This window comes from Mytilus californianus, unplaced genomic scaffold (assembly GCF_021869535.1).
Source record: "Mytilus californianus isolate M0D057914Y unplaced genomic scaffold, xbMytCali1.0.p SCAF_2, whole genome shotgun sequence".
Lineage (NCBI taxonomy): Eukaryota > Metazoa > Mollusca > Bivalvia > Mytilida > Mytilidae > Mytilus > Mytilus californianus.
Window position 1 is genome coordinate 28964430 of NW_026262668.1, and position 144179 is coordinate 29108608.

The window sequence follows — 144179 nt, forward strand, 5'->3', positions numbered from 1 at the left end:
GCTAGATACCAAGGTGATGTACTGTATACCGGAAATAGGACAATTTTCTTGTTAACTAGACATCGTGGTGGTATCCAGTATACTGGAAATAAGATTTCTAACTAAGAAGTCTTGTCAGCTTGACACCGAATATATGTACAATGTATTCAAGAACATGACTGTTGTCTTGTCAGGACACCGTGGTAATGAACGGTACACCAAAACAAGATTGCCGTCTTGTTAGCTAGACACCGAGGGGTGTACTATATATATTGGATAATATACTGCACAATCAAACAGATAATCCTTTTTAAACAGGTGGGGCGATGGGAAGGAATTTAATCTGTTATGTTTGTAATATTCGCAAACAACAACATTATAAACGTTTCAAAGATAAGAAGTTAGGTTTTGTGATATTCCTAGCTCTTCATTTTGTTTCTAATGGTAGCTATTCATTATATATAGCAGAGGAATGTTTTGTAGCTTTCAAGTTTGTTTAGTTTCTTTTTATTGTGCAATTTAATGGCACCAAAGATAGATCTCCGTGTCCATTTATTTAAAGCATTTGTCTGTGCATTGAAAATAATTCAAATTTATTACAACACAATCAAAGAAACTGATATATTTATATGTCGATATCTGCCATACAACATGCATTGTTATATAAATAATCAGTCTTTATATTTGATATCTTCAAAGAAAACAGAACAATATAAAAATATAACAATGTATATGAAGATTTTCCAGAATTATTGGTCATGCAAGTTAGTCCCTTGGTAAACCAAAATGGGTTTGGTAAATTGTTGAAAAAGTTCCGAAAGACAAGTTATGAATACTTCGATGGCAACTATATTGTTTATCAATAAAATAAACAATGTACTAAGCTTCTATTGATGTAATGGTATTGAAAAATATCACACCTCCTTAACATTCCTAGGCATATCATTGGTGAAAGTGAACACGTGGAGACAGTGTATATAAACAAAAAACTTTTTATTCTCTATGGTCCTTCTTCTTTTAATAAATTTACAGACTTTATTTCAATCTTATCTGGTAATCAAATTTTATATAAACATGAATGAAATGTATTCTTAATATTTGTCTTTTTTCAATATAGTCGGGGGATATCCAAACTAATATTATATTGATATTGGAAAGCCCATTGATTTTGCTTTCGAAATATATTCGAATCTTATTAATAATTGTTTACTAAACAAAAACACTGTGCAATATTTTTTTTAAATATTAAACTGATCTGTAGGATGCTTCTTTTTTAATTAACATATAACATATTTGAAATGATCTGGTGATCAATTTTGTATAAAATGAATAAAATGTATTTTTAATATTTGTCTCGTTTTTGCAATATATTCGAAAATGTTTTCAGACGATATTGTTAATTTCCAATGTTCTGAAGCATCCTTCCATCTTGTTGATACTGTTTACTTGTATTCTGTAACTGTTGGTAGCTCTTATTTAGTAATTAGTGGATAGTTGTCTCATTAGCAAACATATCCCATCTCCTCATGTGTGGTTGTAACATGGCAAGTCCATATTATAAAAGACTAACAAAAATCATTTGGAGAAAGAAATCAATAAATAGACAGAATATGCCCTTGGTAGTTTTAAAGAAATATTCTAGAAAAATATTTCAACAAATTCAATCAAATTTTGTACAAAATGAATGAAAGTTATTTTAAATATTTGTCTTTTGTTTGCAAAAAAGTCGAAAATATTTTCGGGCGATATTGTTAAATTCCAATGTTCTGAAGCATTCTTCAGTCCTGTCGATATTGTTAACAAAATTTTGGGACTGCCCAAGGTCATGCGTTTTACAGATTGTTTAGACGTCTTTACACTAAATCCGTTGGGTGTGTACTTAATAATATTTTTTTGTCTAAGAGAACATTATTTATTTATTTGTCGTAACTGGCTTTGGACTAGCTTTAAGTGACTGCGAGTACTTTTATTTCGGGGCTTTGTGTCAATTGGCTTTATGTTAGTTGTTTTTGTGCCTCGTACCGATGCCAATTGCAAATGATTTTAACAGTGTGGTCTTATGCTGTTACACCACTGTCCCAATTTTGGGGAGGGTTGAGCGCTCACAAATATGTTTAACCAAGCCACATTTTGTATGTGTCCGTCCAAAGTCAGGAGCCTGCAGTACAGTGGTTGTCCACAGTTCATGTCTGTCATAATTATTTTTCGTAATTCTTTTTGTTATAAATTAGGCCGTTAGTTTTCTCGCCTGAATTGGTTCACATTTTTCATGTCGGGGCCGACTATACAGTATGTTTTTTTCATTGTTGAAGGCTTTCGGTGGCCTATTACTACTTACTACCACTTCATTTTAACTCTGGTGGATAGTTGTATCACTGACAACTGTACCACATCTCCTCATTTTTATATAACGATAGAGTTTTCAAATGCCTTTTGGAAAGAAAATCTTTCTGTCTTTATTGTTTTGACCATGGTGTTTTTGTTCTTTTTTTTAATTATCAATGATTGTAAATCATCTCTGGAATTTTATCCCGTTTTGAAAATGTTCTACCTTTCAATGCATAACAACTAACCACCAACAGCAAGTTCATTACAATAATCTGACACTTCGTTTTACAATAAGAATTGAACAGTCAGCCTACGCATACAACATTTGCTTGTGTTGTTAAACAACAAAGTTAGCATTACAAACATAATCTGACATCACAAACGGGTTTATTAACAATGTATATCCGATATCAATAACATTAACGGTACTGCACCAGATGTGCATTTCGACAATTAAAGTCTCTTCAAAGATGCTCGCGGCCAAAATATTTATAAAAATTTCAAACCTAATACAAATGTGCAGAGCTGATATCACCAAAAAAGTATGACAAAATCCGGACAAGGAATCAGAGCTATTCATGAGGGAGATATGTCCTAAATTTATAATTTACAAAATTTCGTAACAAAAAATTTCAATCAAGTATCCATTGCCATTTTGCAATATTCCGATCAGGGCGTCACGTACGATAGCCATGCGGAGTCAGGTTTAACCAGTTTACTCCCATCCTTTCGGAGCGGGAATATAATTAAATCATAACGTACATCTAAAAATTGACATGCAATTATAATTGGTTGAGATATTAACTTTATGACAAAGGAGATGATTTAATTTTCCCATTGTGATCATTTCATTCTGCAGTTTAGTAACATTCCAACAGTGCCTGAATATGGAGTATATATATCCAAGTTGATACAATGTTCTAGGCTTGCTTTTCCTATCATGATGTTCTTGATAGAGGATTGCTATTACAAGTAATCTATGGATAAAAAGGTTGATGAAATGGTGAAATTAAAGTCATCCCTTTTAAAGTTGACTGCATCAGGATTTAGTTGACCGTTATGAAATATCTGTGTCACAGATGATTTAAATGTTGGGGTTAGTGTTGCTAAATCTTTTTTCTGTGTATTGTTTTGTGGACAGTTGTTTGTCTTTTTTTTTCGTTTTCTTGATTTTTGGTTTTGATTGCCACCTTATCATTGAAAGCTTCCGAAACATACCAAATTTTGTTTTGATCAATCAAAACACTCAGACCAAAAAAAATGAACTACAGATAACATTTTTCAGCAAATTGATGTTGTTAAATGTTTGACATTATAAAACTTTATTTTTCGTTTGCTGTACTCATTTTTCGCTGTGCTCACTGGTAAAAAAGCTTGATATTGCGACTTTGAGTCGTTATCAATCAAACTTTGAAACCTGATATAAAGATTATACTTAAGTAATCAACCATGAAGCGATCGGAAAGATCATTGGGGGTTAATGGAGTATTAACGTTTGTTTTTTATCATTATATAAAGCAAAACCTATCAAAATATTAAATTTGGCTTATTACTATAACCAAGAGTCCATTGAATACTACAAGAATAGAAAAAAAACCAAGGCCAATATCATGTTAATTTGTGATAAAGTATAATTAACATCGATCATTGCAATTGTGCGAGACGGGTTTTTAAACGATAACATACCGATTAGAATATGTCGGACTTCTTTTAATTTGCAAATTTCCTTTTAGCGGAAGAATTAAGTGAGGCAATTTACTTAAACTATACTGATTATGTCAATGACAGCTAACAAACACAATACAACAGATTAGGTATTTTCTGAATTGTCATACCCCCTGTTGCTATGTATCTAACTGGTACATCTCACCAGTGACATGTTTTATTTGTACAGCTTATACTACAAATGTATATTTTATAAATTGAAAAAAAACCGTGTTGCCTTTTATCTAACTGACAGATCAAAACGTGACAGATGAAAATGTGACAGATGAAAACGTGACAGATAAAAACCCTATTTCCTTTTATCTAACTATCGATGGATCTGACTAGGTCAAGCGTCACTGATGAGTCTTGTGTAGACAAAACGTGTGTCTGGTGTACAATATTTTTACACGTCCTGTATAAAGGGAACTATTCTAATCGTAGACCGTTGTTAGGTGGTAGAATTAGCTGTTTAAGAATCCAATTTACAACACCTTACAGGGTAACCTGTATAACCTGTATAAAAACCTTAGTTCTCTGACACTATCCAATATATAACTTTATTTATAATCATATTTATCACTGCTACTTCTACTGCCTATCCATATCAGAGATATTACCTTGATTAGTCTCTTCTTAACCGATTAATGAGATGTTACCTTGATTCGTCTCTTCTTAACCGATTAATGAGATTTTACCTTGATTTGTCTTTTCTTAACCGATTAATGGGATTTGAATATCGGTAAACTACTGTTGCCTAAAGAAGTAGGCCCGGTAAGACACCTTTTTGGTCCAAAAATAATGCATTTTTACAAATTGTGAAAAATGTAAAATTTTAGCTATTCAGTGGAAAGTAGAATACTTCTGTTACTTAAAATAGGCTGTTTTTAACAAAACAAATGTACATTCATCAGGTAATAGCATCATTAACTCATGCAAAATTACTGAAATCGTCACAATTTTAGCATTTGTGCTAATTTTAAGACAGTGTTTGTTTAAAATGGAAACTGCCGCATTTGTGTTCAGTCTTAATATTTAAATATATGTAGTATTTGATGATAATGCATAACATATATGAAGGTTGAAACTGAACATGAATGCGGCCACTTTCGTTTAAGACAAAAACCATCTGAGAAATGACGTTTTATGGTATATTTGATAGATTTTTCATATATAAGCTCGAATGTGTGTGTCTTTAATGAAATAATCAGTGCAAATCTTTATCACAAGCTAATTGAATCAACCATAGTAGACACTTACGTATTTATTAAATGTCAAAAATCTTTCATCAGATGTACTTCAAATTTAAGGCCAAAATTAGCCCTTACCAGACCTTCTCCGTTGTTCTCATTATGATAAGGTAGGAAATATTTGTCACTGGACCATTAACATCGACAATCAATCGTAAAGAGGAATCGAAAACATTTGATGTACAATATAAACGATAACAGTAACACATATTATAATTTTGTCGTTGGTTGTTTGCTGACAAACATTTTACACAAAACAAAAATAGTTATGAAATGCTAGAAATTTTAAATACTTGCTTAAATGCTACTTCTGCTTAATTTAGGAAGTTGGTTTTCAAACGTAAACAAACAAGTCAATTGAGGGCCGTACTAGTCTATCATCAACGACCCCCCCCCCCCCCCCCCCCCCCCCCCCCCTTTCCGTTACCGTACACGCCATTGTCAAAATATTTTCTAAAAGTGGTATATATCGTTAGCTTCAAATTATATCTTTATTCTATTTCAAGCATACCAGGAACAGTTAATCAGATAATGCATTAGCAGCCTAATAACTCACCAGTATTTAACTAATAATGGCGATCGTTTGTGAAGCGAAGAAAAATATGGGGTAGACACATTGTACATAAAAACAGCAAGATTGTAAGCCGTTATCTTAGGTGTGCATGGATAACTGGTGTAAATGCACTGAAAACTCATATCAAGGGGAAACAAAATTACTCTTATTACCAATTGACTGATAAGCTATACTTACTTTAGTCTGGGGGAACATGATTTATTTATTTGTTGTCTTATGCCTGCCCTGGGTCGATGTTATAAAATTAAACATGTTCCACATTTATAAAGATGCAGGTATTGTTATGCTGTTATCTGGTTGCTCCATCAATGTGCCTGGAAGTAAACCTGGTGGTACGTGTTAACCCTACATGTTTACCAATATACAGCACAGAACAGAAAAGTTGTTTGCATCGGGCAATACAAGAGCCTTGATATGAAATAATTGTACAAATGGAAATGTAGTTCAAATCATATAGATGTAAAATTATAGAAAATCAGATTGGCAGAAAACCAAAATCTAATTATAATTATCAATTAAAAATAAAAGATCTGACACCCCGCCGTACTAGTCATGCCACGAACAGTTCAATCAAAACCTTGTTGGACCTTCTACGGCACCCAATAGTAATTAAATATTCAACAAATTAATTTATGACCTGCATGTACGTGTCGCTTAGACCACGGTCATGTACCAAATAGTCAATATAAATCATCCGTGTGATTTGCTCCATGGGATGTTTTCAAAATTGCAACGGAGGAAATTTCTTGGCATGACTACTTATCTACCTGTAAGAATATTGATGCCACCAATGAATTCCACACATGAACAAATACATGTCCCCCTTTTGAGTGGAACTCCTCTTCTATGTAGAGTAAAACGGTCAGAAATAACATTTCATTAAATTTAGAAGTCCTTTAACACGACACCACTCTTTGACATCATGAATTACCAAAACAAAGGGGAAAACACTGCAACACTCAAGGAAGGAAATGGAAACAAGACTCCACTAAAACAACATTTGTACTAAGACGAAGTACACCTGTTGAATTAGTTAACTTCCTAGATATGCCCCTGTAGATTTTTCTGGATTCCAAATTCGGTTGCTGTACAGTAAATACATATGTTTTCACGAACTTAATAAGTAGACATTTGATTTTGTTGATTTTTAAAAGTTCAGGGGCTGGTTTTCGAAAGTCATAAGATACATCTTAGAACAAATTTTATGACGATCTTATGACTATCATATGATATGTCATAGAATGTAAATCAAAACTGTCATACGATAGTCATACCTATGATGCTCTTATGACAGTCAAAAGTGAAAATATATAAGTATGAAAATAATAACTTTTAAACTATTCTTATCTTATACGAATATTTCATATTTTTCATTATAATGAACACGATGAACATGAAATTACATATGAAAAGGAGTTATAATCTGAGTTGACAATTTGTTTAAATTTAGTTAGAACTTCGCGTTCATGTATTATCATAATGAAGTTTTATCTAATTGGGAATACTTTTAAAATTTGGTACATCGAGTATCCGCTTAACGAAATGCCCGTGCAAATATGTTAATAAACTACTATATAAAGAAAGAAATATTATACATATTTATTAAAAAATAAACATGACTAAGAAAAGGATTCCAAATTTTACGTCGCAGGAGATTCAAATTTTAAATGACGGAGTGGAGAAGAATAAGGGAGTTATCATTTGATTATTATGGGGGGGGGGGGGGGGGGGGGGGGGGCTAGGATGAAATTTGAAAAAAAATAGGCAGGACAGGAGTTTTGAGTTAAAAAAAAGGTGGGATGAGTAACTTGGTAAAAACAAAAAGGCAGGATGACAATTTGTGAAAAAAAAATCAGTATAAACTAGTAAAAAAAAAGGCAGGACTGAATAGAGTAAAAAATAAAAAGGCAGGACTGAATAGAGTAAAAAATAAAAAGGCAGGACAGAGATTACAACTAAAAAAAAAAGCAGGACAAAATTTTTCATCCTAGCCCCCCCCCCCCCCCATAAAAATCAAATAGTAGCTCCCTAAATCTTTACTATTTAGCAGATTGAACAACACAACAAGCAGTGCCAAAAAAAATAGCAAGGGAGGCTGCATGCAGAAACGGATTTAGTAGGAGGGACAGGGCCCTGTCCCCTACGGAGCTACATATATGGTTTATGTATAGACTTTTAGCATATGCCACTCCAAACGTTGCCTCGTTTGGGCCCCCTTTTTCAAAATCCTTGATCTGCATGTTGCATGTGCAAATAAAAATGCAGTAAATGACACTTATCACCTTAATAACAAATATGTGATGTCGTAACATTTATGACAATCATAAGACATTCATATGTCATGTCGCGAGGTGTCTTAAGTTTACGATAAAAGTTATGACATATCATAACTTGAGACCCTTTCGAATAAATATCTTACGACTACTAGTATGACATGTCCTAAAACCATCGTAAGACATGTCTTAGTCATAAGATACTTTCGAAAACCAGGCCCCAGGTCTTGCGTTTCAATTTCCTCCTTGTCCCTCAAATTAATAATTGTAAATCAATGATACCCTATGTGAACAGATATACAACATTTTAAAAGTTGGTGATATGTAAATGTGACCTATCATTTTGCCTGATATGACTGTTTAAATATTTCCAATAAACAGTACTTTTCGACGTAATACAAAGAGGATAATCAAAAGATAAAAACGAAATATCTGAAACCTTAAGTTAAAATTAAAGGACAAAGGATATCGATGCATATTATAGAGACTGACAGAATTTATGGTGTTAAGCACCAACTGAGTCACGTGGCATGTAATAACATCGTCGTCGATTTTAATCTAAATTTTTTGCCGGAATTAATCTTACTTGTAAATCACAGGCTATTCTATTGAATTTGATAATAAAGAAACATTGCACTTGAATGCACTGAATTTATAGCAAATTATTTTACCGCACATACATGCTCAATTACAATGTTTCCTTTTAGGTATTAAGATCTACCTTTTTGGTTGGGACTACATTAACTTGCGTATGTATACACTATTCGTAGCGCTATGGTTTTGACGTTAGATGACTGGCAGTAACACTTCACATAAGCTTTTATCCTCGTGCTCGGCACCCAACAACTGGAAAATCAGTATGATAAGAACATTATGGCTTCAAAAACAGGATTAAAAACATCTTTATATAGAATATCGGGAAATATTCCAGGTTATTCTTATTTCAAAAAGGTTAATTTTTTAAAGAGTAATTTCTAGGATGGAATAGAGATAGGTATCATTACAGGCATGTAGATGACAAAACCAAACAAACAAACAACTACACAAAATCTAAGGATACAAATCATTAACGGAACATCAAAATAATAAAAAAAAAAACAAAAGTAAAACTAAGCAACTAAAGCTCATAAAACAACAAACGGATACAATGATGTGGTGTCAATTTTCGATACCAACAAGCAATTACATACCAAAATACCTTACATTATAGTCTATTAAATAGGTTTTCCATCTTACCAAGAGATAATTCCACAAGGAAAAGCACACGAGCTGTCGTAACTAAATACTTAGTCAATCAACGTAATTATATAAACCACTTCGTCGTGAACAGAACTATCTGACGCAACATATAATAATATAATATGATAACAATGTTATTCCTTTGAAGTTGTCCGTTGGGAACCAGTAATTCTGTTAATATCTCAAATCCTATACCACTTAATCCATTACTGAGTTTACGTAACTTATGTAGAAATCGAAACGGTGTCTTATATTAGGTTATTATATCAGAACCTAGTTTAATATTGGATTTCCTTTTAAGGAATTGATATTATCTGATTATAATCAAAGAATACAAAACATATTTTCCTGATATAAAAAGAATTCATAAATAAGTTTTAATCAAATGTATTAATTTCCCTCAAATCTGCCAAAATAAAAAATAGGTCATAGGTTACTGATTACAAAAATGTTGGTTTTTTGTGTGTAAAATGTACATCGTCAAAACTAATTAAATTAGGATGGTTTGGATGTTTGAACAGAAATGTGATAATCAATTAAATACAACTTGAGCAAGCCGGTCCTAATAAAAAGCGCCCGGGAACGCCCGGGAAAAGAAAAAGCGCCCGGGGAAGAAAAAAGCTCCCGGGGAAAAGAAAAAGCGCCCGGGAAAAAGAAAAAGCACCCGGGGAAGAAAAACAAGCGCCCGAGAGAATAAAATAATAATATTTTATAACAATAAATGTTTTCCTGAATAAAAAAAAATAATCATTGCTTGTTTTGTCCTTAATATAAATGGGGATATGTACAATGCTTCATCTAAAGTGTGTAGATAGTGTTGTTGCACTTTTACATTTTAGATTTCAAAATTGTATATAAGTAAGTAAGTAAATATAAACAAGCGTATATAAATTTATTATATCTTTTTATAAAACTGAAACTGTTTTAATGGCTATGCTTATCAGTGTTTTAATATTTACTTTTTACTTTAAGTACAATACTAACAATAGTAAATGTTTTATATGCAGATGCTGATATAGATTTATTATATCTTTTTATAAAACTAAAACTGTTTTAATGGCTATGCTTATTAGTGTTTTAATGCTTAGTTTTAAATTTTTAGTAGGACCCGAGCAAGCCTCTGAGCCGACTTGTTAATGAGCTGTTTCCATTCTCTGTTTTACTTTAAGGTAAATAAAACTCATACAAAACTCCCTTATATCATCTTGCATCAAGCAAAATTCTTTTTATTTTCAATTTTGGATCCATTCAATAACCTTATTTCAGTAAGTAGAGATATTTCTTACAGAAACAAGAAGGCCTGTTTCATAGCTATACATTTTCATAGAAACTGACACAAAAAGACCAAGAAAACTTAGATCTTTGGCAAAAACGCAGATATCAATTTTCGTATAAATTAAATAAGATGTGGGTAACGTCAATGAGACATCAACCATACGACACACAACAAAGAAGACATTTCATGGTAAGTAAAAGGTTTTCAACAAAAGACAAGTGTCTTTACACTATGTCAAATCATAAATCTGCCCGGCCATAGAAATGTCATGATTGAATAAAACACAAAAACCAATCAAAGATCTTTCATGAACACAATATTTCCTAAAAAACAATTAAAAATTATATATATCTAACGACAAGCACCGACAAAGTTCTTGACATGAGGATAGTAGTCCCATGAACATCTTACGGGTTAAACTACTCACATAACTGCTTTATTAATCAATGTCGTCCCCCTTCAAACTCAGTCGCTGGAATAAAAATATATATACAAGAAATACAATAAAACCAGTACAATAAAGCACACAACTCTATTACACCGGTATGTTAGATAACACAGGTATAAGAACAACAATGCTCACAGTTACTAAAATCAAGTTCGAAGTGTTTGGCCTGCTGACATGAAATTAATGACATTTAAACTGCTGATATAGGTAACCTAGATTCGAATTGGGGTACTTGAAACTGATTTCTATAAATCCGTACTGAACTATTTCAATCATAACTGATAAAGTTGCATGTATTAAAGTATACAGAAATTGTACAATCATTCAAGGTTTTATTGTGATTGGCTGATGTTCTTCATAAAGGGAAAAACAGATTATGAAATTGATTTTCTGGGTTTAAAAAGTGAGTCAGTCTGCTTGCAATCGTAACAAGCCTGATTATTTCACAAACTTTACAAAAGTTATAACAATTCAAGAGATATTACTTCTATGTACTGCAGAGTAGATGAACAAACATGTTTAAATGTGTCTTTCACATATTGTCACCAGGATCATAATGAGTACTTAGTAAGATCTCAAAATATTGATATTATTTTTAACAGTCTGTAACTTTTTACTTATGTGGACATATACTCATATCGACTTATTTTCAATGTCTATTATATCAGTTGGCAACTGAATTCTTGTTGTTTTAGCAACTCGGAAGCATCAACCAGTAATCTAGATTGATTACAGTGACGAAGCTTGGAATTCGGTCAGTTATCGATAGTATTATCGTGGAGACCCTTAGAAACATCAATTAGTAATCGAAAGCGATTATATTGATAATCATGGAAAACATCAGTCAGTGATCGGGATCGCTAATAGGATAAACATCGGAAGCATCAGCCAGTAATTGAGAGCGATAATAGTTATAAACATGGGAAGAATCAGTGAGTAATCAAGACCGATATTAGTGACAAACCTGAGAAACATCAGTCATTAATTGAAAGTGTTATCATGAAGAACATTAGAAAAACCTCAACATAGATATACAAGGAATAAAATTTTGTAGGCTAGACGCGCCTTTCGTTTACAAAAGAATCAAAAAAGTTTAAAAGGCAAAATTAAGAACTAAGTTGAAGAGCATTGTGGACCCAAAATTCCGAACGGTTTTCCCATATACATCTTAGTTTAAAAAAAAAACAACAACAAAATAACAAGTCAGTAATCGAGAGCGATAATAGTGATCAAACTGGGAATATTCGGCCAGTAGTCGAGATTAGTGATAGTTATAAATCTAGAAAGCATCAGTGAAGAGAGTACTGAGGAATCAGGGAAGCATTAGTAAGAACAAAAAGGTTACGCGATTCAATTCATTTTTTTACAACTGCGGAACATATATATGTATGTTATTAAACATTCGATAGTAATCATGCCCATCCTTGATATATATACTTACATTTGTTTGAGGTTTTGTCTGTATCAGCATGCATATTTTAACTTGACCTTAACTCGAGGCTAACAGAATTTTAAATCCTGACATCTCGACTATTGATGCATGCAAATACACAAACAAAACTTTGGAAGATACACATGCTCGTATTATTTTTAATACCACTTGGTAAAAGCTTTTACACACCTATCTATAAAATATTTGAATTGCAATTCTACTTCTCATACGTAAAACAGCAGATTAAATTCACATTTTTTTATAAATAATACCTGTCGGTTAAAATTAAAACTGGTATACTAATGCCATGTTTATAGGCAGTTTTATGATCTTTTATCACAATGGCTTTTTTTCCTAACAACTGGTTATCAGTAATTACTTTAATAGAAATTTAAATATTTAAAAATATCACATGACTTTCGATTCAAAATGACCGTTTTGTCTAAATACTTATACATATACATGTGAAATCATAACTGATTTTCACTGAGTTACATTTGAATGAAAACAATAATAGTACACGGATCACCATTTACTAAAGAATACTCTTTTTATGGAACTTTTTGTTATGTTAGAAAGCCGTTCAATTCAATGGAACAGTATATATTCCGCTCTGACATACTCGTGGTACTACATAATCAAGTTCATTTATAATACAAGTCCTTGTTTACATAGCATTCTATTCAAATCTCAGACAGTCGCCTTTAATATAGACGTCAATCATTTTATCGGTTAATTCAGAGAAGCCATTAGAGATAATGTTCAAGCATATAAGAATCATAGCCTCTTCATGTTAATGTGGCTTCAGGATATTATACTTATAGCCATAGTGATTACAACAAACATTTTCTTCAACATTTATTCGATTTCAAATAATTACAGACGGACATTTGTAAAAAAAAAAATATTACGCAGTACAGTTGAATTTTGCTTTGGGTAGAAGTCAATAAGACAGCAACAAACATTTTTTAAAGAAAAGAAAAGAACATATATAGATGTCAACATACGGTTCTCAATAATCAGTAAGTGCCAAAATTGTTCTCAGTCTAGACAAGTTGTGCGAATAAACTAAACCGCATGTTCTTTTTCCTTTGCTTGTGCTTTTTTGTCAAATACATAAGCGACTTCTTTCAGTTTGGTTAGTTGGTTGATACCTAAATTACATAAGTGTCCTTTCAAACAAAGTTATATTGCTGGGTTTTCCAAGTGATCCACGAAACCTCTTTCTAAGTTATTAACATCAATTTTATCAGCAATCAAAGCCTGGCCTCAGAGTTATTGTGAAATAACCTTTCCTAGAGGCGATAGGAATCAGATGTGGATACTTGAAAAATCCAAAGATCTGTAAGTGGAAATGCAATCTGAGTCTCTTTCCTCTTACAATTGTATTAAAACGTTTGACTTTTCTACCCTTTACACAAGTATTCCCAATTCCAAATTTAAAAAGACAAATTGAAAGAGTTGGTCCTACTTTGTTTCATAAAAAAGAATGGCCAAAGTAGGTACACATATCTTGTTTTAAAGTCGGATAAATCGTATTTTGTAAAAAAAAAAAAAAAACAACACTCTGATTCAAACAAAAAATTCACTGAAACTGACATTATCAAGATGCTTCATTTCTTGATTGACAAAATATTGGCTACATGGACATACGGAGGACGTGTTTTTCAATAAACAATCGGCATTCTCATGGCAACATACTGCTCCTCTTCTTGCCGACTTGTTCCTTTATTCATATGCATACAGGAGCTTCTAAGGAAGAATTAAAAGAAGCTAGCAATATCCTTTAACTTCCCGTTTCTCTATATATAAGTTATGTCCTGTCATTGATTAATTCAAAGTTTGATGACTTTGTTGAACGTATGTATCCCATCGAACTTGAAATAAAGGATAAAACAGATATAGTTAAGTCTTCTAATATCTTGACATTCATCTAGAAATTGACAGAGAGGGTCGGCTGAGAACAAAACTTTACGAGAAAAGAGATGATTTCAGCTTCCCTATTGTGAACTTTCCATTTCTATGAAGCAGCATTCCTGCAGCGCCTGTATATGGAGACTATATCTCCAAGTAGATACGATATTCCAGGGCTTTCATTTCCTATCACGACTTCATTGATAGGGGTTGCTGCTTACAAAAGGGAGCTATTAAACCAAGAGTTCCTAGTGGTGAAATTGAAGCCATCTCTTCAAACAATTTACGGACGCCATCACGAGTTGGTTGACCGTTATGATAAATCATGTCCCAGATGACGAAGGACATGTTCCAATTGTTGTAACCACAATCCTCTTTTCTCGAATGTGACCTGCTGAATTAGACTTAATTTCATCGGATTTCTACTAACATTAGCAACACGACGGTGCCACATGTGAAGCAGTATCTGCTTATCCTTCCGGAGAACCTAATATCATCCCCGGTTTTTGGTTGGAATTGTGTTGCTCATTCTATAGTTTTCTATGTTTTTGTTTTGTAGACTTTTGTTTGTCTTTAAGTTGAGGGTGGTGAAGGGTTATTTTCGTGCAACGTGTTTTGCCATTTTTATTTCACGCGCAGCCGTGAAAAAGGTTCGTTATTCACCGTGTTTCGTGAAATCGGTAAAAAGATCAACGTGCAAGACATTTTTAATAGTTCGTTAATCGTGAAATGTCAATTTTATTTCGCGTTCTTCCGTGCAGAAACCCCCACCCCTTTATGCCTCTCTTAGTTGTTTTTCGTTTTTTGCCATGGCATTGTCAGTTTGTTTTCGAATTATGAGTTTGAATATCCCTTTGGTATCTTTCGCCTCCCCTTTAATGTTCTTTCCTTTAGTTGTGTTTTTAAAGATAAATATGCGATTTCGTTCAGATTGTTTGGCTAATTACTTTCTTTGCATTCGTCAGAACTTCACAATCAATAACAATCTTAATGTTGGTAGTTTAACACATACTGAATAACTTGATTCTGTGTACAATTTACAGGCAGAAAAAATAGATACAAAACTAGTATTGAAACCGAAAGATAAACATAACGTATGGACAACGTTTTCACATGCATGGGATTGACCTATACACAACACCAATTAAAGCAGGGTCACACTCAACTGACATACTGAAAATGTAGTGTTAAAGAGTTGTCTCATTGGCAATCATACCACATCTTCTTATTTTCATATTAAAAAAATAATATAATATACAACATTAACAATAATGCTTATCCTTATATATCTTTTCTTGTTGTTTTTGGAAAAACAAGGAAAGAACTGGATCTTCACATTTGGTTCAGATAAATCAATATTGTTGACGATCTTGACTTTCTGTATAGACACTGGTTTATTATAGAGACCACCCCTTTCGGTGTAGACATCGGTCTACTGTAGAGACCACCACTTTTGGTGTAGACATCGGTCTATTGTAGAGACCACCACTTTCGGTGTAGACATCGGTCTATTGTAGATACCACCACTTTCGGTGTATACACTGGTCTTTTGAAAATACAATCCCTGTGGGTGTAGACACAGGTCTATTGTAGATACCATCACTTTCGGTGTATACACTGATCTAATGTAGAGACCATCATTTTCGGTGTTGACACTGGTCTATTGTATAGACCATCACTTTCGGAGTATACCCTAGTCTATTGTAGAGACCATCACTTTTGGTGCATACTCTGATCTATTGTAGAGACCATCACGTTCGGTGTATACATTGATCTTTTGTAGAGACCATCACTTTCGGTTTAGACAGTAGTCTATTATTGAGACCATCTGTTTCGGAGTATACACGGGTCTATTGTAAAGACCATCACTTTCGGTGTAGACACTGCTCTATTGTAGAGACCATCACTTTCGGAGTATGCGCTGGTCTAGTGTAGAGACCATCACTTTCAGTGTATAAACTGATCTATTGTAGAGACCATCACTTTCGAAGTATACAATGGTTTATTGTAGAGACCATCACTTTCGGTGTAGACATTGGTCTGTTGTAGAGACCATCACTTTCGATGTAGATACTGGTCTATTGTAGAGATCATTACTTTCAGAGTATACAATGGTCCAATTTAGAGACCATTTCTTTCGGAGTATATGATAGAAGACAGTATGGTGATCGTTATATCTTTTCTGATGGTGTTTGTTATTGTCGCGTTGCTATTTCATTTGCCTATAACTCATGTTTCCTTCAATTCATATGTAACTAACAGCAAACATCTAAAAAGTTAAAGATTTGGACAATACAAACTCCTACCAAGCCCCGAAAGTCATATGGTGTAAACAATATTTTATTATTGTTAAATGAAAAAAAACACCCCATCTTGTGAAATACAATAAAATCTTCCGGAGCACTTGAGATCACCTTCGAATTTTGGTGGGTTTCACGTTGCTCAGTCTTTAGTTTTCTATGTTGTGTTTTGTGTACTGTTGTTTTGTCTTTTCGTCGTAATTTTGCCATGGCATTGTCTGTTTGTTTTCACTGACGAATTTAGATATCCCTTTGCTATCTTTCGCCTCTCTTTTTCAAAGATGACATCTTTTTTAAATGTCGAATATTAACAAATCGGATGCTTAATAAATATGTTAATATGAAGACGCATATGATAATATGTAATATGCACTTAATAAAAATCGGGCATTTCAACATGGAAAGAAAATACCATCAGACCTGAAAATAACTTTAAGGAGTTTACATGACAGTAATTGTAGTTTCTTACTTTCTCAGAGCAAGCACTGTAGAATTTTTGAGAAGGGACTAGCTGAAAACATTTGTACACTAAACGTAACGGTAGTTGATATAGATAATTAACAGTTTAGAAATTGAATTCAAAGTTTGCCATGATGTTTACTGTGAAGTGTTATGTTCTTAAAACGACCTTTGGTGTTTATATCAACTTGTCAACGTAGGTACTAGGTATACCTGTTGTTTTAATGGTGACTGCCCTCTATTTCTAGTACATTGAGATACACAAAATGTACTTCATCTTTATGATTATTTAAAAAGCACTACATCATCTAGGTAGCTGAAGTTAAAATTAAAGGGTTCATCTAGCATACATTCATTTACTACATTTAATAACTGATGGATGAATCCTGCTCCATACTAATTTAGCTACAAATCCACATTTGTGCGGTGCAAATTTTTTAGTTGTCCATTTGAAAGTCATTAAAATCGTTTGAATGGTTTTACACTAGTAATTGTTGGGGCCCTTTATAGCTTGCTGTTCGGTGTGAGCCAAGGCTCCGTGTTGAAGACCGTACTTTGACCTATAATGGTTTACTTTTACAAATTATGACTTAGATGGAGAGTTGTCTCATTGGCACTCATACCACATCTTCTTATATCTATCCATTAAATTCAGCTATCCATTTAAATCAACGGTAAAATATTAAAGCTTAAAACAATTTCAACGAAAATCTACTTGATTTACCTAACAGAGGCAGTTAGAGAAGGAAACATTACAAATAAAAACTTTATTTAAATATACTGATAATATCAAAAACATAGCGTAGAAGGCAAAGTAAGTCAAAAGAAACCGTTAATATATCCAGGAAAGGCACCATAAATCAAGAAATCCGACTGAAAATAGTTCATTGGTTATATGTAATTGACGTTACAATGTTGTGACTTCGGTATGGATAGACACAACTTCCAAATTATCAGATAAGACGTCGGCATTGTCAGATGCAATTTCGATATTGGCAGAAACGCCTTCGGTACTGTAAGAAACGACATCGGTATTGGCAAACGCTTGTGTTTGTATTGGTGTAAGCTTTCTCTGATGAACCACTTTATCAAGTGAGAACATTGTTTCCATAGGTAATGGGAATATAATGGTAGATTCTCGTTCTGCAGCTACAGTACCGAGGGTCTGCATATATCTGAGTTGCATGGCAGTCGGTGACTGCATCATAATCTCAGCTGCGTCTTTTAGAGCCACTGATGCCCTCTGTTCACCTTCAGCCGCTATTACCTGTACAAAACACATTGGAAATATTTAGTCATACAAGACTAGTTATGTTGTTTATTTCATTGTCATTTATCGCATATTTGGGATTTTGTGGGTATATTCAAATTTCCTATCAGATTTTTATGCAGAATGTTCGAAATAAACTCATCATAGATACCAGGATTGAAATTTTGTATTTGCGCCAGACGCGCGTTTCGTCTACAAAAGACTCATCAGTGACGCTCGAATCAAAAAAAGTTAAAAAGGCCAAATAAAGTACGAAGTTGAGGAGCATTGAGGACCAAAAATTCATAAAAGTAAACAACGAAATGAAGCATTCACAAAAAAATAAATCCTGGATTCAAAGAAACTGTATATCAACAAAATTAAATGAATCGTCTTTGTGTCTTTGTAAATGTGTACGTTTTTTTTTTTTTTTTTTTTTTGTAAAATGACACATGACTGAAAAGTTAAAATCGTGAAATATGCTTGTCTTAATGTCAGGTGTAATAAAGCAATACATTATAGTATGTAACTGCATATTAAAATGGAACAAAAAAAATGAAACGTTAAACGTGTCACGGTATGTTTATTAAAGTTTACCAACTACATATTAAAATGGAGGGATGGGGGAAGAAATGTTAAACTTGTCACGTTGTGTCTATTAGATTTTACCAACTTCATTTAAAAAAAAAAAGAAACGTTATTAAACGCGTCACGGCGTGTCTATTAAATTTTACCACTTCTATTATGGAGCTTCAGCAGCAACACGACTTTTGGTTTCTGAACGTTACTTACTTTGGCGAGTGCTTCTCTTGACGCTTCAGCTTCAGCAGCCATTGCTCGTTGTAGCTGTATCGGTAGTTTAACATCTTTTCTGAATAGAAATGTATTTTTTTCAGATAAAATGAAATTAAAAAAAAAGGTTGTCCTAGTGGTCAGACTATCATTAAAGTGGGTGAATTAACGACAACTTTTTTCGAAGAAAAAGGTGATATTGTTGTAAATGGGTTTATTTAATGTTACAATCTATATGATTTATATCTCCTGTGGAAAATAGTAAAACCTACATAGAAACTAAAAAGACAATTCATATTATCTTTTTCATTCCAACCTATGTATCAAAAATAATTCTGTACTGTTTTAACCATGTATCATCTGCAGTATGACTTATAGTGGGAGAAGTCCTCAATATCAAAATGACATCAAACACCAGTGAACTAGAGCATCTTAAGATCACCGCTCGGCTTTTAGCTATGAAATAATACTATCTGAATTCAAAATCAAACAATCACCGTTTGATTCTCAGCAATGAGACAATTACATCTGAATTACTTACATTTCAACTCTTTCAATTTGTACACCCCAGGGATCTGTAGATTCGTCTAATATTTCCTATATAAAAAAAAATTGTATCTAACAAATATGCATTCATATCATCAGTTCTTTAATGGAACAAACAAAATGGTTATATTTCCAAATTACATAAATGCTTGTACCATCGACAATATTACTGTAAGTATACAAGAGTGCACACGCTGAAATGTCTCGCCTTTTTTACTAATCATTGATATTATGTTGATAGTTCTAAATATAAAGCTTTACTACAACTATCACATAAACTTAACATGATCCAAGAAAATGAGGTCAAGGTAATATAAACCAAACAAGAAATACATGTACACCTTACAATCATTCAATACACTAAATATAGTTGACCTGTTGCTTATAGTTTCTAAGATACAGACTTAACCAAGAAAACTAAACATTGACTAATGAACCATGAAAATGAGGTCAAGGTCAGATGAACCATGCCAGGCAGACATGTTCAGCTTGCAATCCTTCCATACAACAAATATAGTTGACCTATTGCTTATAGTAAAAGAAAAACAGACCAAAACACAAAAAACTTAACACTGAGCTATGAACCGTGAAAATGAGGTCAAGGTCAAATCAAACCGGCCAGGCTGACATGTACATCATAAAATATTTCCATACACCAAATATAGTTGACCTATTGCATATAGTATTAGAAAAAAAGACCAAAACTCAAAAATTTAACATTGACCACTGAACCATGAAAATGAGGTCAAGGTCAGAAGACACCTGCATGCCAGCTAGACATGTATACCTTACAATCATTCCATACACCAAATATAGTAGACCTATTGCATACAGTATAAGAAAAACAGACCAAAACACAAAAACTTAACTATAACCACTGAACCATGAAAATGTGGTCAAGGTCAGATGACACCTGCCAGTTGGACATGTACACCTTACAGTCCTTCCATACACCGAATATGCTAGACCTATTGCTTCTATTATCTGAGATATGGACTTGACCACCAAAACTTAACCTTGTTCACTGATCCATGAAATGAGGTCGAGGTCAAGTGAAAACTGTCTGACGGGCATGAGGACCTTGCAAGGTACGCACATACCAAATATAGTTATCCTATTACTCATTATAAGAGAGAAATTAACATTACAAAAAATCTTAACTTTTTTTTCAAGTAGTCACTGAACCATGAAAATGAGTTCATGGACAATGGACATGTGACAGTCGGAAATTTCATAACATAAGGCATCTATATACAAAGTATGAAGCATCCAGGTCTTCCACCTTCTAAAATACAAAGCATTTAAGAAGTTAGCTAAAGCCGCCGCCGTAGCCGCCGCCGCCGCCGGATCACTATCCCTATGTCGAGCTTTCTGCGACAAAAGTCGCACGCTCGACAAAAAATCGCTCTAGATAGGATATGGTTTAATTCAATACTAACTTACAGTTTTATTTTGAGAAATGTACATATGTTTAAAAAAGTAATAGTTTAATGTCAACTCCTTCTCCCAACCTACCCACGCATAAAGATCAAATTGTAAATAATGAAGTTAATGTTTTGAAACAATTGTATTAGCTGCTTCTCTAGAATTAAGGACTAAGAGCAAAATCTGGTCAGCCAGGAGTCAGAACAATGTGACCGGGTAGGGTGATATGTCTTCAATGTGGACTTTGTGAACTAGCCGGTTAGAAACCAGATTCAGTGTGTCTGTCGAGTACAAAGCAGGGCTGCACGTTATATATCATATCAATATGTTCTTGTCCTGATATACATGTAATATCAGCAATCGGACGTTAAACACCGTCCACCAATCAATCCCTTAAAGATAGTTTGTCATGTGTTCTTCACTATGTGACATATCAATATATATTTGATTAATAATCGAAAAGAACAGATCATGTCTACCAAAGATATACATTTTACCTGCATTTGGTCCGCGATTGTATCACGATCCGATAATAATTCCGCCATGTTTTTTGTACCCAGCACATTCCTGAGAGTTGTTGCTGCCAGTAAGGATGTAGAATATCTAGCATTGGCTACGTTACATGTGGCCATGACGGGGTCAAATATCCTGGTAAATATCACAGCGTCTACAGAAACAGTTAACGAATCCTTTGTCAATATCTGAAATTTAATGAGCTGTTGTCATCAACTAGATAGATATAAGCAGTAGATATATCAATATATTCAGTACATATTAATATCAGAAGGAATCGAGTCTATGTTTGAATTTAAACTTATTTTTTCAATTGTAAAGTACTAACAAATTGAAAGTTTAGATAGTTGGTATTGTCGAGAAGGAATAGTCTATGCATCGAATCTGTAGTCTAGTACGCCCCTGTTGTCCAACGGTTGTCGTTTTTTGCTGTCTGCCACAGTATTTCGTTCAATATTATTAGCTCAAACCAGGTCTTTGGTTTACTCATTTGGACTATTTCACATTTTGTAATTCTTGAGCTTTTAATAGCTTACTGGAAGGAATGGGTTTTGTTCATTGCTGAAGGCCGCACCACTGTAAGCTGTTTACATCATTGTCGTTTGATCTTTGTGTATATTTGTCTCCTTTGCAATCTATAACATATTCTTATCTCTTTTAGTACTATTTATCTTGCTATCGTAATGAGGACAACAACGTTGATATTCCGATTTCTATCATAATTTCTTTGACTGTACTAGACGTCAGAAATCTGTTGGTTACAGACATGTATAAAAACGTGCATAATATAAAGAAGACACACAAAAAATATATGAGCAGACCGTATATGGTGTGAATTTAATCAAACCCTGTTCGAATTTGGTTTTTATTGTTTTGAAATATTTAGATCTGTTTTATTCACATTTATCATATCAACATTGTTTTTAGATAGTTTGGAGAACAGTTGTACATTTATACAAACCAGGCCCCTCCCAAGCATGAGAACTTACCTCCTGCGGGGGAATATTCACGGACACCATTCTTAAATCTATCTTTACATATTCGTCGATGCAAGGAAAGACGATGAATAAACCTGTAAAGAATGATTTATTTATTTAATATTTTATTAGACGTGTCGTGTGTATCGATATATATTTGCATGCTTTGAAAACCCTGAACATTATAACGAAATGAACAAGAGGAAGAACGCATAAAGAAAGGGAAAATAAATCGAAATATTAAAGAATACTTAATAAAAAATCTTACAACACTAAAAATTGGTGGTTCAATTGCCTGTTGGAAATAAGAATAGAGTGGAAGCAAGTATAAACTACATTATTGTAAGATTGTATGAATGAGAGCAAAAAAACATAAAATTAGGGAAAATATGATGAAATATTAAAGAAATTTAATCAAGAAATTATTACGCACAAAAAAGGGGGCTTTCTACGCCCCATGCGCTCGTAAATTTATCATATTAATTGTTCCAGTACCAAAGCACCGATTACTGGTTGGATGGTACCCTTAGGGACTGATGGTCCAATTAACATGAGCTGTACCTAACGAGTGATAGTAAATATATACCTACTTCCCTGCGCTCGACTCGTGTTTCTGGAATACGCCTTCGACGTTTTAACGTGCCTTCCAGAACAGAGAAAGCTGATAAAGGTCAATATTGCCTGAGGGACTTACAGAATCAGCTTAAGTCTGAAGGACTTACAAGCTTATGGCTTTAATACAATTAGACACTTTATGAACATTTACAGACAAAATATATTTTATTATATATTTAAATTATCAGTTACGAATCACTGATTGCAGGTGGATGGCATGCTCGGGGTTGATAGTTCATTAGTTCGACCCCGTGGAAGTAATTAAACGTCTGATACCGATGACTCTCGTATTTCCGATATAACTTTCATCAGACAGACTCGAAACTAAAGTTGAGAAAGCTCAAATTAAAACAAGAGGGGTCATCCCGAACACAAAACAAAAATCGTCATCTTTTAATATCGGAGTTGCAGTTTTAGTTTTAATACAGTTATATTATCTATGAAATGGAAAACTACAGGAAAAATATAAAAAAACAAGGAAAAAAATTCAAGAAACAATGTTAACTTATTACGACAATGAATAGTTTACCTGGTCCCCTAGCACCACCAGAAATCACCCGTCCAAGTCTGAATATAACAACACGTTCATATTCCTGTACAATCTACAATGAAAAGCATCAGAAGTGTATTATATAAAGATTAGGAGACGTTGTATGATTGCCAATGAGACAACTATCCAGTCGACCAGAGTTAAAATGATATTTTCGGATGTTAGTTTATGGTTACAGTATGTTGGGTTGGTGTCTCATTAATGTTAACCATTCACCTTACAAACGATGACTGGGCATAGAAATACGGTAAGACCCAATAAATCAATTTACAAGAATACCTTTGAAAGAGTGGTCAACTGTTAAGACTCACTGAAAAACTAAATATTTAAGAACGATTAACAATATCTTAAATGCAAAAATGCCGTTACAATTTAATGTAATGTCCATCACACTTGCACGGAAACTAATTAAAGAAAACAATCTTCCTATATTAATGAAAATAATAAATTAAGAAGGTTAACAGATAGAAAAGAATTCTTCCAAAGATGGTCAGAGAGGGATACTTATACTTTTAAAAAACACGAAATCAAATGGATCAAGAGAAATAACCCAAACTCTTACAGAGATATTTCTCCTTGTAACTTGCTAGTTCACATGGAAACAGTCCGCAGGAAGACATGTCACCCTACCCGAACACATTATTCTGACTCCGGCCCGAAAAGTCTTTGCTCTTATTGCTAAAAGCCGCATGATTAGCGGAGAAGCAGCAATTTTCAAGTCTTTGGTTTGACCCGGTCGGTCATCGAACACGACCTCCCACTCGAGCCATTGAGCAACATACTGTTAAGTGAAAAACTTACATTATTGGAAAATTGCTGAGAAAACAAACATAATAGCTTACCTTTACTATGAAACATAAGGAGAACGGAAAAGTAAAAATGATGAGAATTGTTGACAAAGCAACACAGCAGCTTCCACAAAAACCTAGATCGTTGTCCTCTGAATTTATATTTCTTTCTGAAATTAAAAGAAATTAATCGATATAACCTAAAAAAAAATTACTAAATAATTATGTCCTGTTGCTCAGCTTCTTAATTTCGAAATCCTAGCTCAAGATCTAGATCGATAAAAAGTTTCATTTACAAAAAATCAAATAGGTAGACAACGTTATTTGGAAAGGTGATGCTGCTATTACCATATTAATTCAGAATCACAGATAACTCAATATTGTTAAGGGTTTCCAAAAATCGGAAAGCGAAAATAGATGGAAACTTAATTTGATTGTGCAAATTTCAAATAATTGTACACATAAATCGCATGTATACGTAAATTTATACAGAACAGCATAATTATGCTGATATTTACGTTCGAGATCAGTTGTGCTCATAAAAACGCAATGTAGCCACACCTAGGCCCCCTTACCTAAACCACATTGCATAATTAATTGAGAGACCTGTCCTCGCACTAGTGTTCCAGTTTTCTTTATTGAATCTTTTCATTTTTTGGTTTTTTTTTCGTAGTTTGAGCTACATTATTGTATATATGATTATAATATATATGCCCTTTTACGCAGCATTTATTTATCTATAAAGAAACTTGTCCTCATTGTTGACATTATTTTTAATTTAACTGACCCTACTTGTCGACATTGATAGAGATTTAAACAAAATATCAAATGACATGATTATACTTACGGAATTCTTGTTTCATTTTGTAATCCTTAATAAAAAATAACAAATCATACAATATCCATTTGTTGTTTAAGCTGTCAGGGAAAGTCAGGTGTCTCCGCCATTTTATTCTACCTATATATATATAATGTTATGATTTCGAAATCATTTCTGTCAATAAAGGGTAGGTGTCTATTGTGAAATCGTTTACTTCCCGGGTATCAGTTACATCAGTATCGACAACTCTCTAGCTGTCAGTCAAAGGAGTCTTATATTTTTATTTACAATTTATATAACAAACACATTATTATACATTATAAATTTCCGTTTAAAAACCGTCGATACCCTCATATACCTGGATTGGTGGTCATTGATCGTATTGATCACATATGATAAACGAGTTCAGGTAAAGTGGTGTGTAAATCTTAAGAATATAAATAGATTTAAATACTTATTCATGATTGGTTCACGGAATTAGTAATCTGAGATATCTTTGATAAAATTGAGAATGGAAATGGGGAATATGTCAAAGAGACAACAACCCGACCAAAGAGCAGAAAACAGCCGAAGGCCACCAATGGGTCTTCAACACTGCGAGAAAATCCCGCAACCGGATGTGGTCCTCAGCTGGCCCCTAAATAAAATTGTGTGCTAGTTCAGTGAAAATGGACGTCACACTAAACTCCAAAACATATAAATGAACTAAAATTAAAAAAAATACTAGACTAACAAAGGCCAGAGGCTCCTGACTTGGGACAGGCGCAAAAATGCGGCGGGGTTAACCATTTATCAATTTGTTTATTTAATATAATGTCAACTAAAGTAATGCTCAATTTTTGTATAGACTGCAATGTTCAATTAACTATATTTTGTCATTTGTTTGGTTTTTTTTTTTGTCTTTTCTGTGATTTTGTCTTAAAATTTTGTGTCCCTCCCCTTGGTATCTTCTTTGGTTTTTTTTAATGAAGAGTACAATTATTATCCAAACGCCCTCATGCAAAGTTGTCCTTAGGTGGATTTGGCTCGACTTTTCAGGTCCCTAAAGTTCATTTTGCTAATCCAGTTGCCGATATCAAAAAGGGGAAGGGTTGAGATCCAAAACAAAACCTTGTTAACTCTGCCACAATTGTTTGTGCCTATCCTAAATCTGGAACATCGCCAGTTGGTGTCTTATATCTTATCTCATTGGTTTTTTCGTCCTTTTTTGTTTCATTCTTTTATTCGGAGAAGTTGATGTTTTAGACTGATCCATAATGTTTGATAGATCTGTTTAATTCATTCAAATTCGGGACGTGCTCATATTATTTGAACGCTTGTCTATTTTTGAGGACAGTCTTTAGGTGTCTTTTGGCTATTTGTGATTTTGGTTTTTTGTATCATGAACGGTTATCCCACATCTCCTTTTATTCTTAGTCTTCATTGGCCGGTTCCTGCAAATAGAATTATACATGTACTACCATTGTCAGTCCTTATTTAATTGGTAACATTGAGTGGGTACTAGAGACATCCGGACTTTCGAAATAAATCAAACCCTTCATACGCATTTGACCTATCATTCATACTTGGGGAACGAATTCTGAGGTGAGGGTGGGGGCTGGCAAATTTGATGAGGTCAAAATATTTATTTCCAACTTGCAGGCGGCCAAATTATTTATTTTCACGAAGTCCAGGGCTAGAATATTTATTTTTTGTTCGTTCAAAAATTGTTACAAGAACATTGGTTGATCCAGCGTCCACAGGCACGTGCAATTGAAAATGTCTCTGAATATAAAAAATCCTATATACCTTAATATAACACAGGCACTTGTCTCTGAAAAAAAGGTATATAGGATTTTTCAGAGACAAGTGCCAAGGGGTGTAATTGCCCAAAATACAGCTGATCTAATCGATGCAATTTTTTTGTTAACGATTTTGTAAACAAATTTATATTTTTTCGGTCATGGGGGCGTATGCGTATGTGAAAAAAATGAAAATAAATGTATAAATTGTATGCGTCCGAAGCGCTTTTCTGGATTATCTGTTACTATTGTATACCTTTGTAAATGTGGCGATTGAAGCGAGCCAACAATATTTTGAACATTTTTGGATACTTTGTGCCAGAATATTTATTTTCATGTGTAATAAGGCAAGATTGTTTATTTCCAACTTAATAGGGGCAGAATATTTACCAAATGTAAGCCTATAGGTATAATTATGATAATATATGCCTTCCAATAGAAAATTATATCTACCTTTTTTTATCAATGTGTGTGCATTTGGTTTGAATTTTAAGTTTAACTATGCAGCTCGCAAAGAGAACCACCGTTCAAGATAAATGCTGTATCATATTCTAACAGTCTTTAAAGTTGTGTAATGATATGTTGAGGCCGGTCGAGATGACCAATGTTTAAGAATTTTTTCGTATTTTTTTTTATTTCAAGTGATATTCGTTGGACAAAGCGTCATAACTCTTTTTTAAATTATTACAAACTGAATGTCTTTTTCTCTTCTCAGGTACCCAATACCAAACAAAACTGAAATAAAACTGAAAAATTTAATGCCTTTATGATATTTGTCATCTGTGTATACAAATGAACAGATTGACACATTTTGAATAGTCGTTAGGTATTTTTGATGCAGAATACTCTTTATCAACTTCTTTTTGTACCTTTTAAAATGAAGTTGGAATGTCTATATAGTAATACGTAAGAAATGTCGAAAAAAAGGACGGCTCTAATAAAGAACTCTTTATATCGGACGTACCTAATGCATACTATAAGTGATGTAAATGCATCAAAAGTATTATTCACAAATGCATCACTCGATTTTCTGTAGGAAGATAGACAACTGTCATTCCCTTACGTATACCATATATGTTTATCGCCTACTTTGTAATTTATATTATTGTGTCGCTTACATATGTAGTGTTTTTCCTCTAATAAATAAATCGAATCCAACAGAAAAATCCCCACCAAGAATTGGAGAGGAAGAGATTTAACTTTGATTCGCAGTACCTTATGTCGCAATGATAACTTCATTAGTATTGTCATTACTTTATGCTCCGGTCGTTCTTCATTGAAAATAATGAATGTCTTTATACAGAGCACACGTCGACGTCAACTATTCGCCACTAAAACATGATGCTTTTTAAAAAGGGAAAATTCACAAAAAAAATATGAAAAATTGACATTGTGTTCCTTTTGTATAAATAAACATAAATTCAATAATACTAATGTTTTATTCCACTGGATAAGTGCGCAAAATTGATATTTAATCTTTATGCTCCGGTTGTTCTTCATTGAAAATAATGAATGCCTTTATACAGAGCACACGTCGATGTCGACTATGTGCCACTAAACATGACATTCTTCCATACAGGAGCCAACCACTTCTTTTCATCATACACATATTTGGAAAATCCAAATACAGACCAAAATTCTTAGACATAAAAACGAACACTCATTATACTAGACAAACTAGCATCCAATATCTTAGATATTACTCACTATAAACTCTTCTAATCTTTCATCATTACAAAAAAAGTTAAATCACAAAAATACTGAACTCCGAGGAAAATTCAAAACGGAAAGTCTCTAATCATGCAAATGGCAAAATCAAAAGCACAAACACATCAAACGAATGGACAACAACTGTCATATTCCAGACTTGGTACAGGCATTTTCTTATGTAGAAAATGGTGGATTGAACCTGGTTTTATAATCTTTCATCATTACAAAGAGTAACCAAAAGAAGAACTCATTTTCCAAAGAAAGTCCTTCCGACAAAAAATTAGACGTTTACAATCTGAGAAATCCTCTTCCTATGAAAATCCTGGCAGTTTGTATTGCAAAATAGGTTCTCACCAGCTTGCCCGCCCGACATCGACCTTCTATAACTCGGAAGCACATTACCAGTATCGCATTTGTATATATATATATAAAAAAAACTGTATCAACTGCCAGTTAAATTAGTTAAGCATTGACAGTATACTAAACACAACTTACTTATATATGAATCACAAACCTGAGTTGTGTGTTTCTGATATTTCCGATTTGCTTAACCACAATTTGATTGGAAACTGATTCTGCATTAGTCTCCTTGTGAACAGCGGTATGTTATTGTGCCTTCTATTTGGTCTAATAAGCATCTCCCAAAACTCTCTAAATGCATACTTGTAAACAGAAGTAAGGAAAGGACTTCTGAAGTACTGTGCCAAAGTGAATTGTTCTTAAAATTCAATAACTGTTATTTCAAATAGAAAACCTTCAGTTTTTAGTTCTTTTCAAACTTTCGACTTTTCTATACTTGCACTTCAGTCCCTCGCTTAATTAACATTTCTAATCTATAACATCGGGTTTTTTTCCAAGCAAAATGGAGAAAGAAGATTTGCATACTAATGCACAGCATTGGGTTAAGGCATAGAAGATAACTACTTTTCCAAAAACTTCCTTCGCGGATCCAAAATTGAAAAAAAACTCTGCTTGATATTAATGGAATGTTAGAGTTTTCAAATTATATGTTGATACGAAACATCCCTTCCATGTGAGTAGCTATGCTAGGCAAATATGAGAAGTGAACTGACCTCACAGCTTATCCCCCTTTAATTTGGAACTGTAATTGCTTACTATAATTAAGTACTAGGGTTATAAAAAATTGATATTTATAACCTCACACCGTAGCTCTTCATTTCAGAGAGCCATTTCTTGCTCCATTAAAGGTAAGTAATCAGAAAAGTCCGATTACTCGTGTTGTATGAGTGCCAAGCTGTCTGCACAAAAAGAAAACAACATTGCAACTAACTCTCTGAGGGATCGTTTAGTGACCTGTAGCAAGGTAAAATCTCACGTTATACATCCCGCCATCGGTGTTTTTAACTTTTTAACTTAAGGCATTCCTCGTGCAAGTGGGTCGTGAGGTGCGATTCGGACACAAAGCGTTTTTACAGTGTTGTTTCTATTTTGTTTACCCTTGTATTCATTTTTACTTAATGTTTACTTTATCGAGAAAGTGTATATATTATATTATTATACAAGGTATGTACTATCAACGAAAATCATTGTCAAATTCAAAATTTACTATCTACTACACCCTTTTTGTTGGCGTCTTTGTTAGATTATTTGTATGTTTGTTTGAACTTTCAGTTGTGTTGTATGTCTGTGATGTATGTTTACACAGTATTGGCTTCTGGATCCCAATTATTGTCACATTTACCTATAATGTCTGTTTGGGTTGCTCACCCAATTTTGTCAATATAACGGAACTATAAGAAACTGTCATACAAGTGGGAGGTTTAGCTAGCTATAAAACAAGTTTTAACCCACCATTTTCTTCGGAAAATGCCTGTACCAAGTCAGGAATACGGCAGTTGTTTTCACTTGTTCCGTTGATTGATGGCGTTTTATTTTTTCAGTTTTTATGAACTTCCCCTTTTTGAATTTGCCTTGGAGTTCGGTATTTTTGTTATACCTTTCTATCCTTATTTCTAGTAGGTAGTTCTTTATCCTGGACTAAACTTTTGTATGAATTGTTAAACTATTCTCGTCCTGAATAGGCCAAATAGTAATAATTTCCACTGGGCGTTGAGTAAGTGACAATCCATCAATCCATCAATCAATCAATCAATCAATCAATCTTTAACACGTTCTTATATTATAGTATAGTAGAGGCAATATATGTAGGCAATATATGTATAGTGGAGGCAATATGCATATAGTAGAGGCAATATATGTAGGCAATATATGTATAGTGGAGGCAATATGTATATAGTAGAGGCAATATATGTAGGCAATATATGTATAGTGGAGGCAATATGTATATAGTAGAGGCAATATATGTAGGCAATATATGTATAGTAGAGGCAACAGTAGTACTTAATCGATGTTCAAATCTCGTTACTTCGTTTTGCAAATACAAATCATGATCAATTAGCATTAACTCTCAACAAAGTTAGAAAGTGCGACGACAGAGTGTGTGTCTAAAGCTTTTGATGCATTTATATCCACAATGAGAATCAAGACTCATTTACAATGTCATAATACGGAATATGACATGTTTTGTGGCTCTGTTTTTTATATGAAAATCCCACAGGCACTTGTCTCTGAAAAAAAATTCCTATATACCTATATAGGATTTTTTTCAGAGACAAGTGCCTGTGGAAAATCCATATAGGCTAAACGTTATGATTTTACAAACAGGCTATATTCCAAGACATTATTGACAAAATCTTATCGTTATCACGTGCCTTGATGTATCAAATTCAAGCTTCAGATACATTTTCTGTCTTGTATCAGTGAAACAAAAATGATTGATAGACTGTTTTTGGTCCGGAATTAACATTTGGAATCATTTTGGTATAATTGATGTTGAATAAATTAAACTGCATAATTAAATAAATGTAATACGACTATTATACAGAGTATGTATGCTTTTATTATCAAATATTATATCAGCATTTCAAAATACAAAATCTTATGATGATGTTTTCTTAAATAAAATCTATTCCCACTATTGTTAGCTTTCAGATTGAAGCAATTGTTGTCAAATGGAAGACCACACATAATTCTTAAATACTGATAAAGATTGTATGTTTCACTATAAAAACTGAAACAAAGACTATCTTAGACTAAATTAAACGAGGACAAAGGGTATCACCCTATAATGAAGTTTTATGGGTTTTTCCAATGAACTATTTGTATCTCTATGGAACCAAAACGTCGGAAAAATCACAAATAAGGGAACGAAGATGAATTTCCACATCTTAGAATCTGTGCAGGGAACACCTATCCTCCAGCATCCGTTCATATATATCTGTGATAACTTTTGAATAGTTTACAATTCATTTTTTGTTTGAATTCGATTTGTTTTGTTTTTTTGTTGTTGAGCCTTCTGCACATATGAACATTTCTATGACACCTTAAAACAGCTGTATGCACAACATATTATTTTCATTGAAATACAAAATAAAATTACAAACAACATTATAATTAACTAATACTAAGTACAACTGAGTATTTATAAAGTAGAAACACCAATTATTTGGATATTTGGTAAAGGCAAAATATTTTTTACCTTTATTTATTGACCAATCGATCACTTATCTTTTCTAATTGACGAAAAATATAGGCTCTCAAAAGTCCGAATAACTACTAGGAAATATAACCATGATAACTCAACTGATAAAATATTTGCATTTTTAAAACCGTTAGCGACCGTTGTAGTAATCACATTAAGTAAACATTGAAGGATGTACTTTATAGGTCAGGTTCAGGAATTTTAGTCAGATGTTCGGACTCTTTGCTTTTTTCCTACGATACACGGTAAAATAGTTTGCCACATAACCCCAATTTTTCTTTTCATTACGACTTCAATAGCTTATAATAGGTAATTTATCAAAATTTAAGCAAATTCTAGATTTCTTTTCTTACGATTTGAGACCAAAATAAAACCAATGCAAATATAAGGTAAAAGTCCGAGTCAGCCTTTTCCCGCCATTTTTAGAAAATTGAATATCTCAAAAAGGAGTTCCTTAACTTATCAATATTTTTAGTTTATTTTGTTCCTTAACTAATGCTCTTCTGATTTACCGTATCCATTTTAGATTAAATATTTTTTTAATTTCACCTAAGTACATCCTTAAAAACAACTAAGTTGCAGCTACTGTTTTAGTTTCAATATTTAATCAAAAGAATTGTAATAAATCATGCAGCAATGTTTCTAGGTGTATTTGGAACCGGCTTATTGTCCTACATCAGCTGTATCCATCCCGAAAATTAAATACAAAAGTAAGTATGAGGTAGAAGAGACTGTTGAGTATATTTCAAAAATGAGTCAGCACAATAACGGCTTAATATCATATCACATATTTGTACAAAATACAACACAGTGAACGTCAGATATACACAGTAATTTAAAAAAAAAAGTATTCTTTTCTATGAGGATGGGATGCAAATTTACGCGGTAAGTGCGTGGGTCTATTTTTTTGTTTTGTTTTTGCGTTTTTAGAAAAATGTACATACATTTTTTTTTTCAATTCAACATACAATAGTATATCAAACAAGTGAATATATATATTATTTAAGGCTGAACAAAGACCAATCTCTTCATAATAAATCCTGTCGCAAAATATATTGCCAAAAACGTACATAAAAAGAAAACATCATTGATAAAAATCAATTTGTTGCTGATAATTATTTTTCAATTGACGTTTGCCAAATAGTTTTCAACCTTTCACAAATCTCAATCCTGATGGTATAATAAATATTACAATGATTACAGCAGTACGTCATATGATACACTAGGGCTTATATACAAATCCCGTGAGATTTTGTGACATGATATTAACTATTATTTTTTCACCATTGATGAAAGAAGATCAATCGGCAGTGGGAATATAATGGTCGAATTTTTCTCAGCGGCTATGGAATTAAGTGTCTGTAGGTATCGCAGTTGTATTGCCGCGGGAGATTCCATCATTATGTCGGCTGCTTCTTTTAAAGCACGTGACGCCTTCTGTTCGCCTTCTGCTGCTAGAACCTAATAAAACAGTAAAGTTTATCGTTATGAAAAAATGAAATACACATATTTTATCTATTGCTAAAAGTTTTATTTCAGTAATAGTGTATTACATTATCTAGATAATTATGAAATTGATATACCGTGGTATTTTTAAATGAAAAAAGATATTTTAGGTCAGCGAGACAGGGAAACAACATTTTATGCTAACGAAACTGCATATGAAGAGATTTCAAACAGAGAAAAAAACATATGATTGCATTTCGTGAGCAGAACACTTGTTTCTAGAATGACCTTATGTGGGAGACCAAATAATTTAAAGAGTCGCACATTAAACCGTTGTAGAGCACAAAAACCAAAAGAGACATAAATGAGATAGCCAATCCATATAAAGCCAATTTTATTTGAGGGAATGTCAGCCTAACTTTAGCACAGCTACATATTTTTTTACAAGGGGACAAAAGTAAAATGTTTCATTTGAATTGTGCCATTACCGAAGCACTAGTTATTAAACGGATGGTACCAATATGGACAGCAAATCCACAAGCAATGGTACCAACCAAATATTCACAGGCACAAACCTATAACATGATGTGTGTACATACAACAAGCGATTGACAATCGCCCACACTGTCTTATGACAACCTTGAGAATTGCCAAGAGTCTAAAAATGTTGACAAAATAGCGGCAAAAACAGGGACATACACATCCAAAAACGGATACTCCTTAAAGGAAAAAGTTTTTTGGAGATTTATTTGCAGGTTAATGGACATGCGTCTGACCTGCTCATTTAAATCATTCCTTTAACCAACAAATCTGAATTCGGATTACTGGTCTCATGTATAAACTATATCAGTATTACTAGAATGTATACACTAACATTGAAATTAGAAATACTATATTACCTTAGCGCGTGCTTCTCTTGACGCCTCTGCTTCTGCCGCCATTGCTCTCTGTAGTTGTTGTGGAAGACGAACATCTTTACTGTGAATGAAGTTTAAGAATATATAACTATCTTAGAAAAAGAGGATTCAGTGGATTATGAGAACTGTCCTATGTTTAATTAAAGATTCTAATATGACGTGCTTCTTTCGCTTTGTAAACAACACCGTGATAAAATTCTCGATATATCTATACTTAGCGCAGACTCAGAGATGTGCATATTGGTGGCTGTTACTATTTACCTCCCACGTAAATCCACATGTATCGTAACCTATGTGCAAACACTATGTCGATTTCGTTATGTTCAAATTGAAATTGAAAAAGAAACTACAGAACCGTTATTCCTATTCTAATGCATAACAAAAAGAATTAATGCACAAGGGCTTAAAAAATGTATAAAATCAAAATAAAATAAAATTCCGCGAAATTTCATGAATAATCTTGGCGCATTAACGTCATGTGATAATATGACGTCATACGAATGAAAACTCTCAAGCTGAAGGTTTTCCGTTACGTTTACGCCCTAAATTCGGATAATATTGCATTAAAATGGAGTTTTGAGGTAGGTGTTGTTTCATTTTCTATTCCATTGCATTCATTTGCACATTTGTGAATTTCAGCAAGTCAACATGGCGGCTCACTCCTTAGTTACGACATGTCAACTCTGGATTTAACAGTAAATAGTAGCCAACGAAAAAAAATGTTTGGGTTAAGAATTATGAGAATTGAACACATTTTTTCTAGTGCTTATTTAAGAAATAATTCATGTAAGACTTTGATTTAGTTGAAATTTGTAGCTTTTATCTTACAGGGGGTAAAATAGAACAGCCATACACACGGCAATCTTACCTTCGCTTCAGTTTTTAAATTACGGTATTTGTCCTATTAGAATCGAAATAATTCATGGAAGCCATATATTTGTTGGACATTTACACATGGCCTGGGCCGTGATACTCGTTAATTTTATCCCTCGCTAACGCTCAGGATAAAATTCGAATATCACGGCCCAGGCCATGTGTAAATGTCCAACAAATCTATGGCTTCCATGAATTATTTCTTAAATCAAAACATCAGTCACACGACGTGCGTTAACCAATCAAAATCCTAGAAATATACTAAGCCGGGGATAATATATAACCATTCAATCCGAGCGATCGTCATGTTATAAATTTCTAGGAAAAGTCAGCGACAGTAGTAGTAACCATAGTGATAAATTAAAGTAGGTAGTAGACTACACAATATACTAGTAAAATAAGACTTGTAGAGCTTTTAACCGAAACACATAATAAAATAAATATATGCATTAAGGTCAAGGTTGCAAGCGTGCATAAAACAGTAAAGCAGCTACAGTAAATAATTGAATTATACAGCATACATATACATGTAGTAATCCTTCTTATTCTATGGCATATTTCTTAAAACAACGATAAAGTACTAAATATATACAATAGATCTCCCATGCAAATATGTGGTAGTCATAATTTATTCTAACCAGAATAATATGTGTAGATTTCACTGATATCCAGTACGATGAATATCTGACATTAATTTGATACGATCTGATGATCTGTTTATACACACAGACTCCGTATTAATCAAACTAGCTTGTCGATAAGGTAATGCATTTTAAGTTCAAGCAAGATATATTTAGACCCGATCGATGGAAGAAATGCGGAAACTCGGTGACCGATAAACGGCTTACTGAACTGACTTCTGTTATAACACGAATGATCAATTTAGCTGAGTTACAGTGATATTCATTTATCAATTTTAAAAATTCTTAAATATTAAAACAATTGCCAAATAGCAATCTAATTAAAATATAGATCTCTGATTTCGTTATCCTTGTGCTTCGACGGAATACGCGAGTTCCGATTGATCTGAATTTTAATCAGATTGGCCAAATAGAATTGTATTTTTCAAATATATTTCTTTTTCTAAATGGTAACTTTTTCTTTTGTCGATTAATTTTCTTCGTACTTCATGGTTGGTTTTTTTATGAAGGGCCATATAGATTCCCCGTCAATCTGAAAATAGTTACGATTGGGTTGGATGTTACTTTATGAAATAATTATAATAAATTCACCATTTACATTTCAAATCTGAGTGACTTTAAAAATTCTAAATGACAAGGAACTAACAGCGATATGCATGCATCTATATTTCTATTCTCTTTAACGGTGCACGTATATTGCTATGGAAGCAATTTGCTTGTGACCTACACTCCATACCTCACTAGCTTTTGTAGATTTCATCTATTTGAGGGTTATATTTTAGAATACATTAATTGCTAGAGTTCCTTTTGTTAATATTTCGCACTTTAGTCCAAAGACAAATATGCAATAGTGGTATATCAGTGAAATGTTTTCTTATTGCTTAAAGCAGAATATTTTACATGTAACTCCATATTACATTTTGGTATATCACTGATACTAGCTGCGAAATTATTTTAAACTGTATACTTGTAATACCATTTTGTTATTATTTGGATCATGCTGATCATCTTACGAGGAGGAACGACTGAAATTGTTATTCCATTCGTCACTCCATGCAGTCATGATTTGATCGATGGTTATTTTGTCCTAAGTACTTACATGTTTACATGTTCACGCATGGCTACTTACATTTCAACTCTTTCTACTTTGATACCCCATGGGTCAGTCGACACATCTAAAATGGTCTGAAAAATACAACCATGACAATAGAATTTGTTTATTTCAAAACGGCTTTATGCCAAAATAATTATATTACATGTGCTTTCATAAGAATACGTACAATTAACTGACTGAGAACAATTGAGAAGCATGCCAAGATCAGATTTTCTTTCCCAATAAAATGCAATATTCATGACAGCACGTGCTTCCCGATACAACATCGTCATAACAATGAATAAGAAAACAAACGAAAAATTGATGTAACTCGTTTTCACGGTTGTAACATATAAAATGTAATAATAAGAATTGAATACAGACGATTACTTCTTTTTGTAACTTTATAGGGTTGGAAAGGCGTTGTTTGTGTGCACATTTTTTAATATGAAACGCTTCAATTCTTGATTAAAAACGGATAGTATGTCACTTCAGACTCTCACTAACAGCAGAAATATTTAACGTATACAAAATTATGATATTCATTTTTGACGATCGTGTGAGACCCTCATGACGGTATAGTCAGGGAAATTAGCCACCTCCCCCGAAATAGTACTTGAACTTAGTATGTTACTACGTAGCTAAGTTTTCAAAATAAACTGCTATTTAAGAAAAACAATCATCTTTTGTACAAGTAACTCACAAATACGTGATAATTTATGTAGATTTCAAGATAAAAGTTCTATTCGTGTTATGGAATTATTATTTCCCCGTTAAAATTACATAATTTTTTGTTTGAAAACTTACAGACTCATCAAATTTTCAATTTGATAAAACTGTGTGTAATCTGACGGAATATCACATGGAATCTTAATAGGCTATCTTTTTGTACAGAAGACAATTATTATACCATATATGATTGCAAAATTTATCTGTTTTTGTAAAATTATGTATTGAAGGCAATATCGAAAATAATAATAATACTACATTTATGTTATTTTAGTAAATATTAAAATATTTTTTTTATCATTGGCACTGTGAGAAATAGATTTCGGTACATTCATGAAAAATTGGCAATATATCTTCAAGAATGTCATATGCCGACTTAATATGTATAATATACTGCTATATTATAAACTCTAATCTTCTAGACAGCTTTATTTTGTTAATTCATGAGATTGTTACACGGCTTAAAATCGAAGTAACAAACCTGCATTTGTTCTGAAATTGTTTCTCTTTCAGATAACAATTCCGACATGTTTTTGGTGCCAAGGACGTTCCTCAAGGTCGTAGCTGCTAATAACTTTGTAGAATACTGTGCATTCTCTACATTACAGACAGACATGGTTGGATCGAATATTCTACTGTAGACCACAGCATCAACAGCTACGGTCACAGAATCCTTTGTCAAAATCTGCAAAGGAGGTAAACACTAATCATGCGCTGTGAAAGAAGTTTGTTTTTTTTAAATCAAGTTTGTATTTTAAAATCAAAAAAACTTTACCATTAAAATATGTTTTACACGTCTACATGTGGTCGGGACCGACAAAAAATAAACGATAACTTGTTAAAATAGTCAATCAGTCTGCTTAGAATTTGAAGAAAAAGAGAACTTTTTAGTCAACAACATCGAGAAGTAAAGTGATTTGTGTGTCGTGACCCTTTAAAAGACAAATGAAGACTGAGAGAAAACTTACCTCTTGTGGAGGAACATCAAATGCTGTCGTACGTAAATCTACTTTCTTAAACTCGTCAAGGCAGGGGTAAACGAAGAACATTCCTGAAGAAACAAAATCAGTTAGCTTTACCAGTACGTTTTATTGAAATTTAAATATTCTTCGACTACATGTGTTTCGACGGTGTCACCAATTTTAACTTTAAACTTAAATCTTACTTTTTAAAGATGTTCACTCTCCATGTATATGTATATATTTCATCAATGACTTTCATCAGGTAAGTCGGATGATTCTTGATAATGTTTTACTACAGCAACAAAAGGACAGCAACAGAACAGCTAACATAATTCAACTTTGCATACTGACGTTGCAATCGTACGTTTGGTACTATTATAAAAATAATGTGAATTTGAAACTAAATTTGCCAGAAAATATCACACGAAGAAGCTCTCCCGACTTATACACAGTGTTCTTGATTTTGATATGATACTGACATACAGTATTTAATAACGAGGTAACAATGAAAACATGTGATTATTTTATGCTGTGTACACTATATATGCTAGCATACAATTCATCGAACTACCACCTTCAGGGGCGGATCCAGCCATTTTTAAAAGGTGGGTTCCAACCCAGGATAAAGCGGGGTGGGTGGTTCCAACCATATGTCCCTATTCAAAAGCATTGATCGTCAAAAAAAGGTTCCAACCCCCGGAACCCCCCACCCTGGATCCGCCACTGCCCTTTCATTTGAAGAAACATTTCATATCAAGAACACCGTGTTGTCCAACTTCATCCCGACTTATTTCAAGGCGTTATAATTTTTTTTTATTAAATGCAATATGACAGGGAAATTTCTTGTTTAAAAACTAATATTCGTAATTTTGGATTAGTCTTGAAAAACCCCACTTATTTACACAACACATTAGCGAATGATTTACCAATATCAACAGGCCCTAATCGTTACCTATAACGTACGGGTCGGAAAACCACCTCATTATAGATGCTGACATACCCAGTCTTCGCGCCCTACTATTCGTCTTCATTTTATAATCACATCATATTAGCTACAGACATACCTGGCCCTTTGGCCCCACCGGATACAACTCGCCCCAGTCTAAAGATTACCGCTCTTTCATACTCCTGGACTATCTGTAAATATAAGAACAACTCAATAAAATTCTTGTGAACATTCAAACCATAACATGTTAAACAATGGGTAGACACTGTCGTTTTAACTACCAATCACAGAGTAGGTGCCATGTTGCAATCACCTTGTCCGTCCTCCGCCCGTTCATCTGTCCGTAAGTTTTTTTTACATATTCCTCAGCTTTTTAATTAAGAATGATTTAATATTTAGTCTGGAACTTTATAATATTGTGGTGTACCATGCAAACGATTTTAACAACCCAGATCTGCCAGACAGTCATTTTCTGTTTTGTGATACTCTGCATTTATTGTATCCACTGACCTACCTGACTGAGCATGTATTTGTTCGTCAATTCAAGTATCTAATAACGAGTATACCTTGCAAGACATCGCGTGTAAATTCTTGTGTTTTGTTGGATTTTTTATATTTTATCAATTTTTTAAAATTTTTAGTGCATCCAAATAATTCTGAATCCTTGTATCCTATACTTTTTGACAAAACATGATGTGTTATGTGCATTTGATTGAGAAATGTGAAAACATATTTATCCTTACACGTTCATTTTGCACGCAACACGAAATTAATCAAGTGTTATGTTCATTTAGGGAACGAATTTCTTTTACATTGAATTCGGAACTATACGTTTATTTTCTAATACTTGGTCAGTCGGTTCGCAAAGGAACCATACCCACAGTAAATAAGAAATCGGTGCTTTGGTTCTGACATAATTTTAATTGTGTATTCGGTTTCACAAAAAATGTCAGTTTATCAAATTACCTTCCAAACAATTACCGGATTGCCGTTGGAAAACTCGGTCAAAAAGGAACGACGTATATTTAATAAACATCTGAATTTAATAACATACAATGTCAGCAATTTCATAGGTAACAAACAATCAGCTGATTTATAAGAAATGTAGTTTTTTGCCAATTAAATATAAATGGATATGAGTTTGGTGAATCATTTTTATGTTTTATTTTAGTTGAACAGTGAAGTTACCGATGTGAGTTTCATATTAGAATATTGACTTTTCTACACGTAATTACTTTTTATGAACTATAAACCAGTCAATGTTTAATCAAATCTCATGTCAATGTTATATTTAGTGATTTACACTGAAAACTATACTACATTGTATAATGTACTTTTTAGTATAATTTTGCTTAATCGAACAAACATTGTCTGTCTGTACTATTCTAAAATAAGATCCTAAGCATATTTACAGTTCATTATCAGAAATGTTAAAAGAATAATAAGATCATATAGTCTTCTTGACAACCACACAAAATCAATATTCAATACCAACTTTTCAGATTGATATTTTACATTATTTATATTTGAAGCTAGCCGTATCAGAATTATGTCAAAAGGAATGCACGACTATATTTATATATTGATCGAACTAAAATGAAAATTAAATGAGGGGCGTAAAGGGGGGTATCTGCACGGAAGAACGCGAAATAAAATTGCCATTTCACGATGAACGAACAATTTTAAAAAAAATTCTTGCACGTTGATCTGTTTACCGATTTCACGAAACACGGTGAATAACGAACCTTTTTCACGGCTGCACGTGCCAGAAATAAAAATGGCAAAACACGTTGCATGAAAATAACCCTTTACCACTCTCTTAAATGGAAAAATTTAAATCATTATCAAATTATATTACTTTGAATGATTATAATAGAATTTCTGAAGCAGCAAATTGATGTTGACAATTCCCTTGTCGTGTTCATGGTGTTATAAAGTAATAACTATGATTGCAGGGAGAATTGGAAAGTTCAGACAAACCAGAAAATCATGCTATATGTACTAATACAAACTAAGTCAAGTTGAAATAATCTCGCTTGAAATAATAAACATTCACATTGTAATTAAAAGTGATACTGTCACATGATATTACATATGTAATTAATGTTTACGTGAAGAGCGAACAGATATGAGGTTAAAAATAACACAAGAGTGCACACACTGAAATGTTTCGCCTGCTTTACTTTTCCGTATATCATAATTGAATATATGTTGAAATTCTGTAATATGAAGGTTTTGCTACAAGTATCATATATCATATACACTTCACATTATCAATGATCAATTTCAATGAGGTCAATGTCAAATGAACCCTGCCATATAAACGGGTACACCTTACATTCATACCATACACCAAATACAGCCTATTACTTATAGCATATAAGAAGACCTAATTAAACATATTGAACATTGACCAATGAATCATAAAATGAGGTCAAGGTCAGATAAACCCTGCCAGACAACATGTACACCATACAATCATTCCATACAACAAATAAAGTTGACTTATTGCTTATAGCAGCAGAGAAAATTACACAACCATGCAGACTTAACATTGACTAATAAACAATGAAAATACAGTCAAGATCAGATGAACCTTGCCAGATAGACATGTATACCACATCTTCTTATATCTACTTACAATCATTCCATATACCAAACATAGTGACCCTATTGCGTACAGTATCTTAAAAATAGACCAAACCGGAAAAATTTAATATTGTCCACTAAACAATGAAAACAGGTCAATGTTATATGAAACCTGCCACCTAACAATCATTCCATACATCAAATATAGTCGCCCTATTGCTTATAGTATCTGAGAAACAGACCAAAACACAAACATTTAACTTTGATCAATGAACCATGAAAAAGATCAATTTGGGCACTGAATGTTAATGAGTGAAAAGTAGTGTGTTGTTCACTCGGCAAGTATCCTGTTTCTGAAAAAAGAATACTGAGGCTTAATGCCATTAAACAAATACAATGTATCTAAAAAATAGAGATATGATTTTAGTACTACAATATTTCCAACTTTTGATTAACATACCTTTATCGTGAAACATAAGGAAAATGGAAAGAACAAAACCACTAAGATGATTGACAGCGCGTACAGTACATAGCCACATGCTCCAAGGTCACCTCCATTATCTGAAAAGGAATGGATAACTAAGATGAAACATATAAGTAGTAAAATATAAACGTGTCATCAAACTTATTCGTTCATTGTATATTTACTTGTTTGTGAATGTGTCTTTTTGATCGATTTAAGCCATTTCAATTGATATTTTATTGTGTGTCTTTTTATGTTGTAAGGTTACACCACTGTTTCAGGTTAGGGTGAAGGTTGGCGCCTGTTAAAACGTTTAAACCCGCTGCATTTTTATGCACCTGTCCTGTCAGGAGCCTGTTGTTCAGTAGTTGTCGTTTGTTGGTGTGGTTCATAAGTGTTTCTCGTTTCTCGTTTTTTATATAGATTAGGCCGTTGGTTTTCCTGTTTGAATTGTTTTATACTAGTCATTTTCGGGCCCTTTATAGCTTGCTGTTCGGTGTGAGACAAGGCTCCGTGTTGAAGGCCGTACTTTGACCTATAATTGTTTACTTTTTACTCATTGTGACTTGGATAGATAGTTGTCTCATTGGCACTCATACCACATTTTCTTATTGATATGTCAGCCAGTCTTCCAAAGAATCAGACAATGTTTAGAAATGATAATAATAATAACCATGATAACCTGCAATATTAAGAATTGCAACATTAGTTTTGCAGATATTTAAACCGATGATGGTTATTCAACAAATGTCAGTTGATTATTCTGTCAACTGGTCTGTATCTCACACTTCTCATTTTATGTAATATGATAATTATAGTAACAAGGGGCTCACCCTAGCCTGTATCGCTCGCTTGGTGAAAGTGTGCACATCTCCTAATTTTTATAAATACTAGTTATTGCTTGTGTTGCTGATAATTTTTGCAATTTACACTTTATCTCAGCTCTTACAGTCTTTAAGATAGCCTAAAAACTTCAAAAATTGTGAAAATCGACATTTCGGGGGCAAAAAAACCCATAACAGATAATCCGATTTTCACTAACTATCAGTGTACATAGATCTTGCAAAGCTAATAATTTTACTGAATTCACACTTTTAACCTAGTCTTAAAAACAAAGTTAACAAAAACGAAAACTGGTTACTCCTATACGGCTTGCCGGATTTTTCAAGAATTTTCAGTGTAGATAAGTGCTGTTTAACCTTTCTCTTTTATTTTTTGAAACTATAGCAAAGAAAGGTAAAAATTAACAATTCAAGGGCAATAACTCAAAAACGGGATGATAGATTTTTTTTTTTAGAATTTTCAGGGTGCATAGAGTTTGTCCTGCTGACCATTTTGAAACATATGTTCTACGGTGACCATGTTGGTTGTTCGACGAAAATCTCTGATTTACCATGTTTTACATAGCAGTAATCCTATAGATAGACATATTTTGGTTTCAAACTAAAGAACGTTTTTTAGAGAAAAGTTTACGAACGACAGACGCAAAGTGATAGCATCAGCTCACATGGTCATTCCGGCAAGGTGTCAGAGCTAAAAATGACCGGGTTACAATATTTTTTCTGTGAAGGCTTTAAACATGAATATCTTTTATCAAACATGAATATCTTTTATGGAACAAATCCTCACCTAATAATATTGTGAAAAATCTAAAATCTAGGGTTTTTTTTTTAATTTGTTTGTATAGAATGCGCATTCATGCGCTATAGGATACTATAGGTAGCTTTTAATATACTAGTATGTGTTGAGGTTCTAGCTCCCTTATTAACTTTAATTGGCTGCTATTGTGTTTATGTGTTTTACCGAAAAGGGTATACATGTATATCGAATAAATACATTAATGTACTACCGTCTTGAAAGTTTACATCACAGTGATAATATTATGTTTGATCTCTGTAAGAAAATTTCAATACAACTATTGTCAAGAAGAAATGCACATTTCAAATATAACAATATATAAATAGCACATAGCTGAGAGGGTGATAGAGCAGATTATTACCCCGAGAAAACCTTGTCAACTGAGGCGAAGCCAAGGTTAACAATGTTTTTTCGAGGGGTACCAATCTGCTCTATCACCCTCTCAGCTATATGTTATTTAATTTATTATACTGAATGTCATATCATTATAGACTTTTACTGTTGAATATAAAATTTGAAGTATTTTACTATGACGTCACGTACATAACAACGTTACATGTATTATAAAAATCAACAGAATTGAAGCAAGAATTTTTTATCTTATTATTTTGACAGTCTATAAAAAGGTTCTGAGCCAAAACGTAGAAATTGAGTATTGTTTTTAATTATTTTATGTAAATTCAATTCATTGCTCTTTTAAAGTCCTATTTATCTAATCGTAAACAACAAATTAAAGTCAACAATGTTCTGAGTGATTTGGCTGACATCCATAAAGGCGTACCACAGGGTTCTATACTAGGGCCATTGTTGTTTAACATATTTATAAATGATATTTTTCTTTTTGTTAAAAATGGTAGTTTATATAACTATGCAGATGACAATACTTTGTCTTTCTGTACTCCAGATTTTGATTTATTAATTTCAACTTTGGAATCTGAGTCAAAAATACTTATTGAGTGGTTCCGGGTGAATAAAATGCAAGCAAATCCCGATAAGTTTCAAGTTTTGGCTGTTGGCAAAAAGACTTTTGAACAAAACCCATCTATACGTATTCAAAACTCGAACCTTACATGTGAAAAAACAGTTAAATTATTAGGCATTGAAATTGACTATCAGTTAAATTTTGATGTTCATATCAGCTCAATCTGTAGGAGGGCATCACAGCAATTAAATGTTTTAAAACGTTTGGGCTCAGTTTTGGATAGACTTAGTAAACTTACTATTTTTCATACCTTTATTCTTAGTAATTTTAATTTTTGTCCTTTGGCATGGCATTTTTGCACTGAGAAAAATTCCAAAAAATTAGAAAAGGTGCAGGAAAGAGCACTCCGTTTTGTATATGAGGATTTTACCAGCCCCTACGAGGACCTCTTACTTAAAGCTAAGGTGCCCTCCTTGCAGATTAGACGGATTAGAACAATGGCTCTAGAAACTTTTAAGATTATAAATAATATAGCTCCTGTGTGCTTACAAAATTTGGTGAGTGTCAAAAAATCTAAGTATTCTTTCCGGTATGTAAATATTCTAGATGTTCCACAGGTAAAGTCAACCCGTTACGGTAAAAAATCTTTCAAATTTGCTGCTGCTACTTTATGGAACAGCCTTCCAAACCATTTCAGGACTGAAAATAGTTTTTCACATTTTAAAAGTCTTGTTCAGTCCTGGAATGGTTTGGAATGTCGATGTTCTGCTTGCAGATAATTCTTGAGATGTTTATTATTTATGTTGCTTTTGTTTGCTCTGGTCTAGCATGTTTTATTTCATTTTAAATTTGTTGCTAAATTTTTATTGCATGCTATGTAAGTGAGATTTAACTTCGTATAACAGGTTGTTTTATATGTCAAATTAGACTGTTTTTATGTTATGTATATGTTTTTATATTCGGTCAAAAGCTCCTTAGAGCTTGTGTTGTGTCTTTTAACTTATGCCGAATCAAAATAAAGTTTTCTTATCTTGTCCTTTATATTATTGATTTTTGATTGGTTTGCACGAGAGGGTGACATTAAAAAAAATGTCTCCCGCTCAGCCATGAGATAGAGTAAATTATCTCCCTCGTATTAGCCAATCAAAATCTGGCATTTTAACGTGAAGTATAATAATAACAGTTACTGCATATACCAATAAAATCGTTATACAAAGCAGACTGGTTTACATCAGAAACCCATGATGCCAGCGTAAGAAAATGTCCATGATGACGTAATAAAATCTCATAATATAAGTTATATGGTTTGCTACTGACCCCCTACGGATCCATAGAGGGTTAGTAAAAGCCATAGGGGATGAGGCCGAAGCCGAATCTCCCAAGGATTTTACTAACCTTCTATGGATCCATAGGGGGTCAGTAGTGAACCGTATAACGAGTTTATCGCACAAAGGACTTTTCCTGCTAAATTATGTATAAAAATAAGCAATGAAATACAAAAACATTAATCGATGACGTCACCATCAATAGTAAAGGTGACGTCATGAACACCATATGAAATCTATTGACCCCCAACGGATCTATAGGGGGTCACCACGTGACGGCGTTAAACCAATCATAACGTCATAATTTACCCGAGGTGCGATATTGCGTTAGAGGGAAATTCCCATATTGCCTTAGGAAATTAATATTGGTTCGAATATAATATCAATATTCCTGGAATGTAAATCTAACGTTATAAGAGATTGCATGCCATAGTTTAATTCTACATACCATTATTTTTCTCTATGTCGAATTTTAATCTAATTATGTTTTACTATTTAATTTTACATACCCTTTTGTTGCTCCATGTCGCCTTGTAGTCTCTCAAGTTCCGGGTTTGGACTTTCCAGATTGGATCTGTAGATAAAGTAATATCTACAATTTTATTTGAATAAATAAAGTACGTAGTATGATGTACACAAATATTAACAATAAAATCAATTTAAAAATTGTCAATACTGGATTCCACAGAGACAAATTTTAGCAATACATGCCATATGCGTTTAATAGGAATTAAATATCTGCGCTTACAGCAATGTTATCAGTAAAATCAATAGAAGCCTAGCATGATGAGAGAATTTATCGTTGTTTTCTACAGGGAAATTATAATATAGTGATTACTATATAGAATGTTTACAATTCCCAAGGGAGAATACATAACAGTAACTGGTACCCTGTTAGACGATTTGCGCTGTGCTTGTATAATTTTATTATTTATAGGACGTTAAGTTTACATTAGTGGATATTCCGAGCAATTATAAAATATTAAATGTTTAGCCGATAAGTGTCTAAACGAATTCTCATTGCCGTCCAGTGGCAAAATTGCCTCAGTGCACTGTGGTTTCACGCTCGCCGGCCTAAAGTGATGTATAGAGACCTTCGATTTGATTCCCGACTGGAACAAAGAGTTTTAAATTGGTATTTGCTGTTTCCCCCCTGAAGACGCTGCATTCAGGAGTAAGAGAAGAGACTGGTCGGCACGACGTATCGGAATAATGTGTTTGATTAGAATGACATGTCTCCCTGCGGATAGTTACCTTGTGAACTATTATAGCCGGGTTGAATCAAGTTCCGACTATGAAATATAAGAGGAATATTTCGCTCCTTAAACTTTATTTCAGCATTCCGGCAAGACCGGAAAATGAACTATGTTTTTGCTGTGTATGTACTGATTTTGTGTCATGGATGGATATCCCTATCCTTTGTTTTTCTATTAAACAATAATAATATGTATGTATATATAAGCATGTGCAATTAAAGAATTAACAGATGCCACTAAATATAATAATAGATCAGAATAGAAATATTAGTGTCTGCTGCAGGTTATAACACGTATTGATAATTGGTAAATTGTGTCCAAAATGTCACAGAGAGGTGTCTTCTAGCTATTCCCATATTTAGAATTTTTAATTTTTCTATTCTGTCTTTTCCAACATCAAAAGAACAATAAATCATCTGATAGTAACTAAACTATTAACCAGATTAAGAATGAAATAAAAATCATCATCTACTCTGTATAAGTTATTTATTTCAAAAAGAATTTTATAAATAAAAATGATTAACTTTATCATGTTTATCATAAATTAAAAAAATCATAAAGGTTTTAATTTTAAACAGCGCATTAATTTGACTTTTAAAATAAGCCAGGCCAAGTAACTTTGAGCACATCGTTCGAAAAACAATTTCAGGCCACCTACGCATCCCTCTTAACAGAGTACGACACTCTCCTCGGGGGGGGGGGGGTACCGCTGTGGTTCTGTTACCCCACCCTTTTCATATAATTTAGATTTTGAAAATGTATACCTTTTCTTATATTACGTAGGTAAAAATGTAACCTTTTCCCATATTGTTTGGGTTTCATGTGGTGTGTAATGTAAGAGTGGAATACCAAAGTGTCAAAAGAGAGAAAATTGGTTAATAAAAACACAGCCAGGAACACCAAGATAAATGACAAACGAAGAAGTTATGGGAACTTTATTGACCTTATCAAATATGTCTGATAGTTTTCCCGACCTATTCACATATTTTCAAGCTTAAAAGGTGACCTATTCCAGCGGCAGAGTTTTTGTTAACTTCATGGCCCTGTGTTCTAGTCATACATGTACATAGGTCATAGCACAGTTTCAAAAGAGTGTGTCTTTTGTTTCTACATGTCTTTTGAGATAACTGAACAGTCATGTTTTCCTTTTCAAATAAGTACATATGTTCATCTTTAACTATACTAATTCTTTTTTCTGAATGATTGATTTTTCTTATTCTACTCTTTACTGGCTGAAAAGTGTCATTTTGATATTTTTTACGGAGTATATAGTTAAACATTTGCTATACTCCACAGGATCCGAATTGGATGATTTACACTTTTTACTTTTTTCATTATTGATATAATACTTATTGAATGATAACTTTATTTTTTAAACTCACGGATGACAAATGCTCAGTATATAAGATAACTTGTTAACCAGTGGAACATATTTCACAGACAAGGAACTAATTTCACCAGGTGAGGAACAAATCTCACAAACCCAGAACTTATTTCACATGATAAGGAACAAATCTCATAAACCGGGAACTTATTTCACCAGGTGAGGAACAAATTTCACCAACCCGGTACTTATTTCACCAGGTAAAGTTTTGGAACTTATTTTATAGAGATGGAACAAATTATATAGAAATCATCTGTGAAAAAAGTTCTCCCAGAACATATTTTCTGTGATATTAGTTCCACTGGAACTTTTTTTCACAGAAACAAATTTTGGCTCACACTATCACCTTGTTTATAGGAAGTGGTCCCCTGAGCACTCTCCCTCCAGGGGACATTCTGACTGGACGTGACTGTGTAATTGTGTATATCACCCACAGTTAGAAATTAGATCGTGTTGGGTTCATTGATATATTTATTATGCATAGCTTAGTTTCTTAAAGTGTAAATGTATAGAAAGATGCAAACTCATGACTGAATGCGTTAGTAGTTCATAGTACACAACAAAAATATATTCACAATAGTTATTAACAAGGTCAGGTTGACCAATGTATTCTCTGACCGTGAAATGACCCGCAAAGCGTCTTTCATATAATCAAAATTTGAAAAAAAAATGGTGAAAACGGCATGGCTATTATATCGGATGTTTATAAATGTACTAGAGGATTTATCTATTATTAAAATATCAACATGAATTACAGTGGCGGACACTCTTTGCAAATCCTGGATTATCCGTCACTGAAGAAATATATTGTGATATTTAATTTTACGTTCATTTTGGAAACACAAAATGTAATAATTTTAATATAAAACTATACAAATAAACCTGAAAGACGATAAAATCGTGATAACTATTCCTTACTATGTTATAAGTGTCAACATTAAATATATCTGGAAAAGTATATATATAGCAAAATATTGTTATAATGAAATTCAATTAGTAAACTCAGACATGAATATTTGTCTGGTACTCGCTTTATTTTGATATTATTCTGTTTAAAAATAGCAATAAAGATTAACTACAAGATTAGTGTGTACATACATGTAGAATGTATTATTGAATGGTACAGCTGCAGGCTGTAGGCGTGGTATTCGCCACTAGATAAACCATGATTGTAAACTGATGCATTACACAAAATTGACATCTTGCAATTAAACAAATATTGCATTATAAGTGCTGCAAGATGTCGCGTGCGATCTATAGCGCGGCAATTTTACTGATGCTTTGGACCTACCTTGCTTAGAACTAACAAAACAGAATAAATAGTTGTATCTTATAATCCGATATCATCCGTGTAAACCGGAAGACAGAACTAAGAGATAAGTTGTCATGGAAACGAAATTATCCGTATTATAAACAAATCGATGATGACTGCTGAGACGCTATTTTCTAAATTTAAACCGCTTTATTTTTCCATAAAATATCATATACCTTGAAGAGGACATTGCAACAGTGTTTTGTTTAAACAAATCTTCGATAGCGAATTATTTAAATTTATGAATTAATCGGCTTAATGTGAATAACACACACATACGTGTACATGCAGACGGACTCAGTGATGATCAATTCATTAATATCTAATTAATGCATGATCATAAGTGTGAGGAGTTGATAACCGCCAAGCCAAATCGACATGTAAAATAAAATGGCAACTTTATCATGTTTATATCTTTGTGAAATAAATATCAATTCTTTATGCAAGATTTATTTTTTAAATGCATGTGTTAATAATGCAAAATACAAATTTTAAATAAAGATACAAAAATTTTTGACATGTATTGGTATGGATATTGCAATGTAATACAATGGGATCTGAACCAGGTGTGCTATATTGTTAAATAAAGTCTCTCTTAATACTGGGAATATAGACAATAATAGTGCATTGACTTGACATATCAACGATATAAGGATGAGGCTTAGAAACGGGGAAATGCGAGGCTCTGCCGAGCTTTTTCCCCGTTTCGGGCCGAATCCTTATATCGTTGATATGTCAAGTCAATGCACTATTATTGTCTTTATACTGCAATCTTAAAAAAAACATTTTCAATTGTTGTTTAATGTGTTATTGTTATTATTTGATTTAAATACTGAGAAACTTCCCCTTTTATAAAAAGGCCCCATATCATGCAGGCGGAGAAATATACAACACAATGAAATGTACATTACCTGTTGAAACCCGCAATCGATGGTGAACGAGTTCGTTTGAGAATGAACTAAAATATCAACAATATGCATAAAACATAATGATTTATAGTTTGCAAACCAAAAGTATTAACAAGTGAAATATGTTTTTTTTTCTCTAAAAATTGCAAAAGAAATAAGTTTGAGTCGTTGTATACATTGGAAACAAGAACAGGTTGAATAGGTCGTATGAATAATTAATTATAATTTCGGCAATTTCTATTTAAATATTCATGAGGAAAAGTGATATCAGGTCAGTGACTGTATATGACATAGAAATATACGGTCAACGCATTTTGACTGCTCAAATAGAACGAGTGCAGTATAAATATATTTATCCTGCAATCAGCCAACTATAGTACAAATAACAGGTACACAAATAAATTTTTGCTTTATTTGTACTTGTACATGTACTTGTACAAATAAAGTCTCCTGTTACTCCTCTTCCATGTTGAGCAAACGGTAATGTGGATATTTCTTTTTGCGTACCAGTTCATTTTGGGGTCCTCTTCGCGGTCCGCGTTTAAACTATGTCGATTTCTTTGAAAAATTAGAGACAATGATTTAGATTTTAACAACTAAAGTTTCAAGTGTTGGGTGTAAATTTCAGGATAAAAACAATATATGTACATTGTCGGAAAATATAAAATTTATTTGTACTCGCTGCGAAACAGGAGAAAAGCTCGGCGAGCCTCACTTTTCGTCCTGTTTCTAAAGCTCATACAAATAAATTGATATTTTCCGACAATGTACATATATTGTATATGTTCCTGCTTAATAATAATACATTATCAAACGAGACAAATCCATATCACAATGTCATGCAGACTTTTTAAGTTGTATCCGTGTGGATAATTGTGACACCGCTTAAACTGGCTCTACGATGACTGGATGATTTTGGTCTGGCCTGCAACCACTAACACACATAAAAGGACAATATATATGACGAAAAGTTCACTACTGACTAACTGTGGGAACTAACTCTTGCAACAAAATGGCGTATAAGTTCTAAGTTCAGCATTGGAAACAATTTACAGAGATGATACTGCTTATTGTAATACTAAACTCCATACTGGTAAAACGAAATAATAATACGATTTAAATACAAAAATAAAAAAAAAAAAACCTGAATGGACTTAAACATTTCTCTTAATCGATTGAAAAATAAAAAGAGTTAGTTTTCTTTGTTGTATTTGTGAAGTGTGGGTCTTTTCGTCCTCTTTTGTTTTTGCCATGGCATTGTCAGTTTGTTTTTGACTTATGAGTTTTGAATATCCCTTTGATGTCTTTCACCTGTCCTTACAGGAGTTATTCCCTTTGCTAGCAATCACATGCCTACATTTCTTGAAACATATTTTATTAGAAAATAGTTTTAAAGGGGACAAAATTGGAGTTATTGCCCTTGTACAGATAAAATATGTGCAACATAGGGAACATTGGAATGCTGTTTTTATTATTGGCCATGATGTTTGCCTGTTTTCCATCAACTTATTGTTTTTTATTGTCCCTTGGTATCTGCTTCCTTTTTGTACTTTTAATAATTTAGGGTTAACAGACGTGAGTGTAAAACACGGTATACCACAGGTAATAGAAAATTTAAACGCCATGTTTGGGTTTGAATTGAAGTTTAAAACTCAAAAGGTTTTAATATATATACCTTTAAAGGGGAATTAGCTATGATTTTGACAAAAAATTTAAATATGATTTTTGTTTGTTTCATACATTTATGAAAGTGGAATATAGAAATAATATTTTCCTACTAGGAGCTAGTTTGGTTCTTTTGTCAAAATAAGCTCACTGCTGATGAATTATTGGCTTGCAAGTCAATAATTAAATCTCATTTGAATCAATATTCATGATTAAAAGGCGATATGGTTGTGCATGTGCTTAGCATGTTCAGTTATTAAAACGATAAGAATGTCAACATTGAAAAGCTGAATCAAGGGAGCCACAAGGTAAAACCATTTCATTGACTGATTCCGCCCTCAAAAAAAATCATTCATATATAGGCGCTTTACATTTTTTAATCTATGACATGAAATCAAAGAAACCTGGAAAAAATTGTCAGATCAGATAGCACATGCTTGTGTGTTAATTTATATCAGTTTGAATGACCACTAGCAGTTTTTAGAAGTAATAACACCACAAGGCAGTAGCAAGCGAAATAAATCAGTGAAACATAAGTTTGTGGTCTGTTTGAATAATATCTTAACACACAGATAAAACTTATGTATGAAACATAATCACAAACTTTAACAATTGCTGATGTGACAATCATCATGCTGAAATTTATGTATTCAATGACTATTGTCTGTTAAGACATATCCTCCAAAAAAGATTGAGTGTCTATATTATTCAATATAAAAATAAGTAGATGTGGTATGATTACCAATGAAGCAACTCTCAACAAGAGACCAAATGACATAGAAATTGACTAAACTATAGGTCACTGTACGGATTTCAACAATGATCAAAACCCATACCGCATAGTCAGTTTGTTTTCTGTGTAGTGTTTGTCTGTTTTTTTAAACTCCTGATTTTGATTGCCCCTATGTTATCTTATCCTCTGTTTTTTTTAACCTCCTGATTTTGATTGCCCCTATGTTATCTTATCCTCTGGTTTTTTTAACCTCCTGATTTTGATTGCCCTTTGATTGCCCCTATGTTATCTTATCCTCTGGTTTTTTCAACCTCCTGATTTTGATTGCCCCTATGTTATCATATCCTCTGGTTTTTTTTAACCTCAAGATTTTGATTGCCCCTATGTTATCTTATCCTCTGTTTTTTTTAACCTCCTGATTTTGATTGCCCCTATGTTATCCTATCCTCTGTTTTTTTCAACCTCCTGATTTTGATTGCCCCCATGTTATCATATCCTCTGTTTTTTTTAACCTCCTGATTTTGATTGCCCCTATGTTATCCTATCCTCTGTTTTTTTAACCTCCTGATTTTGATTGCCCCTATGTTATCCTATCCTATGTTTTTTTAACCTCCTGATTTTGATTGCCCCTATGTTATCATATCCTCTGTTTTTTTAACCTCATGATTTTGATTGCCCCTATGTTATCTTATCCTCTGGTTTTTTAACCTCCTGATTTTGATTGCCCCTATGTTATCTTAGCCTCTGGTTTTTTTAACCTCCCGATTTTGATTGCCCCTATGTTATCTTATCCTCTGGTTTTTTTAACCTCCTGATTTTGATTGCCCCTATGTTATCTTAGCCTCTGGTTTTTTTAACCTCCCGATTTTGATTGCCCCTATGTTATTATATCCTCTGTTTTTTTTAACCTCCTGATTTTGATTGCCCCTATGTTATCCTATCCTCTGTTTTTTTAACCTCCTGATTTTGATTGCCCCTATGTTATCATATCCTGTTTTTTTAACCTCATGATTTTGATTGCCCCTATGTTATCTTATCCTCTGGTTTTTTAACCTCATGATTTTGATTGCCCCTATGTTATCTTAGCCTCTGGTTTTTTTAACCTCCCGATTTTGATTGCCCCTATGTTATTATATCCTCTGTTTTTTTTAACCTCCTGATTTTGATTGCCCCTATGTTATCCTATCCTCTGTTTTTTTAACCTCCTGATTTTGATTGCCCCTATGTTATCTTAGCCTCTGATTTTTTCAACCTCCTGATTTTGATTGCCCCTATGTTATCATATCCTCTGTTTTTTTAACCTCCTGATTTTGATTGCCCCTATGTTATCCTATCCTCTGTTTTTTTAACCTCCTGATTTTGATTGCCCCTATGTTATCCTATCCTCTGTTTTTTTAACCTCCTGATTTTGATTGCCCCAATGGTATTTTCTGTTTTTTTAACCTCCTGATTTTGATTGTCCCTATATTATCTTATCCTCTGATTTTGATTGCCCCTATGGTATCCTATCCTCTGTTTTTTTAACCTCCTGATTTTGAGTGCCCTATGTTATCCTATCCTCTGTTGTTTTTTTAACCTCCTGATTCTGATTGCCCGCCCCTATGTCATCTTATCCTCTGGTTTTAAACATACAAATTAATTTTTATTGTCAAAAACCTTCCACATAAAAATCTGAGGCAGCAACTGCCTTTTCTGACTCATGGCTAGTTACAGTAGTGAGCTCTCATAAAATTAATACAAAAAATGGTGATTATAACATGAAAACAAACTATCTGTAACTGCTGCTCAAAGCCTATCTCCAAGTAAAACTTCCTTGTAAAAGGGCTCAATGAATAGCCACATATTTATAATTTAATAAACTGTTGACACAGAGATATGTCTTGCCAGTTTATCATTTTGATAATAAAATGTGAATGTTGAAATTAAAATTCAATTGTTTAACATGTAAATTATGGAAAATATTCAGTCAATTGACCATGACTGAGGAGGAAAAGGGGAAGGCAGGTCCAAATAATGTCCATGGAAATGAGATGTGTCAAGGCTTATACAACTTCATACCAAATATCATTGACTTATCATAAGTGGTTCTCCTTAAACTGACCTAATCACAGAACTAACAAATTGTTAATGCTGCACCAATTGCGACTAGAAACAGTATACTGTAAATTCAGAAATTATTACGAGGTTTTTATTAATGCGAATAATGTGATTACTTGAGTATCGAAATAATAAAAACTTGCATTCTGATATCAAATACATATATCTGTATGTAGCTTTTCCTAAAATCGCAATAATCAAACTCGCATTTTTGTTAATTCTTCAAAAATCGCAATTATAAATGCACACAATAATTTCTGAATTTACAGTACCTAAGTGTTGCCTTTTGACTCAGTCAAGGGGATACGAAATGAATTCAACCCATCTCAAACTTGGTTATTTACATTTTTTTTATATATATTTAATAACAACAAACATTTTTGCTCTGTTACAAGTCTAAGAAGTTCCTGCTCAATTAATTCAACCCATCTCAAACTTACTGCCAAGAATAGATATCTTATGAAAGGAAAGGTATTAAAGTAAACACCCAATCATTAATACAAACATAAGAAATAAATTTAATAATTTTAATCGTCCATTTTGTTTTCAGATGGTGGCATTGTCTCATGAAAGAATCTGGAATAAATGTGTCCCATTCTGTGGATATCTTTATGTAGTATGGATCTTACAGTGACTGTATGGCGTGGTTCACAAACTGGAAAATACAAAAACATTATTGTAATACACGATATACAAAGAATATGTATTTATGAATTCAAGATATGCTGGATGGTATTGTTTGAAAAGGTAAAAAATTTCAGTGGAAATTTAACTTTGTCAATCAGGATAGTCAACAAAATAGTAAACCATATCACATTTGTTATAAAATTGGTCTTACGTTGAAGAAGGCAGGCACCGTAATCTTGAAAGTTCCTTTATGTTTTTTTTAGTTTGGTTGCTGGCTGATTGTAATATACTCAACATGTCCTGTTATTCATAAAAGAAAGGTCGAAACAACATCTCACAGAAAGCGTGAACAACATTGAAAATATACAATGAACATTTTTGCTGTGTTACAAGTCTTAAGAAGTTCCTGCTCAAAAATTGGCACTCATAGTGTATCAATCTAAAAATCAATGAGATTTATTTAGTATTTTGTTCATAAAAATATAGTTTCGGCTTTTAACAATGTTGTGATGGTAGAGTGAACGAGAAGTTGGATGCAATGTCATTTATGTCTAGAAAATCTGAAACAACTCAACATCATAAAGTTACTGACCATATAAAACAGGAGCTGAGAGGAATGTGTTGAAAAATACATTAACATTGGATTAAACAACATTTCTTTTTTTCAAATGACAGTGTCTGCCTGGCAAATCTGAAACTCCCTTACACAGTGCAACTCAATATAATAAAGTAGCATACCAAATTCCAAATCATTCCTTATTACAAAAGCTGGAAAAATGTGACAAAAGTTACATGCTCAGTTGGTTTAAAAAAATTCATCCAATTGAGAAAAAAAACTCATCAAGATACCAGACTTATAACTTTGTACTGCAGACACACTTTTCCTCCACAAAAGACTAACAGTGATGATTGAATCAAAAAAGTTAAAAGGCCAAATCAAGTATGAAGTTGTAGAGAATTGGGGACCCAAAAATTCTGTGAAAAAGAGGTGAGGAAGATACCAAAGGAATAGCCAAACTCATAAATCTAAAACGAAAAATGACCAAAAGAAAGTGACTGCAAGAAAAGGGTAGACTATTTTACATTGGCACACAAGAATATCACAATTAAATAACTGACCTCTTTTGTTGACTTCTTCTGGATCTTCAGTGGGAGGATTCTCCTGCAACAAAAATCATTATTTTACAATTGAACAAAATCCTATAAGATTTTATATCAGTCTTCCTTAGATCATTATCTTTTTGTTGCTTGTGGGGATGATATGAGCATTAATTAAAACTCTGTAAGTTGTAATCAATTTTTTACATTCAGGTAATAGACTGCATAATGAAGTTAAGAGTTGAGACATATATACTAACACCAATATAAGATTACAAACGAGTGTTCCACATACACATAGTGTTGGATTCTCCAAACAGTCATCAGATTCATATCTATTAAATGTCGGAACAGAACTAATCAATATAACAGCATCAGTCTTCTGACTGCTGATAGAGGAAAATTAGACAAACATTGGACAAACAATCCTTACATCTGATAAACAAATATTCAACATTTTCCTGCAACTTACATTTACAAACATAGATCTGCATATAAACTTATGCATGTTAGAATATTTCTGCCTCCTACTTGTCAGATAACTTGTCCATATAAGGTCTCAATGCTTATAAGTAATTATTACCTTTATGTATTTCCACATTTCCACCAAAAGTAAATATGCTTCATAAGAAGTCACCAAGGGAAATAACTCTGATATAAACTTGAGTGGTGTTGGTAGGAGTCGACTCTATAAAAGAAACAAATTTAAATAATATGCCATGAAATGATATAAAAGTAACATATTATTTATCACTCAAAGATAATTTGATTAAGAAAAAAAAATATAATTTTTTACTAGGATTTCCAATTAAATACTGTGCAAATGAACTTAAATTGTGCAAAAATTTGTGGATGATTTGTGTGCATCAGTTAAGGCACAACAGGATATCATGTGACTTAATAACAACAATTGTGGAAGCTATCAATGCAAGAAATAGCATGTCCAAGTCTCACTCCAACAACTTTCATGGAGGGTGAGACAATATTTGATTTACCAATTTACAGATTGCCACTATCTTGCCTATTAATTTCTAATCACACTAAAATGAAATGCACCAAATTGTACACATTTCCAACTACCTGTTATTTGATAAAACAAGAACTGGGAGCTATTGCTCACTAATGATACCCCACTTTAAGTTTTCAGTTATCAGGAGGTTGAGGGGAAAAGAATATGAAAACTCATTACACAATAAAGCATGTTTAAATGAAGTCTTATAACAAATTTCAGGGAGCTCTTATACATGGTTTCCATAAACAGGAAGTTGATGAGCAATGAATTTGAAACCATCTCACAGTATAGCATGCTGACATGAAGCCATATAACAAATTGCAGGAATGTCTGAATTGAAGTTCCTGAGAAAAATGCAACAGTAATTTTATGGGACGGACAGGCAGATCGACAGACAGACATACAAACTGACAGGGGTAAAACCTTCGGAGTGAGGGTTTAAAAAAGCATAGCAAACATTAAACAATGATTCATTCCTGTTATTTTTAAAGTTTCTTTTACCTTTGACAAACATCTAACAAGTTTACAACATGCCTCCATCTGCCTTGGTGAATGACTGGCCTGTTTCTGTCTGCAACTTTCAAAATAGTTCATTAAAGAAGCTGTGATGGATTTCAACACAGGAGAACATCTACACATTGCTAGTGGACCTGAAAAATACAAAGATTTTTATCTAGAGAAAATTGTGAAACAGAGAATGATAATCTCAATAACTCTATATTTCTAAAGCACAATATACTAATTATCTTGATATTTTCTGTTAGATTTTACACCAGAAACCTTTAATGTGTTCAGCAATTCTATGGTAAGTGGTCATTTTGATTCTATTTTATCAAATCTTTTAGTTGTTAATCATGTTGATAGCAACATTGCTCAGGCATAACTAAGTAAATCAAAGAAGTTGTCTGAATAAAGGAAAAAATATTTCAACTTTTAAATGGTTTTAGTTGTCACCTTGAGAAACAAATCCACTATGGTTTTTAAATCAATACATCTTATGTATAGTTCGTCACATAGTGCTATATATTTTGTGGGGATTCAAGCAATTTACAGAAAGCATGCTACTGATGATTCATTTCTAAAGCTAAATTTCTTTAGTTTTCTATTTCATTTATAAAATAAAGAGCTGCGTCATGAGCACATGATACACCCGTCACTTTTTAAAACGTCATATCAGAAATTTATAAAAAACTACAGGGAGGTTAATTTAATAGATATAAAGCAGTCAACAAAGTTTCATGAAAACTGCTCAAAGCACTTTTGAGTTATTGTCCGAAAACTGGAAAATTCCCCCTTTTTTTATAAATCAAATCCAATAACTAGGAAACGTTAAATCTAAAATTTATAAATATCGAAAGGGAGCTTATGTCAATAGATATTAACAATTCACCAAAGTTTCATGCAAATTGGTTAAAGAGTTATTGTCTGACAAATTGACGACGGACGACGGTATACCATAATACGTCCCATAAACGGGCCTATAATAATAAACAGGCGTGTAATAAAAATAAGGAGATGTGGAATGATTGTCAATGAGAAAACTATCCAACAGAGACCGAAGGACAAGGATGCAAACAACTATAGGGCACTGTAGGGCCTTCAACAATGAGCAAAATATATACACTACAGAAAGCAATACAAGGCTTCAATCTGACAAAAAGCAAAAAATTACAAAAAGAAAACTAACAGCCTGATCTTTGGTAAAAACAACAAACTGAAAACAAATATGGCAGACAGTAACCAACAACTCATGAATTGCTACAGGCACATTAAGAATGTGGCAGTGTTATTCATTTTTGTGAGTGCTCAACCCTCCCCCTACTCTGGCAATACTTTTTAATTTCTAGATTTCATATTCACAACAACTTTAAAATTAAACAATTTTTTTAATACAGTTAATATTGATATAAGGGGCAAGGTGCTAAAAATTGAAAATGAACTGCGAAGTGCTGACGATTCTTTCTTCAACTTATGATTTATGCTTTAAAACTTTTTTTTATCTTACATAAGGAGTTTGCACTGCAGTTAACTGCTGAAAACTTTTCAGCAATTGTTCAGACAAGGACAAGCAATAAAAGCATATTATTTGATACACCATTCAGTGGCACTCCCCAGTAATGCCTTCTAGAGGTTTATGATATACATATGAAGCATTATTGAAATCTAGAAAAAGTGTTTGCTCATACTGGTCCTAAAAGGTCATTTTGAACTTGTTGTGAGCTCTCACAGTTACTTAAGTTGAAGAAAAGCAATTAAAGCCCTGTTTCTTTTCTTTTGGTTTTGTCAAGAGCATGTAGGATTTTTTCCTTTTAAGAACTAATACACCATATCTTTTCTTTTCAATTGCATCTGCTTTATAATTTTAAACATGGCAACGACAACAAATCTTGATTGTGATAACAGGACTACCCCACATTACACACTCTTTTCCAATTCTCAATCTATTGATACTGTTTTAAAGTTGTTTTCTTTTCTTTTCTTTTTTTTAATACAATAAACACACTTTAATAACACCTGGTATATAATAACCCTAATTAACCTAGGAACCCTTGATAAGGGACCCCTGTTAAAACACTAATTCTCATTTCCCATGGACAAAACAAATGTTTGTTTCTTCACCTCTTAAATGAGACAACAATTTTGATCTGTATCTACTTACTTGATGAATATAAATCAAATACATCCCATAATACTTGGTTATCTTCAAATATCTTCCATACAAACAAATCTCTGAAAAATAATTATGGTTTACTGTGAAAATGAAATGGCCTTTGACCTTTCAGAACAGCAATGGGACAATCACTTTTTTCCACTGCAGAATTTCATTCATTCATTCATACTCAGCAACTAGAAAAAAGAATTCAACCAATTGCAAAATAAAGATTGTGGTAAGTTTAAAACAGGTACAGTGCCCTGAGTACAGTGTAATAAATACATGTTGATCATGTTTATTCATGAGTTGATCACAAACTCTCAAATTTGAAATCACAATATTAATATATACCTATAGTAATTTATAAATTAGAATCCAACTTATTTAAATGATAGATTAACAATCATAGTATTATGAAACTATAAGCCATACTGTGGATTCATTATCATTCTTGGGGTACACATTTTGGTTAGTATCTTGAGTACATGTATAACATGTATATTTAAATGTTCAACGAAGTATAAATTTTCTATAGGATTGTTTAAAGCCTTTGGCAAAACCACAAAATCAAATATCCACGAAAATACAATTTTTCTCAATCCATGAAAACTTGTACCCACGAAAATAAATGATCTCACAGTACTTCTTTAATGGGAAAAAATCATGAAAATCAAAGAAAAGATGACTTCCAAGAAAACAGTGAAAATAAAAATATTTCACATGAAACCTTTAAAAATATTTTTGCTGTGACAATTCACATATGACCCAGGACTGTAAGTTCAAAGAAATACCTTTCAACAGTTATTCTAATAGAGTCTTCCTCAGGCCAGAATCTATTATTATACAACACATCTGGTGTAGCTAATTCTGTGATCAGACTGCCAACCATTCTACATAACTCTGCTGATAATGTGGTCCTTCTTTTTCTAACAGGGAACATGTTATCTGTTTCCATTGGTGTATGAACTTCCTCTGTGCCCTGGGCTGTCACTGAACATGCTGCCAAAAGCTCCACTAAGCACTGTTTATTTCTTATAACTTGAGGCTGAAATAAAGGGGAAGGTTTAAACTCTTGACTTTCAAGTAGTAGTAGCAGAACTTTGTATCTGTGATTGATTTTTTTAAGAGTTTTTGAAGCTAAAAAAAAACTTGAATTTTGCAATACTTAAAATGTGCTTCTATTGTCTGTCCCTATATCAACTTCCTAGAACAAAATAATGGCAGTTTGATCTGATGGTACCTATTAAACCTTAGTGTTAATTCTTACAAATCATATTTCATTTTTAAGAAGTACTTTTACGACATTGGCTTTCAAAAATTTTGGCTAAGCACTCTCCTGATGAAGTTTATTTTTTACCTGCTTTAAAACCTGCACATGTGTTCTTGGTTTCAGACCTTTTCCTATAACACCAGCATGGAATACACTAGAGTGTGACCTTGGCAAGGTCAAAGTTAAACCATGTTTCATGTTTTCTTCCTTCAGCTGAGTATATGTATCTTTCTCTGAGGTCAGAGACGATGGATCTATTTTACCACCAAATAAAATGGAAATTTCCTGAAATTAAATTTAATAGAAAAATATTGTTAATTCAGGTAATTTTTTTAAATATAATTTTGCTCTGAAATATCTTTGAAGTCTGTTTTTGTTGTAAATAACTTTACATGATTAATCATCTATAATTTATAGAGGAAAGTCCCAGTCTGATATCAATAGGCCTTTGCTTATGTTTTCTTTCAAATAATTTCAATTTCACATTTTTAAAACATCTCGATAATAGTCAACAATCTTTTTTACAAGGTCGTCAGGTTGTGCCATGAGTGCATGATACACCTGTCGCATTTTTTATCAATAATATTCAATAACTTCTCAATGTCATATCAGAAATTTGTGAAAAACTAAAGGAAGGTTATCTCAATTGATACAAACCCGTCATAGCACTTTAAAGGTATTGTCCGAAAACTAGAAAATCACCCCTTTTTTATGAATAAAATCCCATAACTCAGAAGTGTAAAATCTAAAATTTATAAAAATTGAAAAGGAGATAACATCGATAGATATAAACAATTCTCCAAAGTTTCATGAGAACTGCTGAAAGCATTTTTGAGGTATTGTCCGAAAACTGCAAAATCCGACTTTTTTAAATGAATAAAACTCCATAACTCGGAAACATAAAATCTAAAATTTATAAAAATCAAAAGGGAGCTCATGTCAATAGATATAAACAATTGACCAAAGTTTCTTGCAAACTGGTGAAAGCATTTTTGAGTTATTGTCCGGAAACTGGAAAATCTGCCTTTTTTAATGAAAAAAACCCCATAACTCAGAAACGTAAAATCTAAATTTTATAATAAACGACATGTTGACAACGGACTGACAGACGGACGGACAGAGGTATACCATAATATGTCCCGTAAAGAGGCGTATAAAAAGAAAAAAGTAAATCAATACAAAATATTAATAAATAAATATTTTGGATAACAGAAATCCTTCATCAGTATACATACAAACTTTGTCAAAAATGAATCAATACTACTATTATTGATTATGGTTCATAGTCATATATCATATCAAGTCATATGTACAGTAAATATAATTATTGCTATTTTCTCAAATTTTCCCTTAATCTTTTATCAATGGTCTTTCAAACTCAAGGATGTATCTTGTCTGTCACACATCTATGAGATTGTAGCCGAGAAGCTTCCTCTCGTTTGAAGAACTATCCATTATCTACATATATTTGTTGCAGGTTGTGTGCAAAAGTAATATATAAGCAAATGTCTCATCACAGTTTACTATTTTAGACTATGCATCCTATCAGATACTGTACAAAGGTTAGGTAATCCTTGAAATATTGAATAATTATCTCCCTTTACACATTTTTTTTCTCATTTGCATGCACTGACTGTTTCTTATTCGAAATGCTGTATTTTATTTAGTATTTTATTGTCTTAAAAAAAATCATTGTAACCATTTCTATCCACAAGGATCAATGATTGGTGAATAAAGAATTTCTACTTCTATTGCATACTACTGAAAAAAATCTGCATTCAAATCTCAATTACCTTTGTGAACAAAGCTTCAATAAAAAATCTTAATATGACCGTCTGCACATAGGAACTATTGATTAATTGTTTCATACACTGTTTACACACTGTTACCATTTCAAATGCAGTCTTTGAATCTAGAAAAAATACAAATCTAGTAAAAGAACACAATGATAAGCTTTGAAAATGTGAACAAAGATATATCTAAATATAAATTAAAAAATCAATTTGATTTCAAAAGCTAACATATTTTTAAATAACTATTGTTATATATGTATAGTAGCTAATTAAACAGGGCTGACCATTTGACAGATAATTTTTGTTCTGTTATAACATTTGAAAAATAAATTGATTTTCCTTGTATTTTCTGATTTAAGTGTACAATTGTTGGCAAAAATCTTAATCAAGAGTTTCCTTAAAGTGTACAATTGTTAGCAAAAATCTTAAATGAAGAGTTTCCTTGTATTTTCTGTAATAAAGTGTACAATTGTTGGCAAAAATCTTAATGAAAAGTTTATCAAGCAGACTCTTTATTTTTAGATTATTTTTTTCTGATTCCATTTTTGCCACTACTGAGTAAAACAAATACACGTTGTGGGTTGATTTGACATACATAAATAAAATACCAAAATAAGTAAGCAATGAACGAGGTTGTTAAATGTAATATATGCTTTTTTGTGCTTCTTTGTTAAATATTTGTTCTTTTTGTTTTGATTAAGATTGTGACACGGTGTTGACTGCTGTACCCCTATTTTACATTTTTACCTATTATATCTGTTTATTTTATACGCGCATCATTATCAATATTATACGTGCATCATTATCAATATAATGGAATTTGATGCGACTGTCTACAAGTGAGAGGTTTAGCGCTATAAAACAAGGTTCAATCCACCATTTTCTACATAGGAAAATGACTGTACCAAGTCAGGAATATGACAGTTGTTGTCCTTTCGTTTGGTGTGTTTGTGCTTTTGATTTTGCCATTTGATTAGGGACTTTCCGTTTTGGATTTTCCTCGGAGTTCAGTATTTTTGTGATTTAACTTTTTACACTAAAAATTGGCGGTATCTCTTCACTATATGTAATTAAAATGATTGAAAATTTATTATGAAGCCCAAATTAGAATTATATTTGTTTGACATATTATAAGATAGGTGCCACATGTGCAACAGGATCTGCTTACCCTTCAGATCTGAGATTACCATCTGTTTTTGGTGGGGTTCTTGTTGCTCAGTCTTTAGTTTTTTATGTAGTGATTTGTAGACTGTTGTTTATCTTTTGTCTCTCATGGACTAATGAGGTTTGATTCTCCCTTTGCTTTCTTCTGCTACTTTTTCAAACTGACCTAAGAAACTTCCTATTGTTACATGGTCTTACATAAATTACCTTCTATTTCTAATATTCTGAAGAACAATTCTGACAAGGATGAACACAATGTAAGAGTTATGGGACTTGACAGGACCTTTGGGAGTGTGACAATATTGATGATTTTGAGCATGGTAATAGCAATCTTTGTATCACTGTTTGTTAGTAAAGGCAGGAACGATTCCCACTGCTGATGGATACAATACTGGTATAACGATCTGGAAAAAAATTTATACAGATTTATATAAAGCATTTGATATATATACAATTTTTACAATTCTGATTTACATCTTTGTAATTGTTTTTTTTAGGAAAAAAAGTATGCATTAGTTGAACTACAAAAATAATTTGCGGTTTTAAGGGGATGGCATTGTAATGGCATCATAAAGGCTGTGTTACACAGAATTACACATTTTTTTAAAAAAGACATCCAAAGAAAAACATTCATGCTTTCCTAAAATTCATAAGACAAAGAGATTATGCTAAAAGAAAATAAGATGTATTTTCTTTTTCTTTTAAAGGTTTTCTGTGTTTATCATTTAAATCTAACATTAAACAAAATGCTTTCCAGTTACTTGAAAACAGACCTATATTCTTTGGCTACATGTGATGTACTCTCCCATTGGACAAGAGACAACAAGTTGCCAAGCAACTGCTTAACATTATCCATTTGTTGTGTGTTTAACATATCAACAAGTCTGTGTATTGTACAGGGTAAAACATCTCCAAGTTTGACTTCCACTGTGCTCTGTAAGTCCAGGCATCTAGATAGCTACAAAAAAATATACAAAGGATAATTAAAACAAACTCACAAAGAGCTCAAACCCACTAGTCCCATCTGATTCAACCTGGGCTTCTTGTTGTTCAATCTTTTAGTTTTCTGTGTAGTGTAATGTGGATTGTCTATTTGTCACAGTGTTGTTGATACCACTGCCAGTCCGAGGGTTTCACCAGCCCAGTAGTCAGGGTTTCTGGTTGACAAGAATTATCATTGATATGGTCATAATTATAAATTAACTGTTTACGAAACTTTGAATTTTTCGAAATATTAAGGATTTTCTACCTCAGGAATAGATTACTATAGCAGAATTTTCTACCTCAGGAATAGATAACCTTTTTCGAAATTTTGAGTCCTCAATGCTCTTCAACTTCTTTTTTTGTTTGTCCTCTTTAACTTTTTAGATTCGAACGTCACTGATTAGTCTTTTGTAGACAAAACCCACATAAAATTTAAATCCTGGTATCTTTTTGATGAGTTTATTTGTCTTTTTATGACTAATGGTTTAAGATTGCTTCATTGATATCTTCTAATACTTTTCTCTCCTAAATTGTGCAGTTCAGTGTATAGATTGATTGATTGATTGGTGTTTAATGCCACTTTCAACACTTTTGTGCTATGTCCTGGCAGTCAGTTTTTATTGGTGGAGGAAGCTGGAGTGCCCAGAGAAAACCACCAACCTTCTGTAGGAAAACCAGTGTGTAGACAATGAAGTGCCAAATAATAGCATTAATTCTTTTTATCCTGATTAAAATAATACAATTATTAAAAGTACTTCAGGGACATAGAGAAATAAGAAAATATATATACATTTGTGTAACTGCCTATGTGTGACAGGGACAGATGTTGGAAAAAACAAACTAAAAAAAACCCTAATGAAAAGGAGAATTTTGTGTGCATGTCTTATACTAATTACCTGTCTGTAGTTAGTGGCTTCAGATATAATACAGACAAGTATTTCTGATGTGCATTCCTCTCCACTGTATAATGCTACATAAGACAACAACTTCATCAGCCACAGTGATCTGAAAAATAATATAATCATAAAACATAAATAATGACAAGATAATTCAGGACATGACCACAAGGGTGTCTTCCCGATTGTCCCACTTTTTGAAATTACAGGTAAAAAAGTAATGAAATTTTGTGGGACAATCGGGAATATGTTTGTTGGACAATTGGGAAGTTTAAATGTGGGACAATTGGGAATTGTTTTGATAGTGATTAATTTGTTTTTATAGTGTGTTGCAGTTAATTAAAGGTCACTAAACAATGTAACTTATAAAATATGAAAAAAACATGAACAAATAATAATATTTACATATTTCATTTTGCACATAGTAGGTACAATTATAATATCATCAAACACGGAATATAATATGAAGTCATAAAATTTTAGTCTTAGATGCATATTTTTTTTAATTAGTTTTTATTGGCTTTGAACTAGCTGTCAGTAACTGCGAATACTCTCAGACCTGTTACAGTACTCAGTGTCTTTGTTGTGGTGATGCATAAGTAGCCGTCCACGTCCACTCTGTGTTTTTGTTAGATGTATTTCTGTTTGTACCCATCTGATGAGAAAAGCCTTTTTCAACTGATTTTTATAGTTTATTCTTATGTTGTACTGTTTCAACACTGTTCCAGGTTATTGGGAGGGTTGGCGCCTTCAAATAAGTTTAACCCCGCAAAATTCTGTATGTGCCTGTCCCAAGGCAGGAGCCTGGTATTCAGTGGTTGCCGTTTGTTGCTGTGTAACATATTTATTTTTTGTTCATTATTTTGTACATAAATTATGCCATTAGTTTTCTCGTTTGAATTGTTTTACATTTGCCATTTTGGGGTCTTTTATAGCTATGCGGTATGAGCTTTGCTAATTGTTGAAGGCCGTATGGTGACCTATAGTTGTTAATTTCTGTGTCATTTGGTCTCTTTGGGAGAGTTGTCTCATTGGCAATCATACCACATCTTCTCATTTTTGATGGAAGTCTGTTTCTACTTTATAGTTGGTGAAGAGTCCTGTTGACTGCAAAAGCAATGGGAATATTGGAAAAACAACCTTTAATAGTGATTCTTGGAAAGGCTGATCTGGCAAAATTATAGACATCAGCTTCGTAACAATAAAGACAGTTGTTGGGTTCAGGTGAATCTGACGTTGGGTGTAAGCAGTCTTCAATAGTGCAGAGAATGATGTATTAATGTCCTCCGACTTCCCTAGTAAACAAGTTCATGTAGAGTGTAGAATGTAAATGAGTTTATACCTTTTTTTTGAAATTGCATGCATTATTTCTAAATTTATTTAAAAACTTTACAGAGAAAAAGGAATTAAAATTACGGTATTGACATTTGTTTTATGAATAACGTTACATTGTAGATATATTTCATAAATCAGAAATATTATATTTTTTTAATCAAAAGTGCATTAATCTAATAATTTAAAAAACATTTTTTTTAATACTTTTATAAAATTAATATTAAATGTGCAATAATTATTTCTTGTTTTTTTAGCAAAACAAACAACAGTTACCTTGTTTATCTAAGAACATTTTATTCATAAAATAATGTGGGACAATCAGAACTTTTCATGTGGGACAATCAGAACTCTAAAATTTTAAAAAGTGGGACAATCGGGAATAAACCACCACAAGCACTTGAGGAATGAATTCCTCTTTCATTCTAATATCATATGGAAAAGAGTAAGAACACATTTAATAAGTGAAAATAAGTAAAATGATTACAGAATATTTACTAAAAAAGATTAAAACACCCCCAAAAAATTAGTAAAATAAAAAGTTGTCCATTACCTAAGTGCCTTTGGACATGACCCAAACATGTCAAAAAAATTATTAATTTTTACTCTTTTAAGTATCATTATCATTACTCTAATAGCTAAGCAAACCAACAAAGCCATTTATGAATAATTTCAAAACTATTAACATACTGTACGTTGTCACAAATTTTAATTTATTTTCACCAATTTTCTTCCTTCCTTCAAAATAAGGAGTAGCAAGAGGAAACCTAATACTTGCATGAAATCATCAGGTTTCTCCAATTAGATTTCTTTTATTCTTAATTATTATTTAAAAAATAAAAACAGAAGTGACTCGTTTTAGCATTTAATTTCTCTTTAAAATAATAAATTTTCAAGAAGCTTGAGCAGAATTTAGATTTTTCAAATACCTGTTATAAGGCCTATTTTGGTGTTGATCATTCCTTATCTTTCATTTATCTTAACAAGCAAGTATCTGTTAATTTTTACTCAATTCAGTGAAAAAAAATATTTTTCCAATTCAAATAATAATTACACCTGTAATATTATTTAAATAAATAGGGAATGTGTCCATGGCACACAGATGATGCCCCCACTTGCATATAATAAAAAGTTATAAAGGGACATAACTAACGAACGGTAAAAGTGAGGCTACCCAAATTTGTACTTGATCTGAGTTTTGTAGTGATAAGTATTGTGCATACCACATCTTCTTATATCTATTGTGTATAAGTCTCATAACATTTGGTTGAGGCAAACTTACGATAGAGAAAGGAAACAAAAAATTCAGCAATTTTTCCATTTGTAAAGGGGCATAACTCTAGAACAGTACAAGTGACACCACCAAAATTCAAACTTGATCTGTATTTTGTGGTAATAAGCATTGTGTGTAAGTTTCATATCATTTGGTTGAGGCTAACTTAAATTAGAGAACAGAAACGAAAAATTCAGCAATGTTTTCAATTGTAAAGGGGCATAACTCTATAACGGTTAAAGTGACACCACCAAAATTCAAACTTGATCTGTATTTTGTGGTAATAAGCATTGTGTGTAAGTTTCATATCATTTGGTTGAGGCAAACTAAAGTTAGAGAACGGAAAACCAACTTTGGGACGTACGTACGGACGGACAAGGGTAAAACTTAATGCCCCTTCCGCTACGGCGGGGGCATAAAAACATTTAGGTCCCCATAATCAGTAATTTCACAGATATATCAAGGTGTAAATGACATATGGCAGCAAACCTATGAATTAAGAACAGTTTGTTAAATGCACAATCCAATACTTACACCATGCCATCACTTTGTAAAAGCATCCGGGTCAACTCTTTGACCTTTGGTGTGAGTGAGGCCAGAAAGGGGACTTCCACCATTCCATTATTCTGTCTGTGGTATACTGCACTTTGTACTTCTCTTAACAACTGATCCTACGATTACAACATACCGTAATGAAATTTATGAATTATGCTAAGAGGCCTGAGCCCATTTTCTGTATTACGGGTCCTTAAATCATCATCATTCATGAAATTACACTCCACTGACTTTTACAAACCCTATACATCAATATTAAATCTTGTAAATACAATGTTTAAAGGTATGGTCTGCATTTGTCACTTGAGTTTAGCACTATCAAAATTGAATATCGAGAGTTGATATCAAGCAATTTTATATTCTCATAAGTAGTAGAACCTACCGGTATATCTCTTACAGTAAAAAATATTATCTATGTCCAGTTAAAATATTTTCTATTTCGCAAGCTTCACTTTAAATCAAAGTCCACTTATAGTATTGAGAATATTGTGTCAGGAACATAGACAACTGCTAAAACTTTTCCAGCTTTCTGTACGCTTCAAAATAGAATCACATTTGACAAAAAGAATATTTTCAGATGAAACAAGTGAGTGTTTTGAATAATTTTGAAGATATCACCATTTCCAATGTGGAAATGTGACCTTTGAAAGTCATCATTGACCTAACAAATAGACAATGGAATTATTGCAATTTAGTAACACATTGCAGGATAGACCAACCAAATTAACATATTTTTCCTATCACTTTAATATTCATATCACACTCAGTTCAATGTGATATAAAAAATATCTCTTCATGCAGGAAGTAGATAACAGGCCACAACCATACAAGAATATACCACTTCTCTTACCTTGTATTTTTGACAGAATGTATAATAATCAAACTTACAATAAGAAAGGAACATGTATCTTGTATATCTTCATGGATAACTTTGGCCTCTGTACCTACAATAAAACATATATAAATACATGTCAAAGGAGATGACTTGTACAGTCAATGAGACAGCTACCCGACAACACAAATAATCCAAAGTCAGTGTTGTTATTATACTGTTAATTTGGTTTTTTTTCCGTGGGTAACAAATTTCATGATTGAGGATAAAATGTATTTTCATGGATATTTGATTTCATGGTTTTTCCCAAGTTGGCATACAAGCCTAATAGAAAATTTGTTCTTCAACATTTACATTTCATGGTTCACTAACCAGGAAGTCCATGAAAATGGGTATCCACCGAATAATAATGAATTCATAGTAATTTTCATCTTGATTAAGAAAATTTACTGTATCTTGATCTATCTACAAAGACTTTTATATTTTTTCAGCAGCTTTAACAAATCAATTAACATAATTAGTGATTCTTATTTCTTGGAGCATTCATGAACATCTGATATTGCAAGTTGAATATACTTTTAAACCAATATTGTTTCATAGATCAATAGGGAAAATAATTTGACAGAAGAGATAATTTTAATAGTTAAAGCATTTTACATTATTTACTATTATTCTAGAAAATATGAAAAAAAATAATCTTACAGAAAATTGGCTGCAGATCTGATTCAAAATAATCTCTAGCAAAAGTCAGTTGGTTTCCTTAAATTACCTCAATATGCTTTATGGATTAGGTTCATGAACTAAAGTTTAGTCAGAAAACTTTCGACTACAATTATCATACTCAGACTCACAATCAAAATACTGGATTTGGTGTTTCAAGCAAAAATTTTGTTCTTCGAGTACTGAGGTAAGTTATATGACCAAAAGGCCTGGTAAATAAAAAGTGTCAGCACATACATTCCTTTTTCAATATGTCAGAAAATTATAGAATAACATCCTGTAAATGTTTTTCATACCTGTTGGAATGGCAGCTTGGAGAAAGAACTGTAAGACTTGATAAGCTCCAATATCACTCTGTATCACAAGATGCACCACCAACAGGAGGAAACTGTAATAAAAAAGAAATATGATTTACAGATATTCCTTTAGGGCTATTACATTAAAACAAATGTGGGTGGGTAGGAAGGGCAAATTCTTTTTTGACATTGTTTGTGGGTCATTTTTAATTATGCATTTTTGCTCCTATGATGTATAAAAATTACTTGAAGAATATAAGTTGGTTGTACAGGGATTTTGGAAGTCCCTTTCTTCCCTCTCATATCTATTTTAATGGAAAATAAGGAAAATCACTATTGAATGACAAATGTTAAACTGCAATTGTATTCCTAGATGATAACTTATTTTAAAAGTGCCTTCCGTCAGTACCATATGCAGAGAAAACTGTCTAACCAGAACTCCTTCTATACTGAGGACTTTGTTTAGATTAGATAGGTGTTTACATAGGTTAAATTATTTAAGGATGTTCGCTACTCTGTTTCAAAATAATAAGCTTTTTAAAAAACTGATATAAATTGAAAGTATATAAATAATGGAACTAAACTAGAGGCTCTCAAGAGCCTGTGTCGCTCACCTGACTCTACTTTGGTTTTAGAAATCATGTAAAGATAGATAAAAATCATAACAGATACCCAAATAATGATTGAGGCCAAATTTTGATTAATATTGGTCCCGTTATTTAATAAAATATCCTGGTGGCCATCTTGAACAGTAAATCGGCAACAAAGTAGCAACACTTGGTCAGCACTTCAAAAGGAACATTCATGCCATGTTTGGTTTCATTCCATTCAGTGGTACTCTAAAAGAAGACATTTGTATGTATTTCCTATAGGGTCCTATGTTAAACTAAGCCCCTCCCCCTAGCGGCCATCTTGGATGGTGGATCGACTGCAAAGTAACAATACTTGGTCAGCAACTCATAAGGAACATTCATGCCATGTTTGGTTCAATTCCATTCAGTGGTTCTCTAAAAGAAGACAATTGTATGTATTTCCCATAGGGTCCTATGTTAAACTAAGTCCCCTGCTGTCGGCCATCTTGGATGATGGATCGGCTGCAAAGTAATAACACTTGGTCAACATCTCATAAGGAACATTCATGCCATGTTTGGTTCCATTCCGTTTATTGGTTCTCCAAACGAAGACATTTTCATGTATTTCCCAAAGGGTCCTATGTAAAACTAAGTCCCCCGCTGGCGGCCATCTTGGATGATGGATCAGCTACAAAGTAACAACACTTGGTCAGCATCTCATAAGAAAGATTCATGCCATGTTTGGTTTCATTCCATTCTGTGGTTCTCTAAAAGAAGACATTTGTATGTATTTCCCATAGGTCCTTTGTTAAACTAAGTCCCCTGCTGTCGGCCATCTTGGATGATGGACAGACTGCAAAGTAACAACACTTGGTCAGCACCTCATAAGGAACATTCATGCCATGTTTGGTTTCATTCCATTCAGTGGTTCTCTAAAAGAAGACATTTGTATGTATTTCCCATAGGGTCCTATGTTAAACTAAGTCCCCCGCTGGCGGCCATCTTGGATGATGGATCGGCTACAAAGTAACAACACTTGGTCAGAACCTCATAAGGAACATTCATGCCATGTTTGGTTTCATTCCATTCAGTGGTTCTCTAAAAGAAGACATTTGTATGTATTTCCCATAGGGTCCTATGTTAAACTAAGTCCCCCGCTGGCGGCCATCTTGGATGATGGACCGACTGCAAAGTAACAACACTTGGTCAGCATCTCATAAGGAACAATCATGCCATGTTTGGTTCCATTCCATTCAGTGGTTCTCTAAAAGAAGACATTTTTATGTATTTCCCATAGGGTCCTATGTTAAACTAAGTCCCCTGCTGGCGGCCATCTTGGATAATGGATCGGCTACAAAGTAACAACACTTGGTCAGCACCTCATAAGGAACATTCATGCCATGTTTGGTTTCATTCCATTCAGTGGTTCTCTAAAAGAAGACATTTGTATGTATTTCCCATAGGGTCCTATGTTAAACTAAGTTCCCCGATGGCGGCCATCTTGGATGATGGATCGGCTACAAAGTAACAACACATGGTCAGCACCTCATAAGGAACATTCATGCCATGTTTGGTTTTATTCCATTCAGTGGTTCTCTAAAAGAAGTCATTTGTATGCATTTCCCATAGGGTCCTATGTTAAACTAAGTCCCCCGCTGGCGGCCATCTTGGATGATGGATCGGCTACAAAGTAACAACACTTGGTGAGCACCTAATAAGGAACATTCATGCCATGTTTGGTTTCATTCCATTCAGTGGTTCTCTAAAAGAAGTCATTTGTATGCATTTCCCATAGGGTCCTATGTTAAACTAAGACCCCCGCTGGCGGCCGTCTTGGATGATGGATCGGCTACAAAGTAACAACACTTGGTCAGCACCTCATAAGGAACATTCATGCCATGTTTGGTTTCATTCCATTCAGTGGTTCTCTAGAAGAAGTTCAAAATGTAAAAAGTTAACGCCGACGACGGACGACGCCGGACGACGGACGACGGACGCCAAGTGATGAGAAAAGCTCACTTGGCCCTTCGGGCCAGGTGAGCTAAAAAGCAGAAAAAAATGAAGGGTCCCCAACCTTGTTTTCGAGATATAAGCCTTTGAAAAATTGGCGGGAAATGATTCTCTCTATATTTTTTATACATTTAACATTTTTCTTTCAAAATCTATTATAAAATAACAAGGGTTTTATAAGATTTTCAAATATGGCTTTTTAAACTATATGAGATAAAACTATGAAAAGAAAAGTAAGGGTTAGCGGTCAAAATATTTATTGGCACTACATGGATAAAACCAGAGGATTCTGACAAAAATTCAAAAGCAAGAGGAGCGAACATCCTTAAGAATAATCACTGATACAAGAATTCAGATTAGACAGGTGTCCTGCTTATACATGTTATACAGGGTTCAGTTTAGACAGATTTGACTGTATATTTCCTGTTTTATGTTATTTCTTTGTGAAAGAAATAACATCTAATAATATAGAAAATGAGAAGAACAAACTTTCACAAGAAACATGACTAGTTTCAAACTTAAACTCAGTTGAATAATGTTCATTACCAACACCAAAGAAGTCGTTTTCATATTTACTATGATCTGTTGTTTTTAAGTTGAGAGTTAGCAGTCGAGAAATCAATGACAATGATTATTTTATTGTGGTGAACTGTAAAATGAATAGAAAAGTGAATGTCTTTTTTTTCCCATTCACCTTTTATTCGGTTTTATCATTTGTTAAAAAACCCATAATTAAGGAATTAAAAATCATGTGAGATTACATCAACAAAATTTAACAGACATGGGGTTAAATCAACAAAATTATCAGATTTGAGGTTACATCAACAACTTATCAACAAGATTAAACAAATGTGGAGCAACATCTGATAACCCCAAAAAATAAAATAAATAAAAATAACATCTAAAAATTACATCACTTCAACAAGAACAAAATTTGGCTTTCTCTTGTTGCTGGTTTACTTAACTATTGAAGTGTACCTATTATCTATTTTTTTATACCTAAACCATACTTTTCTTCTTTTTTTAATCTAGGTTTTTTATACAAATTTAGAAATTTCACAATTTTCTACTGTTGTCCTATGATCACATGACATACCTTTCATATTCCTGATGACTTGTATTTTTCCACTGCGATAAAATAGTATTTAACTGATTCAGTACTTCTGGGGTCACTGCAAACAAAAATTAAATCTTATACATCATAGACTTGGTAAATTCGATACGAAGCCAAAACAGAGAACACAGCAGTTCAAACATCAGTCCCATTTAGTAATCTCTTATGATAGAACCATCCTATCATGTAGATTAGGGGATTCGTCTGATATTTTTATTGAAATTTCTATTACATTTTTTACTTTAACTGAGAACTGTTCAATGAATTATTATTTTTTATTGTTATTTTTTTTAGGGGGAGGGGGGTTGCCACCACTGCAAATAGAGCAACAATAAAACTTTAACAAACATTTCCAAGTTTATATTATATATTATACAGATAACTTATATAATGTATACTTTTAAACATGTATTCATAAAAAGAAAAACTAGAGGCTCTAAAGAGCATGTGTCGCTCACCTTGGTCTATGTGCATATTAAACAAAGGACACAGATGGATTCATGACAAAATTGTGTTTTGGTGATGGTGATGTGTTTGTAGATCTTACTTTACTGAACATTCTTGCTGCTTACAATTATCTCTATCTATTATGAACTTGGCCCAGTAGTTACAGTGGAAAATATTTTGTAAAATTTACAAAAATTTACAAAATTTATGAAAATTGTAAAAAATTGACTATAAAGGGCAATAACTCCTTAGGGGGTCAATTGACAATTTTGGTCATGTTGACTTATTTGTAGATCTTACTTTGCTGTACATTATTGCTGTTTACTGTTTATCTCTATCTATAATAATATTAAAGATAATAACCAAAAGCTGCAAAATTTTCTTAAAATTACCAATTCAGGGGCAGCAACCTTACAAAGTGTTGCCTGATTGGTCTGAAAATTTCAGGGCAGATAGATCTTGACCTAATGAACAATTTTATCCTCATCAGATTTGCTCTAAATGATTTGGTTTCAGGGATATGAGCCAAAAACTGCATTTTACCCTATGTACTATTTTTTAGCCATGGCGGCCATCTTGCTTCGCTGGCGGGGTCATCAGACATATTTTTTAAACTAGATACCCCAATGATGATTGTGGCCAAGTTTGGTTAAATTTGGCCAAGTAGTTTTAGAGGAGAAGATTTTTGTAAAAGATTACAAAAATTTACGAAAAATGGTTAAAAATTGACTATAAAGGGCAATAACTCCTCAAGGGGTCAACTGACCATTTTGGTCAAGTTGACTTATTTGTAGATCTTACATTGCTGAACATTATTGCTGTTTACAGTTTATCTCTATCTATAATAATATTCAAGATAATAACCAAAAACTGCAAAATTTCCTTAAAATTACCAATTCAGGGGCAGCAACCCAACAACGGGTTGTCCGATTTATCTGAAAATTTCAGGGCAGATAGATCTTGACCTGATAAACAATTTTATCCCATGCCAGATTTGCTCTAAATGTTTTGGTTTCAGAGATATAAGCCAAAAACTACATTTTACCCCTATGTTCTATTTTTAGCCATGGCGGCCATCTTGGTTGGTTGGCCAGCTCACCGGTCCCATTTTCTAAACTAGATACCCCAATGATGATTGTGGCCAAGTTTGGTTAAATTTGGCCAAGTAGTTTCAGAGGAGAAGATTTTTGTAAAAGTTTACGGACGACGGACGCCAAGTGATGAGAAAAGCTCACTTGGCCCTTTGGGCCAGGTGAGCTAAAAATCCAAAAAAACACTAATTTCAACATGTTTACAAAAAAATTTGTGTCATGACAAGATTTCTTAAACTCACATTATTTCGTTTTTAATATGATAGAATCTTGCAGTTTATGTATATAAAATTTGGAAGTGTCTAGAAATACAATAAAAAATTCAAATTAATAAAATTTCCAATACATACATGCATTAATAAGATCTGTGGTTAGAATATTAAGTAACATTGGAGACAAAGATGCCAGCTTCAGTAGGAAAGGAATGGTTGTCTTCCTAATCATCTCACTCTCAGCTGTTAAACTGGCCTGAAAATGAGAAACTAAATACAATATCAACTACAAAAGTCTCTTTCCCATCTGAAACTGAAGATCTCATTCAAGTGAAGATTGAAAAGACATCACAATATTATTGCCATAGAAATGTCTTGTATTTAAGAAATAGCGCTGTATGCTGTAGTATGATATAATAAATTAATTGATTTAGAGCATAAATTCATATAGACATGAAGACATGATGAATTAAAAAGATTTCATATCATTTGGTACAATGGTAAAAAAATCCAGTTTTCAAAGGAGTAGGGGCAATAAGGCCCTTATTTGGCCCAAATATTACTGCAAATTTAAAAGTTATCATACATATTCTTAAATTTGCCCTAACTAGACTAAGGTACCAGGTTTTCAGAAAATAAAAACAAATTTCACATTAAACAAGCTACCATGGCAACAAACCATGACGAAATTTGTATATTTTGTAAAATTTCTTAAATTTCCTTGCTTTTTATCAAATTCTAAGTATATTTTAGATTGGCAAAGTATGTGCGCACCCAGGAAACAACTTTATATTTGGTGAGATTATGTTACTAGTTATAATAAAGCTTCTCTTAAATTATTTTGTTGTTTCTTGGCTGCGCACGATGTTTCCGTAATGGAAATAACAATGGAAAATTGCACACATTCTGTATTTTTCATCTTTTTCATGAAAACGGTACATATTATGACGTAATTGTGACGTCATCAGATTAACAATCTTATGCTTTTCATTTATATTTCTTCACTCTATGCGTTTCGAAACATTATGTGCCGATTTGAAATAGTTGTAAAACGTTTTATTTTCTTGGGCCAAAACCGGGCCTTAATGCCCCTACTCCTTTCTATTTCATCATCGGTAAAGCCCTCCTTTGACTTTAATTCTTATCTGTGGTACACTATTCTCTAGATATTAACAAAAAGTATACATATTTTCTGAAAGCCCAGAATGGTAGATCCTGTGAAATATAACTTGAAAATTTCGTAAATGGCTGTTGTGTGTAAGAACATATACGCATTTGGTAAAAAAAGGAAGTTGTTAGGGATGACTATAATATTCATCACACGGTTAAGCATGCTCACATGTGTTTGGTAATAATTTCCAGGAATCTCTTATTTGAAGTTCCTAACAGAAGGCCTTCCAAAATGTTTAAGATATCTATGCATCAAACTGTGTGCAATGATTTTTTGTATTGTTTTGTCATTTTCATTCAGATGACCAAACTGTCAAGAGATGGTATGACATATGCCTACTAGATTGATTTCTTTTCTCTCAGCTTAAATATCATGTATGGGCTATCCATGGTTTTTCTTCTGCTCCCTGCAAGGTAGAATGTTTGTTCAAAATTAATTTTCAACACTTAAGGCACCAGAAAAGTTTGTCCTAATAACTTACCTCAAATAATTTCATCAAGGCGTTTCTAATGTCTTGCCCATGCTTAGATGCCAGATGTCCTAGAATTCCCACTGCAGATGCCATCTTTGGCATTTTATCATCAGATGACATGTGCCCTTCTCCAGGTTTTCCACCATGTTGATAGTAATCTTTTAAACCACTCATTAAAACCCTTGTTATAATGGTGGTCGGAAAACATGATCTGAAAAAAGTCATATTTATCACACCACTAAATACTGTAAATTCAGAAATTGTATGCAACATTTGCTGAAATGCAATAATTAACCTTACATTTGTGTCCTCATGAATATTTTCTTTTCTAGTGTGTAAACCTTTACACTGTTATGTCATAAGAACTAGAAACAACCTATGCAATTCATTTATAAATTATTTTCTTTTCACACATGTGATAATACAAAATTTACTTATATTCATTCTTGTTTCAATGTTAATTCAGCCTAATGTCAAAATAACAAACAAATAAAATTTACCAACATGTTATCTTAACATTCAGTGAATAAAACTTCATTTATTTTTTTATACTGAACCTTTATTTAAACCAATACTCACCCAATATGAGCTACAACCCAGTCAAAATGTGGACTGTACTTAACTGAAGCTTCCAGTAATGAATCTACACAAACTTCTGGTGCACCTTTCACCCTGAAAATAAATTGAACGATTAAGAGTCCAGCCTATTAAGCAACCAAAATATTTTCATAAACAATAAAACTTGTCATGAAACTCTGACAAAGTTTCATTTACTGTATAATTTGTCCTGTTATATCACCAATCACTTTTGGCTAACCAAACATGGTATAAATGAATTCCTTATTAGGAATACTCTGTTAAGCAAATATAAGCAAAAACAATGGAATTTTTATGAACATGATCTAGCATCTATTTTTTGAGGCATGATATAAAGAAATACTTATCAGTTTATTACTTTCAAATTAATTATAGATAATGAATAGCCTCCCCTTACCTGTATCAAGTCAGGAATATGGCAGTTGTTTTTCACTTAAGCTTGGTTCTTTGATTGATAGCATTTGATTTTGTCAGTTTTTATGGACTTCTCCTTTTTGAATTTGCCTTGGAGTTCATATTTTTGTTATACTTTTTTAGCCCTGTGGAAAACAAGGCCTTGAATTTGTTCGAGTCCTCTAGCAAAAGTATGTCTAGACAACTTAGTTGAAGGTTGGCGCCAGATAAAACATTCAAACCCGCTGCATTTGTTTGAACCTGTCCTAAGTCAGGAACCTGATGTTCAGTGGTTGTCGTTTGTTGATGTGGTTCATAAGTGTTTCTCATTTTTTTCTATAGATTAGACTGTTGGTATTCCTGTTTGAATGGTTTTACGCTAGTCATTTTTGGGGCCCTTTGTAGCTTGTTGTCAGGTGTATGCCAAGGTTCCGTATTGAAGGCCATACATTGATCTATAATGGTTTACTTTTAAAAATTGTTACTTGGATGGATAGTTGTCTCATTGGCACTCATACCACATCTTCTTATATCTATTATATTTCTACTTACATAGCTGCAAAGCATTCAGTGGCGACCTCTATCAAAGATTTGGTTGGTTTGCATGTCATCCATAGCTGCAAAAGCTCATTCAATGATCCTGAATGTGGAACTCCTCTGTGTGTTGAGTATTTACCACTGAGATGACCAAGGAGTTCCAAAGACCACTGAAATATAAGATTTCTATGTGAGTTAATATGATTTAATGATTGGTCTTTATAAATAAAAGTTACCATTAATATTACAGGCATATACTGTGAAATATATACTATAAACCAACTAATTTTTGACAGTTACTTATTTTCATGACTTTCGTGAGTAGAAAATAATGTGAATATAAATCGTCTCAAATATGTAAAACTGGGATCTTTCCCTATTAAATTACATCAAATAAATTTTAAAATCATGAAATTAAATCACCAAAAAATAGGCTAATAAAATGCTCCGCTTGGCACAGCTTGATACGACCGCAGAGGTCAAACCCTGAACAGTTTGGGCAAGTATGGTCACAACATTCAAGCGTAATACAGCACTGAATTTGGATTGTGATTAAATATTTGACACAGCATTGGTTTCTGACACAGAATGAATGTGGTCTAAGAACTTAAAAAATTTTAATTTACCTATTCAAACCATATCATTATTATTTGCTTTTATATATAAATCAGAAATAACCAATTTAAAATGGAAACTTTTAAAGAAAAAAAGGGAAAAAAAATTCCCTCCCCCCAAATTTTTTGAACCCCCTTATGATTCATCATCCCCAAACTCAATCCAAGCCTTCCCTTTGTGGTATGGTACCTTGCAGTACAATTTCAGAGAGATCCATACACTTGAACACAAGTTATTGTCTGGAAACTAGAAAAATGCTTGTTTTTAGGCCCTTTTTTGGCCCCAAATTTCTAAATGTTTAAGGCAATTACCCCCAAACTCAAACCCAGCTTTTCCTTTGTGATATGGAACCTTGTAGTACAATTTCATAAAGATCCATACACTTACACACAAGTTATTGTCCTGAAACTAGAAAAATGCTTGTTTTTTGCCCCTTTTTGGCCCCTATTTCCTAAAATTTTGAGGCAATTACCCCCAAAATAAATCCCAGCCTTCCCTTTGTGGTATGGTACCTTGCAGTACAATGTCAGAGAGATCTATACACTAACACACAAGTTATGTCTGGAAATTACAAAAATGCTTATTTTTGGCCCCTAATTCCTTAACTGTTGGTACCATAACCCCCAAAATCAATCCCAACCTTCCTTTTGTGGTATTGAACCTTAAGGTAAAATTTCATAGAGATCCATTCACTTAAACTAAAGTTAGAGTGCGAAAACCAATGTGTCTTCCGACGACGACGACGCCGACGACGACAACATCATACCAATATACATAAAAAGGGCTAAAGACAAAATTAAAGTATGCACATAAATAACTTGATTCCAGTTTACTGTAGATTCAGTAAAATTAGTTAGATATTCAGTGTTCTAGAATTCCCATTTCCCGTCACCCGTGGCAAGTTGATTTAGGTCACGGGAAAGTGGAAATTCAAACCTTTGTTGTCCGTGGGCAAGTAAAATTAAATTACAGAAACTTCCAATTCATGCAGATCAGACAGTCGATGAAACAGTTGTATTCTTTAAATCTTTTATTTCAATCAAAGTCTCAAGGCAAGATCGTTTTTGTTGGTGTAGGTTATATATATAATTACAATACACCATTAGATTTTATGGGCGCAGCCATTTTATGAGCATAACATGGTATTCAGAATTAAGAGTATAGCTAATCCTGATTGGTTGATATGTGCGCCCGTTATTTTTTGTTATTAGAGACTTCTTGCATTCTGCATTATACCAAAGGCCAAATAAATTATTTTCATTAGCCCTAACGGAACTGAGATGTCTTTTAAACGCTAAGATGAGACACGTATTTTTAAGTGCAAAATTAATAGGCATGGGAGATAAGTACAAATTACGCTAAGAAAAGCAACGCGAACCTATATTTTTTGGACCAAAAAATACTGTCCTAATAACTTTTCTTTAATTCTAGCAAGGTTTCGTTAAAAAAATCAACTTTCTGAAGTCTGTATCTCGAAAAAGGCTATCATTGTCGCCTATGGGGAAATTAATTGTTTATTTCAATCTATACAGCGTCGACATTTCTTTATCATAGTGCTCAAAAAGTGTCAAAAACAGTAATTTTACTTGATATTTGATGTGAAACCGTATTTTTTGGTGACAAATGAATTATTGATTAACTAGTTTTTAAGCTATAGTCTGTTTCATTTTTGTATTGCGTTTTACCTTAGAAACAAGGGTGGGTTCGACTTTTGACTTACTGTGGAGAGAATATGTCATTTTCTGAACTTCTGCTGATTTGTTTGAAAAAAGCACGTACACGTCTAGAGTTTGGATATACAAATCGATTTTTAAACATGACAATCTCGATCCAAGTGCTGTTATCGAAATTACCAAATTCAGTGAAAATGTACAGAAATGATCCCCTTCGAACATTGAAATGTTCACTCGAATGACAGACTATAAAAAATAGAATAGTCATGACATTTTGTAGTTAACGAATAGTTTTCGATGTTTAAACACAAATATTTACACATTTTTCATATTTTGAAATGCTATAGTCTGTTTCAAAAATGTACTTTTATACGAAAATGGTTTCATTTAAAACTGTTGTTCAAAATTCACCGTAGTAGTTACATATTTGATCGGTTTTGGTATCAATATAATCAGTACTTGATGACATACAAAGAATCATTGGAGAAAGTGGACATTATCTTCAGGCCCTTTTTAGCAGTACCGCATTTACTCAAAAAATCAGAAATTTTTTTTCCCCATTTTTTGACTGGGGTCACCTCTGATAAAAAATTGTGAAAATTCAGAGAGTAATGCCAGAACGTTTTGAAGATGATTTTTGTGTGGCATATATATTTGTGCATCTAACGAACTATGAATTGCATGATTCTAGAAAGTATTAAATACCGTATAGGTTACAATACACCATTAGATTTTATGGGCGCAGCCATTTTATGAGCATAACATGGTATTCAGAATTAAGAGTATAGCTAATCCTGATTGGTTGATATGTGCGCCCGTTATTTTTTGTTATTAGAGACTTCTTGCATGCTGCATTATACCAAAGGCCAAATAAATTATTTTCATTAGCCCTAACGGAACTGAGATGTCTTTTAAACGCTAAGATGAGACCCGTATTTTTAAGTGCAAAATTGATAGGCATGGGAGATAAGTACAAATTACGCTAAGAAAAGCAACGCGAACCTATATTTTTTGGACCAAAAAATACTGTCCTAATAACTTTTCTTTAATTCTAGCAAGGTTTCGTTAAAAAAATCAACTTTCTGAAGTCTGTATCTCGAAAAAGGCTATCATTGTCGCCTATGGGGAAATTAATTGTTTATTTCAATCTGTAAATCATGCAGGGGTTTTAAAGTCTAGGGGAGAGAAACATGGGCACATGTTTCGCAATCACAGTCATAAAGACACTTGCTAGCTAAGCAAGAGAAATCCGTGATTTCAAGCATCCATCTGATCTAGACGCAAAAAACTAATAACCGGAATGCAAACGGTAAAAGATTTGATATCCGGATCTCAAATTGTTGATTTTCTGCTTGAAATGTTATCACTTTTTTGTGCCAATACATTTGAATTACTGAAGTTACATTGTTTATGTCACAAATAGACATGTGTCAAACTTAAATTAATATATTTCAAAACAAAATTAATATATTCCATCAAATTTTTTGTATATCTAGATGAACATGACATTGAATTATCAACACAATCACAAGCTAGTTTGACAAACTAATTAATTTCAAAGGAAATAACAGAGTTCATAATTTCAAATTGAACTACATGTATAAACATGCGATAAAAGGAATAAGAAAATTATGAAAACATTTTTCAAATAGTATAAAAATAAGGGAAAGTTCATTAAACTTGTAGGAAAGTGAATTTTTGATACTAACTTTCCCGTGGAAAGTTGCAAATGTATGAAAATCCTAGAACACTGGATATTACTTATGGTCTAGTTCACTGGTAAGGAGAAACCATAAATTTATATAAGCTGCTAAATAAATAAGTTACCTGTTTAATAGTAGCAAATAATAATGCTAAAATCTATGGTACCCTCAAAATAGTAGATTTTGCTCCAACCACAAAAAATGTACCAGCAAATAATAAATGAATCCACAATAGATTAACCCAAACAAAATCTTGAACTGAGACTTTATGATTTTTTCAACTACTGTGGATTCATTTATTTTCGTGGATTGAGGAAAACTTGCATTTTCATGGATATTTGATTTCGTGGTTTTGCCAATCTCTGCATACAAAGCCTATAGATAATTTGTAATTCGTTTAACATTTGAATTCGTGGTTCACCTGTACCCACGAAAACCACGAAAATTGGTATCCAACAAATAATAATGAATCCACAGTATTATAAAATGACTTACTGATGATATAATGGGTGCCCATGCTGCAGGATTGGTCTTTATAAAATTGAATAAAACTCCACAAGCATCCTGTATGACTGAGTCTAAAGTGTTACTTGATTCACCTTTAAAAGAAATAATTTCTGTAATTCATTTCTAATTCATATAATAAATATATGACATCTTAGCCTTTAAAAAGAGTTATTTGTATGTAAAGACTAGTTGTAATACAGTAAATTGGGATATTTGACTGTTGTCAGTTTGATTTGGTGATTAAGATGTAAGTACCAAATTAAAACACACACCAAAACAAATTTTACCAAAACAGATGAGCATATTATCATGATTGTGTTGGTCTTTGATATTTTTCATTTCGTCTCATTACCATGATTACAGCTTTCTAAACAATTACACGAATTCAACAATGAATTCCATTTAGAATCAGAAAAAAAAATTAAAACAGGTATCGGAAATAAACACAATGATTCTAAAACCAGTTGTTGGCATGATACGGGTTATGTTCTCCTCATATATTTTATGATGGTATGATACTAAACCCCTAACGGGAGGGATAGTGCTTGATTTTAATATGATGAAGACATAATCTTTCAATCAGTTTAATTGAGGTCTGGAGCTGGCATGTCAGTAACTGCTAGTAGTCCTTTGTTCATTTATGTATCATTGTCATTTTTTCTTAGTTTCTTTTGTTACCTATTCTGACATCGGACTTGGACTTCTTTTGAACTGAATTTTACTGTGCGTACTGCTGTGTGTTTGTTTATTCTACATTGGTTAGAGGTATAGGGGGAGGGTTGAGATCTCACAAAACATGTTTAACCCCACCGCATTTTTGCGCCTGTCCCAAGTCAGGAGCCTCTGGCCTTTGTTAGTCTTGTATGTTTTTTAATTTTAGTTCATTTATATGTTTTGGAGTTTAGTGTGACGTCCATTTTCACTGAACTAGTACACATTTTTGTTTAGGGGTCAGCTGAAGCCAGCCTCTGGGTGCGGGATTTTCTCGCAGGGTTGAAGACTCATTTGTGGCCTTCGGCTGTTTTCTGCTCTTTGGTCAGGTTGTTGTCTCTTTGACACATTCCCCATTTCCATTCTCAATTTTATCAATCATTTATATATACAAAATAAAAATTGTTGGCAGCTGTTATGTGACACAATGCAAAACATCAAGATACATATATTTTCACATTGAATTCTTGTTATTGTGAATCCAGGGGACTCACTCTTAAAAATATAGTTCTTAAAGTCATTTACATGTATAACAAATTGATAATTGGGAATGTTATCACCTCCATTCAACAGCAATCTCCATGTTTAAGTTTTACAGTGAATTCCTCAACACTGACAAGAGTGATTACCTTGAGTGAACTGTACTAATCATTACCTAAATCATCTTGATTGAACTCATGAAACTGTAGCTGTTTCATTTGAATTTGTACTGCCTCCTCAAAAACATTACAGAGGTATTCAAATACAGCATGTCTGGCTACTGGTAAAGTTTGTAACAGGTATAATGCTGACTTTGTCAATGACTGGCCACTGACTTGTTTCTCACGGTTTACTCCTTGCAAAAATAATCGTACTTCCGATAAAACATCCTAAAAAAAGTAATGGTTAAAATTTCATGTTATTAAATGTTTATCTACATGTATATCAATCATCATCATAGATTTTCATACATGTATACGTTTGCTTTCATTGTTTTTTTTTTCACCATAAATTCTTCGTTAAGGTTAGTAGCAGACAGAAATAAAATGCTCCGCTGGGGCGCAGCTTGATAAAACCGCAGAGGTCGAACCCTGAACAGTTGGGGAAAGTATGGACACAACATTCAAGCTTGATAAAGCACTGAATTTGGATTGTAATTAAATATTTGACACAGCATAGGTTTCTGACACATAAGCACTGAATTTGGATTGTAATTAAATATTTGACACAGCATAGGTTTCTGACACAGAATGAATGTGGTCTAAGAACTTAAAATTTTTTAATTTATCTATTCAAACCATATCATTATTATTTGCTTTTATATATAAATCAGAAATAATCAATTTAAAATGGAGAATTTTAAAGAAAAAAAATGAACCCCCCCCAAATTTTTTGAACCCCCTTATGATTCATCACCCCCAAACTCAATCCCAGCCTTCCCTTTGTGGTATGGTACCTTGCAGTACAATTTCAGAGAGATCCATACACTTGAACACAAGTTATTGTCTGGAAACTAGAAAAATGCTTGTTTTTTGGCCCCAAATTCCTAAACGTTTAGGGCAATTACCCCCAAACTCAAACCCAGCTTTCCCTTTCTGATATGGAACCTTGTAGTACAATTTCATAAAGATCCATACACTTACCAACAAGTTATTGTCCTGAAACTAGAAAAATGCTTGTTTTTTTGCCCCTTTATGGCCCCTAATTCCTGAACTTCGGAGGCAATTACCCCCAAAATCAATCCCAGCATTCCCTTTGTGATATGGAACCTTGTGGTACAATGTCAGAGAGATCCATACACTTACACACAAGTTATTGTCATGAAACTAGAAAAATGCTTGTTTTTTGCCCCTTTTTGGCCCCTAATTCCTAAAATTTGGAGGCAATTACCCCCAAAATCAATCCAAGCATTCCCTTTGTGATATGGAACCTTGTGGTACAATGTCAGAGAGATCCATACACTAACACACAAGTTATGTCTGGAAGTTACAAAAATGCTTATTTTTGGCCCCTTTTTGGCCCCTAATTCCTTAACTGTTGGTACCATAACCCCCAAAATCATTCCCCACCTTCCTTTTGTGGTATTGAACCTTATGATAAAATTTCATAGAGATCCATTAACTTAAACTAAAGTTAGAGTGCGAAAACCAATGTGTCTTCGGACGCCAACGTCATACCAATATACAACCGCAAATTTTTTTTGCGGTCGTATTAAAAACCTGAAAACATGAGTTCTTTAAAACAAATGCAACAAAAAGGGTTGACAGTTTTAAAAATAAAATGAAAGTAAAATTACAAAAAAACCTAGCCCCTCAACCACCTTGTACAAAAATATGGGTACAACCATTTCCCGAAAACTCCCTAAAACTCAATATGAACCTGAGAACCGATAGATAATAACTGAAAACGTGATTTTATTTGATGTACATTTAGTACTGCTTGTATTGATAATTATGACTATATGAATTTGAGATATTTGTCATTTTTACTTAATAGTACAATTTAACTCCAGGAATTTCGATTTGTGTGTCTTCTATGCAAGTTCCTTGTATAACAATATGGGGGACATAATTATTCAAAATGTAGATAACTATTATCTATACATGTTAAAAATTTTAAAATTTAACAATGGTTTACTTTTATAAATTGTTACTTGGATGGAGAGTTGTCTCATTGGCACTCATACCACATCTTCCTATATTTATATATGATAAAGTTATTTACTTTAATTAGGAATATTTACTAAAACTACAAAGGTACCCTGCACAAAGCACATGCATACCTTACGCAGTCTGCGATCAAGTTTGAATAATTACGCTTGCCCGAGTCCAGATGGGAACTTGCATAAAAGACACACAAATCAACACTTCAATCAAGTTAAATTGTTCTTTTTTTTTTAGTAAAATTTACATTTATCTCAAAATTATAGACTTTGTTCTCTATAACAGCAGTATTACTCTATATACAGTTAGGTTTTCGGTAATATCTATCGGTTCTCTGGTTCATATTGAGTTTTTGGGAGTTCTCTGGAAATTGTTGTACCGCAAAAACAGGCACTGGCTACGGTAACATTGAAATGTAACAATAACAAAAAAAGTTATTGTTACATTGGAGATTAATTGCCGAAATGCAGGGGTGGGTAAGCAACCAATTAATTACGAATGTAACAATAATACTTGTGTCTACAGTTACATGTACATTGTGTTATTGTTACGTTAATGCACTTCAATGTATGCTGGGACTAGTAATATGTATTAAAATAAAACTTGAAAACTTTTATTTGAATTTTACAATAGTGCATATAATTTTTTAAATTTTTATTTACAATGGCAGTTTCTACACATCCAGTATGTTGTTTTGGGAGCATGTTTTAGTCCGACGCATTTTTGGTGAAACTACGCTAGGCAGCCATCACAAACGAGTGATGCAGCAATGTGCACGTTGGATTTGCAGACTTTACAATTCCACTCTGCAGTATCCCTTTATGAAGTTATCATGGTTATAGAAACTTTCAATGTTTGCCATGCTTCAGGTGAAAAATTTTTTTTTACTCTTGCGATGTTTATATTTTTGTCCAATATTTAATTGGAAACATGTGAGGTTGTTTCATGTTGTCTTTTGATGTAATAGCATCTCAAGTTTAAATTTTTCAACCAAAATCAAATTTGGTAATAGGAATCACTTCATTCATTGTTCAAAGTATAATGACAGTAATAAGGGTAGGTGTGCAGTTGAATACATAGAAGTGAACACTTTACTTCTTAACATCGAACCATTGAACTATATTTTTCGCCTTTGGCACTACTAAACATGCTAAACTGTAGTATGTAGTATCTGTAAGAACATTAAAACAATTAATACTTAAAACTATTTGAAAACACTATTATCATTACTATTTTTATCAAGAACAGTAGTGTCCGGTAATTCCGCCTGTCCGGTAATTCCACCCGTCCGGTAAACCCGCCCATTCCCATTTACTTCCGTAATTGTCACTTCATTGAATATTTCGTCTGTTATTTTATTCATAGGAACTGTACTTATTATCACTGCATGTCAAATTTTAAAGAAAAATACTTTATTACGAAAATATCTAGTGATATATATCAGTCAGGGGTACTACTTGTACAAGTAATCTTTATTTACTTGAAGAAGTAAAAAAAATATACTTATATATAATGTTTGAATAATCTCCCCTTAATTTTCTCAAAAATTCACTTGAATAAGTAAATTTTTTTTACAACCCCATTAAAAAAAAGTTTTGAGATGTAAAACATGCCTTTAATGATTTTTCCCAGGTTAGCTCATAATTTTTGATTAGAGTTCAATGTTTCATCTCATTAATTCAACAAAGAAACTGATTGCACAATTTTTTTTTTACCTATACAAGTAAATAAAATACACTTGTATTAGTATCCTACAAGTTTACTTATATAAGTAATTGTATATTAATATTACTTCTTCAAGTAAATAAAAATTACTTGTACAAGTAGTATCCCTGACTGAATACAGTTCCTAAAGCTAACGAAATCATATTATTGCTTACAAAACTCATTTCTGACTTTAAATTTTTTGGATCATCTGGAATCCCTTTATAAGTGGTCTATTAATAAATAGATCACCTTTTTCCTTTCATAAAGGAGTAGGAGCATTAAGGCCCAGTTTTGGCCCAAGAAAATAAAGTTTTTAAGAACTATTCCAAATTTGCACATAATGTTTGGAAATGCATAAAAACAAAAAATATTATTGAATTATACAAAATTTTTGATGTTATGACGTCACAATTACGTTATAAAATGCACCAATTTAAATAAAACATAGAAAACTGCTAGGTTTATGCAGTTTTCTGTCATTATTTCCTTCGAGGAAACCTCGTGCGCAGACAAGAAACAACAAAATAATTTTAGAGAAGCTTTATCATAACTATTGAAATATTCTAACCAAATATAAAGTTGTTTCTAGGGTGTGCACATACTTTTCCAATCGTATATATACATAAGGGTTGACGTTAAACAAGGAAAATTAAGACATTTTACAAAATATACACATTTCGTCATAATTTGCTGCCATGGTAACTCAATAAATATAAAATTTGTTTTCATTTTCGTTACACCTTTTATTTTAGTGTAGTTTGAACAAAGTTAAGAAAATGTATGGTAACTTTTCAATTTGTCCTAATATTTGGGCCAAATTATGGCCTTATTGCCCCTACTCCTTTGTGATAAACTGCCCTCCATACATATTTACTGTGCATGGGCGGATTTACCGGACAAACACGTTTCCGATAAAAACACGGATGGCCTACTTGTTTTGTTGATTTTAAAAATTTATTTCAGATATTTTTTGGGAAATCAGATAAACTACTCAAAGTTGACTTGTCAGTGAATCGATTTATATTAAATTTGTTACATTTTATATATAATTAAGCAGAAATACATACAATCAAAGCCTTATGTGGGCAGATTTACCGGACTGCATCGTACATATCGAAGAATTAAGCAACAAAACTATAGAAGGATTAAGTCTTATAAATCTAACTAAAAATAACACAACGTAACCGTAGACACAAATATTATTGTTACATTCGTAATTAATCAGTTCCTTACCCAACCCTGCATTCTGGCAATTAGTCTCCAATGTAACAATAACTTTTTTATTATTGTTACATTTCAATGTAACCGTAGCCAGTGCCAAATATAAGCTTTTGGCTTGTATGTTTATGTTGTAGTTTTTTTAGTTCTACATGTAGTTTGGCAAGCATGTTTGTTATGCATCCATCTTCCCTTGTTTTGTAGTTGCCTGTTATGAACTTTGCTGCTTCTCATATTCATTCTAGCTTGTTGGTATCTGTTTCACTGTAGGGGTCCCATACTTACTAAAACGAGGAAGCATTCACCATTTGGTGGGTTTTCCCCAACAGGTTTAAGGCCTAAGTTTGCTAAGGCCGAGTTCATGGGATGGGGAATATACTCAGACTTTAAGAGTGTTTATCAAATGAAAAACACTGTTTTCCCAGTGTTTTCATAGGATATAACATATATCGAGCCATGTTGCTGATTGTTGGATCTGAATCTGAAGAAGTACATTGCAGGGCCAGGATATATGGCATCAATGGCAACGGAAGAGAGGCGCTGGAAAATTAGTCCAACGATGTGAGAGTAACCGAAGTTTTAAAGCTCTCAATTGTCTTGGCACACACGAGATTTCGGGGTTCGTATGGATAGTAAACCCGGCAGATTGTAACAAACCTCTGTGATTTATCTACAATGTTTGGACGAGTTGAGCTGTTGAGTTCTTAAAAAAAATGCCAGTGATTTGATCTCTATACAATGGTTTCTGTAAATAAAAGTGTAGTGTTATTAAAAGATGAAAATATTACTGAAATCATAGGACAGATTAATAAAGAAAAACCTTTGAGGATGTTAAGTTTTCAGTGGCAGTTGCCATTTTTCAGTACTGGAAATTCTAACCATCAGATCCAATTTGGAAGTGGACATGTCGCGATTCCGGTAGGTTGCGAAAATTGCAATTAGACGGGATTAAGATGAACCGACCGTTTAAGTTAAAAGCTAATTTAAGCTACCAAATCGAAAAGATTATCTCGTGATTTAATACGAGGATACATGAATATTGATAAAAGCAAGGAAAATCAGTAAGGGATATAACCGTATGATTTTCTGGCTGGGGACCTGAGTGACTATATATATTTTCAACTTGTCACAACTGGTTAAAGGTCCAACATGTTTTAAAAAGGGTTTAACCCATCCCTTGTGGATGTTATTATTACAAGTAAAAAGAATATGTGTTTTAAAACAACAAATAGTCCAAATGGTGTTAGTGACTGTCACAATATTATTTCTACAGTTGTGAAAGGGAATTTACCTGCACAAAAACACAGGGACGTAACATATAGAAGTTAAAAAACTTTTGCAGAAAAATAAAGATTCAGTCAGAAAATTGTACTGAGAAAGATCTAAATAGTATATAAGATGATTATGAAAAAGATTTCAAAAATATATTTAAATAACCATGCACCTGTAAAATCTAGGTGTCACTGAAAGAAGAAAACCACTTCCATGTATGAATAAAGAACTGAGAGGGCCATATATCGAAAACAAATGCTTTATTCACAATATACTAAAAACTGAAGTGACAAAATTGGGAGAAATTTAGAAAACAAAGAAATTTGGTAACTACTAGTAATATAAAGAGAAAATAAATAAAAGTATACTTTTTAGAACGTTGCTCTGGTGGGTGAAAATCATGCGAGTTTTGGAAAACAGTCAAACCATTTTTCTAAAAAAAAAGGGGGGAACTGTGGAGAACAAAAAATCTTATTGTGTGAAAATGACAAAATTGTATATAGTCTAAATGAAGTTTCTAACGTTTTTAACATTTTTTTCTCCACAGTAGCAGCCAAAATTGGAGCAGATGTGGTATATGACCCCCTCAAATCACCCAGGTATAAAAGAAATTTTGAGTAACAGAAAGCATGTTTCTGATTTTGAATTTAAGAAAGTATCTAACGAAAATGTCGATAGAATCTTGAATAAAATAAACACCAAGAAGGCTACAGGAGCTGATGGTATTCCAGCAAAAATAGTAAAAAATTGTAAATCTTATATTGCACCACAGCTGACAACTCTTGTAAATTTGTCAATTGAAAATAACTGTTTCCTTGATAAACTTAAAGAAGCCCAAGTGACCCCCGTTCGTAAAAAGAGTGACCCATTATTAAAAACAAACTATAGACCAGTTAGTGTCGTAACCATATTTTCTAAAATCTTTGGAAAAATATATGAATTTCAACTAACTGAACTTGATACTTTGATAAAATATTTAATCCTTTTTTGTGTGCATTTAGACGTGGACATGGATGTCAGACCACACTTCTCAGAGTGTTAGAAGATTGGCATGAAGCTCTTGATAAAAACCAGTACATTGCAGCGGTATTAATGGATCTTTCTAAGGCTTTTGACTGCCTGCCTCACAATATCTTGCTAGATAAATTATCAGCATATGGCGTATTCCCCCATTCAGTTGCTTTTTTAAAGTCATATTTATCTAATCGTAAACAACAAATAAAAGTCAACAATGTTCTGAGTGGTTGGGCTATCATCCATAAAGGCGTACCAAAGGGTTCTATACTAGGGCCATTGATGTTTAACGTATTTATAAATGATATTTTTCTTTTTGTTAAAAATTAATGGTAGTTTATATAACTATGCAGATGACAATACTTTGTCTTTCTGTACTCCAGATTTTGATTTATTAATTTCAACTTTGGAATCTGAGTCAAAAATACTTATTGAGTGGTTCCAGGTGAATAAAATGCAAGCAAATCCCGACAAGTTTCAAGTTTTGGCTGTAGGCAAAAAGACCTTTGAAAAAAACCCATCTATACATATTCAAAATTCGAACCTTACATGTGAAAAAACAGTAAAATTATTAGGCATTGAAATTGACTATCAGTTAAATTTTGATGTTCATATCAGCTCAATCTGTAGGAGGGCCTCACAGCAACTAAATGTTTTAAAACGTTTGGGTTCAGTTTTGAATAGACTTAGTAAACTTACTATTTTTCATACTTTTATTCTTAGTAATTTTAATGTTTGCCCTTTGGCATGGCAATTTTGCACTGAGAAAAATTCCAAAAAAATTAGAAAAGGTGCAGGAAAGAGCACCCCGTTTTGTATACGAGGATTTTAGCAGCTCCTACGAGGACCTCTTACTAAAAGCTAATGTGCCCTCCTTGCAGATCAGACGGATAAGAACAATGGCTCTAGAAACTTTCAAGATTATGAACAATATATCTCCTGTGTGCTTACAAAATTTGGTGAGTGTAAAAAAATCTAAGTATTCTTTCAGGTATGTAAATATTCTGGATGTTCCACAGGTAAAGTCAATCCGTTACGGTAAAAAAAATCTTTCAAATTTGCTGCCCCAACTTTATGGAACAGCCTTCCAAACCATTTCAGACTGAATATAGTTTTTCACATTTTAAAAGTCTTGTTCAGTCCTGGAACGGTTTGGAATGTCGCTGTTCTGCTTGCAGATAACTCTTGAGCTGTTTATTATTTATGTTGCTTTTTGTTGTTTTGGACTAGTATTGATGTATTTCTTCACGAACTTTTATATATTTAAATTTTAATTTCTGACACATATTTCCAGAAATTGGATAATCAATTCATGTTGAAAATATTCTGTTCTTTGAAATTTCTAGATCTCAAAGCAATGGCATGTACTTAGTTCTAAACTTTTTATTTGATTTTTAAAATTAATCGTTTTATTTAAATAGTTATCATATTTTTAATCTAAATTTTAAACTTTAATGTAGGTAAACAATGTTTTACTTCATTCTAAATTTGTTGCTTAATTTTTATTGCATGCTATGTATGTGAGATTCAACTTTGTAGTACAGGTTGTTTTATATGTTTAATTAGACTGTTTTTATATTATGTATATGTTTTTATATTCGGTCAAAAGCTCCTTAGAGCTTGTGTTGTATATTTAACTTATGCCGAATCAAAATAAATTTTTCTTATTCTTATTCTTATATATATATATATATATATATAAACAAATCTAAATTGAAAACAACGTTCAAACCTATGATTGCGTTGGATAAAAACCGCAATTTTTATACGTGTGCATGCAAAACAAATTTCTTGGTAGAGGGGTCTAAATACAGCACAAACAACATTTTCCAAAAGACCAAAAAAGTGAAAAAGTATATATATATATAGGACTGCCGAGTATTTTTTTCGGCAAACAGGGCCAGTCATTTTCTCCCGTTGCTAGACCAGCTTTTTTATTTCGTGAGAAGCCGCAAAAAAATTATTTTTAAATTTGGAACATAACTATTTCGACATTTTGCTGGACATCTGTATCTGTAATTAATATTCGCCTCCAATATAGGAGATCGAGGAAATCCTCATTTAAACCATAACCCAAATATGTCTTGATTTAAAAATAAGAAGATGTGGAATGATTGCCAATGAGACAACTCTCCACAAAAGACCAAATGACACAGAAATTAACAACTATAGGTCACCGTACGGCCTTCAACAATGAGCAAAACCCATCCGCATAGTCAGCTATAAACGACCCCGAAATGGCAAATGTAAAACAATTTAAACGAGAAAACTAACGGCCTGATTTATTTACAAAATAATGAACGAAAAACAAATATGATACACAGCAACAAACGACAACCACTCAATAACAGGCTCCTGACTTGGGACAGGCACATATAGAATGTGGCGGGGTTAAACTAGTTTGAAGGCGACAACCCTCCCCCTAACCTGGGACAATGGTGTAACAGTACAACATAAGAACAAACTATAAAAATAAGTTGAAAAAGGCTAAACTCATCAGATGGATACAAATAGAAATACATTTAACAAAAACACCGAGTGGACGTGGCAAGTTATACATCCCCACAACAACAAAATTTATCGGAAAGGAATAGGTACAACAGGTTGAACTATAGCGACGAACCAAGATATAAGATTACATGGACAACATTTATTGCATTTGCGCCAATATCTGAAAAATGCAGTATTTTATAGCTATAAATACGTTACCATCATAAATTCTGAGTGTAACCCCAATTGCGTCATAGGTCAGATGGCAAATCCCGACTAAAAATAAACGTACTGTCACTGGTCCGGACATATACCCCTGTTTGCCTATATTATCCCATTCAATTTCCATCTGCGACATCGGTCACACGTGCAAATTATTACAGATTCAACAGAGAAGTGTTTAGTTGTTTGTAAAGTTTTTTGAATAGCTTAATTGCTTTTCATATATTGTGTATATTATTGGAAATTTATTCCCTTGTTTAGTTTGAATTTCTAAACAAATTATTTATGTTTTTTTGACTAAAGTAAATTTTATTATGGACTTTAATTTGAATAGTCCTTACGTAAATATTCCTGGTTCGGACTATCTCCTGGATGGGTCACTACCTTTACGTCCCCCCCAAACTACCAGTACATTGACCGGAGTTTCGACAACGGTGTCTGGTAATGCTACCTATCCGACCCTTTCACAAGGTTCGGCCATGCATTTTGGGGGGGGGGGGGGGGGGGGGGTACCTACGTCAACTTCGGTGACTCATACTTTATCTAGGCATGTTAATTCATCGGGTACTATTGGTGCTGTCCCAGGTACAGGTATGGGCTTGAACTTACCAGGTTCTAGACCCCCTTTATCCTATTGTGGGTATATGCTTCCCAACTCGGGCACCCAACCTTTACCCTCATGGTCTCAGCCACCTTGACCACAGTCTTACCCTTATGGTGGGTTTATGCCAAACCAACCTGGTTTTTGGCCTTATAGGGACAATTTCTATGGTCCCCCTTCTGGGGTAGCTACTGCACCACCTTTAGTTCCTGTTCCATCCGTAGCAGTATCTTTGACTCCTGCAGTAGCTCCTTCTACCACCGTACCTGACTCTCGAGCTCAATCTTCTAGCTCTTCTCATGGTACTCAGGGTTCTGATCATGCATCATCTTTGGATGGTTTTCAGAAGTTACTTTTGGACTTTGGTGAGTCTTTCAAGGCTGAATTTAGTACTCTATCCAGTCGTATGTCTCTACTGGAGAATAGAGTTTCTTCTCATCAACCTTCTCCAGCTAAGTCTGTAGAATATGATGAGAGGGAGGATGACGAGCTTTCTGTTTCCCCTGGGAGTCATGAAAGGGCTTTCCTCACTGATGAGGATGTTGAAAGTTCTTCTTCTCCCAAGGTATCGAAGACGGCCCCTGAGTTTTCTTCTAAGTCAGCTCAACAACCTCCCACCAAGGAGACTGAGGATCCTTCATCCTTGAAGGATCTTAGGGATAAGGTGTATACCTTGATGAGGGATGAAGCACATATCCCTTTTGCCTCTCCTTCCAAGCCGAAGAAACCTTCTTCAACTTTTGAAGCTTCCTGTGGTATTTCTCAGGATACTGTGACTTCTTACAATTCTTTTCCTGAATCTGGCCATATATGGCATTTGCTTTACAATTTACTAATGAAAGTATCGCTAATTCTGCTAGTGAAAAGGTTGCTAATAACAATATCTCTGGATTTGGAATGTCATCCTTTTCTGATCAGGTTAGGTACAAGGATTTTGATATCTTTGATTCTTCACTGGGTAGACTTGTTCCCAGTTGTGACAAATCTCTTTCATCTTTATTGGGGAAAAAGCCAGTAGATGGTCTTCGTCTCACTCAACCTGTTTGGTCAAAGACTGAGAATCTCCTTCGTAGTGCTTCTCAAGTTCTTGGCACAGCCGAACATTTTCTAGCTGCAACCGGACATTTGCTTAACAGCGAAGATTCAGTTGTTCCAGCAGAAGTACGATCCTTCTTACTTCAACTGGATAAAGCTCTAGGTTCATCTCAGTTGCTTTTAATGGGTTCTATTGCTTATTGCACCCTATCTAAAAGAGCAGAGTTTCTTGAAAACATTTCTGTTGCTGAGCCTTTGAAAGATTCTTTACTGAAATCTCCACTTACTGACAAGATGTTTGGTTTACCCTTACAGCGGGTTCAAGAGGAACTCAGCAAAAACCCTCCTCCAGTCAAAGTTAGTGTACAAGCTACTAATGGCAAGAGGTCGGTTAATGCTACATCTAGTTCTACTTGTACTTCTGCTTCAGGTGGTACTCCTTCTTCTGCTAAGAAAAGGAAGAATAACTACGGCAAACCGCAGAACAAACCCCATAACTCCGGAAAAAGCTCAGGTAAGCCTTCTGGTGGTTTTAAGGGTCACAAGAAACCTGGGTCTAGTACATAGGTTCTTGCCCCCTCGTACGTTATTGACAGCTTCCCCAGCGGGAAATTTACAACAAGTTCCTCAAAAATCAATGCCAGTAGGGGGGAGGTTAAGTTTTTTCCTAAATCAGTGGAAGAAAATTACCTCAGACTGTTATGTGCTGTCAATAATTCGAGGGGGATTAACATTTCAGTTCAAGAACCCACCTCCTCTGTCTGCAGTTCCAATAAGTTTGTCTCATACTCAAGACCCAGTCAAGTATCAACTTCTATCAGTAGAAGTGGACACAATGTTACAAAAATCTGCAATAGAGGAGGTGTCGCTCTTAACTCTGTCTCCGGGATTTTATTCCCGTCTTTTTCTGGTTCCAAAGAAGACTGGAGGAATGAGGCCGGTCATAGACCTATCTATTCTGAACAACTCTCTTTTTGTTCTCATTTCAAAATGGAAACCAACAGATCAATCAGGGCTTCAATCCTTCCAGGAATGTGGACTACTTCTCTGGATCTTTCAGATGCTTATTTCCACATTCCCATTTCCCATACTTACAGGAAATACCTTCGCTTCGTTTGGAACAACAAAGTTTTCCAGTTCAAGGCTCTCCCTTTTGGCCTGTCTACATCCCCTTTGGCTTTTACCAAAATTATGCAGGCAGCTATAGCTCACCTACATTCCCTGTCTATTCAGATTCATTCCTACCTGGTCGATTCCCTTCTCAAGGAATTTTGCCCAATCAAATTGAGGGTTCAGACAGATTTGGTCATCAATTGTTTTCTGTCCCTAGGCTTCCTAATCTCTTGGAAAAAGTCAGAGATACCGTATAGCGGGTTATTTTCGCGGGTGTAAAATTTCGCGATTAAGGGACAACAAAGTATACGAAAAATATTGGCGGTTTTTATTTTGGTGGATTCTCAAATCCCAATTAATTATTTTGGCGGATACTGGAATTGTTGCAGTTAAAAAGTTGTAAAACTTGACAAGCAAGTGTCTATTGTTATGGTAAAATAATTAGCACATACTTAAAACTTCTCGTCCAATCAAATTGCTTGAATTTGCCTTCTAATTTTCATAGTACATACTTTTCCCGTGTACTAAGTAACTACGCACGAATGACCACAAGGGTAAGATTTCATTGTATCGTAATCAAGATATTTGAAACAAAAATTGCATCTGGCTATTTTGAAATAAAATGCTGTGTTCCAAATTAAATTAAATAGTTTGTAATTAGTTTTCACGTTGATTTTTAAATATCCTGCTATTAAACTCTTTGGATTTAAAAAATGTTTTTGACCACTGCAAATTTCTTTCATTCAAATAAAGGGTAATACATATGGTTCTTTATACCTTGATTAGAGTACAATGATATCTTAAAATTATGATAATGTATCATCCATGCAATTACTTTATACACAAAAATTTAAAGTGTGTACTATGAAACCTTGTGAAGGGAAATTAAAGCAACTTGGTGATAATTTTTTAAACTTTCTTAAGGAAGCTGATCTATTTCGTCATGCATTGGTTGATTTATTGATTATTGGTTGCTTAATGTCCAGTGGCAAATATTTCATGCATGTTCAGGACGATGTCATGAATTGAAAAACTGTGATTATGTCTGAAGATAATGTGCCACCTATATATATATATATAAACATATTCTGATAAATCTTTTAGTTTTTACTTTGAAATGATAATATAAAAAAAACACAAAACCTGTAATCTCTGATCTCTTGGTAGTTGCTTTTAAATGCCTATCTGCTATGGGGACAATCTATCTATATGTTTCAAATTTATTATAGCTTTAGTTTTACGGTGAAATTAAAAAAATGTTTTCAAAACATGTAAAGCTTCCACTGCAATTTTATTATTGCCTGCTTTTGGTCAATTTATTTGGTCATCTTACCATGTAAGAAGAACTTGTAAAGCAAAACACCGTTTAAAATCAATATACATACCTACACCAGCAGCTACCATCTTTTCATTCTGGAGTCAAGGGCCTTTTGAAATCACATATTTTACAATGATACCAGTGAGTAGATTTACAAAACGTCGTTAATGAGCTCCGTTTTACAAACACCTGTGATACAAGTAGTCAGCCAAAATAAACTATCAATAGACCAATTAAAAGATTACTCTAGTTGTAAATATGTGCTAAATTGGATAGTCTATGAAAAGGTATATACTATGAAATTAAGAGCTCGGGGCAAGGCCCTCGCTCTAAATTTCATTGTTGTATACCTTTTAATAGACTAACCTAGACATAGAATACCGATGACTTAGATATTTGTTACAGGTATTGAACGTCTTGTAAATTTTACGGTTTATTAGTTACGAAATTGACCAGACCTTTGATGTACTTACTAATTAGGTAACAAAATTATCATGAGTGTTTACAACTCTTGTATAGTTTGACACTAATTAATAAGGGTAATTATCTGTGTGAGTACCTTACACTCTTTTTCTAATTGACACCTATTAATAAGGGTATACACCTGACAGTCATTTTATAAAATACATGTATGTACAATGCCCTTTGGCATTTATGTTGTTAAAACTAACATATACCGCTATTGACTTGCCGACCGGGAAAAATAGATCGTTCACAAAACGCTTTAGCCATTAGAAAGTACCCAACGTATGCATAAATTTTCGCGGAATTTATTTTCGCGATTTTCGTTTATCCGCCAAAATAAGCGAAAATAAACACCCCGCGAAAATAAACCGCTATAAGATAATTCCTTCTCAAGACTTTGTTTTCCTGGGAGAACATTTCCTAACCAATCTAGGCCTAGTTCTCCCACCAGAGGAAAAATTTACAAAACTATGTCAGAAAATACATTTATTCCTGACGGTTCAATCAGTCACAACACGTCAATTCTTGCAACTTCTGGGTCTATTGAATTCTCTGGCAGATGTAATTCCATTGGGACGACTTCACATTCGTCTACTTCAGTTTTATCTGCACAAGTTATGGATTCCAGCTTCACAAGAATGGGAAGCATTGATTCCAATCACTCAGCCTTTATTTCCACATCTTCAATGGTGGTTAGTACGGGAAAATGTAATGAGGGGCCTATGTCTGTTCCCTCAAGTTTCCAGTCTAACATTATTCACAGATGCCTCCACCCTCGGTTGGGGAGCATATCTGGAGGGGTTTACAATCTCGGGAGTCTGGAATCCAGATCTTTTGGAAGAGCATATCAATGTATTGGAAATGGAAGCATTTCTGCTTGCACTGAATCATTTCCAACTGTCTCTAAAGAATCAGTCTGTCATTCTGGCCGCGGACAACACAACAGTTGTAGCTTATCTCAAGAATCAGGGAGGAACTCATTCACCTTCTCTTGATCAGATAGCCAGAGACATTCTCCTTCTGTGTTTTCAACTCCAGGTTCATCTAGTGGTGAGACATATTGCGGGGCACCTCAATATTCTAGCCGACACTCTATCCAGATCCCTTGCTCCAGTAAACACGGAGTGGGAACTACTTCAAGTAGTTTTCAAAGCTGTGACTCTTCATTGGGGTCACCTCAGATAGATCTGTTTGCGACCAGTCTCTATCACAAACTTCTGACATTTGTGTCTCCGGTTCCAGATCCAAAATCTTTTGCGGTAGACGCAATGAGCCTATCTTGGAAAGGAATGTTCGGGTACGCCTTCGCTCCTTTCAGGTTTCTCTCCCCAGTACTTCAGAAAATAGCAGGGGAAAATTGCAAGATCATAGTTATTGCTCCAGCATGGCCGAAACAGTCTTGGTTTCCAGACCTTCGGCGCCTATCATGTGCTTGTTCTCTAGTTCTACCTCTGATACCAGACCTTCTGTCTCAAATCAAGTGCAAGGTTCTTTATCAAAATCCAGAAAAAACTTCATCTACACGCCTGGCTTCTCTCAGGGTTAGCCTCAGAAAGAGAGGTTTTTCTGAAGGAGCAACCAAGCATCTCACAAAGTCTGTCAGAGACTCCACTACCATTGTCTATGATGCAAAATGGTCAATCTTCTCAGATTGGTGTAGTGAGCGGGCAATTGATCCTTTCCAAGTCACTGTACAACAATTAGCAGACTTTCTAGTTTTTCTTTTTGAATCCAAAGGATTATGTCCCTCTACTATTAAGGGATATAGATCAGCTATTTCAAGAACTATTCATATTTCTGGTGGCCCAGATTTTGGAAACAATGAGCATATTTCTCTTTTGGTTCGTAGTTTTAGTCTTGAAAGACCAAGACAAAAAACTTTAGTTCCTAAATGGGACCTTGGACTAGTTTTATCCTTTTTAAAACTTCCTCCTTTTGAACCAGCAGAAACAATAGATTTAAGGTTTCTTTCCTATAAATGCTGTGTTCTTTTAGCTTTGGCTTCTGGGCGGAGAAGGAGTGAAATCCATGCTTTCTCTATTTCTGATGCTTGCCTTCGATTCAACAGGGAGAAATCTTCTGTTACTCTTTTAACTGATCCTGTTTTTTTTGGCAAAGAATCAGATTCCAGATAAGGGTGCAGAACCAGTCGTGATTCCTGCACTCCCTAGCGATTCTATTTCTGTTCTTTTATGTCCAGTAAGAATCCTTTCTATTTATCTGGATAAAACGAGTAGTTTACGTTCTGTTTCTAACTCAAGACTCTTTATTCCTATTAAAAAAGGAATCTCAGATCTTTCTGTTAAAACTATTTCTACTTGGATATGCAAACGCATATCTTTAGCTTATGGTTCTTCTAAGGCAGAACTTTTAAATAGTTTTAATGTTAAAGCTCATGATGTTAGGGGTATCTCTACATCCTCGGCTGTGTTTAACAGTGCATCTTTAGAAGAGGTACTGTCTGCAGGTTTCTGGAGAAATGAGAACTCTTTTATATCTCATTACCTCCAATCTATGGCTACTTTTGCCGAGAGCTTATACTCTCTGGGACCTATAGTTTCAGCACAAAGATTGAACTTTCCTCCTGTTTCTTCTGTTACATGGGATTCAGCTTTACGTTAGATTCTGTTACTCAGAATTTATGATGGTAACGTATTTATAGCTATAAAATATTCAAATTTTAAAGTAAATTTGGATTTTATTAGATAAATACTTACCATCATAAATTATAGGTCCCACCCGCCCCCCCTTCATCCCCTTTCCTTACGTTTCTGTCTTGAGGAAATTGAATGGGAGAATATGGGCAAACAGGGGTATATGTCCGGACCAGTGAGAGTACGTTTATTTTTAGTCGGGATTTTCCATCTGACCTATGACGCAATTGGGGTTACACTCAGAATTTATGATCGTAAGTATTTATCGAATAAAATCCAAATTTACTTTAAAATTTGAATATTTCATTTGCGCCACTGGGTTTTATTTCAATTGCGCCACTGGGTTTTACTTCATTGGCGCCAAAAACAAATATTGCTTTTGCGCCAATTTACAGATAAGATATAACGTACATGTATCGTATCCGGCTTAATACGAAGTTCGTATAAGACATGTTCAGTGGCGGATCCAGAAATTTTCATAAGTGGGGGCCCACTGACTGCCTAAGAGGGGGCCCGCTGCAGTCATGCTTCAGTGATTCCCTATATAATTAACCAAATTTTTCCCACAAAAGGGGGACCGGCCGCCCTGCCCCCCCTAAATCCGCCTGTGATGTTGTAGAGTAGATAGATAGATAGATGAATAATTTGATCAACCAATCAAGGTGCCCTTAGGGCAGATTAATTACAATGTAATTATTCATAACAAATAAATAAAGAAACTAAACAATAAACTAATCAGACTATAATGGTTCATTACAGTGATAATTGATCATAATTTTAGTATAAAAATAGTGAGATTTTTTTTTTCTTTAGAATATGTTCAAAAATATTGAGGATATCCAGCTAGATTTGGACAAGGAGAGACAACTCCATCCTTCTAATATTTCCGGGTTTTGATTTAGTAATGAATCCCGATTTTTTGTTAGTTTAGATATCATATTTAGTACAAGTTTTAAAACATAACTTTCTTCATTAGTCATTAACCATAAGAATTTATCGGCCCCCATTGGGTAAGTGAGTGAATTCATACTCACTTCTCATACAAAACAGAGGATCACTTAAAGGTATAAAATTGTATAGTGTTCACATATTCGAGGTGACAAAATGGACATATTTTATTCGGAGACATAAAGAGGAGAAAATACGTCTGTAATTTTTTAAGACCTTACATTTATGATATCTTATGTATTGAAAAACGGAGACAAATGGTATAGATGTACCCCTAAAAAGTTGTAAAGCCAGAATCACAACAGAGATGGACAGCAAAACCATTTAACAACCACGGTTTAGACGAGAAAAAAATACAATCTCAATGTTTTGTATTTTCATTTTGGTTTCTTGATGAATGTGATTTATGATGACTATGTTATATTTAGCTATCAAAACTATGTTGTAACATTATTATTAAAGGGGCACTAGCTACGAGATATATAAAAAATCTAAAGTATGATTTTTTTTGTTCAATCATTAATGAAAGTGAAATAGTGAAATAATAATTCGCTTTTAGCAGCAAGTATGGTTCAATTTTGTCAAAATAAGCTAAGAAACATTGATGATGAATTATTCACTTACAAGTGAATAATTCGACCTCATTGAATCCGTATTCATGTGAACTTCAATTTATCCCTTAGCTAGAGATGGATAACGCATGCATCGTGCGTGATTAGTTATTTAAAGCAAACGAATGTCATCATTGAAAGTGAAACAAAGATAAATCATTTGATTGACAGATTCGATCCACAAAAAACATTCTTATACAGGTAAAACCCATGATTAACATATATGTTTAATCTATAATATGAAATTAAGTAGACCTAGAAAAATCCAATTGCACGAGTTCGCTTAATCTATTTATATCTATATTTATGTTTATATCCCTTATATGGCCATCGGAGGTTTTCGGAGGTTAACTCGATAGTTAATTAGATGGCGTCTAGACTAAAATATACACGAAACGAAGCTACATATTATCGAGCCCATGCCCTGTAAGTTGGTTGTTTTAGACTTTTAATAATTTGGATAAATGTTTTACATTGTTATAAATCAAATATGAGAATTTGAGTCAAATCGGTGAACATGAATTTGACAGCTAGTGCCCCTTTAAAAGTCTCATTTCAATTTAGATCTATTATGTATACTCTTTACCTGTACTTGGCGGAAAAGCAAAACACCGCACAATCAATATGGTCATCGACATCATCAAGTGGGTTTAACTGCAGTTCTTTCTTTTTGCCGGTTTTTTATATGTAAAGTCATATAGAAAAGTATATCAGTTGTTAAACAACAGGACAAAATCCATTTAGGGGCACCGGCTGCAATTTATCAGCTTGGCGTGACAAGGTGATTATGTTGCCATATAAGGAAAAAGTGAAGCGATTTATAAAGTACATACCTGTCGCTTGGAATTCATTTGTTGAAAACTTTTGCATTCTTCTATGCAAATTATAAGTGTGGTATACGTCAATATACGCCAATACATCAACATAAAATATCCAAAAAAAAATTGAAAGCTATACAGTTTGTATTATATAAACATTTGATGTGGAAATTCGTATTTTGACCTCCTGGTATCTTTAGGTTTTGTGTTGTTGGGTCGAATGGGTAACAATGTAAAACTAGGTAATCAGAGACTCCCGCGAGCGCATCATTATACTCTTAAACAGTAAATATCCATATATACACTGTCAAAATCGAACGTGACCTGTATAGTATAGACCAGGACGTTGCGTTTGAATCCAAAAAGATTCTGTCAATTAATTGGGACATCCATAAATAAACACAAAATCCAAATCATATAGATGTTTAGATTAAGATCGATAAATAACTTTGATCTGCTGAGTTCAGTAAGCCGTTTGCAACTGATTTTTACAGTTTGTTCTTATGTTGTGCTGTTACAACAAAGGGGATTTGAGCGCCCACAAACATGTTAACCACGCCACATTTTTCAGGTGCCTGTCCCAAGTCAGGAGCATGCAATTCAGTGGTTGTCGTTGGTTCATGTCTGTCATATTTCTGTTTCGTAAATCAAATTGTTATTAATTAGGTCGTTAGTTTTTGTCGTTTGAATGGCACATGACATTATTTCAAAATGTTCTTCCAAGTTTTATTTTAGTCATAATTGTCGAGTATAAAACATAATTTTTGTTTATGATAATTAAGGGCCATTATTCTTGTACGTAAAATATCCGAGCCAACAAAATAGAAATTGGCCTCTTTTGTATGGTCCATCTCATTGTGTTCAATGTACTTTAGTTTATGACACCAAAACCAAAAGTGTGACGGACGGGAAGATATATGTGCATTACTATTTACCCCTTTCACATACAAAGCTAATAGTATAATAAATCAAGGGACAGGAGTTCATGGCTTAAGCGTATCAAATGTCCTGTATCTCGTTTAATAATACATTTAAACAGAACACTATCATGTTTCGAGTCATAGATTATAGATTTTAAATACACACGTCATTCATAAATAGATATTTACTGTAATCACGTGTCTCAAAATAAAACGAAAGCATTTTCACGATTTAGTCAAGACATTTTCATTTTTTGTTGCAAATAAAGAAAAATTGAAACTTCATATTGTTGATAACAAAATGAATTAAATTTGAGTTAAGCTTCTTTTAAATTTTACTTTCGTCTTTTGTGTGTGTGTAAAATAGGATGCAGATTAAGGAAGTGAAATTATAAGATATATTTCCATATGTAAACACCTGGGCATTGTGAAATGGCTGCAGCTATTGTTGGCAAAACAGAAGTAGGTGTGAATGAATTCGGACGAGATGTGGAAGTTCCTGAAAATCCTATAGCAAAACTAATGTACTATTTTGATAGTATTTGCTATGCAATGGATATGAATCGGCAGGCAAGTCCGGATAAAATTCAAAAGTTGAGAAATTATTCTCGTTACAGGCAGTTGACTGATGATGATAGGGATCTTCTTTTGTTGCTTTGCGTTCGATTTTCTCCTGACGAACTTATAAACAAATGCCTTTTCCTAGACGACGAAATGTGTGGCAACGACATTAACAAGTTTTACAAACTGGGAGCCGTCCGTCATCGGTTTTTGATCACAGAAGAAATCATTATTGGCGGCCAGACTACCCATGTCAAGCAAATTCTATGCTTTCGAAAAATGTGGTTGGAATACTGCTATTTGGAACCAATGAAGAATGTTGAGAAAGAATTGCGATCTATTGCTGGTAAACTTACAGGTAGACCTCAATCCGGCGCAAACAGAGAAACACAAGCGGGAGCTGTCCAGCAGCGTAGACCTCGCCCAGATGATGCTGGACAACAACAGAGACGACAACTGAGGACACAACCTACCCCGGCACCACCTCCGCCACCAGAAGAAAAGAAAAAAGATTGCGTAGTAATGTAACTGAAATGTGCGGGTTAGATTGACACTGTAATTATCAGTAGAAGTTATTTGGTTTCCGTAATTGTTATATTTGGCATGCATGTATCTATGAAAAACGTATTTTTTCACTCTATATTTATTGTTGAGGAAATTTAAAGATGAATAGCCAATTGTTTCATGTACAACCAAATTAACCTAATTTGATTTTTAAACTTCCTCATAACGTCGATGGTAGAAAAGGGCTATTTACGCGCACACTGCTCTCTCGATTTATATCATGTATTTTCTTATTGAAAGACCGTTTATCGTCGTGTTTGGTGTAAACACTTGCAGCGCACAGTTCATGCCTATACTTAGTTTCCATTCATTTCAAACTTCAGCTATTGTTACATATCTGTTGTCATCTGTGACACAGAAATGCCATAACGGCCAACCAAATAATGATACCGTCCGTTTACAACATTCCAAGGGATGACTTCCAACTTTACCACTCAGAACCCTTGGTTCAATAGCTACCTTGTAAGCAGCAATCATCTATTAATTAAATCCTGATGGGGAAACACAAGCTCTAGAATATTGTATCAACTGGGGGATATATACTCTTTATGCAGGCGCTGTTGGAATGTTGCTACATAGAAATGAAAAGTTCATAATAGGAAAGCTAAATCCTCCCTTTTGTCGTAAAGTTAAGTCTCAACTGACCCTTTTTGTTGATTTCCAGATGTAAGTCAAGATATGAGACAGCATAAGTGTACCTTTGACATACCTTATTTCAAGTTTGGTGGGATAGAAGCGTTCAACATAGTCATTCAATTTTGAAATATTTAGTGAGAGGACACCATCTATATAGTGGAACGTGAAGTTAAAGGATAATGCTAATTTCTTTTCATTCTTCCTGAATTGCTCCCATATGAAGTCAATCTGCCACATATGAATAAAGGAACAATTCTGCAACAAGAAAAGCACAATTGGTTTGCAAAGGAATGCAGATTGTCTGTTGAAAAATACGTCATCCAAACGTATCAAATATGATGTGTATTAAAAAAAAAAATTTGATGTTGTAAATATTCAAAATTATCAAAATATCGAAATTTTACATTTTGTTCCCAAGGTATAATCTAGATGTAGTAAATCCTGGCCGAAGAAACCAGGTGTTTTTGTTACGTTAGATCCGGTATTAAAGAGACTTAAATTTTCTCCCTAGAACTTAATTTACGTTCGAGTCTTATAATAATTACAGTTCCTCACCTTCATCTGTATTTTTAGGCGGATTTAGGGGGGGGGGGGGGCAGGCGGCCCGGGCACCCCTTATGGAGCTACATATATGGTAAATGAATATACTTTTTACAAGCATCAGTCCAAACGTTGGCTAACTAGCCCCCCCTTCCCTTTTCAAAATCCTGGATCCTCACTTGAATTTGTGAAAATGCATCAAAATTGCTTGTCAACAGCAACAGAAATTCAACAGCCTTAAATGACTTTAAATTTACGGATAAATGTAAAATTGTCAATACATTTTTAAAGTGCATGTATATTATTTAGACTTGTATTAATATTCAAATATATAGGTTTCATCAACGCTAGGTTTTCACCATAAATCAAATGAAATAAATATATTTGAAATACACCTATCTAAACTTAAATTGATATTAACCACTGCTATTAGCCATGTAGAATCAATGTTCATCATTCGTAATTAAGGTACTGTTAATACATGTAATTTGAAAATTGTAGTTATGAATATCAAGTTTATAATGCAGTGTATTTCGTAGGAAAACATTTTCTATTGAAATTTGTTTTAGTTTTTACTAAATAACAGACTGCAATCTATAAGTATTGAATTCTAGAAACTCAGCTTTACGAGAACAGATTTGAAAACAACCATACTGTATGTAGACTATTGCAAGGAGTATTCCTAAATATCCCCTGTCCTTTTTAAATCAGGAACTTGTGAAAGGAGAATGTTACTTTTTTATATAATTGTTAAACATTCATTCGACTTTTGGTGGTCAAGATATAAAAAAAATCAGCTTTGTGGTTTTAATGTTTAAAGGTATCCGAACCTTACTGTTTCAGCGTTATGTTTCCTCTCCCCCGAACATTACTGAATTCCTGGCAATTTCTTTGTGGATAAAGTAGTATTTTTATGGTATGTCAAAGTAAAACAGACTTTTTGTATCATAGATTTTGAGGACTTAATTTACATATCTGTTACTCTAGAAACGTGTATATCATTTTTTTGAAGTACATTCTGTCTTTTAATGGTACATGGACATCAATTTCAACTTTTGAGAAAATACGTTAAATTTATTTTTGGATTTAATTGAATTATGTCTTTGAACAGAGGTTTTAGAGAGGTCAATCAAATTTCAAGCCAAAAGGGAATGGAAAGGAAAAGAAAAGGTTTCTGTTTTTTCTTGAATAGCAGAACTTGAAATGTTATTATTAATTCCGGGCATTGGACTTAAACATGTACTTCAAAACAAACGTAGCCCTTCTCTTTGACGGTAACATGGTTGTGTATTTGTTTTTATTAACAGAGAGCATATCATTGTTTATATTTAGTGCATATATATTTTTTGAAGTTTTTATTATTTGCGATTGATTGTAATATTTGAAGAGATTTTATAAATTTCAATGATTAATAAGTTTACTTTTTAAATGTTAATACTTATATAGTAGTTATATTAAAAGCATGTACACGAAGAAAACATAATTTGTTCGTTAAATGTACCTTTTCTTCCCTGGAGCATAAGTCTCTGATCACTTCGGTTTCAAGTAGTTTAAAATTCTTTATGTCTTAAAAGAAACATAACATATTGCACAGTTGTTACCATCGACATTACAAACTTTATTCATATTAAGCAGTGGTATCCAAATTAAGCTTTTCATTCATAAGAGCGATCACTCCGAAAGAAAATTGGAATTGAAAAAAATCAAAGCACATGACACGGGCAAACAACAACTAACAGTGCTAACTTATAATTAACATCTCATGCAAAATTGTTTATCACTTCCACATGTTCATTTGCCTCAAGTCAAAAACTTTTTCCAATTCTTGGTTTTAGTTATATCGTAACTAGTTTTTACATGTAGGGATTTGGTGTTGATGGTAAACCTTCAATTGCCTCTATTAAATTTATCCACATCACAGCCGAATTTAAGCAAGACATTTGTCTCTTATTGACGACGATCTTTTGTATTTTTATTATGTCATGTGTAGTTAAATCATCATATCAATCTTATTTTGGAAAAAAGATGTTATACCAGTTGATTTGGAATGACCTGCATAATTTGTGTAAATGCACACTGCCGAGAACACTCGTCGCCAAAATTATTCATTCTGGAATGCGATAGTAATCGTAGAAGTAAAGCATTTTGCTTTGCAAATATTCTTCCTTACTGATCATGCCATATCAATAACACCATTGTTTCTTAGTTATTCAAACCATATATTCCAACGGACAACTTCAGAAAATTGTTGCATAACTGTAACGTCGCTGTTTTGGCCGTTCTGATTGGTTTAACATCATTTACAAGATCGCCGATACTGCGAAACTTCGGTTAAGAGGACCCGAATTTCTGATTGACCCCTCAAATAAAATATTTAAATACGATATGCTTGTGGGTGACCCAATTATATCAATTATACAAAGAATGAACATGTGAACCAACGTTGGGATGTCTATCTCTAAGATGCTGTCACAAGAATAGGCTCTTGATTTGTAAATTTATGCAACAGTAGTTTTGTTTTAGAGAAAGTTGAAACACCTGTGTATAATCTATTTGTCCTTTTGGACAAAACAATATGTTTAAACAAAACAGTAGTTTACTGATGTTCAAATCTCATCAATCGATTCAGACAATTCAAGGTAATAAATAAAAACTGAAGGAATCGCATGAACTTAAAAAAGAAGCGACATCGGATGAGTCGACAGGCTAAACGTCTCATGCCAAGCATGCATCACCCGCCATGCGAATCCATACTTAGTCAGTATGACACAATCAAGGATGGCCGGGACACAATCTGTAAAATTACACTTGGGTGACTATTATGGTATCTAAAGATCTAAGAAAGCAAAATATATATATAAGTAGAAACACAGATATATCTTATAGGTCAACAATCTCACGATGGTGACCGCTAAACGTATGAAGCGTCGATTTCAGTCGTTCTACCTGTCGGAGAAGTTTCTGTGTAAAGAGTTCATCTCTGTTAATGAGGTCAGTATATATATTTTGAACATGCACGAGCGCAATGTATCAATTGAGATATGTAAACGCCATATGAGATGGCATAGAGGGTATTTTACTGTTGAGAAATGAGAATTTGACAATTAGAAAGTTGAAATCATCACTTTTGTCTAAAATTCTAGTTTGAAGTTTTCCATATGTGTAAATATCGAGGAAAGGATCAAGATATATATATATATATATATATATACCTGTTAGTCAAATACGTTTTGTGAAAATATACATTTTCACTTTTTTGGTCTTTTGGAAAATGTTGTTTGTGCTGTATTTAGACCCCTCTAACAAGAAATTTGTTTTGCATGCACGTATAAAAATTGCTGTTTTTATCCAACGCAATCATAGGTTTGAACGTTGTTTACAATTTAGACTTGTTTATATTTTTTCGTTTGGGCTTGTATTATATTTGCCTTCGGGTTTATATGATCCGTTCATCCTATTTTGACTCCTCAAAATTCAAGAGTCTATCCCAAATTGAGGTAAATTGTATGGCCTTCCAAATACCGTTTCGATGCCTAACATCACTGAAGAGACATTAATTGTCGAAATCCGGATATGGTGTACAAAAACCTTTGCACCTTTTGTTTGCGGTATACCATCTTTTCCGCAAGTTTTATTGTTTTTTGTTTAGTATTAAATTTATAATTAAGATCCATTTATTACATCGGTGATCCGTTTATTTGGCAATCGCCAATGGCAGTCAGCAGGGTTTGAGAACATTTGTTGTTCGACCTGTTAGTCAAATGCGTTTTGTTAAAATATACTTTTTCACTTTTTTGGTCTTTTGAAAAATGATGTTTGTGCTGTATTTAGACCCCTCTAACAAGAAATTTGTTTTGCATGCACACGTATAAAAATTGCGGTTTTTATCCAACGCAATCATAGGTTTGAACGTTGTTTTCAATTTAGACTTGTTTATATTTTTTCGTTTGGGCTTGTATTATATTTTTCCTTCGGGTTTATATGATCCGTTCATCCTATTTTGACTCCTCAAAATTCAAGAGTCTATCCTAAATTGAGGTAAATTGTATGGCTTTCCAAATACCGTTTCGATTCCTAACATCACTGAAGAGACATTAATTGTCGAAATCCGGATATGGTGTACAAAAACCTTTGCACTTTTTGTTGCGGTATACCATCTATTCTGCAAGTTTATTGTTTTCTGTTTAGTGTTAAATTTATAATTAAGATCCATTTATTACATCGGTGATCCGTTTATTTGGCAATCGCCAATGGCAGTCAGCCGGGTTTTAAAACATTTGTTGTTCGACCTGTTAGTCAAATGCGTTTTGTTAAAATATACTTTTTCACTTTTTTGGTCTTTTGGAAAATGTTGTTTGTGCTGTATTTAGACCCCTCTAACAAGAAATTTGTTTTGCATGCATATATATATACATTCTAGTTTGTTGTCATCTGTACTATTATTTGTCTGTTTGTCTTTTTATTTTTGGCCATGACGTTGTCAGTTTGTTTTCGATCTATGAGTTTGACTGTCCCTATGGTATCTTTCGTCCCTCTCTTCTAGTTTCGGAAGTGTCCTTCATCTCAAAATTCCTGGGATGCGGTGCATTACGTTTGCGCGCAGCTTTTGATTACATTTGAGCGCATTCTTTTTCAGGAAAACTCAGGTAGATACAGGTAGATTATACTTGTTTATGTATTTAACTATTATTTTCGTGCAGGATAGGTCCGTTTTATTATGTACACGCACTTAGTCCTGGAATAATATACAGGTGAAAATGCAAAAACAAAGTAAATGAGAAGATTAAAAGTACTGGTTTAACATGTCGTCACGTACACAAAAATACATGTAGTATGCTTGGATTCTGCTGACGGTAGTGATGCCCGAAGACCTGGAAGAAAAAGGGAATCTGTTGAAATACCTTTGCAATTATTTACGGTGCATCGCTATGAAATATTCCCCGACTTAAGTGTTCTGTCGATACGGAAAGTAAATCAAATCCATTGTACAAATGACACCCAGCATTGTAATGCGCCCCTGGGATGCAAGCACTCACTAAGGCGGTTAAATTGTTATATCGATTTTTTTTATTAATTAAATTATGCTTAAATATTTGATATTATTCTATTTTAATGTCATTAATATAGTTTTTTTCGTACCTGCGGTTCTCTATCTCATTTGAATATACCAACGCGTTTTATTTACATAACTGTTATCTTCTATTTTTGAATAAACAATTACAATAAAGACTTCGTTACAGTTAAACCAGAGTCAACAGTTTTAATTATGTAACATATCTGACCTCTATGAATTACTATATATAGTAAAATGAGATAAAAGAAAATACAGCGTCTATCAGATCAGACAGACACGTGTTATCTCGGTCGTCTTATCTCGGTCGCCATGGATCACAACATTCTTCTCGCTGTTCTATTCTTTGTGTCAGGTAAAACTAAAAAGAGTCCGACATCGTCATTCTTGTATTGTACTTTCTGTTAAGCTGCACAACAGTCTTTATATATCTGTATACTAGTTATTCATCAAATGTGTTTTCTTTACGATTTTTATACCATGATCGTTTTATTGACACAAGTTTCATGTAGAACAAACAAAGTGTTTGAATACACAGTTTCTGGAATGAAAGCGGTTGTTGTTTCTTGCATATATGCATATAAAGTTCAACGTGATGTACAATATTCATCGACAAAGATTATTATTGATTTTTGCTTTTCAGAAAATAAAAAATCGAAAGGGAAGTGAAAGATACCACAGAGTAAAGTGATATTCAAACTCATAGGAGAAAACAAACTGACAATGTCATAGAAAAAAAAACGAAAACCGGCGAAAAGACAAACAACAGTACACAAAACACAACATAGAAAACTAAAGACTGAGCAACACGAACCCCATCAAAAACCGAGGGTGGTCTCAGTCGCTCCGGAAGGGTAAGCAGATCCTGCTCCACATGTGGCACCCTTCGTGTTGCTCGTGTAAGTATAAATCCGGTGATAAGTTTAATTCGGTAGGTGACATTCACGATTGGGACACATCCGTCGTCATCTGTTAAAAAGATATACCGAAGAATTGATTTTAACTTCACCACTTGGAACTTTCCTTGTGAGCAGCAACCCTCTATCACGGAAATCATGATAGGAAACGTAAGCGCTGGAATATCTTATCAACTGGGAGATATATACTCCATATACAGGCGCTGCTGAAATGTTACTACATAGAAATTTAAAGTTCCCAATTAAAAAGTTGAAATCATGTCGTTTTTCGTAAAGTTTTGTTCTCAATCGTCTCTCTTTTTCAATTTCTAGATGTAGGTCAAGATATGAGGCAGACTTAACTGTATGTGTTGTATCCTTTATTTCAAGTTCGATTGGATAGATGCGTTCAACATAGTCACCAAACTTGGAATTATTTAGTGAGATGACATCATCTATATAGCGGATAGTGAAGTTAAAGGATAATTTTTGAATTTTCATTGTTGTGTATTTTTTCAGTGACGTTTGCCTGCCCTTCAGGATTTTCCACTCATGAAAATAACTGTTATGTGCTACTTCCGGTTCCAACTACGTGGGCGGAAGCTTTGGTAATTATAGAACTTTACTTTCATCCCTGTAATGATAAGAATACCATGTATATCGAAACACCACAACTATTGCTCAGTACTATTATCATACTTTTTAAATGGCTTTCTGAAGTTTAATGTTCAAACCTTCATCAAATAAGTCAACTTTTAATCCTCATCTAAATATTTTTTGAAAAAGATACAATTTTCGGTCTGTATTTGAGCATTATAGTAGGAAATTTTTCACTTACTTTGGTTTACATAGTGTAAAACACTTACTAATAGTCAGTTAACAAATTTTTAAGTATCACAAAAACACTGATACACCCAATTTTAATTTAAATCATAACACATAAATTTGTTAGAATTTAAAATCTGATCGACATGACATAGGATATTGTATTGTTCTTCTTTGGGTATACATGCATCCAAAAGTCTGAGAGAAACAAAAACACTCGATTAACTAATAAAAAAGTCTATAGAAATAACAGAAGCAAATTGAGGTTTATAAGCACAAATATGTATCATTGATTTAATATATATCCAGCGACTTTGTGATGCAGTAAAAGCAAAATTAGCATGGATAAACAACGCCGAAGAGAACACATTTATTGTTCAGATGTTGAAAAAAGCAAATAGTAAGTATATTCAGGAATGCTGATCGGATAGTTAGATGTATAGAATGTAGACTCTCAAATGTCATCAGTATTGTTTCCTCGTCACAGTATATAACCTGGTTGACAAAATTTATTTTCTTTTGTCATCCCGAAACCTCTATGCCTAATGATTTTGTTTTAATCAACTGTTTTTGTAGAATGTGTAGATGTTTTTCAATAAGATAATGAACGCACCAAAATGTTATGCTCATAATCTATGGCACATGTAGTTTCTGGTTTTAATTCCAATTAATGGTGTTATCCAGTATGTAACATACATTATACAGGACCATATAGGAAATACATGTTAACAGCTTTACTTAAAAAAAAACAGCTGTAAAAAACAGTAACAAAAACATAGCGGTAAGATTGAAGAAATAAATCGGAAAACAGAAATGGACTTTATATTAAGCAATCAAAAAAAAAAAACAATATTTTTACAATTTGTGGTAAAACCATGCTCGGTTGCTGGATACAATTTTCTAACCATCACCTTTATTCTTTTTTTTTGTACTAATGTTTATACTTTTGTTATCCATGTTCGGTAGTAAATATTCTTTAACAAGAATAATTAAAGAAATGTACCCATTTATCGTGTCTGTAAGGTCTGTATCGCCAACCATAATGCCCATTACTTAAACAAAGGATGACTAAAGAAATGTACCCATTTATCGTGTCTGTAAGGTCTGTACCGCCAACCATAATGCCCATTACTTAAACAAAGGATGACTAAAGAAATGTACCCATTTATCGTGTCTGTAAGGTCTGTATCGCCTTCCATAATGCCCATTACTTAAACAAAGGATGATTAAAGAAATATACCCATTTATCGTGTCTGTAAGGTCTGTACCGCCTACCATAATGCCCATTACGTAAACAAAGGATGATTAAAGAAATATACCCATTTATCGTGTCTGTAAGGTCTGTACCGCCTTCCATAATGCCCATTACGTAAACAAAGGATGATTAAAGAAAGGTACCCATTTATCGTGTCTGTAAGGTCTGTACCGCCTTCCATAATGCCCATTACGTAAACAAAGGATGATTAAAGAAATATACCCATTTATCGTGTCTGTAAGGTCTGTACCGCATTCCATAATGCCCATTACTTAAACAAAGGATGATTAAAGAAATGTACCCATTTATCGTGTCTGTAAGGTCTGTACCGCATTCCATAATGCCCATTACGTAAACAAAGGATGATTTAAGAAATGTACCCATTTATCGTGTCTGTAAGGTCTGTACCGCCTACCATAATGCCTATTACTTAAACAAAGGATGATTAAAGAAATGTACCCATTTATCGTGTCTGTAAGGTCTGTACCGCCTACCATAATGCCCATTACGTAAACAAAGGATAATTAAAGAAATATACACATTTATTGTGTCTGTAAGGTCTGTACCGCCTTCCATAATGCCCATTACTTAAACAAAGGATGATTAAAGAAATATACCCATTTATCGTGTCTGTAAGGTCTGTACCGCCTTCCATAATGCCCATTACTTAAACAAAGGATGATTAAAGAAATGTACCCATTTATCGTGTCTGTAAGGTCTGTACCGCCTTCCACAATGCCCATTACTTAAACAAAGGATGATTAAAGAAATGTACCTATTTATCGTGTCTGTAAGGTCTGTACCGCCTACCATAATGCCTATTACTTAAACAAAGGATGATTAAAGAAATGTACCAATTTATCGTGTCTGTAAGTTCTGTACCGCCTACCATAATGCCCATTACGTAAACAAAGGATGATTAAAGAAATATACCCAATTATCGTGTCTGTAAGGTCTGTACCGCCTTCCATAATGCCCATTACTTCAACAAAGGATGATTAAAGAAATATACCCATTTATCGTGTCTGTAAGGTCTGTACCGACTTCCATAATGCCCATTACTTAAACAAAGGATGATTTAAGAAATGTACCCATTTATCGTGTCTGTAAGGACTGTACCGCCTACCATAATGCCTATTACTTAAACAAAGGATGATTAAAGAAATGTACCCATTTATCGTGTCTGTAAGGTCTGTACCGCCTTCCATAATGCCCATTACTTAAATAAAGGATGATTAAAGAAATGTACCTATTTATCGTGTCTGTAAGGTCTGTACCGCCTACCATAATGCCTATTACTTAAACAAAGGATGATTAAAGAAATGTACCAATTTATCGTGTCTGTAAGGTCTGTACCGCCTACCATAATGCCCATTACGTAAACAAAGGATGATTAAAGAAATATACCCATTTATCGTGTCTGTAAGGTCTGTACCGACTTCCGTAATGCCCATTACTTAAACAAAGGATGATTAAAGAAATACACCCATTTATCGTGTCTGTAAGGTCTGTACCGCCTACCATAATGCCCATTACTTAAACAAAGGATGACTAAAGAAATATACCCATTTATCGTGTTTGTAAGGTCTGTACCGCCTTCCATAATGCCCATTACTTAAACAAAGGATGATTAAAGAAATATACCCATTTATCGTGTCTGTAAGGTCTGTACCGCCTTCCATAATGCCCATTACGTAAACAAAGGATGATTAAAGAAATATACCCATTTATCGTGTCTGTAAGGTCTGTACCGCCTTCCATAATGCCCATTACGTAAACAAAAGATGACTAAAGAAATATACCCATTTATCGTGTCTGTAAGGTCTGTACCGCCTTCCATAATGCCCATTACGTAAACAAAGGATGATTAAAGAAAAATACCCATTTATCGTGTCTGTAAGGTCTGTACCGCCTTCCATAATGCCCATTACTTAAACAAAGGATAATTAAAGAAATATACCCATTTATCGTGTCTGTAAGGTCTGTACCGCCTTCCATAATGCCCATTACGTAAACAAAGGATGATTTAAGAAATGTACCCATTTATCGTGTCTGTAAGGTCTGTACCGCCTACCATAATGCCTATTACTTAAACAAAGGATGATTAAAGAAATGTACCCATTTATCGTGTCTGTAAGGTCTGTACCGCCTTCCATAATGCCCATTACTTAAACAAAGGATGATTAAAGAAATGTACCTATTTATCGTGTCTGTAAGGTCTGTACCGCCTACCATAATGCCTATTACTTAAACAAAGGATGATTAAAGAAATGTACCAATTTATCGTGTCTGTAAGGTCTGTACCGCCTACCATAATGCCCATTACTTAAACAAAGGATGATTAAAGAAATGTACCAATTTATCGTGTCTGTAAGGTCTGTACCGCCTACCATAATGCCCATTACGTAAACAAAGGATGATTAAAGAAATATACCCATTTATCGTGTCTGTAAGGTCTGTACCGCCTTCCATAATGCCCATTACTTAAATAAAGGATGACTAAAGAAATGTACCCAATTATCGTGTCTGTAAGGTCTGTACCGCCTTCCATAATGCCCATTACTTAAACAAAGGATGATTAAAGAAATATACCCATTTATCTTGTCTGTAAGGTCTGTACCGCCTACCATAATGCCCATTACTTAAACAAAGGATGACTAAAGAAATAAACCCATTTATCGTGTCTGTACGGTCTGTACCGCCTTCCATAATGCCCATTACTTAAACAAAGGATGATTAAAGAAATGTACCCATTTATCGTGTCTGTAAGGTCTGTACCGCCTTCCATAATGCCCATTACTTAAACAAAGGATGATTAAAGAAATGTACCCATTTATCGTGTCTGTAAGGTCTGTACCGCCTACCATAATGCCCATTACTTAAACAAAGGATGACTAAGAAATGTACCCATTTATCGTGTCTGTAAGGTCTGTACCGCCTACCATAATGCCCATTACTTAAATAATGGATGCATTATGATTATCCTAACTCGTCCTAAATCAAAGAGAAACCAAAGAAAAGATACTATACCTGCGGTACTCGTGTATTGCTTAACTTTGTGTGAATTACTGCTTGGTTTTTAAGAGAACACGATCGTTTAAGTAGTTGTATTTTAAAGAGTAAAACCAATAAGAATTATTTCAAATCAAAGCAGTATATCATTTAAGGTTTATACATGTTTTAAAAGTACAGATGCTTTTTGGTTCACCGATAAAAGAACCAAAATGACGTTATATCCTTGAGCACAATACGTATTTATTATGGGATATCCATCATTGGTTCCAATAGTAGTCAAAATTTTAAAAAGACAAACTTATAAGAGCAAACATACCAAAACGGTCTTAAAATAACTACCAAAACCGTCTTTGCTTGAAGAAGTTGTAACCTAAGTTTTAGCAAAATTACATAATTTCATAAACTGGAAATTTATAAAACACTGATGAATTGTTTAAATCATGGCAATAATGGTTACTGGTGAGGTGTGGTAGTTAAAAACGATTTATATGCTTATCGTGCTTAAATCACTTGTTTCTAAAAAAACATTCACAAATTAATCGATTGATTTTTGTTTGCTCAAATTCTATCAGCAAAAATTTCATACATGTTAAGGACGAATACAAATTAACAATACATATAAAAGATTGATTATGCAATAGGGAGTTGACCGGGGTGATAGGGTACAATTTTGAATGCCACTGAAAAAGGAGTATATATTCGATTGAGAGAGAAATTTAGCCTTGCAACTGGCGACCTACGGAGCACTCAAAGAGTTTTTGTAAAGGTTCATAATTTGCAGAAAGCGTGCCACACCAACCTACAAGAGGCATCAGACTCATATGGACCGAACATAGCTGCGAATTTATACATTCTGCACAGCTAAACGACGACTTACTTGTTCGAGGGTTTTACTGTCGGTCGGTAGAAGTCGGAATGACAATATTTCTATACCCCAGTTAGCCCATAAAGTTTCATTTATAAATGCAAATCAATGATTTATTTTTTTGTTAGCATTGTTATTTGGTTTTTTTTGTAATTTTTTTTTTGTCATGGTTTTGTCGGTTTTGTTTTTCTTTTTTTTATTGCATTGACATCTTTTCTTCCTTTTTGCGTTTACAAATAAAACACTTATAATCATATTGATACACATTAATAATAACCAAATACTATATTATAGCAACAGGTCCTTCAGTAGAGGTGTGGTTGGGAGGAACAGATATGTTACTTGAAGGTATGTGGATGTGGGCAGACAATATGGAACTGATCGAATACACTCACTGGTTTCCGAACGAACCCAACAATGCAGGCAACAATCAACACTGTTTGGGGATGATGGTGCATCAAGAGTTTCAGTGGGATGATTATTCATGTGACCTTAAGAATTATCCCTTGTGTAAAAGGATGTAAGTCTAGTTTTCAAAGTGGACACTTTTCTTCTTTACCTTTCCAGAAGAAAAAATCCTACCTTTTTACGTTGATTACATTTTGTAACAGTTGTGGTCTGACATAATTTTTAAATTTGAAATAGAAAATTTTGTGTTATAATTATCAACGTGTTACAGAATTACAGAACAATAACGCTATCAACACCTTATTTCTGATAAAAGGTGATGGAATACTCCCATAATATTGATCTGTTGATTATTGAATAAACTTGTTTTTAGAAAGTTTTATTTTAGATTATTTTTTTTGAACTGCTATTCAGAGTATGATAATATTTAATATTTTTATATTTAGGAATATTTCTATAGAGTATTATAATTCAAAAATTTAATTTTGAATGTAACGCGTCTTCTGATTGGCTGACGTTGTTTTGTTTATCAGCTCATAGACATAATTTTGTCATGTGACCGTGAAGTCATCAACGTTTTTTCATGGTTTACTCTCGTTTAAAATGGAATTTAGAATTAAATTATAAGAAATGACTGTAATATTTTTTCTGTCTATTCGAAATAACATAAAAAATGTGGTGCACACTTTAAAATAACTCGCTACGCGGGTTAATCAGTATGCACCACATTTTTGATGTTATTTCTTCATAGACAGAAAAAATATTACAGTCATTCCTTAAATAATGTACCACATATTCAACAGTTTAACTGTCGGAAACTAAATGGTAATTAATGTAACGCATTTCGTGTGTGAGAGTTTACAATAAAGAATTCGAACTTGGACTTAAACACCAATATATCTAGCGGTTAAGAAGGAGTTGTGCTTACAATGAACATGGACAGACAGATAGACACCGACATAGAGACAGACGACGATTCCTATATACCGATAACCTTTATTTGCGGGGGTCTAAATCTTATTTTTGCTTTCTAGTAAATGAAATATATCTCTTTTACAGGCAAGGCGATGGTGAACAGACAGTAATTGGATGAATGAATCAAATAAATCAATAAACAAAAATATATTTTGATTGTCAATGTAGTACACATAAACTCCCTTAAAGTTATATGAGTTTCTTCAAGAAAGGTTTTTGCTAAGAATCAATTGCAGGTTTTAACATCCGTTGCAATTTAACACTAAATATTTGATGAGAAATCATAAGCAATTACTTGTACAACTCTAATTCGACACCTGAGAAAATTGTTGGAACCATTGTTTACTAGAACAAAGTAGCACTGGATACCCTGTAGTATATATACGAATGTTTCCTTTTGTATTGACATTTAAATTGTGTAGAAATATTTAAGCTAGAATAAGAATATGTAACATCAATACTTCAACTACTTAGTATCAAAGTAACAGTCGCCTTTTTGCATTCTGCGTTTCCCATTCTTTGTAGTATAATGGTGTATGCTCCAGACTTTGGCGTAAATGTCTTTGACAGGTAGGTTCACAGAGATGTAATATTCGTGTCAATGGATTAATATACATAGGATAAACTTTTCTTAAGTTCTTACGGACACCATCAAATGCTGTCTTTTGATGTGTATGATGAATTTATAGAATGATTACTAGGTCTTTGATCCCATATGTTTATTTCCCTGTGTTGACATGTTCTTGATTTTTACACTTGCTACAGAGCACGCACTAAGAGGAATCCCAATACAGATGATGCACGTATATATGAGAGACTTACCATGACGATACATCGAGTGTAATTTTGATTGAAATTTATGTGATTTCAACTCGAAGAGTCACCCTAAAGTTTTTCTATCTACACTTCAACTAGTACAAAACCGACGATTTTTTTACATTCTATTCATAGTTACCACCGAATAAATGAAATGAAAATTCAATTAAGGAATATAAACCAAATTTGTTTGGATTATAGCGACAACCCTCACAGAGGTACATCCCGAACTTAAAAACTACTCCGGCATTATTAGTAAAAGAACAATTAATTTATCACTTCATAAGGTCTACGCTCTCCACCACAATTTAGTTAGTCTTAACAGTGCTCCAGTATGTCAGTTTATCAATACTATATCAACCCTTGCTGTCATAGAGTTCTCACAACAGACATGATCGCAGGTTTTGATAATTTACGATTGGTAATGCGCACAATTATTTATATGTTTATCCCATGATTTTTGTTTTCACCTTGACTTGTAATTAATGAAATTGTCATGTATATACATCCTTATATTTGGTATTCGACAACAGCTTTCATAGCCACCGGATATTGAAATATTGAAATTTGCTTAGTAATTATAAAGTTCATTGATACCAATGATAATAAGTAAACAGGAAACAAAATTTTAAGCAAAAGGTGAATCGGTTGAACAAACGTGAAGGCTGAAACGATTCATACTTGATCGACATTATCAGCGTCACAAGACCACTTTGAATGCTTTGTGAACACTACATATGACCAATACAAAAAAAGGAGAAGTGGTATGATTGCCAATTAAAAAAAAGTATCCATGAAGACCAAATGACAAATATGCGAACAATTACAAGTCACCGTATAACCTTCAACCTTGAGCAAATCTGTACCTTTTATTCAGCTATAAGTCCCCGGGATAACAAAATGTGAAAAAAAAACCAACAGCACGATTTATGCTACAAGAATAAACGGAAATCAATGATAGCGACTTGATTACCGGCTTCTGGCTTTGGACAGGCACACGAACTAGTGGCGAGATTTAACATTTTTGTGAGGCTCAAACGTCCCTAACACGTGACAGTGATGTTATAAAATACTAGTAACATACAAACAAATTGTAAAAATAAAAGAAAACTAATATTTTCGAAGCCAACCTGCCTAAAACATGTTTATTAAATAATGTAAAAAGTTACTTAGTACGTGATGCAACATTTAAGTGTCGTCACTGCGTTAGAAATTGAATCCGGTGTCTGTTATCAGGAAGAATCCTTTATTTTGCAAGCACAATACAAGAAAAAGTTTAAAAAATTCAAACAAAACGAAAGAAAAGATTAGATACAATTTTCTATTGCAATGCTTACCTGGTAACCTTCGCATACATTTATTGTCCCGTCCAATGGCACTTTCATTTCAAAAGCTTGACATTAGTTAATTAACATAGATAAATTAAAGCTTTTAAAGACTTTTTGAAGTGGGAAAAGCAGAAAAGGAATCCTTTTTACTGGACATTTTTTTTATGATAAGTTCAATTTATAAATCAATGAACATTGACAATAAATGTCACGTCTTAAATAGTCTGATATATGACTTAAATCTTTCAATGCTTTACAGAAAAGGGATAGACAGAAAGTCAATAAATTACACAGTATCTTATATTTAATAAATGGCTGTGCCAATTAAAAAGTTATACTGAGTGCAGCGAGTAATTACTATCCTATTCATTTGACACGGTGATTTCAGACTAAAAGTGTGAAATGTTTTCAATTATGATATGATAATCCAACTATAACGTTGTGAGTGACTTCGTTAAAGTTTGAATATTAAAACACATAGTAAAGGCATTGAAAGTGAACAATGTCTAACTGTTTTCAGAAAATAACAGTTAACATTTCATGACGTTATTTTACATACCATCTGATTCAATTTGGATATATTCTATTGACAAGAAAAGCAAGATGATATAATAGTAAATCACTATCTAATACGGATTTAGTTTGACAACGAGTGACATTTGTTTTAAAAATTATTTTCATGATAATAACTACTATACAAGATACTGTCTCTGACTGGAAAATAGGAAACATGATTTTATTGTTTGTAGCACTATTCATGATATCTCGCTCGCAGTCATATGCACTAACTGGTAAGTAGTTTTCCATCCATTCTTCTTTTATTAATTCATTCATTCATTCATCCTTCCATTTGTTCATTTATTCATTCATGCATGCATGCATTCATTCATTCATTCATTCATTCATTCATTCATTGTTTTCCATTCGTTCGATGTGTTTGAGCTTTTGATGTTTCCATTTGATAGGGGACTTCCGTTTTGAATTTTCCTTAGAGTTCGGTATTTTTATTATTTTACTTTATACTTTGAAGAATGAAAGAAAACTGTTTACCCCCATTTGCTAGAGCAAGCTCTTACTTTAATAGTTTCATTCCTTCCACTATAAGGTTTTGAAATAATCTTCCTCTAAGTATAAATTATATACCAATATGGAGCTATTTTCTTTCAGAACGATAGGTCTTTCTTTAAAAAAAAACAACCCGGACGATACTCAGTTTCAATGAAATGTGTAAGATCATTATGTTATCTGTTATCGTGTGTTGCTGCCAATTGGGGTTTTACTTTTCAATGTTCCATCATTAAGGCAGAAAAATTCTTTTCTCTGTTTATTAGACTGAACTACCAGAAAACGACACTTCGTACCAATTCTGAATTTTTTACAATTTATACATACCTTTTATTTTATCAAATGACGAAATATTCTCATTTTCCATAGGGGAACAGCCACATACTTTAATATTAGGGGAAAGGGGGGAGGGTGTTATAACATTTTATCCCGATTCTCAATATAAAAAAAAGGAGATGAGGTATGATTGCCAATGAGACAGTTTGAAAGAAAAATTGTACTGCCAGATAAAAGAGAGAAATCAGTTATTCTGAATATTTAGTTGAAAATAAGAAAATAAACAATATGTTTTTCCTCGGTAAAAATGTCATGTTACAAGAGAAATGAAACATAGCATCCTCCTTTATACAATATTATAAAGGTTATATTATATAAATAACACATATCTGAAAGGGTGATAGAGCAGATTGTTACCCGAGAAAACATTGTCAACTGAGGCGAAGCCAAGGTTGACAATGTTATTTCGAGGGGTACCAATCTGCTCTATCACCCTCTAAGCTATGTTTTATTTAATTTATTATACTGAATGTTCTATCATTATTGTCTTTTACTGTTGAATATTAAATTTAAAGTATTTTACTATGACGTCACGTACATAACAACTTTACAGGTATTAAAAAAATCAACAGAAGTGAAGCAAGATTTTTTTATTTTTTTTATTTTGACAGTCTATGAAAAAGTTCTGAGCCAAAATATAGAAATTAAGTATTGTCTTTAATTATTTGATGTACATTCAATTCATTGTCTTTTATTGGTCTTCCCGCTCAGCCATGGGATAGAGTAAATTATCTCCCTCGTATTAGCCAATCAAAATCTTGCATTTTAACGTGAAGTATAATAAAATAAATTACTTACACAGTGACTTGTATTTTTCATACACCGTAACAATTCATTTGTTTCTTGCTAAATGCAATTACAATTTAATTTTGAAAGTTTATATCTGTATTAATTGTTGCACAATCCTTTTCGCATCTGTAGAACTAAAATATTCAAAATCAAAAGTAATATGAAATGTTTTTTTCCCATTTTGTCGGTGAAAATGGTATTCTGCTTAATTTACACTCTGGGCGAAAATAAATATAGAATATGATATAAATTGATTAAAATAAAGCAATTTTGCCTCCCAGCAGCAAATGATATTTATATGTTTCCATGTTTTAATCGGCTTAATATTTATCCTGCAGATGAGTTGTCTCTTTGGCACTTTCAATATGTGTTGCAGACGGTTGGCAATCACTGTTTGTACTTTGTGTTTACAGATTTTCTAAATTCTGTCTGGTGCCATCCAGCTTCTCCCTTTATGATTACATAATGTTTTTGTACTAATTTAATATGATTATCAATTTCTCATCACTCATCAGTTTCATAATCATAGACCTGAAATTTACAACTGAGTAATACTGATATATCGGCTTTAGTGATGTTGCGTTAATGATATCACGTACTGTTACCCTACAAACATTGCTTTGAGTAAATATCATAAGGTTTATTAAATATTTTGTAACAATTTTTTTCCTTAAACCGTGGAAGTATTATATTGGTATCTATGTCATTTCCGTGCTTGAACTGATTGAATTACATTTAAACGTATTAAAGGGATATTCGACAGTCTATAGGTGAAATATTTAACTGATATGCAGTAAGACTGACAACAAAGGTTGACTGACATCAAAACTTTATCCCATATGACCTGAATAGTTTTTCCCCCGACAATTGTCAGGAATAATGGACATTGGCGGTTACTAATATACTTTGTAGTTTAGTATATTAGTTAAACTCCATTCCTTAACTCATGACTTTAAATTTCCTTATTATCCGATATCTCTTTAAGTCAATTCTGATTATTTTTTAATGTTTGAATATATTATGTATGTTGGCGTTTGCTTTTGTTGTAGTTCGGTGTTTCTGTTGTTCCGTTGTTTTCCTCTTATAGTAGATGTGTTTCCCTCGGTTTTTTTTTGCTACCCGCATTTTTTTGTTACTTAATCGCATTATGATTATTGAACAGGGTATATTACTGTTGCCTTTATTTACTACATGTCTTTACAAATGTTTATTCACTAATCCCTAGGGATACGAATAAAATGTGCCTAAAATTAGATTTCTTGTTAGGAATTTCGGTAACATACTTATTATATATACTTAGAAATAAGTTCGAATATGTCTTATTTTGTAAATTACAGATAATATTCAGATGCATAATGATTTAAAGGGGCATTAGCTACGAGATATATAAAAAAAATAAAACATTATTTTTTTTCAATCATTAATGAAAGAGAAATAGTAAAATAATAATTCGCATTTAGCAGCCAATTTGGTTCAATTTTGTCAAATTAAGCGAAGAATCATTGCTGCTGAATTATTCACTTGCAAGTTAATAATTCGATCTTATTGAATTTGTATGTATGTGACCTTTAATGTAGCCCCTTAACTGAAGATTGGTTACACATGTATTCAGCTATTAAAGGGAAAGAATGTGAACATAAGAAAAGGCTTTGATTTTGAAAAGACATCAACACAATAGTTAAAGTTAGAGACACAATGGATAAGCGTTGATTCATGAAAAACAAACCATTCGCCCCAGGGCTCATTGTCTCTTTTTCAAGTATCAAGGCTTATCAATTGTATCAATAATACAGATTGCTAGCAAATAAATATTAATTTAAAGAATATTTCCTACTTATGATATAAACTATATACTTTATATCTTTGTTTAGTCTAAATTGTATCTGGGTTTGAATATTTCAAAGAAATTAGTGTTTCTTTTGTCCTTTTATATTATTGTATAATGTTTTGATCCTTCTACTGTGCAAATAGAAAAAGAAAGAAATCTCATAAGATAGGACTGAATTTTCAATATTTGTACACTAAACATTGCTTTGATATCATCAATTCCAATATAAAGTTTCTACATGTATTTACTGTGAGGTGGACGCAACAGTAGCTACAGTTGTAAGCTGTCTCTAAAGATAAAGACTATTCAACAAAATGCACAGAGAAATAGCAATCGATGGTCAGTACTTGTCGAAAAATAAGGTTCGACATTTTAAATATTAAGAAAAGGTTGCAATAAATCTATCGACCAAACTCTACTGTTTAAGTAATACTTAATGTATACATACCGAGTTGACTTTATGGCGTATAACATTATAAACACATTGGTTACATAGGGATCACTATCCTTATTAATGAGATTGTAGTACTGTTTTCTTTCCTTTAATTGAAAAGGAAAACTAATACTGGATTGTTTAGAAGGAGAAATATTGATTGATGAATCCAATACATTCTGCAGCAAATGATGTTTCAAAGTTTGCTTGTATCTTCTGGGGATTCATTTGCATTATGATCCGAAAATCCGTTTGCACTATTTGTTCCAGACAATGCAAATTTTGTTTTCCAAAATACTGTCTTTTATTGAAAATATTGGCGTTGAACTATATAACATTTAAAATGATAAGTGCATATCAACGATAACTATTGCCTATTTTAATAGTTTGATGCAAAGACCAGCCTTATGGGTCTTTGTCATAAATTATGAAAAGTCTTACAAAATCGGAAAAATTCCTTCCCTTTATGGATATTGTTTGAATTATATGTGAGAAATTGAAGTCATCATCAAAACTGGAAAATAAATATTGCCATTTGTATCTAATGTTAGAACATCGGTAGTATTCATCTGAATAACTGGCATAGTTAAATCAGTATATGCTGTTACCAGCTCTAGTAAACCAGGGGAAACTAAAAAGAAATAATACATCATGTAACTAAACATGTTTTACAATATAGCGTTTAAGAGTAAGTAAGATATTTCAAATTGATTGTAAAAAACAAAACCACTCACCAAAGATACCAGGCTTACAATTTTGTACACTAGACGCGCGTTTCGTCAACAAAAGACACATCAGTGACGCTCGAATCAATACGGCCAAATAAAGTACGAAGAGCATTTGTTTTGTAAAACAGTTAATTATTGAATAAAACCATATGAATGATATTGCAAAAACATCGGATGAAACTCTTATATGAAACTTTTTCATGGTGATAATTGAAAGATCATTAAAAAAAATGCCTGATAGCCAATTCAGAGCGATAAAAGGTTAATGTCCTTACATAAAAGATTGTCTTTATGACGAAAAGTTATCCTTTTCATGTTTATTAGTGTCATAAATCACTTATATGGCAGTTGTTATCAAATAGTTTGTTTCTATGTATGTTGGCGTTTGTTTTTGTAGCAGTTCAGTGTTTCTGTTGTTCCGTTGTTTTCCTTTTATAGTTGATTTGTTTCCCTCGGTTTTGGTTTGTGACCCGGATTTATTTTCGGTTTATCGATTTACGACTTTTGAACATCGGTATACTACTGTTGCCTTTATTTATATGCTTTATTTTGTTGCATAGATACAAAAGACATGTTTTGGTCTTGAAAAATCTTACATTTTGAAAAACCACATTGATTCCCACAATACATACACTAATGATGGTATCATCAAAACGCTGGACATTTTGTTCGATTACATGTTTGTTGCGATTGGTGGAATGATATTTCAGCAAACAGTCGATATTCCATTGGTTGCTAATTGGGACCACTACTGACCGAATTGCTTCTGTTCTCATATGGAGCAGAATTCATACAGGACCGTCTCAAAGACAACAAAGAAAAATCATCTTGCAAAGTTCTTTAATTTCAGATATATTGATGATGGTCTGTCACTCAACAACCCATATTTTAAAGAATGTTTACATCTGATATATCCAATTGAACTTGAAATTAAGGATATTACCGAAAGTAGAAGGTCTGCTTTATAACTTAATCTTTTTCTCGACATTAACACAGATGGACGGCTTAAACTCAAAATGTATTACAAATTTGATGATTTCAACTTTCCGATTGTCAACTTCCTTCCTCTGACCTATTTTATGGCAATAATATATACTAATTGATACGGTACGTTCGTGCATGCTCACTGTTTACGGACATTAACATGGGTGTGTACTAACACAAAGATTGCTCCATGAGGGTTATAAGGGAAGAACGATTGATTTCGACACTAAATAATTTTTACGTTTCCCATCAGGAATTGGTTGGCAGATACGATTTGTCGTGGTTTCAACTCGCTAGCGGCATGTTTTGCGGCCTTAAACCTTATAGATACCAATATAGTCATCTGCTCTACAATTAAACCGATTGTGTTCTATTCGAGATTAGACATTTTGACTGAGTGTGAATTCGCATGGCAGATGATCCATGCATAGCAGGAGACGTTTACCCTGTCGATATGCCTTGTCTAGCTCCTTTTCGAGTTCATGTAAATTCCTTAGTATTTGTCATTCTTAATCGATTTACGCGACAAATTTGCCATATGATGACAATATTACCAATTAGTTGATGTTCCTGACCTTGACACTAAAAACTCGATTGGTACAGCAGAATATACTTACGTTCAATACGAACATCTTCTGATTTCGGGTGAATTTTATGCGATTTCGTTTGTTTTTTCTTCTTTCTTTTATGTTTTATAAGTCGCCAGTAACATGATGTTTACCAACATCTATTGTACTTTCCATTGATAAATCTAGAAACCAGATACCAGGCTTATGATTTGGTACGCCAGACGCTCACTTCGATTACACAGACTAATAAGTGGCGCTCAAATCAAAACAATTGGAACATCATATCAAAATTATTTACAAAATACAGTTCAGATTACCTTTTGGTCATATATATATTCACAAATTGTTATCCATCCTTAGCTTTTACATTATTGGTTTGGGTCCCTTGGCGAAGGAACACTCAGAAAAGCTCTTCGAAAGTACATAATATATACATTGTTATTTCCATTTCCTGATGTAGGTGAATACTTTCAATATGGACATTCCTTTACAATCATTTGCAAAATATCAAGAAATTTATTGTTTTCTTTACCTTGTTTATCAAAAGAAAAAAAAATCATGTTTATGTATTTTGTATGTCAGAATAAAACTAATAAATTTAGTATGATTGCACATAAGAGAATTATCCCACAAAAATTGTAACTTCAAAATATAATTTGCTTCAGCTGTCACATTAAACCGAAAAAAAAAGATCGTCTACTAAATGAAATATGCGCTGTCCGTCTTTTTGGCATCACTAATAGCCTCACAATAGTGGCATTTGCTCTTGAATTAAAAAACTCACGTACATACAAAAGCTTCATAAACTTTAATAATATATGTATACTGATATCTTTCGGCAAACTTTGACAGATTTCGGTACTTGCATGAATTATTTGCCGATGTGTACCGAATGTAGCTGGAAAAAGTATCGATAATTTCCGTCATTCAGTATTTAGTAGTTGTGGAATTGACAAAATTAAAAATCGATTAAAAACTCCCTAACTATTTTTATTTTTCTTTGGAGTATTTTGAAAAGTGTATGAAAAGGTGAATACATTGTGTACTTGAAAAGAATACGCGTAAAATCGGCGTAAAACATTTTCAATCTGTCTTATATATCGAAAAGCAGTATACACAATTTCCATAAATATCTATAGTCACTGCCTGACATACTTCCATATAAGTGATGCTATATGATCTTTATCGGGACTCCAAATTTAATTTTTGGTATAAATACCATTCAAAACATTTGTCAATAACAAGTCACAGGCGCTTTGGTACATAATTTGGATATTTCTTTTTTCCTTGTTTGAACTGAATATTTAATTTCTATTTGTGTACCACATACCTAACACTATTATGTTGGTCTCATCTTGTTTATGGTGAATTTTTCCACTCTCATAAAATCCCTTTCTTACTCTCCATACTTAAAAACAAATTCCGACTTGAAAAATATATATTAAACTTTAAATAAAATCCCAATTTCTAAATTATGCGAAAAAGATGGTGTTATAAATCATAAACGAAGTCGGTGTCTCCATATGTTCTTGATTGAAATAAAAGCTTTTATCTAGGTTTAAATGAAAATAATATCTAGATTAGATTTTATTGGTACATCTGAAGAAAAGGTTACATTTTGATTAACTGATTATATTTTTTTCTTGTAATATGGAATGACATGTGAAAATGCAAATATGCATTCATCAGATACGCAAACTAAAGTTCTGAAAATTTGTTTGTTTTAATAATATAATGAGTTAAAAAGTTTTCATATTGATTGAAATATAGACTCTTCCATATCGAACCAGTTATCATCCCGCGATTTCCGCATTAGCCGGAGGCGATATCCATGGAAATGAAAGAAAGTTTAATTAGTAATATAGATTTAAGTTTCTTTTTCACCTTTTATCGGGAATACATTACACATATATTCTGTTTGTATTCGTTATTAATTTACTATCTAAACTGGTAAGAAAAATATCCAAATTGACATTAATTGATTAAAATTAAGCAACTCTGCTTCACAACAGCAGACAATATTTGCATGTTTCTATGTGTTAATTGGCGTAATATTTATCTTGATATATTTTCTTTGACACTTTCAGTATGTGTTCCAAATGGTTGCCAATTACGGTTCGTATGTTGTGTTAATGGATTTTTTAAATCAGTTCTGGTTCCTTCCAGCTTCATAGGAATTATGTATAATGTTTTTGTACTAATATAACATACTTAATAATTTCTCTCCACTCATGGGTTTCATAATCATAGACCTTTAATTAACAAATGAGTAATACTTTTATATCGGAACAAGATATGCTGCGTTCATGATACCAAGCTCTGTTTCCCTACAAAAGATATTGAGTAATCGTCTTGGGTTTTATTTATGAATTTCTAGCAATTTTGTTCCTTAAACATGTGAAAATGGTGATACAACATTAATATTAACAATTAAACGTTTTTAAAGGGACATTTTAAAGAAGTATTTGATAGGTACTTCACTGACGTACCATTACAATGACAACATAGATTGATTGACAGCAACACTTTTATCACATCAACGGTATTTTGATATATTCAAATTGAGTACATTTTTCATGATCCTTTATTGACACATGGCTTTAATTTCCGCATTATCCGATATCTCTTTCAGTCACTTCATATTTTCGTCTAATGTTCAATGGTTTTATTGATTCAGTATTGAATATCCTTATCTATAAAAGGAATTTTCCGCAAAAAATTACCAAATAATTTTAATCCAACAAAATTATACTCCTGGAACAATTCAGAACCGTTATGTTGTGGTAATTAAGTTATCTAAAATGGTATTTACAAAATTTACAAACCCGTCAACAACCAGACGACAAGTAGACATTTGAGTTCTTTATGGAACTTTTAAAACCTTTAAGTAGATTTTTTATTCATTTCTAATGTAAACAATTTAGTGAATTAACGGACTTTTTTTTAAAGGCGTAACATTAATTTCGGACTACTTTGTAAGTTTCATATACACAATTCAATAAATAGTTCAGTTCTTTATTTATTTTCACTTAATTTATATTATCCAAATCTAAAATTTTACTTCTGATCATCCATTGAAATATTTGGTGTCCCAATATTACCTTTTCAGGGAACTACACACATTGATTACTTGTGATTATTGTAGTAAAATCTTCTCGCATTGTTGCTTTCCTTAGTTCCTATTACAAATAAAATTTATACGAACAGAAATGCATTCATATCTATTTCATACTGCAACTATTTAGAATATGTTTGATTTTACTGGATTTTTTCTTGCAATAAGCCACACCACATGTGTCCCTTAACTGTAAGACTACCGAGGCACATTAGTTTATCCTCTGTGATTATTGGTGCTCGTGTTCGATAACTGTTTAATGTTAGGAGGCTCAATATTAGTAACTGATATAAGCCGCTTCGCTCTCACCCCATATGAAATTTACTGACCCCATATATATCGTATTAGGTCACTAGCACACTATGTAACTAATAATAGTAATCGATAGTCTGTACTTATACGATACGTCTTGACATTTCATGTTTCTTGAAAAGTTAAGAGAAAAACCATAAAGTCATAAAACATGGAGAAATAAATTTGGAAGGGGTATAAAAAAAATTAGCAAGTAACACACTGTCCACACTAGGGACTATATTCGTGGACAACGAAAATCAAAGGACGATAACTCTGTACTCGGACCTAATAGGGTAGAAAAAGTTGACCAATCTTAATTAAACTTGGTATGACTGAAGCGTAATAAATTATAAGACTGCTTACAAAGTTTCATGGCAATAGGATATATATTATAGACAATATGACTAATTCTATATTCAACTTTGCGTGTTAAATTTAGACGTTAAAATTGAAAAATTTCAACTATCAACATTTGGGGCTTAAAAAATTAAAATGTTGCTAAAAAGTACTTTTGAAATGCCTTAATAAATAATATATTTTGTATTAAAAGCAATAGAGTACTCATTTGATTTATCAGACTTAACATAATCATTAAAAAGTCAAATTTATATGAGCCTGTGTCTAAAAATGGAGGTTTTCCAATGAAGGGGGGCCTTACATGAAGATGTAATATTTTCCAGTAATTTTAAATTTGAAAAGCTTTTTGGTTATAAATAATCCTTACATATGTATTTAATGTACTTTAAATGGAAAGAAAACTTACAAATAACATATCATATTAGTTTAAAAGGGTCTTAGGCCAAACAAGACTGAAAATAATTTAGGGTCAATTTAGGCCGTAGCACATATTTACATTTAAAAATGCATATTGAAGCTATAGGAAATAAAAATTTGTGTCTTTTCTATCATTTCTATACTCAAGTGACATGATACAATAAATCTGAGCACAAAAAGACTCTTGCATTCAATTTTTTTTTGCAGACAGTATGGTCTGATACAAAGATTTTTCACTTTTTAGTGAAAAACATGCATGCAATTTTAGTCTCATTAGGCTTATATTTGAACCACTTGCTATCCTACAGAAGAAAAGAAAGATATTATGTGACATGAAATAGGTACAAAAGACATTGTTAAGTGTTTTTATACAAATTTAGTGAGGTCTTTATTATGGACTTCAACTTTTATGTTCCAAGCTCCTCACATTTAACTTCATCCAAACAGGGCGTTAGACGAGGGTCATATTTGAGTCATAAAACATAGAGAAATAAATTTGGAAGGGGTATAAAAAAAATTAGCAAGTAACACACTGTCCACACTAGGGACTATATTCGTGAACAACGAAAATCAAAGGACGATAACTGTGTACTCGGACCAGTCCAAACGTCAGTACTGACATGATTTATAACAAACTTTTCTTTAATTGTCCGTTTTTTAGATTTTAAGAAATGTTCTCTGGACCGCTGTTTGTTTTGCGGCTTTTATCTTATTTTGTTTTCTGTTCTTTTGTTTATTGGTATATCCTCTTTGTCTCAATAGATTCTAAAAGGTTGAATTTAATTGCAATATTATATGCAGATTTATTCCGAACTAATCAAAAAAACAACGTGCCTTTAAACTAAAGACATGTGTTGTATTAAAATATTTTAAGTTTAATATATTAAACCCATTTCAATATCGCTATATGACGTAAAATGTATTGAGAAACACATTTTACCTTTTTTAATTGTGAATTTCAAAGCGCATTACTTTTTTTAATTTTAAAGAATTATTCAAACGCAATGAAAAAAACTCTACTAGTATGTAAGTTATATTCTTTTACGAAACTGACTTCTCAAATGTTGCGGAAATAACATTTCAATTATGAACACATCATCACACTTAGTTTCACTGTTATCAGGACTTGTTGTATTTTTCCAATTTCTGCCTGAAAAAAAAGTGATATAAAACATACCTTTGTGAGGTCACAACAAACGATAGCAAGACAATTTTACATCCTAATTGAATTTTACCCACTGAACGACCAATAAAAGACCGAGATCAAGCACACCCAACGTTGATTACAAAAAATGATAAAACATTCGGGAAGTTTTAATCGGCTAAGAATTAGAGAAATACTTGAATGTTAAAAAATGACCAATAAAGATGCATACTTGTTTATAGAAACTTTCTTAATGCAAGTTGTGGGCAACTTATTATGAAAATAAAATGGCAAGTCCGACAAAACCAATCACACGTTTGAAAACGAAAGTTGCATTTGTATCAGTTAATCTAAAAAAAACACCAAATGGTTTTGTTTTTTAAGACTTTTTTGTTTCCGTTAAATTTTTGTTTAAAACTTCAAGCATTGGGTCAATTTCGCACATATTGTATAATCATTAGTATGTTGTTAAAGACTGAAAGTTGACATTTAGACCTTTTTATGTCATCGGGCTGCTGTAACTTCATATTTTTCTTATTCGTATGTATCTACATATTTATTTTTTTAACTTAAATAGCAATTGTATAAAACTTACCGTAATCTTTAATCAACATACAGCTTTAAAGTATTTTAACTTTATGCATTTTGCCCTTAGACCCTTAGTTCAACACAAATAACTATGTTGCGTATACACCTAGAATAAATAGTTCTTTTTCGCGTTTTAGCGTGAATCAAAGGTCTAAATTTTTCGTCATTGAAAAAGATAAAACGGATGACGTCTGAATAACGAATACGAAAGTCGTGATTTTTTTAAAGCCGTGAAAATGCAGTAACTTTTGTAGATATCAACGAAAATATATGTTTCGTGTCATTTTAAGAATCCAATGAATGTAATTAAGAGCTAAAATCCTAATTTGGTCTTCGGTTAGACCAGAGTTCATTAATAATACAAGAATGTACACTCACGTCACGAGCGATATCCCGCCCGTTCTTGAATCACGTGTTCACAAATACGAAATGTAATAGTAACGTTTTAATTTCACTTAAGTATTCAAATTGAATTCATTTCATTTGCCTGATACACTGTTGTTCTGAAGATGTTTAATAATCATAAGTAGGATTATTGCACGTTTAAAAGTATCGTTTGTAAATAGGTGAGGATTCTATTCAGTTGATGAGGCACAGAAGTGGTAAATGTTATTATAGAGCTATTTGTGATTCTTTGCAAATTTTAATAGTTGTCGAATGAAATTCCGTTAGTAATGAATGAATAATTGATTAATAATTTGAAAATAATTGGTATTATGTATGCAATAAATTTTTGGATACCTGTTGTATCATTTTTTGTTTGTTTTGTCATTATTGCGTTTTATTCTGTCAAGTACCCTCTATTGGGCCTCTCGGCTGATCACATTTGTTTACAGTGAATTATTCTCCCGATAAATTTCATGTATCTGGTGTTTTGAATAGATCATGAACATGACTTCTACTACAGACTCACAATCTCATTTATGTCATCGTTTTCCTAATAAAATATAATTGAAATCGAGCACATGCTAGACTCATAAAAAGTATACTATCGCAAAATCGCAAAAAGAACGTCAAGATTTGCACCAAAACAGCTTTCATTTCTATTTTATATACTAGTACCCAATGTACAATATTTTTGAAACAAATCTTTAAGTGAAACCCGTAGATACTGACTCTGTAATGATTGTATTGAATTATTAATCTTTTTGTTCTAGGATGTTCACGCATTTTTTTCTTCTCTTTCGCCCCAATTACACATTAATCGTACACGCACAGAAAAACATGCTTATTTATTTCATACTGCAATGTTTTCAATTATTAAAAATATGATGTTTATTTTAACTTGAGTTTTGCTAGCAATAAGCAACATCACAGATGCCGCTTACACATTAGTATATCAGGGCACGCAAGTTTATCCTCGGTGTTTATTGATGCTCGTGCTCGATCATAGTTTTTTTTAAATTTTAGAACGACTTATATTAGTAACTGATTTAACCCGGTTGCTCCCACTATAAAGACTACGCAAAAACAGCGCCAGGAAAAATACATGAAGCAATCAATGGTCTGCACTTATACAATATTCACTGGTACGCTTAATCTTAAGCTAATCGGGACACATAAGTTTATTCCCGGTGTTTATTGGTGCTTGTGTTCGACAATTTTCTTAATGTTATGGGGCCAAATATTAAAAAGCTGATTATAGCCGGCTCCCAATATAAAGACTTCGAAAACACATAGGCAGGGAACATACATGTAGAAATCGATCGTCAGTACTTATAGAATAAGTTTTGACATTTCATAATTTTTAAATTGTTTAGAGAAATGTCCGATCAATCAATCGAACTAACGTCTGGCGTACAAATTCAATCCTATTATCTATGATGAGTTTATTTATCTTCATTTGAAGTAATATAAAAAATACATCTGATATAAAACTGAGTTGTATGGAGAGCATTTGAAATATCTTGGTCAAACAGCAGCAATCATCGTTAGTATACAGCCTGTAGTTTTATTTATTTTTGATTGAAAATGAAAACTAATACTTCATTGTTTAGAAGTATAACTATTGGTTTATAGTTCTAATACTATCTAGAGCAAATGATATTTCAATGTTTTATCGGCTTCTTACTCTTCAGGACGTGCAGGTTATTATCGATATTGCCTGTTTGCACTATCGTTTCACAGACTATGTTAACACTATATATTCAAAAACTCTCTTTTATTCGCGGAAATGATATGGTTGAACTTTGACATATTTTAAATGAATAACGATACAATTTGGATAGCAATTAGTCGATTTCCGCATATAATTGATAAAATGAAAAATAAAACCTCTGCCTAGTGTGGTGCTTTAATACAAATGCCAGCATGAGGTTTGTGTCTAAACTATTAAAAGTTATGAATATATAATGTAATGTTTTAGCTGTTTTTGTAGAAGTTCAGTGTTTATGTTGTTCCGTTGTTTTCCTCTGATTGTTGATGTGTTTCCTCGGTTTTGGTTTGTGACCCGGCTTTGTTTCAGTTAAATCGATTTATGACTATTGAACAGCGGTATACTACTGTTGCCTTTATTTAGCTGAACATGATTAGAAATTAATTAAAAAATAATGATATATTATTTCATATATACGTTTATTGTCCTATTGAGCCATTCTCGTTACCATTACTCTGATTAATTAGAATATTGTTTTCAAAAAGTGTATCTTTCTGATTATCGAATGTCCTTTTTAAAAGAAAATATGCCTCCATCATACATTTAACAGTGTATTTTCTCTTTTGAAAAAATTCCTGCATGTTAAAAACCACAGTGTGTTTAATTACAACCAAAGTAGAAATAATCGACGTCCTTTTTTATCGACAAAATTTTTGTTTGGTTACCTTGAAGATCTCATTCCGGCTAAAGATGCTTACCCAGATGAAACATTATCTTATTCCGGCTGGACTTACTGTGATTCCGTTCGATTTCACTTCTAGTCTACGTTTTGAGTCGTGACCGGCATAATAAAATTTTGAAACATTTTCATTGATAAATATATACAAAGAATAAAGCAAAAAATTGTATACCATTCGGGAGCACCTTATGTTGTAGCCAGAGTTCGAAAATTCTTTTTGCATATTACAATAGTTTACGTCAATACCGTTGCTGGTGTACTATGAGTCCCTGTGGGTATCATCAGCTCAGTAGTCAGTACTTAGGGACTGACATGATTTATAACAAATGTTTTCTTTATCAATGGATGTGTCACGTCGAAGGCAATGACTGCCTAAAACCAACGCCAAATGATTAACAGAAGGTCAACCAGTTCTGTTGGGCATGTTTTGAGTTCTGTTTTGTACCTTCTGATTTAACCTCTGTCCCACCAATTACAGTGTGTTTTGGCAATTATGCGGTTTAAACTTTAGGGCTTTAAATGTTTGTCTGTAGTCGATTCTTTTGCATTTAAGTATATGGGAAACATTTATGGCGTAGATCTGGCGTAGATCTGTCTGACACGACATTCGACAAAATGACGTTGCGTGATCAAATTTTATTGACGTGGCATTGTAATTACATATTGATCTGATCATGAATGGTCATCAACAAATTCTATCTGCCTTCACCGTTGTTGTAAGGAAAGTAAGAGGAGTTTCTGACGTGAATTGTCTAGCAACATCACGATCACGCATTCCTACATGCAATATTCCTATGGTCTGATTCAGATCTTTATTGCTCAGTCTCGGCAATGTGGAAATGCAACTTTTTTTTACTGATTTAAGTGTTGAAAGAATTGTTTCACGAAGAATAAAAACCGTTTATGGGTTTCAAATTTCGCTTTAGAAATTCGTGCGACTTCAATGATCTGGTATGTTAATTAACCTAGGTAAGTTATGTATAGCATTTTTTTTTAAACAGAAAGAAGTATGGTAAGCATGAATAGTAGTAATATGAGTATCAGTCATAATTTGGTAAAAAAAAAATCACAGAAATGTGTGTTACGTTTTTAAGGTTCGTCAGCATAGATAACTGAAGGGCGATTTACGATGGTTATATCAGTTTTGTGATTATATGAAGAGTTATTCTAAAAAAGATTTATAAACAAAATCCCTTTAAACTAAACTCGTGTGTTATATTGAAACATTTTTAGTTAGATATATTCAACCGATTTTAATATCGCAATATGACGTTGAAATGTAATGAGAAACACATTATACCTATTTAAATTGTGAAAGCGCATTACTATTTTAATTTTAAAGAATTTTGTAAACGCAATGCACAAACTTCTTTTACGAAGATGACTTCTCATCATGGAACTTAGTTTCATTGTTATAAGGTCATGTTGTCTAATACAATTTCTTCCTGTAAAAAAACAAACAAGAAATCCCTTTTCATGAATTATATATTGAAACATTTTCTAGTTCAAAATATTTAACCGTTGTCAATACAGCCGCATGATGTAAAAAAAAAGTATTTTAACAAAGCATATTAATTCTGCAAAATTTTAAAGCAAATGACTGTTTAGCTTTACCTTTTATAAAATCGACTAAAGAATTAAAAAAGAACTTGAATATAGATCAAAATAAAAAGAAAAAGAATCAAGTGAAGTTAGTTTAACTTGAATAAGAACTAATGGTTGTCGTTAGTTCATGTCTGTCATATTTGTTTTTCTTGTAAATTATTTTATTATAAATTAGGCCATTAGTTTTCTCTATTGAATTTTCAATATTTTGTTATAACCGACTTTACGGTCTGGGTGTTTCTCATTGTTGAAGGTTTTTTTTTTAAATCGACTGCATCGAGTCACATCCTATTACAGGTTATCATTACATAAGATGTAGCTACCATTTAAAACTATCCTGTATTTTGGTCTGTGTTGCCTGTTGAATCTGTAGTACTGATAGGCAGTAATAGTAAATGAGAGCAATACGATATTTGTTCACCAACGAGACAGTTAATTTTTTTTTAATTTGAAACTCGAGGCTTGCCAAACCAAAAAAAATAAATAAATCTAACTATCGAGAGAATTATCGTTTCGATCAAGATATGATGTTTGAATCTTTTTCTCTAATGATTTTTATTAATATGTATCGTTCTGTTTCGATGGTCTGCATACAGATTGTATTCTATTCAGGAGATGTCATCAGGCATGATGGCCTTTTTTGTGACGTCAAATCAAAACAGAGCAAGACAATTTCACATCATAATTTAGTTTTGCCCACTTAACGACCAATGAAGGGCAGTGATCTAGCAAACCTCACGTTAATCACAAATAAAATGATAAAACATCGGGGAAGTATCAATCGGCTAAGACTTAGAAAAATACATGAATTTTAAACATCATGAACAACAAATATATATACTTGTTCAAAGAAACTTTCTAAATGCACGTTCGTGGACAAACTTATTATGAAAATAAAATAAATAGAAATGATAACAATGGTAAAAAAAATTCCGATAAAACCAATCAAAATCAGCTTGAAAGTAAAGTTTAACAAAGAACGTTACGTTTGTATTAGTTTAATTACGAAAATAGAAAATGTTAGCCTTTAACATGTTTAAGACTTTTCTGTTTTCCATCAACTTTATGTAAAATATTTCTAGCCTCGGGCTAATTTAGAGCATATTGTATAAACATTAGTTTGTTGTTGAAGACTGTACGCTGACTTTTAGACCTTTGCATGTCGTCGGTCTGCAGTCTCACTGATGTTTCCACTTCATCGTTTTTAATCAGATGCATGTACGTTAATTTTTTTTTTGTTGTAAATAGCAAATGTATCAAGCTTCTCCGTAATCTTTAATCAACATAAAGCTTAAAGAACATTGTTTATTTTGCACTCGAAAGACCCTTAGTTAAACACAATTGACAGAGAAATATTTTGTTTATGCCATTAGAATAAATAGATTTATTGCGGTTAAGTGTAAATAAAAAATCTAGATCCGGCTGTCATTGAAAAAAGGTCAACCCGATGACGTCGGAATAAGGAATCACAACAACTAATCATTTATTATGACATGAAAATTATATTGTGTCGCCTACAAATGGACAGTAGAAATGCACATTTTGATATTTTAAATA

At 33.0% G+C, this 144179-nt stretch overlaps 5 protein-coding genes and 2 long non-coding RNA genes across 7 annotated transcripts; 3 read left to right on the forward strand and 4 right to left on the reverse strand.

Annotated features, from left to right (window-relative positions):
- Positions 1-17928: 17928 nt before the first annotated feature.
- On the reverse strand, positions 17929-25842 carry LOC127729655 (stomatin-like). The gene is made up of 8 exons (XM_052237503.1): positions 25479-25842; positions 24686-24801; positions 23823-23895; positions 22691-22773; positions 21686-21889; positions 19759-19814; positions 19218-19296; positions 17929-18443 (listed from the first exon to the last, which is right to left on the reverse strand). The coding sequence occupies exons 1-8, from the start codon at positions 25492-25494 to the stop codon at positions 18084-18086; spliced, it is 987 nt and encodes a 328-aa protein (XP_052093463.1). The 5' UTR covers positions 25495-25842; the 3' UTR covers positions 17929-18083.
- Positions 25843-31839: 5997 nt separating this feature from the next.
- LOC127729656 (band 7 protein AAEL010189-like) lies at positions 31840-51086 on the reverse strand. Its single transcript, XM_052237505.1, has 9 exons — positions 50980-51086; positions 47558-47622; positions 43161-43261; positions 40230-40302; positions 39172-39254; positions 38685-38888; positions 37511-37566; positions 34850-34928; positions 31840-33965 (listed from the first exon to the last, which is right to left on the reverse strand). Exons 2-9 carry the CDS (start codon positions 47571-47573, stop codon positions 33777-33779), a joined length of 801 nt encoding a protein of 266 aa, XP_052093465.1. The 5' UTR covers positions 47574-47622; positions 50980-51086; the 3' UTR covers positions 31840-33776.
- Positions 51087-56916: 5830 nt separating this feature from the next.
- LOC127729657 (integrator complex subunit 5-like) lies at positions 56917-93185 on the reverse strand. The gene is made up of 22 exons (XM_052237506.1): positions 93121-93185; positions 87389-87602; positions 86011-86114; positions 81540-81694; positions 80577-80669; positions 80007-80208; positions 78493-78610; positions 76587-76662; positions 72909-73000; positions 71949-72004; positions 71040-71176; positions 67901-68009; positions 66794-66978; positions 66228-66424; positions 64857-64975; positions 63151-63348; positions 62585-62838; positions 61800-61870; positions 59642-59790; positions 58712-58816; positions 58150-58192; positions 56917-57058 (listed from the first exon to the last, which is right to left on the reverse strand). Exons 1-22 carry the CDS (start codon positions 93154-93156, stop codon positions 56931-56933), a joined length of 2841 nt encoding a protein of 946 aa, XP_052093466.1. The 5' UTR covers positions 93157-93185; the 3' UTR covers positions 56917-56930.
- LOC127729658 (uncharacterized) lies at positions 73490-75538 on the reverse strand. Its single transcript, XR_007994754.1, has 2 exons — positions 75358-75538; positions 73490-75191 (listed from the first exon to the last, which is right to left on the reverse strand). It is a non-coding gene; the product is annotated as an uncharacterized LOC127729658 (long non-coding RNA).
- Positions 93186-108142: 14957 nt separating the features above from the next.
- Positions 108143-111565, forward strand: LOC127729659 (uncharacterized). The gene has a single exon (XM_052237507.1). It carries the CDS (start codon positions 108214-108216, stop codon positions 108868-108870), a length of 657 nt encoding a protein of 218 aa, XP_052093467.1. The 5' UTR covers positions 108143-108213; the 3' UTR covers positions 108871-111565.
- A 4972-nt stretch (positions 111566-116537) lies between these two features.
- Positions 116538-123521, forward strand: LOC127728934 (perlucin-like; the record flags this gene model as incomplete). Its single annotated transcript, XM_052236512.1, has 4 exons — positions 116538-116657; positions 117184-117274; positions 122304-122529; positions 123477-123521. Coding segments are annotated over 4 exons (471 nt in total), but the record flags the coding sequence as incomplete, so codon positions are not given.
- On the forward strand, positions 118158-119892 carry LOC127728774 (uncharacterized). The gene is made up of 3 exons (XR_007994367.1): positions 118158-118213; positions 118293-118371; positions 119794-119892. It is a non-coding gene; the product is annotated as an uncharacterized LOC127728774 (long non-coding RNA).
- Positions 123522-144179: the final 20658 nt, after the last annotated feature.

What these genes read in the sequence shown, in the direction of transcription:
- LOC127729655 (XM_052237503.1), bottom strand. An exon ending in CAATCGCGGACCAAATGCAG is followed by an intron (nt 19,815 to 21,685) that starts GTAAAATGTATA and finishes TTTTTTATATAG; the next exon opens with GAAATATTAGACGAATCTAC. An exon ending in CAAGAGAAGCACTCGCCAAA is followed by an intron (nt 18,444 to 19,217) that starts GTAAGTAACGTT and finishes TGTTTTGTACAG; the next exon opens with GTAATAGCGGCTGAAGGTGA.
- LOC127729657 (XM_052237506.1), bottom strand. Translation starts at nt 93,156, where the DNA reads ATGGCAACTGCCACTGAAAACTTAACATCCTCAAAG. An exon ending in AAAACTTAACATCCTCAAAG is followed by an intron (nt 87,603 to 93,120) that starts GTTTTTCTTTAT and finishes TACTTTTTTTAG; the next exon opens with GATGTTTTATCGGAAGTACG. An exon ending in ATTTGATTTATATTCATCAA is followed by an intron (nt 59,791 to 61,799) that starts GTAAGTAGATAC and finishes TGTATTTTTCAG; the next exon opens with GTCCACTAGCAATGTGTAGA.
- LOC127729659 (XM_052237507.1), top strand. Translation starts at nt 108,214, where the DNA reads ATGGCTGCAGCTATTGTTGGCAAAACAGAAGTAGGTGTGAATGAATTC.
- LOC127729656 (XM_052237505.1), bottom strand. An exon ending in TTGATGTTCCTCCACAAGAG is followed by an intron (nt 38,889 to 39,171) that starts GTAAGTTTTCTC and finishes CCTCCTTTGCAG; the next exon opens with ATTTTGACAAAGGATTCTGT. An exon ending in CAATTTCAGAACAAATGCAG is followed by an intron (nt 37,567 to 38,684) that starts GTTTGTTACTTC and finishes TGTATTTTTCAG; the next exon opens with ACCATTTTAGATGTGTCGAC.